Source organism: Balaenoptera physalus (assembly GCF_965194825.1).
Source record: "Balaenoptera physalus genome assembly, contig: HAP1_SCAFFOLD_869, whole genome shotgun sequence".
NCBI lineage: Eukaryota > Metazoa > Chordata > Mammalia > Artiodactyla > Balaenopteridae > Balaenoptera > Balaenoptera physalus.
In genome coordinates this window covers 60,344-201,622 of record NW_028125914.1, presented here as the reverse complement: position 1 = coordinate 201,622, position 141,279 = coordinate 60,344, and the positions used below count along the sequence as shown (strand labels likewise).

The window sequence follows — 141,279 nt, the reverse complement described above, 5'->3', positions numbered from 1 at the left end:
TTGCCACATTTTCTCAGCTGGCTCTAAAGGAGGGCACTCTGATGGCAGACTTACTTGAGGCCCTGCTTCCCAGGCTGAAAACTCTGCTTTCTTTCCTTAGGTGGCACTTTGGCTCAGAACTGCCCTACCCCAAGGGTTCACGGATGTGCAGCCCGATTACTTGAGATCAGCCCTTCTGGCTCTTTTATGGAGGAACCCAACTGGGAAAAGAGCTGCTGTAAGCTGGGGACCATGCTGTCTTTCCCTAGTCTAAAGAGAAACAGGATTCTGAAGGAGAGGGGCTGCTGGCGTTTGGTAGCATAATCTCCTTTTCTAAAGTGAAACATTTCGTTGTAAGCGGGTAGATTCAGCCTTGCCAGAATTCCTCAGCTGGCTATAAAGGAGGGCACTCTGTTGGCAGACTTACTTGAGGCCCTGCTTCCCAGGCTGAAAACTCTGCTTTCTTTCCTTAGGTGGCACTTTGGCTCAGAACTGCCCTACCCTTAGGATTCAGGGATGTGCAGCCCGATTCGTTGAGATCAGCACTTCTGGCTCTTTCATGGAGGAAACCCACAGTGAAAAGAGCCGTTCTAAGCTGGGAACCATGGTGTGTTTCCCTAGTCTACAGAGAAACAGCACTTTGAGGGAAAGGGGCTCCTGGCGTTTGGTAGCAAAATCTCCTATTCGGAAGTGAAACATTTCGTTGTAAGCGGGTAGATTCAGCCTGGCCACATTTTCTCAGCTGGCTCTAAAGGAGGGCACTCTGTTGGCTGACTTACTTGAGGCCCTGCTTCCCAGGCTGAAAATTTTGCTTTCATTCCTTAGGTGGCACTTTGGCTCAGAACTATCCTACCCCAGGGATTCAGGGATGTGCAGGCCAATTAGTTGAGATCAGCCTTTCTGGCTCTTTCATGGAGGAAACCAACAGGGATAAGACCCGTTCTAAGCTGTGGACCATAGTGTCTTTTCCTAGTGTACACAGAAACAGCACTCTGAGGGAGAGTAGCTGCTGGCGTCTGGTAGCAACATCTGCTATTCTGAAGAGAAACATTTCGTTGTAAGCGGGTAGATTCAGCCTTGCCAGAATTTCTCAGCTGGCTCTAAAGGAGGGCACTCTGTTGGCAGACTTCCTTGAGGCCCTGCTTCCCAGGCTGAAAACTCTGCTTTCTTTCCTTAGGTGGCACATTGGCTCAGAACTGCCCTACCCCTACGATTCAGGGATGTGCAGCCCGATTAGTTGAGATCAGCCCTTCTGGCTCTTTCTTGGATAAAACCAACTGGTAAAAGGGCCGTTCTAGCTGGGAACCATGGTGTCTTTCCCTAGTCTACACAGAAACAGGACTCTGAGGGAGAGGGGCTGCTGTTTTCGTTGTAAACGGGTAGATCAGCCTGGCCACATTTTCTCAGCTGGCTCTAAAGGAGGGCACTCTGTTGGCAGACTTACCTGAGGCCCTGCTTCCCAGGCTGAAAATTTTGCTTTCATTCCTTAGGTGGCACTTTGGCTCAGAACTACCCTACCCCAGGGATTCAGGGATGTGCAGGCCGATTAGTTGAGATCAGCCTTTCTGGCTCTTTCATGGAGGAAACCAACTGGGAAAAGACACGTTCTAAGCTGTGCACCATAGTGTCTTTCCCTAGTCTACACAGAAACAGCACTCTGAGGGAGAGGAGCTGCTGGCGTTTGGTAGCAACATCTGCTATTCTGAACAGAAACATTTCGTTGTAAGTGGGTAGATTCAGCCTTGCCTCATTTTCTCAGCTGGCTATAAAGGAGGGCACTCTGTTGGCTGACTTACTTGAGGCCCTGCTTCCCAGGCTGAAAACTCTGCTTTCTTTCCTTAGGTGGCACATTGGCTCAGAACTGCCCTACCCCAAGGGTTCACGGATATGCAGCACGATTACTTGAGATCAGCCATTCTGGCTCTTTCATGGATAAAACCAACTGTTAAAAGAGCCGTTGTAAGCTGGGGACCATGCTGTCTTTCCCTAGTCTACACAGAAACAGGACTCTGAGGGAGAGGGGCTGCTGGCGTTTGGTAGCAAATTCTCCTATTCTGAAGTGAAACATTTCGTTGTAAGTGGGTAGATTCAGCCTGGCCACATTTTCTCAGCTGGCTCTTAAAGAGGGCACTCTCTTGGCGGACTTACTTGAGGCCCTGCTTCCCAGGCTGAAAATTTTGCTCTCATTCCTTAGGTGGCACATTGGCTCAGAACTTCCCTACCCCAAGGATTCAGGGTTGTGCAGGCCGATTTTTTGAGATCAGTCTTTCTGACTCTTTCATGGAGGAAACCAACTGGGAAAAGACCCGTTCTAAGCTGCGGACCATAGTGTCTTTCCCTAGTGTACACAGAAACAGCACTCTGAGGGAGAGGAGCTGCTGGCATTTGGTAGAAAAATCTGCTATTCGGAAGAGAAACATTTCGTTGTAAGCGGGTAGATTCAGCCTTGCCTCATTTTCTCAGCTAGCTATAAAGGAGGGCACTCTGTTGGCTGACTTACTTTAGGCCCTGCTTCCCAGGCTGAAAACTCTGCTTCCTTTCCTTAGGTGGCACATTGGCTAAGAACTGCCCTACCCCAAGAGTTCACGGATGTGCAGCGCGATTACTAGAGATCAGCCCTTCTGGCTCTTTAATGGATAAAACCAACTGGGAAAAGAGCCGTTGTAAGCTGGGGACCATGCTGTCTTTCCCTAGTCTACACAGAAACAGGACTGTGAGGGAGAGGGGCTGCTGGCGTTTGGTAGCATAATCTCCTTATCTGAAGTGAAACATTTCGTTGTAAGCGGGTATATTCAGCCTTGCCACATTTTCTCAGCTGGCTCTAAAGGAGGGCACTCTGATGGCAGACTTACTTGAGGCCCTGCTTCCCAGGCTGAAAACTCTGCTTTCTTTCCTTAGGTGGCACTTTGGCTCAGAACTGCCCTACCCCAAGGGTTCACGGATGTGCAGCCCGATTACTGGCTCTTTTATGGAGGAAACCAACTGGGAAAAGAGCCGTTGTAAGCTGGGGACCATGCTGTCTTTCCCTAGTCTAAAGAGAAACAGGATTCTGAAGGAGAGGGGCTGCTGGCGTTTGGTAGCATAATCTCCTTTTCTAAAGTGAAACATTTCGTTGTAAGCGGGTAGATTCAGCCTTGCCAGAATTCCTCAGCTGGCTATAAAGGAGGGCACTCTGTTGGCAGACTTACTTGAGGCCCTGCTTCCCAGGCTGAAAACTCTGCTTTCTTTCCTTAGGTGGCACTTTGGCTCAGAACTGCCCTACCCCTAGGATTCAGGGATGTGCAGCCCGATTCGTTGAGATCAGCACTTCTGGCTCTTTCATGGAGGAAACCCACAGTGAAAGAGCCGTTCTAAGCTGGGAACCATGGTGTGTTTCCCTAGTCTACAGAGAAACAGCACTTTGAGGGAAAGGGGCTCCTGGCGTTTGGTAGCAAAATCTCCTATTCGGAAGTGAAACATTTCGTTGTAAGCGGGTAGATTCAACCTGGCCACATTTTCTCAGCTGGCTCTAAAGGAGGGCACTCTGTTGGCTGACTTACTTGAGGCCCTGCTTCCCAGGCTGAAAATTTTGCTTTCATTCCTTAGGTGGCACTTTGGCTCAGAACTATCCTACCCCAGGGATTCAGGGATGTGCAGGCCAATTAGTTGAGATCAGCCTTTCTGGCTCTTTCATGGAGGAAACCAACAGGGATAAGACCCGTTCTAAGCTGTGGACCATAGTGTCTTTCCCTAGTCTACACAGAAACAGCACTCTGAGGGAGAGGAGCTGCTGGCGTCTGGTAGCAACATCTGCTATTCTGAAGAGAAACATTTCGTTGTAAGCGGGTAGATTCAGCCTTGCCAGAATTTCTCAGCTGGCTCTAAAGGAGGGCACTCTGTTGGCAGACTTCCTTGAGGCCCTGCTTCCCAGGCTGAAAACTCTGCTTTCTTTCCTTAGGTGGCACATTGGCTCAGAACTGCCCTACCCCTACGATTCAGGGATGTGCAGCCCGATTAGTTGAGATCAGCCCTTCTGGCTCTTTCTTGGATAAAACCAACTGGTAAAAGGGCCGTTCTAGCTGGGAACCATGGTGTCTTTCCCTAGTCTACACAGAAACAGGACTCTGAGGGAGAGGGGCTGCTGTTTTCGTTGTAAACGGGTAGATCAGCCTGGCCACATTTTCTCAGCTGGCTCTAAAGGAGGGCACTCTGTTGGCAGACTTACCTGAGGCCCTGCTTCCCAGGCTGAAAATTTTGCTTTCATTCCTTAGGTGGCACATTGGCTCAGAACTTCCCTACCCCAAGGATTCAGGGTTGTGCAGGCGGATTTTTTGAGATCAGTCTTTCTGACTCTTTCATGGAGGAAACCAACTGGGAAAAGACCCGTTCTAAGCTGCGGACCATAGTGTCTTTCCCTAGTGTACACAGAAACAGCACTCTGAGGGAGAGGAGCTGCTGGCATTTGGTAGAAAAATCTGCTATTCGGAAGAGAAACATTTCGTTGTAAGCGGGTAGATTCAGCCTTGCCTCATTTTCTCAGCTAGCTATAAAGGAGGGCACTCTGTTGGCTGACTTACTTTAGGCCCTGCTTCCCAGGCTGAAAACTCTGCTTTCTTTCCTTAGGTGGCACATTGGCTCAGAACTGCCCTACCCCTACGATTCAGGGATGTGCAGCCCGATTAGTTGAGATCAGCCCTTCTGGCTCTTTCTTGGATAAAACCAACTGGTAAAAGAGCCGTTCTAGCTGGGAACCATGGTGTCTTTCCCTAGTCTACACAGAAACAGGACTCTGAGTGAGAGGGGCTGCTGTTTTCATTGTAAACGGGTAGATCAGCCTGGCCACATTTTCTCAGCTGGCTCTAAAGGAGGGCACTGTGTTGGCAGACTTACTTGAGGCCCTGCTTCCCAGGCTGAAAACTCTGCTTTCTTTCCTTAGGTGGCACATTGGCTCAGAACTGCCCTACCCCAAGGGTTCACGGATATGCAGCACGATTACTTGAGATCAGCCATTCTGGCTCTTTCATGGATAAAACCAACTGTTAAAAGAGCCGTTGTAAGCTGGGGACCATGCTGTCTTTCCCTAGTCTACACAGAAACAGGACTCTGAGGGAGAGGGGCTGCTGGCGTTTGGTAGCAAAATCTCCTATTCTGAAGTGAAACATTTCGTTGTAAGTGGGTAGATTCACCCTGGCCACATTTTCTCAGCTGGCTCTTAAAGAGGGCACTCTCTTGGCGGACTTACTTGAGGCCCTGCTTCCCAGGCTGAAAATTTTGCTCTCATTCCTTAGGTGGCACATTGGCTCAGAACTTCCCTACCCCAAGGATTCAGGGTTGTGCAGGCCGATTTTTTGAGATCAGTCTTTCTGACTCTTTCATGGAGGAAACCAACTGGGAAAAGACCCGTTCTAAGCTGCGGACCATAGTGTCTTTCCCTAGTGTACACAGAAACAGCACTCTGAGGGAGAGTAGCTGCTGGCATTTGGTAGAAAAATCTGCTATTCGGAAGAGAAACATTTCGTTGTAAGCGGGTAGATTCAGCCTTGCCTCATTTTCTCAGCTAGCTATAAAGGAGGGCACTCTGTTGGCTGACTTACTTTAGGCCCTGCTTCCCAGGCTGAAAACTCTGCTTCCTTTCCTTAGGTGGCACATTGGCTAAGAACTGCCCTACACCAAGAGTTCACGGATGTGCAGCGCGATTACTAGAGATCAGCCCTTCTGGCTCTTTAATGGATAAAACCAACTGGGAAAAGAGCCGTTGTAAGCTGGGGACCATGCTGTCTTTCCCTAGTCTACACAGAAACAGGACTGTGAGGGAGAGGGGCTGCTGGCGTTTGGTAGCATAATCTCCTTATCTGAAGTGAAACATTTCGTTGTAAGCGGGTATATTCAGCCTTGACACATTTTCTCAGCTGGCTCTAAAGGAGGGCACTCTGATGGCAGACTTACTTGAGGCCCTGCTTCCCAGGCTGAAAACTCTGCTTTCTTTCCTTAGGTGGCACTTTGGCTCAGAACTGCCCTACCCCAAGGGTTCACGGATGTGCAGCCCGATTACTTGAGATCAGCCCTTCTGGCTCTTTTATGGAGGAACCCAACTGGGAAAAGAGCCGTTGTAAGCTGGGGACCATGCTGTCTTTCCCTAGTCTAAAGAGAAACAGGATTCTGAAGGAGAGGGGCTGCTGGCGTTTGGTAGCATAATCTCCTTTTCTAAAGTGAAACATTTCGTTGTAAGCGGGTAGATTCAGCCTTGCCAGAATTCCTCAGCTGGCTATAAAGGAGGGCACTCTGTTGGCAGACTTACTTGAGGCCCTGCTTCCCAGGCTGAAAATTTTGCTTTCATTCCTTAGGTGGCACTTTGGCTCAGAACTATCCTACCCCAGGGATTCAGGGATGTGCAGGCCAATTAGTTGAGATCAGCCTTTCTGGCTCTTTCATGGAGGAAACCAACAGGGATAAGACCCGTTCTAAGCTGTGGACCATAGTGTCTTTCCCTAGTCTACACAGAAACAGCACTCTGAGGGAGAGGAGCTGCTGGCGTCTGGTAGCAACATCTGCTATTCTGAAGAGAAACATTTCGTTGTAAGTGGGTAGATTCAGCCTTGCCAGAATTTCTCAGCTGGCTATAAAGGAGGGCATTCTGTTGGCAGAGTTACCTAAGGCCCTGCTTCCCAGGCTGAAAACTCTGCTTTCTTTCTTTAGGTGGCACGTTGGCTCAGAACTGCCCTACCCCTAGGATATAGGGATGTGCAGCCCGATTAGTTGAGATCAGCACTTCTGGCTCTTTCATGGAGGAAACCAACAGTCAAAACAGCCGTGCTAGCTGGGAACCATGGTGTCTTTCCCTAGTCTACACAAAAACAGCACTTTGAGGGAAAGGGGCTGCTGGCGTTTGGTAGCAAAATCTCCTATTCTGAAGTGAAATATTTCGTTGTAAGCGGGTAGATCAGCCTGGCCACATTTTCTCAGCTGGATCTAAAGGAGGGCACTCTGTTGGCAGACTTACTTGAGGCCCTGCTTCCCAGGCTGAAAACTCGGCTGTCATTCCTTAGGTGGCACTTTGGCTCAGAACTACCCTACCCCTAGGATTCAGGGATGTGCAGCCCCATTAGTTGAGATCAGCAACTCTGGGTCTTTCATGGAGGAAACAAACAGTGAAAAGAGCCGTTCTAAGCTGGAAACCATGGTGTCCTTCCCTAGTCTACCCAGAAACAGCCCTTTGAGGGAAAGGGGCTGCTTGCGTTTGGTAGCAAAATCTCCTATTCTGAAGTGAAACATTTCGTTGTAAGCGGGTAGATCAGCCTGGCCACATTGTCTCAGCTGGCTCTTAAAGAGGGCACTCTGTTGGCAGACTTACTTGAGGCCCTGCTTCCCAGGCTGAAAATTTTGCTTTTATTCCTTAGGTGGCACATTGGCTCAGAACTACCCTACCCCAAGGATTCAGGGATGTGCATGCCAATTTTTTCAGATCAGACTTTCTGACTCTTTCATGGAGGAAAGCAACTGGGAAAAGACCCGTTCTAAGCTGGGGACCATAGTGTGTTTCCGTAGTGTACACAGAAACAGCACTCTGAGGGAGAGGAGCTGCTGGCCTTTGGTAGAAACATCTGCTATTCTGAAGAGAAATATTTCGCTGTAAGCGGGTAGATTTAGCCTTTCCTCATTTTCTCAGCTGGCTCTAAAGGAGGGCACTCTGTTGGCAGACTTACTTGAGGCCCTGCTTCCCAGGCTGAAAACTCTGCTTTCTTTCCTTAGGTGGCACTTTGGCTCAGAACTGCCCTACCCCAAGGGTTCACGGATGTGCAGCCCGATTACTTGAGATCAGCCCTTCTGGCTCTTTTATGGAGGAACCCAACTGGGAAAAGAGCCGTTGTAAGCTGGGGACCATGCTGTCTTTCCCTAGTCTAAAGAGAAACAGGATTCTGAAGGAGAGGGGCTGCTGGCGTTTGGTAGCATAATCTCCTTTTCTAAAGTGAAACATTTCGTTGTAAGCGGGTAGATTCAGCCTTGCCAGAATTTCTCAGCTGGCTATAAAGGAGGGCACTCTGTTGGCAGACTTACCTGAGGCCCTGCTTCCCAGGGTGAAAACTCTGATTTCTTTCCTTAGGTGGCACATTGGCTCAGAACTGCCCTACCCCTAGGATTCAGGGATGTGCAGCCCGATTCGTTGAGATCAGCACGTCTGACTCTTTCATGGGGGAAACCAACAGTGAAAAGAGCCGTTCTAAGCTGGGAACCATGGTGTCTTTCCCTAGTCTACACAGTAACAGCATTTTGAGGGAAAGGGGCTCCTGGTGTTTGGTAGCAAAATCTCCTACTCTGAAGTGAAACATTTCGTTGTAAGCGGGTAGATTCAGCCTGGCCATATTTTCTCAGCTGGCTCTAAAAGACGGCACTCTTTTGGCAGACTTACTTGAGGCCCTGGTTCCCAGGCTGAAAATTTTGCTTTCATTCCTTAGGTGGCACATTGGTTCAGAACTCCCCTACCCCAAGGATTCAGGGATGTGCAGGCCGATTTTTTGAGATCAGCCTTTCTGACTCTTTCATGGAGGAAACCAACTGGGAAAAGACCCGTTCTACGCTGGGGACCATAGTGTGTTTCCGTAGTGTACACAGAAACAGCACTCTGAGGGAGAGGAGCTGCTCGCATTTGGTAGAAACATCTGCTATTCGGAAGAGAAACATTTCGTTGTAAGCGGGTAGATTCAGCCTTGCCTCATTTTCTCAACTGGCTATAAAGGAGGGCACTCTGTTGGCTGACTTACTTGAGGCCCTGCTTCCCAGGCTGAAAACTCTGCTTTCTTTCCTTACGTGGCACATTTTCTCAGAACTGCCCTACCCCAAGAGATCACGAATGTGCAGCCCGCTTACTAGAGATCAGCCCTTCTGGCTCTTTCATGGATAAAACCAACTGGTAAAAGAGCCGTTCTAGCTGGGAACCATGCTGTCTTTCCCTAGTCTACACAGAAACAGCACTCTGAGGGAGTGGCTCTGCTGGCGTTTGGTAGCAAAATATCCTTATCTGAAGAGAAACATTTCGTTGTAAGCGGGTAGATTCAGCCTTGCCACATTTTCTCAGCTGGCTCTAAAGGAGGGCACTCTCTTGGCAGACTTACTTGAGGCCCTGCTTCCCAGGCAGAAAACTCTGCTTTCATTCCTTAGGTGGCACTTTGGCTCAGAACTACCCTACCCCTAGGAATCAGGGATGTGCATCCCCATTAGTTCAGATCAGCACCTCTGGCTCTGTCATGGAGGAAACCAGCTGTGAAAAGAGCCGTTCTAAGCTGGAGACCATGGTGTCTTTCCCTAGTCTACACAGAAACAGCCCTTTGAGGGAAAGGGGGTGCTTGCATTTGGTAGCAAAATCTCCAATTCTGAAGTGAAACATTTCGTTGTAAGCAGGTAGATCAGCCTGGCCACATTGTCTCAGCTGGCTCTTAAAGAGGGCACTCTGTTGGCAGACTTACTTGAGGCCCTGCTTCCCAGGCTGAAAATTTTGCTTTCATTCCTTAGGTGGCACATTGGCTCAGAACTCCCCTACCCCAAGGATTCAGGGATGTGCAGGCCGATTTTTTGAGATCAGCCTTTCTGACTCTTTCATGGAGGAAAGCAACTGGGAAGAGACCCGTTCTAAGCTGGGGACCATAGTGTCTTTCCCTAGTCTACACAGAAACAGCATTCTGAGGGAGAGGACCTCCTGGCGTTTGGTAGAAACATCTGCTATTATGAAGAGAATCATTTCTTTGTAAGCGGGTAGATTCAGCCTTGCCTCATTTTCTCAGCTGGCTATAAAGGAGCGCACTCTGTTGGCTGACTTACTTGAGGCCCTGCTTCCCAGGCTGAAAACTCTGTTTTCTTTCCTTAGGTGGCACATTGGCTCAGAACTACCCTACCCCAATTGTTCACAAAAGTGCAGCCCGATTACTTGAGATCAGCCCTTCTGGCTCTTTCATGGATAAAACCAACTGGGAAAAGAGCCGTTTTAAGCTGGGGACCATGCTGTCTTTCCCTTGTCTACACAGAAACAGGACTCTGAGGGAGAGGGGCTGCTGGTGTTTGGTAGCATAATCTCCTTTTCTGTAGTGAAACATTTCGTTGTAAGCGGGTAGATTCAGCCTTGCCACATTATCTCTGCTGGCTCTAAAGGAGGGCACTCTGTTGGCAGACTTAATGAGGCCCTGCTTCCCAGACTGAAAACTTTGCTTTCATTCCTTAGGTGGCATTTTGGCTCAGAACTACCCTACCCCTAGGATTCAGGGATGGGCAGCCCGATTCATTGAGATCAGCACTTCTGGTTCTTTCATGGAGGAAACCAACAGTGAAAAGATCCATTCTAAGCTGGGAACCATGGTGTGTTTCCCTAGTCTACAGAGAAACAGCACTTTGAGGGAAAGGGGCTCCTGGTGTTTGGTAGCAAAATCTCCTATTCTGAAGTGAAACATTTCATTGTAAGTGGGTAGATTCAGCTTGGCCGCATTTTCTCAGCTGTCTCTACAAGAGGGCACTCTGTTGGCTGACTTACTTGAGGCCCTGCTTCCCAGTCTGAAAATTTTGCTTTCATTCCTTAGGTGGCACATTGGTTCAGAACTCCCCTACCCCAAGTATTCAGGGATGTGCAGGACGATTTTTTGAGATCAGCCATTCTGACTCTTTCATGGAGGAAACCAACTGGGAAAAGACCCGTTCTAAGCTGTGGACCATAGTGTCTTTTCCTAGTGTACACAGAAACAGCACTCTGAGGGAGAGTAGCTGCTGGCGTTTGGTAGCAACATTTGCTATTCTGAAGAGAAACATTTCGTTGTAAGCGGGTAGATTCAGCCTTGCCAGAATTTCTCAGCTGGCTCTAAAGGAGGGCACTCTGTTGGCAGACTTACTTGAGGCCCTGCTTCCCAGGCTGAAAACTCTGCTTTCTTTCCTTAGGTGGCACATTGGCTCAGAACTGCCCTACCCCTACGATTCAGGGATGTGCAGCCCGATTAGTTGAGATCAGCCCTTCTGGCTCTTTCTTGGATAAAACCAACTGGTAAAAGAGCCGTTCTAGCTGGGAACCATGGTGTCTTTCCCTAGTCTACACAGAAACAGGACTCTGAGTGAGAGGGGCTGCTGTTTTCATTGTAAACGGGTAGATCAGCCTGGCCACATTTTCTCAGCTGGCTCTAAAGGAGGGCACTGTGTTGGCAGACTTACTTGAGGCCCTGCTTCCCAGGCTGAAAACTCTGCTTTCTTTCCTTAGGTGGCACATTGGCTCAGAACTGCCCTACCCCAAGGGTTCACGGATATGCAGCACGATTACTTGAGATCAGCCATTCTGGCTCTTTCATGGATAAAACCAACTGTTAAAAGAGCCGTTGTAAGCTGGGGACCATGCTGTCTTTCCCTAGTCTACACAGAAACAGGACTCTGAGGGAGAGGGGCTGCTGGCGTTTGGTAGCAAAATCTCCTATTCTGAAGTGAAACATTTCGTTGTAAGTGGGTAGATTCAGCCTGGCCACATTTTCTCAGCTGGCTCTTAAAGAGGGCACTCTCTTGGCGGACTTACTTGAGGCCCTGCTTCCCAGGCTGAAAATTTTGCTCTCATTCCTTAGGTGGCACATTGGCTCAGAACTTCCCTACCCCAAGGATTCAGGGTTGTGCAGGCCGATTTTTTGAGATCAGTCTTTCTGACTCTTTCATGGAGGAAACCAACTAGGAAAAGACCCGTTCTAAGCTGCGGACCATAGTGTCTTTCCCTAGTGTACACAGAAACAGCACTCTGAGGGAGAGGAGCTGCTGGCATTTGGTAGAAAAATCTGCTATTCGGAAGAGAAACATTTCTTTGTAAGCGGGTAGATTCAGCCTTGCCTCATTTTCTCAGCTAGCTATAAAGGAGGGCACTCTGTTGGCTGACTTACTTTAGGCCCTGCTTCCCAGGCTGAAAACTCTGCTTCCTTTCCTTAGGTGGCACATTGGCTAAGAAATGCCCTACACCAAGAGTTCACGGATGTGCAGCGCGATTACTAGAGATCAGCCCTTCTGGCTCTTTAATGGATAAAACCAACTGGGAAAAGAGCCGTTGTAAGCTGGGGACCATGCTGTCTTTCCCTAGTCTACACAGAAACAGGACTGTGAGGGAGAGGGGCTGCTGGCGTTTGGTAGCATAATCTCCTTATCTGAAGTGAAACATTTCGTTGTAAGCGGGTATATTCAGCCTTGCCACATTTTCTCAGCTGGCTCTAAAGGAGGGCCCTCTGATGGCAGACTTACTTGAGGCCCTGCTTCCCAGGCTGAAAACTCTGCTTTCTTTCCTTAGGTGGCACTTTGGCTCAGAACTGCCCTACCCCAAGGGTTCACGGATGTGCAGCCCGATTACTTGAGATCAGCCCTTCTGGCTCTTTTATGGAGGAACCCAACTGGGAAAAGAGCCGTTGTAAGCTGGGGACCATGCTGTCTTTCCCTAGTCTAAAGAGAAACAGGATTCTGAAGGAGAGGGGCTGCTGGCGTTTGGTAGCATAATCTCCTTTTCTAAAGTGAAACATTTCGTTGTAAGTGGGTAGATTCAGCCTTGCCAGAATTCCTCAGCTGGCTATAAAGGAGGGCACTCTGTTGGCAGACTTACTTGAGGCCCTGCTTCCCAGGCTGAAAATTTTGCTTTCATTCCTTAGGTGGCACTTTGGCTCAGAACTATCCTACCCCAGGGATTCAGGGATGTGCAGGCCAATTAGTTGAGATCAGCCTTTCTGGCTCTTTCATGGAGGAAACCAACAGGGATAAGACCCGTTCTAAGCTGTGGACCATAGTGTCTTTCCCTAGTCTACACAGAAACAGCACTCTGAGGGAGAGGAGCTGCTGGCGTCTGGTAGCAACATCTGCTATTCTGAAGAGAAACATTTCGTTGTAAGTGGGTAGATTCAGCCTTGCCAGAATTTCTCAGCTGGCTATAAAGGAGGGCATTCTGTTGGCAGAGTTACCTAAGGCCCTGCTTCCCAGGCTGAAAACTCTGCTTTCTTTCTTTAGGTGGCACGTTGGCTCAGAACTGCCCTACCCCTAGGATATAGGGATGTGCAGCCCGATTAGTTGAGATCAGCACTTCTGGCTCTTTCATGGAGGAAACCAACAGTCAAAACAGCCGTGCTAGCTGGGAACCATGGTGTCTTTCCCTAGTCTACACAAAAACAGCACTTTGAGGGAAAGGGGCTGCTGGCGTTTGGTAGCAAAATCTCCTATTCTGAAGTGAAATATTTCGTTGTAAGCGGGTAGATCAGCCTGGCCACATTTTCTCAGCTGGATCTAAAGGAGGGCACTCTGTTGGCAGACTTACTTGAGGCCCTGCTTCCCAGGCTGAAAACTCGGCTGTCATTCCTTAGGTGGCACTTTGGCTCAGAACTACCCTACCCCTAGGATTCAGGGATGTGCAGCCCCATTAGTTGAGATCAGCAACTCTGGGTCTTTCATGGAGGAAACAAACAGTGAAAAGAGCCGTTCTAAGCTGGAAACCATGGTGTCCTTCCCTAGTCTACCCAGAAACAGCCCTTTGAGGGAAAGGGGCTGCTTGCGTTTGGTAGCAAAATCTCCTATTCTGAAGTGAAACATTTCGTTGTAAGCGGGTAGATCAGCCTGGCCACATTGTCTCAGCTGGCTCTTAAAGAGGGCACTCTGTTGGCAGACTTACTTGAGGCCCTGCTTCCCAGGCTGAAAATTTTGCTTTTATTCCTTAGGTGGCACATTGGCTCAGAACTACCCTACCCCAAGGATTCAGGGATGTGCATGCCAATTTTTTCAGATCAGACTTTCTGACTCTTTCATGGAGGAAAGCAACTGGGAAAAGACCCGTTCTAAGCTGGGGACCATAGTGTGTTTCCGTAGTGTACACAGAAACAGCACTCTGAGGGAGAGGAGCTGCTGGCCTTTGGTAGAAACATCTGCTATTCTGAAGAGAAATATTTCGCTGTAAGCGGGTAGATTTAGCCTTTCCTCATTTTCTCAGCTGGCTCTAAAGGAGGGCACTCTGTTGGCAGACTTACTTGAGGCCCTGCTTCCCAGGCTGAAAACTCTGCTTTCTTTCCTTAGGTGGCACTTTGGCTCAGAACTGCCCTACCCCAAGGGTTCACGGATGTGCAGCCCGATTACTTGAGATCAGCCCTTCTGGCTCTTTTATGGAGGAACCCAACTGGGAAAAGAGCCGTTGTAAGCTGGGGACCATGCTGTCTTTCCCTAGTCTAAAGAGAAACAGGATTCTGAAGGAGAGGGGCTGCTGGCGTTTGGTAGCATAATCTCCTTTTCTAAAGTGAAACATTTCGTTGTAAGCGGGTAGATTCAGCCTTGCCAGAATTTCTCAGCTGGCTATAAAGGAGGGCACTCTGTTGGCAGACTTACCTGAGGCCCTGCTTCCCAGGGTGAAAACTCTGATTTCTTTCCTTAGGTGGCACATTGGCTCAGAACTGCCCTACCCCTAGGATTCAGGGATGTGCAGCCCGATTCGTTGAGATCAGCACGTCTGACTCTTTCATGGGGGAAACCAACAGTGAAAAGAGCCGTTCTAAGCTGGGAACCATGGTGTCTTTCCCTAGTCTACACAGTAACAGCATTTTGAGGGAAAGGGGCTCCTGGTGTTTGGTAGCAAAATCTCCTACTCTGAAGTGAAACATTTCGTTGTAAGCGGGTAGATTCAGCCTGGCCATATTTTCTCAGCTGGCTCTAAAAGACGGCACTCTTTTGGCAGACTTACTTGAGGCCCTGGTTCCCAGGCTGAAAATTTTGCTTTCATTCCTTAGGTGGCACATTGGTTCAGAACTCCCCTACCCCAAGGATTCAGGGATGTGCAGGCCGATTTTTTGAGATCAGCCTTTCTGACTCTTTCATGGAGGAAACCAACTGGGAAAAGACCCGTTCTACGCTGGGGACCATAGTGTGTTTCCGTAGTGTACACAGAAACAGCACTCTGAGGGAGAGGAGCTGCTCGCATTTGGTAGAAACATCTGCTATTCGGAAGAGAAACATTTCGTTGTAAGCGGGTAGATTCAGCCTTGCCTCATTTTCTCAACTGGCTATAAAGGAGGGCACTCTGTTGGCTGACTTACTTGAGGCCCTGCTTCCCAGGCTGAAAACTCTGCTTTCTTTCCTTACGTGGCACATTTTCTCAGAACTGCCCTACCCCAAGAGATCACGAATGTGCAGCCCGCTTACTAGAGATCAGCCCTTCTGGCTCTTTCATGGATAAAACCAACTGGTAAAAGAGCCGTTCTAGCTGGGAACCATGCTGTCTTTCCCTAGTCTACACAGAAACAGCACCCTGAGGGAGTGGCTCTGCTGGCGTTTGGTAGCAAAATATCCTTATCTGAAGAGAAACATTTCGTTGTAAGCGGGTAGATTCAGCCTTGCCACATTTTCTCAGCTGGCTCTAAAGGAGGGCACTCTCTTGGCAGACTTACTTGAGGCCCTGCTTCCCAGGCAGAAAACTCTGCTTTCATTCCTTAGGTGGCACTTTGGCTCAGAACTACCCTACCCCTAGGATTCAGGGATGTGCATCCCCATTAGTTCAGATCAGCACCTCTGGCTCTGTCATGGAGGAAACCAGCTGTGAAAAGAGCCGTTCTAAGCTGGAGACCATGGTGTCTTTCCCTAGTCTACACAGAAACAGCCCTTTGAGGGAAAGGGGGTGCTTGCATTTGGTAGCAAAATCTCCAATTCTGAAGTGAAACATTTCGTTGTAAGCGGGTAGATCAGCCTGGCCACATTGTCTCAGCTGGCTCTTAAAGAGGGCACTCTGTTGGCAGACTTACTTGAGGCCCTGCTTCCCAGGCTGAAAATTTTGCTTTCATTCCTTAGGTGGCACATTGGCTCAGAACTCCCCTACCCCAAGGATTCAGGGATGTGCAGGCCGATTTTTTGAGATCAGCCTTTCTGACTCTTTCATGGAGGAAAGCAACTGGGAAGAGACCCGTTCTAAGCTGGGGACCATAGTGTCTTTCCCTAGTCTACACAGAAACAGCATTCTGAGGGAGAGGACCTCCTGGCGTTTGGTAGAAACATCTGCTATTATGAAGAGAATCATTTCTTTGTAAGCGGGTAGATTCAGCCTTGCCTCATTTTCTCAGCTGGCTATAAAGGAGCGCACTCTGTTGGCTGACTTACTTGAGGCCCTGCTTCCCAGGCTGAAAACTCTGTTTTCTTTCCTTAGGTGGCAGATTGGCTCAGAACTACCCTACCCCAATTGTTCACAAAAGTGCAGCCCGATTACTTGAGATCAGCCCTTCTGGCTCTTTCATGGATAAAACCAACTGGGAAAAGAGCCGTTTTAAGCTGGGGACCATGCTGTCTTTCCCTTGTCTACACAGAAACAGGACTCTGAGGGAGAGGGGCTGCTGGTGTTTGGTAGCATAATCTCCTTTTCTGTAGTGAAACATTTCGTTGTAAGCGGGTAGATTCAGCCTTGCCACATTATCTCTGCTGGCTCTAAAGGAGGGCACTCTGTTGGCAGACTTAATGAGGCCCTGCTTCCCAGACTGAAAACTTTGCTTTCATTCCTTAGGTGGGATTTTGGCTCAGAACAACCCTACCCCTAGGATTCAGGGATGGGCAGCCCGATTCATTGAGATCAGCACTTCTGGTTCTTTCATGGAGGAAACCAACAGTGAAAAGATCCATTCTAAGCTGGGAACCATGGTGTGTTTCCCTAGTCTACAGAGAAACAGCACTTTGAGGGAAAGGGGCTCCTGGTGTTTGGTAGCAAAATCTCCTATTCTGAAGTGAAACATTTCGTTGTAAGTGGGTAGATTCAGCCTGGCCGCATTTTCTCAGCTGTCTCTACAAGAGGGCACTCTGTTGGCTGACTTACTTGAGGCCCTGCTTCCCAGTCTGAAAATTTTGCTTTCATTCCTTAGGTGGCACATTGGTTCAGAACTCCCCTACCCCAAGTATTCAGGGATGTGCAGGACGATTTTTTGAGATCAGCCATTCTGACTCTTTCATGGAGGAAACCAACTGGGAAAAGACCCGTTCTAAGCTGTGGACCATAGTGTCTTTTCCTAGGGTACACAGAAACAGCACTCTGAGGGAGAGTAGCTGCTGGCGTTTGGTAGCAACATTTGCTATTCTGAAGAGAAACATTTCGTTGTAAGCGGGTAGATTCAGCCTTGCCAGAATTTCTCAGCTGGCTCTAAAGGAGGGCACTCTGTTGGCAGACTTACTTGAGGCCCTGCTTCCCAGGCTGAAAACTCTGCTTTCTTTCCTTAGGTGGCACATTGGCTCAGAACTGCCCTACCCCTACGATTCAGGGTTGTGCAGCCCGATTAGTTGAGATCAGCCCTTCTGGCTCTTTCTTGGATAAAACCAACTGGTAAAAGAGCCGTTCTAGCTGGGAACCATGGTGTCTTTCCCTAGTCTACACAGAAACAGGACTCTGAGGGAGAGGGGCTGCTGGCGTTTGGTAGCATAATCTCCTTATCTGAAGTGAAACATTTCGTTGTAAGCGGGTATATTCAGCCTTGCCACATTTTCTCAGCTGGCTCTAAAGGAGGGCACTCTGATGGCAGACTTACTTGAGGCCCTGCTTCCCGGGCTGAAAACTCTGCTTTCTTTCCTTAGGTGGCACTTTGGCTCAGAACTGCCCTACCCCAAGGGTTCACGGATGTGCAGCTCGATTACTTGAGATCAGCCCTTCTGGCTCTTTTATAGAGGAACCCAACTTGGAAAAGAGCCGTTGTAAGCTGGGGACCATGCTGTCTTTCCCTAGTCTAAAGAGAAACAGGATTCTGAAGGAGAGGGGCTGCTGGCGTTTGGTAGCATAATCTCCTTTTCTAAAGTGAAACATTTCGTTGTAAGCGGGTAGATTCAGCCTTGCCAGAATTCCTCAGCTGGCTATAAAGGAGGGCACTCTGTTGGCAGACTTACTTGAGGCCCTGCTTCCCAGGCTGAAAACTCTGCTTTCTTTCCTTAGGTGGCACTTTGGCTCAGAACTGCCCTACCCCTAGGATTCAGGGATGTGCAGCCCGATTCGTTGAGATCAGCACTTCTGGCTCTTTCATGGAGGAAACCCACAGTGAAAAGAGCCGTTCTAAGCTGGGAACCATGGTGTGTTTCCCTAGTCTACAGAGAAACAGCACTTTGAGGGAAAGGGGCTCCTGGCGTTTGGTAGCAAAATCTCCTATTCGGAAGTGAAACATTTCGTTGTAAGCGGGTAGATTCAGCCTGGCCACATTTTCTCAGCTGGCTCTAAAGGAGGGCACTCTGTTGGCTGACTTACTTGAGGCCCTGCTTCCCAGGCTGAAAATTTTGCTTTCATTCCTTAGGTGGCACTTTGGCTCAGAACTATCCTACCCCAGGGATTCAGGGATGTGCAGGCCAATTAGTTGAGATCAGCCTTTCTGGCTCTTTCATGGAGGAAACCAACAGGGATAAGACCCGTTCTAAGCTGTGGACCATAGTGTCTTTTCCTAGTGTACACAGAAACAGCACTCTGAGGGAGAGTAGCTGCTGGCGTCTGGTAGCAACATCTGCTATTCTGAAGAGAAACATTTCGTTGTAAGCGGGTAGATTCAGCCTTGCCAGAATTTCTCAGCTGGCTCTAAAGGAGGGCACTCTGTTGGCAGACTTCCTTGAGGCCCTGCTTCCCAGGCTGAAAACTCTGCTTTCTTTCCTTAGGTGGCACATTGGCTCAGAACTGCCCTACCCCTACGATTCAGGGATGTGCAGCCCGATTAGTTGAGATCAGCCCTTCTGGCTCTTTCTTGGATAAAACCAACTGGTAAAAGGGCCGTTCTAGCTGGGAACCATGGTGTCTTTCCCTAGTCTACACAGAAACAGGACTCTGAGGGAGAGGGGCTGCTGTTTTCGTTGTAAACGGGTAGATCAGCCTGGCCACATTTTCTCAGCTGGCTCTAAAGGAGGGCACTCTGTTGGCAGACTTACCTGAGGCCCTGCTTCCCAGGCTGAAAATTTTGCTTTCATTCCTTAGGTGGCACTTTGGCTCAGAACTACCCTACCCCAGGGATTCAGGGATGTGCAGGCCGATTAGTTGAGATCAGCCTTTCTGGCTCTTTCATGGAGGAAACCAACTGGGAAAAGACACGTTCTAAGCTGTGCACCATAGTGTCTTTCCCTAGTCTACACAGAAACAGCACTCTGAGGGAGAGGAGCTGCTGGCGTTTGGTAGCAACATCTGCTATTCTGAACAGAAACATTTCGTTGTAAGTGGGTAGATTCAGCCTTGCCTCATTTTCTCAGCTGGCTATAAAGGAGGGCACTCTGTTGGCTGACTTACTTGAGGCCCTGCTTCCCAGGCTGAAAACTCTGCTTTCTTTCCTTAGGTGGCACATTGGCTCAGAACTGCCCTACCCCAAGGGTTCACGGATATGCAGCACGATTACTTGAGATCAGCCATTCTGGCTCTTTCATGGATAAAACCAACTGTTAAAAGAGCCGTTGTAAGCTGGGGACCATGCTGTCTTTCCCTAGTCTACACAGAAACAGGACTCTGAGGGAGAGGGGCTGCTGGCGTTTGGTAGCAAAATCTCCTATTCTGAAGTGAAACATTTCGTTGTAAGTGGGTAGATTCAGCCTGGCCACATTTTCTCAGCTGGCTCTTAAAGAGGGCACTCTCTTGGCGGACTTACTTGAGGCCCTGCTTCCCAGGCTGAAAATTTTGCTCTCATTCCTTAGGTGGCACATTGGCTCAGAACTTCCCTACCCCAAGGATTCAGGGTTGTGCAGGCCGATTTTTTGAGATCAGTCTTTCTGACTCTTTCATGGAGGAAACCAACTGGGAAAAGACCCGTTCTAAGCTGCGGACCATAGTGTCTTTCCCTAGTGTACACAGAAACAGCACTCTGAGGGAGAGGAGCTGCTGGCATTTGGTAGAAAAATCTGCTATTCGGAAGAGAAACATTTCGTTGTAAGCGGGTAGATTCAGCCTTGCCTCATTTTCTCAGCTAGCTATAAAGGAGGGCACTCTGTTGGCTGACTTACTTTAGGCCCTGCTTCCCAGGCTGAAAACTCTGCTTCCTTTCCTTAGGTGGCACATTGGCTAAGAACTGCCCTACCCCAAGAGTTCACGGATGTGCAGCGCGATTACTAGAGATCAGCCCTTCTGGCTCTTTAATGGATAAAACCAACTGGGAAAAGAGCCGTTGTAAGCTGGGGACCATGCTGTCTTTCCCTAGTCTACACAGAAACAGGACTGTGAGGGAGAGGGGCTGCTGGCGTTTGGTAGCATAATCTCCTTATCTGAAGTGAAACATTTCGTTGTAAGCGGGTATATTCAGCCTTGCCACATTTTCTCAGCTGGCTCTAAAGGAGGGCACTCTGATGGCAGACTTACTTGAGGCCCTGCTTCCCAGGCTGAAAACTCTGCTTTCTTTCCTTAGGTGGCACTTTGGCTCAGAACTGCCCTACCCCAAGGGTTCACGGATGTGCAGCCCGATTACTTGAGATCAGCCCTTCTGGCTCTTTTATGGAGGAACCCAACTGGGAAAAGAGCCGTTGTAAGCTGGGGACCATGCTGTCTTTCCCTAGTCTAAAGAGAAACAGGATTCTGAAGGAGAGGGGCTGCTGGCGTTTGGTAGCATAATCTCCTTTTCTAAAGTGAAACATTTCGTTGTAAGCGGGTAGATTCAGCCTTGCCAGAATTCCTCAGCTGGCTATAAAGGAGGGCACTCTGTTGGCAGACTTACTTGAGGCCCTGCTTCCCAGGCTGAAAACTCTGCTTTCTTTCCTTAGGTGGCACTTTGGCTCAGAACTGCCCTACCCCTAGGATTCAGGGATGTGCAGCCCGATTCGTTGAGATCAGCACTTCTGGCTCTTTCATGGAGGAAACCCACAGTGAAAGAGCCGTTCTAAGCTGGGAACCATGGTGTGTTTCCCTAGTCTACAGAGAAACAGCACTTTGAGGGAAAGGGGCTCCTGGCGTTTGGTAGCAAAATCTCCTATTCGGAAGTGAAACATTTCGTTGTAAGCGGGTAGATTCAGCCTGGCCACATTTTCTCAGCTGGCTCTAAAGGAGGGCACTCTGTTGGCTGACTTACTTGAGGCCCTGCTTCCCAGGCTGAAAATTTTGCTTTCATTCCTTAGGTGGCACTTTGGCTCAGAACTATCCTACCCCAGGGATTCAGGGATGTGCAGGCCAATTAGTTGAGATCAGCCTTTCTGGCTCTTTCATGGAGGAAACCAACAGGGATAAGACCCGTTCTAAGCTGTGGACCATAGTGTCTTTTCCTAGTGTACACAGAAACAGCACTCTGAGGGAGAGTAGCTGCTGGCGTCTGGTAGCAACATCTGCTAATCTGAAGAGAAACATTTCGTTGTAAGCGGGTAGATTCAGCCTTGCCAGAATTTCTCAGCTGGCTCTAAAGGAGGGCACTCTGTTGGCAGACTTCCTTGAGGCCCTGCTTCCCAGGCTGAAAACTCTGCTTTCTTTCCTTAGGTGGCACATTGGCTCAGAACTGCCCTACCCCTACGATTCAGGGATGTGCAGCCCGATTAGTTGAGATCAGCCCTTCTGGCTCTTTCTTGGATAAAACCAACTGGTAAAAGGGCCGTTCTAGCTGGGAACCATGGTGTCTTTCCCTAGTCTACACAGAAACAGGACTCTGAGGGAGAGGGGCTGCTGTTTTCGTTGTAAACGGGTAGATCAGCCTGGCCACATTTTCTCAGCTGGCTCTAAAGGAGGGCACTCTGTTGGCAGACTTACCTGAGGCCCTGCTTCCCAGGCTGAAAATTTTGCTTTCATTCCTTAGGTGGCACATTGGCTCAGAACTTCCCTACCCCAAGGATTCAGGGTTGTGCAGGCCGATTTTTTGAGATCAGTCTTTCTGACTCTTTCATGGAGGAAACCAACTGGGAAAAGACCCGTTCTAAGCTGCGGACCATAGTGTCTTTCCCTAGTGTACACAGAAACAGCACTCTGAGGGAGAGGAGCTGCTGGCATTTGGTAGAAAAATCTGCTATTCGGAAGAGAAACATTTCGTTGTAAGCGGGTAGATTCAGCCTTGCCTCATTTTCTCAGCTAGCTATAAAGGAGGGCACTCTGTTGGCTGACTTACTTTAGGCCCTGCTTCCCAGGCTGAAAACTCTGCTTTCTTTCCTTAGGTGGCACATTGGCTCAGAACTGCCCTACCCCTACGATTCAGGGATGTGCAGCCCGATTAGTTGAGATCAGCCCTTCTGGCTCTTTCTTGGATAAAACCAACTGGTAAAAGAGCCGTTCTAGCTGGGAACCATGGTGTCTTTCCCTAGTCTACACAGAAACAGGACTCTGAGTGAGAGGGGCTGCTGTTTTCATTGTAAACGGGTAGATCAGCCTGGCCACATTTTCTCAGCTGGCTCTAAAGGAGGGCACTGTGTTGGCAGACTTACTTGAGGCCCTGCTTCCCAGGCTGAAAACTCTGCTTTCTTTCCTTAGGTGGCACATTGGCTCAGAACTGCCCTACCCCAAGGGTTCACGGATATGCAGCACGATTACTTGAGATCAGCCATTCTGGCTCTTTCATGGATAAAACCAACTGTTAAAAGAGCCGTTGTAAGCTGGGGACCATGCTGTCTTTCCCTAGTCTACACAGAAACAGGACTCTGAGGGAGAGGGGCTGCTGGCGTTTGGTAGCAAAATCTCCTATTCTGAAGTGAAACATTTCGTTGTAAGTGGGTAGATTCAGCCTGGCCACATTTTCTCAGCTGGCTCTTAAAGAGGGCACTCTCTTGGCGGACTTACTTGAGGCCCTGCTTCCCAGGCTGAAAATTTTGCTCTCATTCCTTAGGTGGCACATTGGCTCAGAACTTCCCTACCCCAAGGATTCAGGGTTGTGCAGGCCGATTTTTTGAGATCAGTCTTTCTGACTCTTTCATGGAGGAAACCAACTGGGAAAAGACCCGTTCTAAGCTGCGGACCATAGTGTCTTTCCCTAGTGTACACAGAAACAGCACTCTGAGGGAGAGGAGCTGCTGGCATTTGGTAGAAAAATCTGCTATTCGGAAGAGAAACATTTCGTTGTAAGCGGGTAGATTCAGCCTTGCCTCATTTTCTCAGCTAGCTATAAAGGAGGGCACTCTGTTGGCTGACTTACTTTAGGCCCTGCTTCCCAGGCTGAAAACTCTGCTTCCTTTCCTTAGGTGGCACATTGGCTAAGAACTGCCCTACACCAAGAGTTCACGGATGTGCAGCGCGATTACTAGAGATCAGCCCTTCTGGCTCTTTAATGGATAAAACCAACTGGGAAAAGAGCCGTTGTAAGCTGGGGACCATGCTGTCTTTCCCTAGTCTACACAGAAACAGGACTGTGAGGGAGAGGGGCTGCTGGCGTTTGGTAGCATAATCTCCTTATCTGAAGTGAAACATTTCGTTGTAAGCGGGTATATTCAGCCTTGACACATTTTCTCAGCTGGCTCTAAAGGAGGGCACTCTGATGGCAGACTTACTTGAGGCCCTGCTTCCCAGGCTGAAAACTCTGCTTTCTTTCCTTAGGTGGCACTTTGGCTCAGAACTGCCCTACCCCAAGGGTTCACGGATGTGCAGCCCGATTACTTGAGATCAGCCCTTCTGGCTCTTTTATGGAGGAACCCAACTGGGAAAAGAGCCGTTGTAAGCTGGGGACCATGCTGTCTTTCCCTAGTCTAAAGAGAAACAGGATTCTGAAGGAGAGGGGCTGCTGGCGTTTGGTAGCATAATCTCCTTTTCTAAAGTGAAACATTTCGTTGTAAGCGGGTAGATTCAGCCTTGCCAGAATTCCTCAGCTGGCTATAAAGGAGGGCACTCTGTTGGCAGACTTACTTGAGGCCCTGCTTCCCAGGCTGAAAATTTTGCTTTCATTCCTTAGGTGGCACTTTGGCTCAGAACTATCCTACCCCAGGGATTCAGGGATGTGCAGGCCAATTAGTTGAGATCAGCCTTTCTGGCTCTTTCATGGAGGAAACCAACAGGGATAAGACCCGTTCTAAGCTGTGGACCATAGTGTCTTTCCCTAGTCTACACAGAAACAGCACTCTGAGGGAGAGGAGCTGCTGGCGTCTGGTAGCAACATCTGCTATTCTGAAGAGAAACATTTCGTTGTAAGTGGGTAGATTCAGCCTTGCCAGAATTTCTCAGCTGGCTATAAAGGAGGGCATTCTGTTGGCAGAGTTACCTAAGGCCCTGCTTCCCAGGCTGAAAACTCTGCTTTCTTTCTTTAGGTGGCACGTTGGCTCAGAACTGCCCTACCCCTAGGATATAGGGATGTGCAGCCCGATTAGTTGAGATCAGCACTTCTGGCTCTTTCATGGAGGAAACCAACAGTCAAAACAGCCGTGCTAGCTGGGAACCATGGTGTCTTTCCCTAGTCTACACAAAAACAGCACTTTGAGGGAAAGGGGCTGCTGGCGTTTGGTAGCAAAATCTCCTATTCTGAAGTGAAATATTTCGTTGTAAGCGGGTAGATCAGCCTGGCCACATTTTCTCAGCTGGATCTAAAGGAGGGCACTCTGTTGGCAGACTTACTTGAGGCCCTGCTTCCCAGGCTGAAAACTCGGCTGTCATTCCTTAGGTGGCACTTTGGCTCAGAACTACCCTACCCCTAGGATTCAGGGATGTGCAGCCCCATTAGTTGAGATCAGCAACTCTGGGTCTTTCATGGAGGAAACAAACAGTGAAAAGAGCCGTTCTAAGCTGGAAACCATGGTGTCCTTCCCTAGTCTACCCAGAAACAGCCCTTTGAGGGAAAGGGGCTGCTTGCGTTTGGTAGCAAAATCTCCTATTCTGAAGTGAAACATTTCGTTGTAAGCGGGTAGATCAGCCTGGCCACATTGTCTCAGCTGGCTCTTAAAGAGGGCACTCTGTTGGCAGACTTACTTGAGGCCCTGCTTCCCAGGCTGAAAATTTTGCTTTTATTCCTTAGGTGGCACATTGGCTCAGAACTACCCTACCCCAAGGATTCAGGGATGTGCATGCCAATTTTTTCAGATCAGACTTTCTGACTCTTTCATGGAGGAAAGCAACTGGGAAAAGACCCGTTCTAAGCTGGGGACCATAGTGTGTTTCCGTAGTGTACACAGAAACAGCACTCTGAGGGAGAGGAGCTGCTGGCCTTTGGTAGAAACATCTGCTATTCTGAAGAGAAATATTTCGCTGTAAGCGGGTAGATTTAGCCTTTCCTCATTTTCTCAGCTGGCTATAAAGGAGGGCACTCTGTTGGCAGACTTACTTGAGGCCCTGCTTCCCAGGCTGAAAACTCTGCTTTCTTTCCTTAGGTGGCACTTTGGCTCAGAACTGCCCTACCCCAAGGGTTCACGGATGTGCAGCCCGATTACTTGAGATCAGCCCTTCTGGCTCTTTTATGGAGGAACCCAACTGGGAAAAGAGCCGTTGTAAGCTGGGGACCATGCTGTCTTTCCCTAGTCTAAAGAGAAACAGGATTCTGAAGGAGAGGGGCTGCTGGCGTTTGGTAGCATAATCTCCTTTTCTAAAGTGAAACATTTCGTTGTAAGCGGGTAGATTCAGCCTTGCCAGAATTTCTCAGCTGGCTATAAAGGAGGGCACTCTGTTGGCAGACTTACCTGAGGCCCTGCTTCCCAGGGTGAAAACTCTGATTTCTTTCCTTAGGTGGCACATTGGCTCAGAACTGCCCTACCCCTAGGATTCAGGGATGTGCAGCCCGATTCGTTGAGATCAGCACGTCTGACTCTTTCATGGGGGAAACCAACAGTGAAAAGAGCCGTTCTAAGCTGGGAACCATGGTGTCTTTCCCTAGTCTACACAGTAACAGCATTTTGAGGGAAAGGGGCTCCTGGTGTTTGGTAGCAAAATCTCCTACTCTGAAGTGAAACATTTCGTTGTAAGCGGGTAGATTCAGCCTGGCCATATTTTCTCAGCTGGCTCTAAAAGACGGCACTCTTTTGGCAGACTTACTTGAGGCCCTGGTTCCCAGGCTGAAAATTTTGCTTTCATTCCTTAGGTGGCACATTGGTTCAGAACTCCCCTACCCCAAGGATTCAGGGATGTGCAGGCCGATTTTTTGAGATCAGCCTTTCTGACTCTTTCATGGAGGAAACCAACTGGGAAAAGACCCGTTCTACGCTGGGGACCATAGTGTGTTTCCGTAGTGTACACAGAAACAGCACTCTGAGGGAGAGGAGCTGCTCGCATTTGGTAGAAACATCTGCTATTCGGAAGAGAAACATTTCGTTGTAAGCGGGTAGATTCAGCCTTGCCTCATTTTCTCAACTGGCTATAAAGGAGGGCACTCTGTTGGCTGACTTACTTGAGGCCCTGCTTCCCAGGCTGAAAACTCTGCTTTCTTTCCTTACGTGGCACATTTTCTCAGAACTGCCCTACCCCAAGAGATCACGAATGTGCAGCCCGCTTACTAGAGATCAGCCCTTCTGGCTCTTTCATGGATAAAACCAACTGGTAAAAGAGCCGTTCTAGCTGGGAACCATGCTGTCTTTCCCTAGTCTACACAGAAACAGCACCCTGAGGGAGTGGCTCTGCTGGCGTTTGGTAGCAAAATATCCTTATCTGAAGAGAAACATTTCGTTGTAAGCGGGTAGATTCAGCCTTGCCACATTTTCTCAGCTGGCTCTAAAGGAGGGCACTCTCTTGGCAGACTTACTTGAGGCCCTGCTTCCCAGGCAGAAAACTCTGCTTTCATTCCTTAGGTGGCACTTTGGCTCAGAACTACCCTACCCCTAGGATTCAGGGATGTGCATCCCCATTAGTTCAGATCAGCACCTCTGGCTCTGTCATGGAGGAAACCAGCTGTGAAAAGAGCCGTTCTAAGCTGGAGACCATGGTGTCTTTCCCTAGTCTACACAGAAACAGCCCTTTGAGGGAAAGGGGGTGCTTGCATTTGGTAGCAAAATCTCCAATTCTGAAGTGAAACATTTCGTTGTAAGCGGGTAGATCAGCCTGGCCACATTGTCTCAGCTGGCTCTTAAAGAGGGCACTCTGTTGGCAGACTTACTTGAGGCCCTGCTTCCCAGGCTGAAAATTTTGCTTTCATTCCTTAGGTGGCACATTGGCTCAGAACTCCCCTACCCCAAGGATTCAGGGATGTGCAGGCCGATTTTTTGAGATCAGCCTTTCTGACTCTTTCATGGAGGAAAGCAACTGGGAAGAGACCCGTTCTAAGCTGGGGACCATAGTGTCTTTCCCTAGTCTACACAGAAACAGCATTCTGAGGGAGAGGACCTCCTGGCGTTTGGTAGAAACATCTGCTATTATGAAGAGAATCATTTCTTTGTAAGCGGGTAGATTCAGCCTTGCCTCATTTTCTCAGCTGGCTATAAAGGAGCGCACTCTGTTGGCTGACTTACTTGAGGCCCTGCTTCCCAGGCTGAAAACTCTGTTTTCTTTCCTTAGGTGGCACATTGGCTCAGAACTACCCTACCCCAATTGTTCACAAAAGTGCAGCCCGATTACTTGAGATCAGCCCTTCTGGCTCTTTCATGGATAAAACCAACTGGGAAAAGAGCCGTTTTAAGCTGGGGACCATGCTGTCTTTCCCTTGTCTACACAGAAACAGGACTCTGAGGGAGAGGGGCTGCTGGTGTTTGGTAGCATAATCTCCTTTTCTGTAGTGAAACATTTCGTTGTAAGCGGGTAGATTCAGCCTTGCCACATTATCTCTGCTGGCTCTAAAGGAGGGCACTCTGTTGGCAGACTTAATGAGGCCCTGCTTCCCAGACTGAAAACTTTGCTTTCATTCCTTAGGTGGGATTTTGGCTCAGAACAACCCTACCCCTAGGATTCAGGGATGGGCAGCCCGATTCATTGAGATCAGCACTTCTGGTTCTTTCATGGAGGAAACCAACAGTGAAAAGATCCATTCTAAGCTGGGAACCATGGTGTGTTTCCCTAGTCTACAGAGAAACAGCACTTTGAGGGAAAGGGGCTCCTGGTGTTTGGTAGCAAAATCTCCTATTCTGAAGTGAAACATTTCGTTGTAAGTGGGTAGATTCAGCCTGGCCGCATTTTCTCAGCTGTCTCTACAAGAGGGCACTCTGTTGGCTGACTTACTTGAGGCCCTGCTTCCCAGTCTGAAAATTTTGCTTTCATTCCTTAGGTGGCACATTGGTTCAGAACTCCCCTACCCCAAGTATTCAGGGATGTGCAGGACGATTTTTTGAGATCAGCCATTCTGACTCTTTCATGGAGGAAACCAACTGGGAAAAGACCCGTTCTAAGCTGTGGACCATAGTGTCTTTTCCTAGTGTACACAGAAACAGCACTCTGAGGGAGAGTAGCTGCTGGCGTTTGGTAGCAACATTTGCTATTCTGAAGAGAAACATTTCGTTGTAAGCGGGTAGATTCAGCCTTGCCAGAATTTCTCAGCTGGCTCTAAAGGAGGGCACTCTGTTGGCAGACTTACTTGAGGCCCTGCTTCCCAGGCTGAAAACTCTGCTTTCTTTCCTTAGGTGGCACATTGGCTCAGAACTGCCCTACCCCTACGATTCAGGGATGTGCAGCCCGATTAGTTGAGATCAGCCCTTCTGGCTCTTTCTTGGATAAAACCAACTGGTAAAAGAGCCGTTCTAGCTGGGAACCATGGTATCTTTCCCTAGTCTACACAGAAACAGGACTCTGAGGGAGAGGGGCTGCTGGCGTTTGGTAGCATAATCTCCTTATCTGAAGTGAAACATTTCGTTGTAAGCGGGTATATTCAGCCTTGACACATTTTCTCAGCTGGCTCTAAAGGAGGGCACTCTGATGGCACACTTACTTGAGGCCCTGCTTCCCAGGCTGAAAACTCTGCTTTCTTTCCTTAGGTGGCACTTTGGCTCAGAACTGCCCTACCCCAAGGGTTCACGGATGTGCAGCTCGATTACTTGAGATCAGCCCTTCTGGCTCTTTTATAGAGGAACCCAACTTGGAAAAGAGCCGTTTTAAGCTGGGGACCATGCTGTCTTTCCCTAGTCTAAAGAGAAACAGGATTCTGAAGGAGAGGGGCTGCTGGCGTTTGGTAGCATAATCTCCTTTTCTAAAGTGAAACATTTCGTTGTAAGCGGGTAGATTCAGCCTTGCCAGAATTCCTCAGCTGGCTATAAAGGAGGGCACTCTGTTGGCAGACTTACTTGAGGCCCTGCTTCCCAGGCTGAAAATTTTGCTTTCATTCCTTAGGTGGCACTTTGGCTCAGAACTATCCTACCCCAGGGATTCAGGGATGTGCAGGCCAATTAGTTGAGATCAGCCTTTCTGGCTCTTTCATGGAGGAAACCAACAGGGATAAGACCCGTTCTAAGCTGTGGACCATAGTGTCTTTCCCTAGTCTACACAGAAACAGCACTCTGAGGGAGAGGAGCTGCTGGCGTCTGGTAGCAACATCTGCTATTCTGAAGAGAAACATTTCGTTGTAAGTGGGTAGATTCAGCCTTGCCAGAATTTCTCAGCTGGCTATAAAGGAGGGCATTCTGTTGGCAGAGTTACCTAAGGCCCTGCTTCCCAGGCTGAAAACTCTGCTTTCTTTCTTTAGGTGGCACGTTGGCTCAGAACTGCCCTACCCCTAGGATATAGGGATGTGCAGCCCGATTAGTTGAGATCAGCACTTCTGGCTCTTTCATGGAGGAAACCAACAGTCAAAACAGCCGTGCTAGCTGGGAACCATGGTGTCTTTCCCTAGTCTACACAAAAACAGCACTTTGAGGGAAAGGGGCTGCTGGCGTTTGGTAGCAAAATCTCCTATTCTGAAGTGAAATATTTCGTTGTAAGCGGGTAGATCAGCCTGGCCACATTTTCTCAGCTGGATCTAAAGGAGGGCACTCTGTTGGCAGACTTACTTGAGGCCCTGCTTCCCAGGCTGAAAACTCGGCTGTCATTCCTTAGGTGGCACTTTGGCTCAGAACTACCCTACCCCTAGGATTCAGGGATGTGCAGCCCCATTAGTTGAGATCAGCAACTCTGGGTCTTTCATGGAGGAAACAAACAGTGAAAAGAGCCGTTCTAAGCTGGAAACCATGGTGTCCTTCCCTAGTCTACCCAGAAACAGCCCTTTGAGGGAAAGGGGCTGCTTGCGTTTGGTAGCAAAATCTCCTATTCTGAAGTGAAACATTTCGTTGTAAGCGGGTAGATCAGCCTGGCCACATTGTCTCAGCTGGCTCTTAAAGAGGGCACTCTGTTGGCAGACTTACTTGAGGCCCTGCTTCCCAGGCTGAAAATTTTGCTTTTATTCCTTAGGTGGCACATTGGCTCAGAACTACCCTACCCCAAGGATTCAGGGATGTGCATGCCAATTTTTTCAGATCAGACTTTCTGACTCTTTCATGGAGGAAAGCAACTGGGAAAAGACCCGTTCTAAGCTGGGGACCATAGTGTGTTTCCGTAGTGTACACAGAAACAGCACTCTGAGGGAGAGGAGCTGCTGGCCTTTGGTAGAAACATCTGCTATTCTGAAGAGAAATATTTCGCTGTAAGCGGGTAGATTTAGCCTTTCCTCATTTTCTCAGCTGGCTATAAAGGAGGGCACTCTGTTGGCAGACTTACTTGAGGCCCTGCTTCCCAGGCTGAAAACTCTGCTTTCTTTCCTTAGGTGGCACTTTGGCTCAGAACTGCCCTACCCCAAGGGTTCACGGATGTGCAGCCCGATTACTTGAGATCAGCCCTTCTGGCTCTTTTATGGAGGAACCCAACTGGGAAAAGAGCCGTTGTAAGCTGGGGACCATGCTGTCTTTCCCTAGTCTAAAGAGAAACAGGATTCTGAAGGAGAGGGGCTGCTGGCGTTTGGTAGCATAATCTCCTTTTCTAAAGTGAAACATTTCGTTGTAAGCGGGTAGATTCAGCCTTGCCAGAATTTCTCAGCTGGCTATAAAGGAGGGCACTCTGTTGGCAGACTTACCTGAGGCCCTGCTTCCCAGGGTGAAAACTCTGATTTCTTTCCTTAGGTGGCACATTGGCTCAGAACTGCCCTACCCCTAGGATTCAGGGATGTGCAGCCCGATTCGTTGAGATCAGCACGTCTGACTCTTTCATGGGGGAAACCAACAGTGAAAAGAGCCGTTCTAAGCTGGGAACCATGGTGTCTTTCCCTAGTCTACACAGTAACAGCATTTTGAGGGAAAGGGGCTCCTGGTGTTTGGTAGCAAAATCTCCTACTCTGAAGTGAAACATTTCGTTGTAAGCGGGTAGATTCAGCCTGGCCATATTTTCTCAGCTGGCTCTAAAAGACGGCACTCTTTTGGCAGACTTACTTGAGGCCCTGGTTCCCAGGCTGAAAATTTTGCTTTCATTCCTTAGGTGGCACATTGGTTCAGAACTCCCCTACCCCAAGGATTCAGGGATGTGCAGGCCGATTTTTTGAGATCAGCCTTTCTGACTCTTTCATGGAGGAAACCAACTGGGAAAAGACCCGTTCTACGCTGGGGACCATAGTGTGTTTCCGTAGTGTACACAGAAACAGCACTCTGAGGGAGAGGAGCTGCTCGCATTTGGTAGAAACATCTGCTATTCGGAAGAGAAACATTTCGTTGTAAGCGGGTAGATTCAGCCTTGCCTCATTTTCTCAACTGGCTATAAAGGAGGGCACTCTGTTGGCTGACTTACTTGAGGCCCTGCTTCCCAGGCTGAAAACTCTGCTTTCTTTCCTTACGTGGCACATTTTCTCAGAACTGCCCTACCCCAAGAGATCACGAATGTGCAGCCCGCTTACTAGAGATCAGCCCTTCTGGCTCTTTCATGGATAAAACCAACTGGTAAAAGAGCCGTTCTAGCTGGGAACCATGCTGTCTTTCCCTAGTCTACACAGAAACAGCACCCTGAGGGAGTGGCTCTGCTGGCGTTTGGTAGCAAAATATCCTTATCTGAAGAGAAACATTTCGTTGTAAGCGGGTAGATTCAGCCTTGCCACATTTTCTCAGCTGGCTCTAAAGGAGGGCACTCTCTTGGCAGACTTACTTGAGGCCCTGCTTCCCAGGCAGAAAACTCTGCTTTCATTCCTTAGGTGGCACTTTGGCTCAGAACTACCCTACCCCTAGGATTCAGGGATGTGCATCCCCATTAGTTCAGATCAGCACCTCTGGCTCTGTCATGGAGGAAACCAGCTGTGAAAAGAGCCGTTCTAAGCTGGAGACCATGGTGTCTTTCCCTAGTCTACACAGAAACAGCCCTTTGAGGGAAAGGGGGTGCTTGCATTTGGTAGCAAAATCTCCAATTCTGAAGTGAAACATTTCGTTGTAAGCGGGTAGATCAGCCTGGCCACATTGTCTCAGCTGGCTCTTAAAGAGGGCACTCTGTTGGCAGACTTACTTGAGGCCCTGCTTCCCAGGCTGAAAATTTTGCTTTCATTCCTTAGGTGGCACATTGGCTCAGAACTCCCCTACCCCAAGGATTCAGGGATGTGCAGGCCGATTTTTTGAGATCAGCCTTTCTGACTCTTTCATGGAGGAAAGCAACTGGGAAGAGACCCGTTCTAAGCTGGGGACCATAGTGTCTTTCCCTAGTCTACACAGAAACAGCATTCTGAGGGAGAGGACCTCCTGGCGTTTGGTAGAAACATCTGCTATTATGAAGAGAATCATTTCTTTGTAAGCGGGTAGATTCAGCCTTGCCTCATTTTCTCAGCTGGCTATAAAGGAGCGCACTCTGTTGGCTGACTTACTTGAGGCCCTGCTTCCCAGGCTGAAAACTCTGTTTTCTTTCCTTAGGTGGCACATTGGCTCAGAACTACCCTACCCCAATTGTTCACAAAAGTGCAGCCCGATTACTTGAGATCAGCCCTTCTGGCTCTTTCATGGATAAAACCAACTGGGAAAAGAGCCGTTTTAAGCTGGGGACCATGCTGTCTTTCCCTTGTCTACACAGAAACAGGACTCTGAGGGAGAGGGGCTGCTGGTGTTTGGTAGCATAATCTCCTTTTCTGTAGTGAAACATTTCGTTGTAAGCGGGTAGATTCAGCCTTGCCACATTATCTCTGCTGGCTCTAAAGGAGGGCACTCTGTTGGCAGACTTAATGAGGCCCTGCTTCCCAGACTGAAAACTTTGCTTTCATTCCTTAGGTGGGATTTTGGCTCAGAACAACCCTACCCCTAGGATTCAGGGATGGGCAGCCCGATTCATTGAGATCAGCACTTCTGGTTCTTTCATGGAGGAAACCAACAGTGAAAAGATCCATTCTAAGCTGGGAACCATGGTGTGTTTCCCTAGTCTACAGAGAAACAGCACTTTGAGGGAAAGGGGCTCCTGGTGTTTGGTAGCAAAATCTCCTATTCTGAAGTGAAACATTTCGTTGTAAGTGGGTAGATTCAGCCTGGCCGCATTTTCTCAGCTGTCTCTACAAGAGGGCACTCTGTTGGCTGACTTACTTGAGGCCCTGCTTCCCAGTCTGAAAATTTTGCTTTCATTCCTTAGGTGGCACATTGGTTCAGAACTCCCCTACCCCAAGTATTCAGGGATGTGCAGGACGATTTTTTGAGATCAGCCATTCTGACTCTTTCATGGAGGAAACCAACTGGGAAAAGACCCGTTCTAAGCTGTGGACCATAGTGTCTTTTCCTAGTGTACACAGAAACAGCACTCTGAGGGAGAGTAGCTGCTGGCGTTTGGTAGCAACATTTGCTATTCTGAAGAGAAACATTTCGTTGTAAGCGGGTAGATTCAGCCTTGCCAGAATTTCTCAGCTGGCTCTAAAGGAGGGCACTCTGTTGGCAGACTTACTTGAGGCCCTGCTTCCCAGGCTGAAAACTCTGCTTTCTTTCCTTAGGTGGCACATTGGCTCAGAACTGCCCTACCCCTACGATTCAGGGATGTGCAGCCCGATTAGTTGAGATCAGCCCTTCTGGCTCTTTCTTGGATAAAACCAACTGGTAAAAGAGCCGTTCTAGCTGGGAACCATGGTATCTTTCCCTAGTCTACACAGAAACAGGACTCTGAGGGAGAGGGGCTGCTGGCGTTTGGTAGCATAATCTCCTTATCTGAAGTGAAACATTTCGTTGTAAGCGGGTATATTCAGCCTTGACACATTTTCTCAGCTGGCTCTAAAGGAGGGCACTCTGATGGCACACTTACTTGAGGCCCTGCTTCCCAGGCTGAAAACTCTGCTTTCTTTCCTTAGGTGGCACTTTGGCTCAGAACTGCCCTACCCCAAGGGTTCACGGATGTGCAGCTCGATTACTTGAGATCAGCCCTTCTGGCTCTTTTATAGAGGAACCCAACTTGGAAAAGAGCCGTTTTAAGCTGGGGACCATGCTGTCTTTCCCTAGTCTAAAGAGAAACAGGATTCTGAAGGAGAGGGGCTGCTGGCGTTTGGTAGCATAATCTCCTTTTCTAAAGTGAAACATTTCGTTGTAAGCGGGTAGATTCAGCCTTGCCAGAATTCCTCAGCTGGCTATAAAGGAGGGCACTCTGTTGGCAGACTTACTTGAGGCCCTGCTTCCCAGGCTGAAAACTCTGCTTTCTTTCCTTAGGTGGCACTTTGGCTCAGAACTGCCCTACCCCTAGGATTCAGGGATGTGCAGCCCGATTCGTTGAGATCAGCACTTCTGGCTCTTTCATGGAGGAAACCCACAGTGAAAAGAGCCGTTCTAAGCTGGGAACCATGGTGTGTTTCCCTAGTCTACAGAGAAACAGCACTTTGAGGGAAAGGGGCTCCTGGCGTTTGGTAGCAAAATCTCTTATTCGGAAGTGAAACATTTCGTTGTAAGCGGGTAGATTCAGCCTGGCCACATTTTCTCAGCTGGCTCTAAAGGAGGGCACTCTGTTGGCTGACTTACTTGAGGCCCTGCTTCCCAGGCTGAAAATTTTGCTTTCATTCCTTAGGTGGCACTTTGGCTCAGAACTATCCTACCCCAGGGATTCAGGGATGTGCAGGCCAATTAGTTGAGATCAGCCTTTCTGGCTCTTTCATGGAGGAAACCAACAGGGATAAGACCCGTTCTAAGCTGTGGACCATAGTGTCTTTTCCTAGTGTACACAGAAACAGCACTCTGAGGGAGAGTAGCTGCTGGCGTCTGGTAGCAACATCTGCTATTCTGAAGAGAAACATTTCGTTGTAAGCGGGTAGATTCAGCCTTGCCAGAATTTCTCAGCTGGCTCTAAAGGAGGGCACTCTGTTGGCAGACTTCCTTGAGGCCCTGTTTCCCAGGCTGAAAACTCTGCTTTCTTTCCTTAGGTGGCACATTGGCTCAGAACTGCCCTACCCCTACGATTCAGGGATGTGCAGCCCGATTAGTTGAGATCAGCCCTTCTGGCTCTTTCTTGGATAAAACCAACTGGTAAAAGGGCCGTTCTAGCTGGTAACCATGGTGTCTTTCCGTAGTCTACACAGAAACAGGACTCTGAGGGAGAGGGGCTGCTGTTTTCGTTGTAAACGGGTAGATCAGCCTGGCCACATTTTCTCAGCTGGCTCTAAAGGAGGGCACTCTGTTGGCAGACTTACCTGAGGCCCTGCTTCCCAGGCTGAAAATTTTGCTTTCATTCCTTAGGTGGCACTTTGGCTCAGAACTACCCTACCCCAGGGATTCAGGGATGTGCAGGCCGATTAGTTGAGATCAGCCTTTCTGGCTCTTTCATGGAGGAAACCAACTGGGAAAAGACACGTTCTAAGCTGCGGACCATAGTGTCTTTCCGTAGTGTACACAGAAACAGCACTCTGAGGGAGAGGAGCTGCTGGCCTTTGGTAGAAACATCTGCTATTCTGAAGAGAAATATTTCGCTGTAAGCGGGTAGATTTAGCCTTTCCTCATTTTCTCAGCTGGCTATAAAGGAGGGCACTCTGTTGGCAGACTTACTTGAGGCCCTGCTTCCCAGGCTGAAAACTCTGCTTTCTTTCCTTAGGTGGCACTTTGGCTCAGAACTGCCCTACCCCAAGGGTTCACGGATGTGCAGCCCGATTACTTGAGATCAGCCCTTCTGGCTCTTTTATGGAGGAACCCAACTGGGAAAAGAGCCGTTGTAAGCTGGGGACCATGCTGTCTTTCCCTAGTCTAAAGAGAAACAGGATTCTGAAGGAGAGGGGCTGCTGGCGTTTGGTAGCATAATCTCCTTTTCTAAAGTGAAACATTTCGTTGTAAGCGGGTAGATTCAGCCTTGCCAGAATTTCTCAGCTGGCTATAAAGGAGGGCACTCTGTTGGCAGACTTACCTGAGGCCCTGCTTCCCAGGGTGAAAACTCTGATTTCTTTCCTTAGGTGGCACATTGGCTCAGAACTGCCCTACCCCTAGGATTCAGGGATGTGCAGCCCGATTCGTTGAGATCAGCACGTCTGACTCTTTCATGGGGGAAACCAACAGTGAAAAGAGCCGTTCTAAGCTGGGAACCATGGTGTCTTTCCCTAGTCTACACAGTAACAGCATTTTGAGGGAAAGGGGCTCCTGGTGTTTGGTAGCAAAATCTCCTACTCTGAAGTGAAACATTTCGTTGTAAGCGGGTAGATTCAGCCTGGCCATATTTTCTCAGCTGGCTCTAAAAGACGGCACTCTTTTGGCAGACTTACTTGAGGCCCTGGTTCCCAGGCTGAAAATTTTGCTTTCATTCCTTAGGTGGCACATTGGTTCAGAACTCCCCTACCCCAAGGATTCAGGGATGTGCAGGCCGATTTTTTGAGATCAGCCTTTCTGACTCTTTCATGGAGGAAACCAACTGGGAAAAGACCCGTTCTACGCTGGGGACCATAGTGTGTTTCCGTAGTGTACACAGAAACAGCACTCTGAGGGAGAGGAGCTGCTCGCATTTGGTAGAAACATCTGCTATTCGGAAGAGAAACATTTCGTTGTAAGCGGGTAGATTCAGCCTTGCCTCATTTTCTCAACTGGCTATAAAGGAGGGCACTCTGTTGGCTGACTTACTTGAGGCCCTGCTTCCCAGGCTGAAAACTCTGCTTTCTTTCCTTACGTGGCACATTTTCTCAGAACTGCCCTACCCCAAGAGATCACGAATGTGCAGCCCGCTTACTAGAGATCAGCCCTTCTGGCTCTTTCATGGATAAAACCAACTGGTAAAAGAGCCGTTCTAGCTGGGAACCATGCTGTCTTTCCCTAGTCTACACAGAAACAGCACCCTGAGGGAGTGGCTCTGCTGGCGTTTGGTAGCAAAATATCCTTATCTGAAGAGAAACATTTCGTTGTAAGCGGGTAGATTCAGCCTTGCCACATTTTCTCAGCTGGCTCTAAAGGAGGGCACTCTCTTGGCAGACTTACTTGAGGCCCTGCTTCCCAGGCAGAAAACTCTGCTTTCATTCCTTAGGTGGCACTTTGGCTCAGAACTACCCTACCCCTAGGATTCAGGGATGTGCATCCCCATTAGTTCAGATCAGCACCTCTGGCTCTGTCATGGAGGAAACCAGCTGTGAAAAGAGCCGTTCTAAGCTGGAGACCATGGTGTCTTTCCCTAGTCTACACAGAAACAGCCCTTTGAGGGAAAGGGGGTGCTTGCATTTGGTAGCAAAATCTCCAATTCTGAAGTGAAACATTTCGTTGTAAGCGGGTAGATCAGCCTGGCCACATTGTCTCAGCTGGCTCTTAAAGAGGGCACTCTGTTGGCAGACTTACTTGAGGCCCTGCTTCCCAGGCTGAAAATTTTGCTTTCATTCCTTAGGTGGCACATTGGCTCAGAACTCCCCTACCCCAAGGATTCAGGGATGTGCAGGCCGATTTTTTGAGATCAGCCTTTCTGACTCTTTCATGGAGGAAAGCAACTGGGAAGAGACCCGTTCTAAGCTGGGGACCATAGTGTCTTTCCCTAGTCTACACAGAAACAGCATTCTGAGGGAGAGGACCTCCTGGCGTTTGGTAGAAACATCTGCTATTATGAAGAGAATCATTTCTTTGTAAGCGGGTAGATTCAGCCTTGCCTCATTTTCTCAGCTGGCTATAAAGGAGCGCACTCTGTTGGCTGACTTACTTGAGGCCCTGCTTCCCAGGCTGAAAACTCTGTTTTCTTTCCTTAGGTGGCACATTGGCTCAGAACTACCCTACCCCAATTGTTCACAAAAGTGCAGCCCGATTACTTGAGATCAGCCCTTCTGGCTCTTTCATGGATAAAACCAACTGGGAAAAGAGCCGTTTTAAGCTGGGGACCATGCTGTCTTTCCCTTGTCTACACAGAAACAGGACTCTGAGGGAGAGGGGCTGCTGGTGTTTGGTAGCATAATCTCCTTTTCTGTAGTGAAACATTTCGTTGTAAGCGGGTAGATTCAGCCTTGCCACATTATCTCTGCTGGCTCTAAAGGAGGGCACTCTGTTGGCAGACTTAATGAGGCCCTGCTTCCCAGACTGAAAACTTTGCTTTCATTCCTTAGGTGGCATTTTGGCTCAGAACAACCCTACCCCTAGGATTCAGGGATGGGCAGCCCGATTCATTGAGATCAGCACTTCTGGTTCTTTCATGGAGGAAACCAACAGTGAAAAGATCCATTCTAAGCTGGGAACCATGGTGTGTTTCCCTAGTCTACAGAGAAACAGCACTTTGAGGGAAAGGGGCTCCTGGTGTTTGGTAGCAAAATCTCCTATTCTGAAGTGAAACATTTCGTTGTAAGTGGGTAGATTCAGCCTGGCCGCATTTTCTCAGCTGTCTCTACAAGAGGGCACTCTGTTGGCTGACTTACTTGAGGCCCTGCTTCCCAGTCTGAAAATTTTGCTTTCATTCCTTAGGTGGCACATTGGTTCAGAACTCCCCTACCCCAAGTATTCAGGGATGTGCAGGACGATTTTTTGAGATCAGCCATTCTGACTCTTTCATGGAGGAAACCAACTGGGAAAAGACCCGTTCTAAGCTGTGGACCATAGTGTCTTTTCCTAGTGTACACAGAAACAGCACTCTGAGGGAGAGTAGCTGCTGGCGTTTGGTAGCAACATTTGCTATTCTGAAGAGAAACATTTCGTTGTAAGCGGGTAGATTCAGCCTTGCCAGAATTTCTCAGCTGGCTCTAAAGGAGGGCACTCTGTTGGCAGACTTACTTGAGGCCCTGCTTCCCAGGCTGAAAACTCTGCTTTCTTTCCTTAGGTGGCACATTGGCTCAGAACTGCCCTACCCCTACGATTCAGGGATGTGCAGCCCGATTAGTTGAGATCAGCCCTTCTGGCTCTTTCTTGGATAAAACCAACTGGTAAAAGAGCCGTTCTAGCTGGGAACCATGGTATCTTTCCCTAGTCTACACAGAAACAGGACTCTGAGGGAGAGGGGCTGCTGGCGTTTGGTAGCATAATCTCCTTATCTGAAGTGAAACATTTCGTTGTAAGCGGGTATATTCAGCCTTGACACATTTTCTCAGCTGGCTCTAAAGGAGGGCACTCTGATGGCACACTTACTTGAGGCCCTGCTTCCCAGGCTGAAAACTCTGCTTTCTTTCCTTAGGTGGCACTTTGGCTCAGAACTGCCCTACCCCAAGGGTTCATGGATGTGCAGCTCGATTACTTGAGATCAGCCCTTCTGGCTCTTTTATAGAGGAACCCAACTTGGAAAAGAGCCGTTTTAAGCTGGGGACCATGCTGTCTTTCCCTAGTCTAAAGAGAAACAGGATTCTGAAGGAGAGGGGCTGCTGGCGTTTGGTAGCATAATCTCCTTTTCTAAAGTGAAACATTTCGTTGTAAGCGGGTAGATTCAGCCTTGCCAGAATTCCTCAGCTGGCTATAAAGGAGGGCACTCTGTTGGCAGACTTACTTGAGGCCCTGCTTCCCAGGCTGAAAACTCTGCTTTCTTTCCTTAGGTGGCACTTTGGCTCAGAACTGCCCTACCCCTAGGATTCAGGGATGTGCAGCCCGATTCGTTGAGATCAGCACTTCTGGCTCTTTCATGGAGGAAACCCACAGTGAAAAGAGCCGTTCTAAGCTGGGAACCATGGTGTGTTTCCCTAGTCTACAGAGAAACAGCACTTTGAGGGAAAGGGGCTCCTGGCGTTTGGTAGCAAAATCTCTTATTCGGAAGTGAAACATTTCGTTGTAAGCGGGTAGATTCAGCCTGGCCACATTTTCTCAGCTGGCTCTAAAGGAGGGCACTCTGTTGGCTGACTTACTTGAGGCCCTGCTTCCCAGGCTGAAAATTTTGCTTTCATTCCTTAGGTGGCACTTTGGCTCAGAACTATCCTACCCCAGGGATTCAGGGATGTGCAGGCCAATTAGTTGAGATCAGCCTTTCTGGCTCTTTCATGGAGGAAACCAACAGGGATAAGACCCGTTCTAAGCTGTGGACCATAGTGTCTTTTCCTAGTGTACACAGAAACAGCACTCTGAGGGAGAGTAGCTGCTGGCGTCTGGTAGCAACATCTGCTATTCTGAAGAGAAACATTTCGTTGTAAGCGGGTAGATTCAGCCTTGCCAGAATTTCTCAGCTGGCTCTAAAGGAGGGCACTCTGTTGGCAGACTTCCTTGAGGCCCTGTTTCCCAGGCTGAAAACTCTGCTTTCTTTCCTTAGGTGGCACATTGGCTCAGAACTGCCCTACCCCTACGATTCAGGGATGTGCAGCCCGATTAGTTGAGATCAGCCCTTCTGGCTCTTTCTTGGATAAAACCAACTGGTAAAAGGGCCGTTCTAGCTGGTAACCATGGTGTCTTTCCGTAGTCTACACAGAAACAGGACTCTGAGGGAGAGGGGCTGCTGTTTTCGTTGTAAACGGGTAGATCAGCCTGGCCACATTTTCTCAGCTGGCTCTAAAGGAGGGCACTCTGTTGGCAGACTTACCTGAGGCCCTGCTTCCCAGGCTGAAAATTTTGCTTTCATTCCTTAGGTGGCACTTTGGCTCAGAACTACCCTACCCCAGGGATTCAGGGATGTGCAGGCCGATTAGTTGAGATCAGCCTTTCTGGCTCTTTCATGGAGGAAACCAACTGGGAAAAGACACGTTCTAAGCTGCGGACCATAGTGTCTTTCCCTAGTGTACACAGAAACAGCACTCTGAGGGAGAGGAGCTGCTGGCATTTGGTAGAAAAATCTGCTATTCGGAAGAGAAACATTTCGTTGTAAGCGGGTAGATTCAGCCTTGCCTCATTTTCTCAGCTAGCTATAAAGGAGGGCACTCTGTTGGCTGACTTACTTTAGGCCCTGCTTCCCAGGCTGAAAACTCTGCTTCCTTTCCTTAGGTGGCACATTGGCTAAGAACTGCCCTACCCCAAGAGTTCACGGATGTGCAGCGCGATTACTAGAGATCAGCCCTTCTGGCTCTTTAATGGATAAAACCAACTGGGAAAAGAGCCGTTGTAAGCTGGGGACCATGCTGTCTTTCCCTAGTCTACACAGAAACAGGACTGTGAGGGAGTGGGGCTGCTGGCGTTTGGTAGCATAATCTCCTTATCTGAAGTGAAACATTTCGTTGTAAGCGGGTAGATTCAGCCTGGCCACATTTTCTCAGCTGGCTCTAAAGGAGGGCACTCTGTTGGCTGACTTACTTGAGGCCCTGCTTCCCAGGCTGAAAATTTTGCTTTCATTCCTTAGGTGGCACTTTGGCTCAGAACTATCCTACCCCAGGGATTCAGGGATGTGCAGGCCAATTAGTTGAGATCAGCCTTTCTGGCTCTTTCATGGAGGAAACCAACAGGGATAAGACCCGTTCTAAGCTGTGGACCATAGTGTCTTTTCCTAGTGTACACAGAAACAGCACTCTGAGGGAGAGTAGCTGCTGGCGTCTGGTAGCAACATCTGCTATTCTGAAGAGAAACATTTCGTTGTAAGCGGGTAGATTCAGCCTTGCCAGAATTTCTCAGCTGGCTCTAAAGGAGGGCACTCTGTTGGCAGACTTCCTTGAGGCCCTGCTTCCCAGGCTGAAAACTCTGCTTTCTTTCCTTAGGTGGCACATTGGCTCAGAACTGCCCTACCCCTACGATTCAGGGATGTGCAGCCCGATTAGTTGAGATCAGCCCTTCTGGCTCTTTCTTGGATAAAACCAACTGGTAAAAGGGCCGTTCTAGCTGGGAACCATGGTGTCTTTCCCTAGTCTACACAGAAACAGGACTCTGAGGGAGAGGGGCTGCTGTTTTCGTTGTAAACGGGTAGATCAGCCTGGCCACATTTTCTCAGCTGGCTCTAAAGGAGGGCACTCTGTTGGCAGACTTACCTGAGGCCCTGCTTCCCAGGCTGAAAATTTTGCTTTCATTCCTTAGGTGGCACTTTGGCTCAGAACTACCCTACCCCAGGGATTCAGGGATGTGCAGGCCGATTAGTTGAGATCAGCCTTTCTGGCTCTTTCATGGAGGAAACCAACTGGGAAAAGACACGTTCTAAGCTGTGCACCATAGTGTCTTTCCCTAGTCTACACAGAAACAGCACTCTGAGGGAGAGGAGCTGCTGGCGTTTGGTAGCAACATCTGCTATTCTGAACAGAAACATTTCGTTGTAAGTGGGTAGATTCAGCCTTGCCTCATTTTCTCAGCTGGCTATAAAGGAGGGCACTCTGTTGGCTGACTTACTTGAGGCCCTGCTTCCCAGGCTGAAAACTCTGCTTTCTTTCCTTAGGTGGCACATTGGCTCAGAACTGCCCTACCCCAAGGGTTCACGGATATGCAGCACGATTACTTGAGATCAGCCATTCTGGCTCTTTCATGGATAAAACCAACTGTTAAAAGAGCCGTTGTAAGCTGGGGACCATGCTGTCTTTCCCTAGTCTACACAGAAACAGGACTCTGAGGGAGAGGGGCTGCTGGCGTTTGGTAGCAAAATCTCCTATTCTGAAGTGAAACATTTCGTTGTAAGTGGGTAGATTCAGCCTGGCCACATTTTCTCAGCTGGCTCTTAAAGAGGGCACTCTCTTGGCGGACTTACTTGAGGCCCTGCTTCCCAGGCTGAAAATTTTGCTCTCATTCCTTAGGTGGCACATTGGCTCAGAACTTCCCTACCCCAAGGATTCAGGGTTGTGCAGGCCGATTTTTTGAGATCAGTCTTTCTGACTCTTTCATGGAGGAAACCAACTGGGAAAAGACCCGTTCTAAGCTGCGGACCATAGTGTCTTTCCCTAGTGTACACAGAAACAGCACTCTGAGGGAGAGGAGCTGCTGGCATTTGGTAGAAAAATCTGCTATTCGGAAGAGAAACATTTCGTTGTAAGCGGGTAGATTCAGCCTTGCCTCATTTTCTCAGCTAGCTATAAAGGAGGGCACTCTGTTGGCTGACTTACTTTAGGCCCTGCTTCCCAGGCTGAAAACTCTGCTTCCTTTCCTTAGGTGGCACATTGGCTAAGAACTGCCCTACCCCAAGAGTTCACGGATGTGCAGCGCGATTACTAGAGATCAGCCCTTCTGGCTCTTTAATGGATAAAACCAACTGGGAAAAGAGCCGTTGTAAGCTGGGGACCATGCTGTCTTTCCCTAGTCTACACAGAAACAGGACTGTGAGGGAGAGGGGCTGCTGGCGTTTGGTAGCATAATCTCCTTATCTGAAGTGAAACATTTCGTTGTAAGCGGGTATATTCAGCCTTGCCACATTTTCTCAGCTGGCTCTAAAGGAGGGCACTCTGATGGCAGACTTACTTGAGGCCCTGCTTCCCAGGCTGAAAACTCTGCTTTCTTTCCTTAGGTGGCACTTTGGCTCAGAACTGCCCTCCCCCAAGGGTTCACGGATGTGCAGCCCGATTACTTGAGATCAGCCCTTCTGGCTCTTTTATGGAGGAACCCAACTGGGAAAAGAGCTGTTGTAAGCTGGGGACCATGCTGTCTTTCCCTAGTCTAAAGAGAAACAGGATTCTGAAGGAGAGGGGCTGCTGGCGTTTGGTAGCATAATCTCCTTTTCTAAAGTGAAACATTTCGTTGTAAGCGGGTAGATTCAGCCTTGCCAGAATTCCTCAGCTGGCTATAAAGGAGGGCACTCTGTTGGCAGACTTACTTGAGGCCCTGCTTCCCAGGCTGAAAACTCTGCTTTCTTTCCTTAGGTGGCACTTTGGCTCAGAACTGCCCTACCCTTAGGATTCAGGGATGTGCAGCCCGATTCGTTGAGATCAGCACTTCTGGCTCTTTCATGGAGGAAACCCACAGTGAAAAGAGCCGTTCTAAGCTGGGAACCATGGTGTGTTTCCCTAGTCTACAGAGAAACAGCACTTTGAGGGAAAGGGGCTCCTGGCGTTTGGTAGCAAAATCTCCTATTCGGAAGTGAAACATTTCGTTGTAAGCGGGTAGATTCAGCCTGGCCACATTTTCTCAGCTGGCTCTAAAGGAGGGCACTCTGTTGGCTGACTTACTTGAGGCCCTGCTTCCCAGGCTGAAAATTTTGCTTTCATTCCTTAGGTGGCACTTTGGCTCAGAACTATCCTACCCCAGGGATTCAGGGATGTGCAGGCCAATTAGTTGAGATCAGCCTTTCTGGCTCTTTCATGGAGGAAACCAACAGGGATAAGACCCGTTCTAAGCTGTGGACCATAGTGTCTTTTCCTAGTGTACACAGAAACAGCACTCTGAGGGAGAGTAGCTGCTGGCGTCTGGTAGCAACATCTGCTATTCTGAAGAGAAACATTTCGTTGTAAGCGGGTAGATTCAGCCTTGCCAGAATTTCTCAGCTGGCTCTAAAGGAGGGCACTCTGTTGGCAGACTTCCTTGAGGCCCTGCTTCCCAGGCTGAAAACTCTGCTTTCTTTCCTTAGGTGGCACATTGGCTCAGAACTGCCCTACCCCTACGATTCAGGGATGTGCAGCCCGATTAGTTGAGATCAGCCCTTCTGGCTCTTTCTTGGATAAAACCAACTGGTAAAAGGGCCGTTCTAGCTGGGAACCATGGTGTCTTTCCCTAGTCTACACAGAAACAGGACTCTGAGGGAGAGGGGCTGCTGTTTTCGTTGTAAACGGGTAGATCAGCCTGGCCACATTTTCTCAGCTGGCTCTAAAGGAGGGCACTCTGTTGGCAGACTTACCTGAGGCCCTGCTTTCCAGGCTGAAAATTTTGCTTTCATTCCTTAGGTGGCACTTTGGCTCAGAACTACCCTACCCCAGGGATTCAGGGATGTGCAGGCCGATTAGTTGAGATCAGCCTTTCTGGCTCTTTCATGGAGGAAACCAACTGGGAAAAGACACGTTCTAAGCTGTGCACCATAGTGTCTTTCCCTAGTCTACACAGAAACAGCACTCTGAGGGAGAGGAGCTGCTGGCGTTTGGTAGCAACATCTGCTATTCTGAACAGAAACATTTCGTTGTAAGTGGGTAGATTCAGCCTTGCCTCATTTTCTCAGCTGGCTATAAAGGAGGGCACTCTGTTGGCTGACTTACTTGAGGCCCTGCTTCCCAGGCTGAAAACTCTGCTTTCTTTCCTTAGGTGGCACATTGGCTCAGAACTGCCCTACCCCAAGGGTTCACGGATATGCAGCACGATTACTTGAGATCAGCCATTCTGGCTCTTTCATGGATAAAACCAACTGTTAAAAGAGCCGTTGTAAGCTGGGGACCATGCTGTCTTTCCCTAGTCTACACAGAAACAGGACTCTGAGGGAGAGGGGCTGCTGGCGTTTGGTAGCAAATTCTCCTATTCTGAAGTGAAACATTTCGTTGTAAGTGGGTAGATTCAGCCTGGCCACATTTTCTCAGCTGGCTCTTAAAGAGGGCACTCTCTTGGCGGACTTACTTGAGGCCCTGCTTCCCAGGCTGAAAATTTTGCTCTCATTCCTTAGGTGGCACATTGGCTCAGAACTGCCCTACCCCAAGGATTCAGGGTTGTGCAGGCCGATTTTTTGAGATCAGTCTTTCTGACTCTTTCATGGAGGAAACCAACTGGGAAAAGACCCGTTCTAAGCTGCGGACCATAGTGTCTTTCCCTAGTGTACACAGAAACAGCACTCTGAGGGAGAGGAGCTGCTGGCATTTGGTAGAAAAATCTGCTATTCGGAAGAGAAACATTTCGTTGTAAGCGGGTAGATTCAGCCTTGCCTCATTTTCTCAGCTAGCTATAAAGGAGGGCACTCTGTTGGCTGACTTACTTTAGGCCCTGCTTCCCAGGCTGAAAACTCTGCTTCCTTTCCTTAGGTGGCACATTGGCTAAGAACTGCCCTACCCCAAGAGTTCACGGATGTGCAGCGCGATTACTAGAGATCAGCCCTTCTGGCTCTTTAATGGATAAAACCAACTGGGAAAAGAGCCGTTGTAAGCTGGGGACCATGCTGTCTTTCCCTAGTCTACACAGAAACAGGACTGTGAGGGAGAGGGGCTGCTGGCGTTTGGTAGCATAATCTCCTTATCTGAAGTGAAACATTTCGTTGTAAGCGGGTATATTCAGCCTTGCCACATTTTCTCAGCTGGCTCTAAAGGAGGGCACTCTGATGGCAGACTTACTTGAGGCCCTGCTTCCCAGGCTGAAAACTCTGCTTTCTTTCCTTAGGTGGCACTTTGGCTCAGAACTGCCCTACCCCAAGGGTTCACGGATGTGCAGCCCGATTACTGGCTCTTTTATGGAGGAACCCAACTGGGAAAAGAGCCGTTGTAAGCTGGGGACCATGCTGTCTTTCCCTAGTCTAAAGAGAAACAGGATTCTGAAGGAGAGGGGCTGCTGGCGTTTGGTAGCATAATCTCCTTTTCTAAAGTGAAACATTTCGTTGTAAGCGGGTAGATTCAGCCTTGCCAGAATTCCTCAGCTGGCTATAAAGGAGGGCACTCTGTTGGCAGACTTACTTGAGGCCCTGCTTCCCAGGCTGAAAACTCTGCTTTCTTTCCTTAGGTGGCACTTTGGCTCAGAACTGCCCTACCCCTAGGATTCAGGGATGTGCAGCCCGATTCGTTGAGATCAGCACTTCTGGCTCTTTCATGGAGGAAACCCACAGTGAAAGAGCCGTTCTAAGCTGGGAACCATGGTGTGTTTCCCTAGTCTACAGAGAAACAGCACTTTGAGGGAAAGGGGCTCCTGGCGTTTGGTAGCAAAATCTCCTATTCGGAAGTGAAACATTTCGTTGTAAGCGGGTAGATTCAACCTGGCCACATTTTCTCAGCTGGCTCTAAAGGAGGGCACTCTGTTGGCTGACTTACTTGAGGCCCTGCTTCCCAGGCTGAAAATTTTGCTTTCATTCCTTAGGTGGCACTTTGGCTCAGAACTATCCTACCCCAGGGATTCAGGGATGTGCAGGCCAATTAGTTGAGATCAGCCTTTCTGGCTCTTTCATGGAGGAAACCAACAGGGATAAGACCCGTTCTAAGCTGTGGACCATAGTGTCTTTCCCTAGTCTACACAGAAACAGCACTCTGAGGGAGAGGAGCTGCTGGCGTCTGGTAGCAACATCTGCTATTCTGAAGAGAAACATTTCGTTGTAAGCGGGTAGATTCAGCCTTGCCAGAATTTCTCAGCTGGCTCTAAAGGAGGGCACTCTGTTGGCAGACTTCCTTGAGGCCCTGCTTCCCAGGCTGAAAACTCTGCTTTCTTTCCTTAGGTGGCACATTGGCTCAGAACTGCCCTACCCCTACGATTCAGGGATGTGCAGCCCGATTAGTTGAGATCAGCCCTTCTGGCTCTTTCTTGGATAAAACCAACTGGTAAAAGGGCCGTTCTAGCTGGGAACCATGGTGTCTTTCCCTAGTCTACACAGAAACAGGACTCTGAGGGAGAGGGGCTGCTGTTTTCGTTGTAAACGGGTAGATCAGCCTGGCCACATTTTCTCAGCTGGCTCTAAAGGAGGGCACTCTGTTGGCAGACTTACCTGAGGCCCTGCTTCCCAGGCTGAAAATTTTGCTTTCATTCCTTAGGTGGCACATTGGCTCAGAACTTCCCTACCCCAAGGATTCAGGGTTGTGCAGGCGGATTTTTTGAGATCAGTCTTTCTGACTCTTTCATGGAGGAAACCAACTGGGAAAAGACCCGTTCTAAGCTGCGGACCATAGTGTCTTTCCCTAGTGTACACAGAAACAGCACTCTGAGGGAGAGGAGCTGCTGGCATTTGGTAGAAAAATCTGCTATTCGGAAGAGAAACATTTCGTTGTAAGCGGGTAGATTCAGCCTTGCCTCATTTTCTCAGCTAGCTATAAAGGAGGGCACTCTGTTGGCTGACTTACTTTAGGCCCTGCTTCCCAGGCTGAAAACTCTGCTTTCTTTCCTTAGGTGGCACATTGGCTCAGAACTGCCCTACCCCTACGATTCAGGGATGTGCAGCCCGATTAGTTGAGATCAGCCCTTCTGGCTCTTTCTTGGATAAAACCAACTGGTAAAAGAGCCGTTCTAGCTGGGAACCATGGTGTCTTTCCCTAGTCTACACAGAAACAGGACTCTGAGTGAGAGGGGCTGCTGTTTTCATTGTAAACGGGTAGATCAGCCTGGCCACATTTTCTCAGCTGGCTCTAAAGGAGGGCACTGTGTTGGCAGACTTACTTGAGGCCCTGCTTCCCAGGCTGAAAACTCTGCTTTCTTTCCTTAGGTGGCACATTGGCTCAGAACTGCCCTACCCCAAGGGTTCACGGATATGCAGCACGATTACTTGAGATCAGCCATTCTGGCTCTTTCATGGATAAAACCAACTGTTAAAAGAGCCGTTGTAAGCTGGGGACCATGCTGTCTTTCCCTAGTCTACACAGAAACAGGACTCTGAGGGAGAGGGGCTGCTGGCGTTTGGTAGCAAAATCTCCTATTCTGAAGTGAAACATTTCGTTGTAAGTGGGTAGATTCACCCTGGCCACATTTTCTCAGCTGGCTCTTAAAGAGGGCACTCTCTTGGCGGACTTACTTGAGGCCCTGCTTCCCAGGCTGAAAATTTTGCTCTCATTCTTTAGGTGGCACATTGGCTCAGAACTTCCCTACCCCAAGGATTCAGGGTTGTGCAGGCCGATTTTTTGAGATCAGTCTTTCTGACTCTTTCATGGAGGAAACCAACTGGGAAAAGACCCGTTCTAAGCTGCGGACCATAGTGTCTTTCCCTAGTGTACACAGAAACAGCACTCTGAGGGAGAGTAGCTGCTGGCATTTGGTAGAAAAATCTGCTATTCGGAAGAGAAACATTTCGTTGTAAGCGGGTAGATTCAGCCTTGCCTCATTTTCTCAGCTAGCTATAAAGGAGGGCACTCTGTTGGCTGACTTACTTTAGGCCCTGCTTCCCAGGCTGAAAACTCTGCTTCCTTTCCTTAGGTGGCACATTGGCTAAGAACTGCCCTACACCAAGAGTTCACGGATGTGCAGCGCGATTACTAGAGATCAGCCCTTCTGGCTCTTTAATGGATAAAACCAACTGGGAAAAGAGCCGTTGTAAGCTGGGGACCATGCTGTCTTTCCCTAGTCTACACAGAAACAGGACTGTGAGGGAGAGGGGCTGCTGGCGTTTGGTAGCATAATCTCCTTATCTGAAGTGAAACATTTCGTTGTAAGCGGGTATATTCAGCCTTGACACATTTTCTCAGCTGGCTCTAAAGGAGGGCACTCTGATGGCAGACTTACTTGAGGCCCTGCTTCCCAGGCTGAAAACTCTGCTTTCTTTCCTTAGGTGGCACTTTGGCTCAGAACTGCCCTACCCCAAGGGTTCACGGATGTGCAGCCCGATTACTTGAGATCAGCCCTTCTGGCTCTTTTATGGAGGAACCCAACTGGGAAAAGAGCCGTTGTAAGCTGGGGACCATGCTGTCTTTCCCTAGTCTAAAGAGAAACAGGATTCTGAAGGAGAGGGGCTGCTGGCGTTTGGTAGCATAATCTCCTTTTCTAAAGTGAAACATTTCGTTGTAAGTGGGTAGATTCAGCCTTGCCAGAATTCCTCAGCTGGCTATAAAGGAGGGCACTCTGTTGGCAGACTTACTTGAGGCCCTGCTTCCCAGGCTGAAAATTTTGCTTTCATTCCGTAGGTGGCACTTTGGCTCAGAACTATTCTACCCCAGGGATTCAGGGATGTGCAGGCCAATTAGTTGAGATCAGCCTTTCTGGCTCTTTCATGGAGGAAACCAACAGGGATAAGACCCGTTCTAAGCTGTGGACCATAGTGTCTTTCCCTAGTCTACACAGAAACAGCACTCTGAGGGAGAGGAGCTGCTGGCGTCTGGTAGCAACATCTGCTATTCTGAAGAGAAACATTTCGTTGTAAGTGGGTAGATTCAGCCTTGCCAGAATTTCTCAGCTGGCTATAAAGGAGGGCATTCTGTTGGCAGAGTTACCTAAGGCCCTGCTTCCCAGGCTGAAAACTCTGCTTTCTTTCTTTAGGTGGCACGTTGGCTCAGAACTGCCCTACCCCTAGGATATAGGGATGTGCAGCCCGATTAGTTGAGATCAGCACTTCTGGCTCTTTCATGGAGGAAACCAACAGTCAAAACAGCCGTGCTAGCTGGGAACCATGGTGTCTTTCCCTAGTCTACACAAAAACAGCACTTTGAGGGAAAGGGGCTGCTGGCGTTTGGTAGCAAAATCTCCTATTCTGAAGTGAAATATTTCGTTGTAAGCGGGTAGATCAGCCTGGCCACATTTTCTCAGCTGGATCTAAAGGAGGGCACTCTGTTGGCAGACTTACTTGAGGCCCTGCTTCCCAGGCTGAAAACTCGGCTGTCATTCCTTAGGTGGCACTTTGGCTCAGAACTAACCTACCCCTAGGATTCAGGGATGTGCAGCCCCATTAGTTGAGATCAGCAACTCTGGGTCTTTCATGGAGGAAACAAACAGTGAAAAGAGCCGTTCTAAGCTGGAAACCATGGTGTCCTTCCCTAGTCTACCCAGAAACAGCCCTTTGAGGGAAAGGGGCTGCTTGCGTTTGGTAGCAAAATCTCCTATTCTGAAGTGAAACATTTCGTTGTAAGCGGGTAGATCAGCCTGGCCACATTGTCTCAGCTGGCTCTTAAAGAGGGCACTCTGTTGGCAGACTTACTTGAGGCCCTGCTTCCCAGGCTGAAAATTTTGCTTTTATTCCTTAGGTGGCACATTGGCTCAGAACTACCCTACCCCAAGGATTCAGGGATGTGCATGCCAATTTTTTCAGATCAGACTTTCTGACTCTTTCATGGAGGAAAGCAACTGGGAAAAGACCCGTTCTAAGCTGGGGACCATAGTGTGTTTCCGTAGTGTACACAGAAACAGCACTCTGAGGGAGAGGAGCTGCTGGCCTTTGGTAGAAACATCTGCTATTCTGAAGAGAAATATTTCGCTGTAAGCGGGTAGATTTAGCCTTTCCTCATTTTCTCAGCTGGCTCTAAAGGAGGGCACTCTGTTGGCAGACTTACTTGAGGCCCTGCTTCCCAGGCTGAAAACTCTGCTTTCTTTCCTTAGGTGGCACTTTGGCTCAGAACTGCCCTACCCCAAGGGTTCACGGATGTGCAGCCCGATTACTTGAGATCAGCCCTTCTGGCTCTTTTATGGAGGAACCCAACTGGGAAAAGAGCCGTTGTAAGCTGGGGACCATGCTGTCTTTCCCTAGTCTAAAGAGAAACAGGATTCTGAAGGAGAGGGGCTGCTGGCGTTTGGTAGCATAATCTCCTTTTCTAAAGTGAAACATTTCGTTGTAAGCGGGTATATTCAGCCTTGCCAGAATTTCTCAGCTGGCTATAAAGGAGGGCACTCTGTTGGCAGACTTACCTGAGGCCCTGCTTCCCAGGGTGAAAACTCTGATTTCTTTCCTTAGGTGGCACATTGGCTCAGAACTGCCCTACCCCTAGGATTCAGGGATGTGCAGCCCGATTCGTTGAGATCAGCACGTCTGACTCTTTCATGGGGGAAACCAACAGTGAAAAGAGCCGTTCTAAGCTGGGAACCATGGTGTCTTTCCCTAGTCTACACAGTAACAGCATTTTGAGGGAAAGGGGCTCCTGGTGTTTGGTAGCAAAATCTCCTACTCTGAAGTGAAACATTTCGTTGTAAGCGGGTAGATTCAGCCTGGCCATATTTTCTCAGCTGGCTCTAAAAGACGGCACTCTTTTGGCAGACTTACTTGAGGCCCTGGTTCCCAGGCTGAAAATTTTGCTTTCATTCCTTAGGTGGCACATTGGTTCAGAACTCCCCTACCCCAAGGATTCAGGGATGTGCAGGCCGATTTTTTGAGATCAGCCTTTCTGACTCTTTCATGGAGGAAACCAACTGGGAAAAGACCCGTTCTACGCTGGGGACCATAGTGTGTTTCCGTAGTGTACACAGAAACAGCACTCTGAGGGAGAGGAGCTGCTCGCATTTGGTAGAAACATCTGCTATTCGGAAGAGAAACATTTCGTTGTAAGCGGGTAGATTCAGCCTTGCCTCATTTTCTCAACTGGCTATAAAGGAGGGCACTCTGTTGGCTGACTTACTTGAGGCCCTGCTTCCCAGGCTGAAAACTCTGCTTTCTTTCCTTACGTGGCACATTTTCTCAGAACTGCCCTACCCCAAGAGATCACGAATGTGCAGCCCGCTTACTAGAGATCAGCCCTTCTGGCTCTTTCATGGATAAAACCAACTGGTAAAAGAGCCGTTCTAGCTGGGAACCATGCTGTCTTTCCCTAGTCTACACAGAAACAGCACTCTGAGGGAGTGGCTCTGCTGGCGTTTGGTAGCAAAATATCCTTATCTGAAGAGAAACATTTCGTTGTAAGCGGGTAGATTCAGCCTTGCCACATTTTCTCAGCTGGCTCTAAAGGAGGGCACTCTCTTGGCAGACTTACTTGAGGCCCTGCTTCCCAGGCAGAAAACTCTGCTTTCATTCCTTAGGTGGCACTTTGGCTCAGAACTACCCTACCCCTAGGAATCAGGGATGTGCATCCCCATTAGTTCAGATCAGCACCTCTGGCTCTGTCATGGAGGAAACCAGCTGTGAAAAGAGCCGTTCTAAGCTGGAGACCATGGTGTCTTTCCCTAGTCTACACAGAAACAGCCCTTTGAGGGAAAGGGGGTGCTTGCATTTGGTAGCAAAATCTCCAATTCTGAAGTGAAACATTTCGTTGTAAGCAGGTAGATCAGCCTGGCCACATTGTCTCAGCTGGCTCTTAAAGAGGGCACTCTGTTGGCAGACTTACTTGAGGCCCTGCTTCCCAGGCTGAAAATTTTGCTTTCATTCCTTAGGTGGCACATTGGCTCAGAACTCCCCTACCCCAAGGATTCAGGGATGTGCAGGCCGATTTTTTGAGATCAGCCTTTCTGACTCTTTCATGGAGGAAAGCAACTGGGAAGAGACCCGTTCTAAGCTGGGGACCATAGTGTCTTTCCCTAGTCTACACAGAAACAGCATTCTGAGGGAGAGGACCTCCTGGCGTTTGGTAGAAACATCTGCTATTATGAAGAGAATCATTTCTTTGTAAGCGGGTAGATTCAGCCTTGCCTCATTTTCTCAGCTGGCTATAAAGGAGCGCACTCTGTTGGCTGACTTACTTGAGGCCCTGCTTCCCAGGCTGAAAACTCTGTTTTCTTTCCTTAGGTGGCACATTGGCTCAGAACTACCCTACCCCAATTGTTCACAAAAGTGCAGCCCGATTACTTGAGATCAGCCCTTCTGGCTCTTTCATGGATAAAACCAACTGGGAAAAGAGCCGTTTTAAGCTGGGGACCATGCTGTCTTTCCCTTGTCTACACAGAAACAGGACTCTGAGGGAGAGGGGCTGCTGGTGTTTGGTAGCATAATCTCCTTTTCTGTAGTGAAACATTTCGTTGTAAGCGGGTAGATTCAGCCTTGCCACATTATCTCTGCTGGCTCTAAAGGAGGGCACTCTGTTGGCAGACTTAATGAGGCCCTGCTTCCCAGACTGAAAACTTTGCTTTCATTCCTTAGGTGGCATTTTGGCTCAGAACTACCCTACCCCTAGGATTCAGGGATGGGCAGCCCGATTCATTGAGATCAGCACTTCTGGTTCTTTCATGGAGGAAACCAACAGTGAAAAGATCCATTCTAAGCTGGGAACCATGGTGTGTTTCCCTAGTCTACAGAGAAACAGCACTTTGAGGGAAAGGGGCTCCTGGTGTTTGGTAGCAAAATCTCCTATTCTGAAGTGAAACATTTCATTGTAAGTGGGTAGATTCAGCTTGGCCGCATTTTCTCAGCTGTCTCTACAAGAGGGCACTCTGTTGGCTGACTTACTTGAGGCCCTGCTTCCCAGTCTGAAAATTTTGCTTTCATTCCTTAGGTGGCACATTGGTTCAGAACTCCCCTACCCCAAGTATTCAGGGATGTGCAGGACGATTTTTTGAGATCAGCCATTCTGACTCTTTCATGGAGGAAACCAACTGGGAAAAGACCCGTTCTAAGCTGTGGACCATAGTGTCTTTTCCTAGTGTACACAGAAACAGCACTCTGAGGGAGAGTAGCTGCTGGCGTTTGGTAGCAACATTTGCTATTCTGAAGAGAAACATTTCGTTGTAAGCGGGTAGATTCAGCCTTGCCAGAATTTCTCAGCTGGCTCTAAAGGAGGGCACTCTGTTGGCAGACTTACTTGAGGCCCTGCTTCCCAGGCTGAAAACTCTGCTTTCTTTCCTTAGGTGGCACATTGGCTCAGAACTGCCCTACCCCTACGATTCAGGGATGTGCAGCCCGATTAGTTGAGATCAGCCCTTCTGGCTCTTTCTTGGATAAAACCAACTGGTAAAAGAGCCGTTCTAGCTGGGAACCATGGTGTCTTTCCCTAGTCTACACAGAAACAGGACTCTGAGTGAGAGGGGCTGCTGTTTTCATTGTAAACGGGTAGATCAGCCTGGCCACATTTTCTCAGCTGGCTCTAAAGGAGGGCACTGTGTTGGCAGACTTACTTGAGGCCCTGCTTCCCAGGCTGAAAACTCTGCTTTCTTTCCTTAGGTGGCACATTGGCTCAGAACTGCCCTACCCCAAGGGTTCACGGATATGCAGCACGATTACTTGAGATCAGCCATTCTGGCTCTTTCATGGATAAAACCAACTGTTAAAAGAGCCGTTGTAAGCTGGGGACCATGCTGTCTTTCCCTAGTCTACACAGAAACAGGACTCTGAGGGAGAGGGGCTGCTGGCGTTTGGTAGCAAAATCTCCTATTCTGAAGTGAAACATTTCGTTGTAAGTGGGTAGATTCAGCCTGGCCACATTTTCTCAGCTGGCTCTTAAAGAGGGCACTCTCTTGGCGGACTTACTTGAGGCCCTGCTTCCCAGGCTGAAAATTTTGCTCTCATTCCTTAGGTGGCACATTGGCTCAGAACTTCCCTACCCCAAGGATTCAGGGTTGTGCAGGCCGATTTTTTGAGATCAGTCTTTCTGACTCTTTCATGGAGGAAACCAACTAGGAAAAGACCCGTTCTAAGCTGCGGACCATAGTGTCTTTCCCTAGTGTACACAGAAACAGCACTCTGAGGGAGAGGAGCTGCTGGCATTTGGTAGAAAAATCTGCTATTCGGAAGAGAAACATTTCTTTGTAAGCGGGTAGATTCAGCCTTGCCTCATTTTCTCAGCTAGCTATAAAGGAGGGCACTCTGTTGGCTGACTTACTTTAGGCCCTGCTTCCCAGGCTGAAAACTCTGCTTCCTTTCCTTAGGTGGCACATTGGCTAAGAAATGCCCTACACCAAGAGTTCACGGATGTGCAGCGCGATTACTAGAGATCAGCCCTTCTGGCTCTTTAATGGATAAAACCAACTGGGAAAAGAGCCGTTGTAAGCTGGGGACCATGCTGTCTTTCCCTAGTCTACACAGAAACAGGACTGTGAGGGAGAGGGGCTGCTGGCGTTTGGTAGCATAATCTCCTTATCTGAAGTGAAACATTTCGTTGTAAGCGGGTATATTCAGCCTTGCCACATTTTCTCAGCTGGCTCTAAAGGAGGGCCCTCTGATGGCAGACTTACTTGAGGCCCTGCTTCCCAGGCTGAAAACTCTGCTTTCTTTCCTTAGGTGGCACTTTGGCTCAGAACTGCCCTACCCCAAGGGTTCACGGATGTGCAGCCCGATTACTTGAGATCAGCCCTTCTGGCTCTTTTATGGAGGAACCCAACTGGGAAAAGAGCCGTTGTAAGCTGGGGACCATGCTGTCTTTCCCTAGTCTAAAGAGAAACAGGATTCTGAAGGAGAGGGGCTGCTGGCGTTTGGTAGCATAATCTCCTTTTCTAAAGTGAAACATTTCGTTGTAAGTGGGTAGATTCAGCCTTGCCAGAATTCCTCAGCTGGCTATAAAGGAGGGCACTCTGTTGGCAGACTTACTTGAGGCCCTGCTTCCCAGGCTGAAAATTTTGCTTTCATTCCTTAGGTGGCACTTTGGCTCAGAACTATCCTACCCCAGGGATTCAGGGATGTGCAGGCCAATTAGTTGAGATCAGCCTTTCTGGCTCTTTCATGGAGGAAACCAACAGGGATAAGACCCGTTCTAAGCTGTGGACCATAGTGTCTTTCCCTAGTCTACACAGAAACAGCACTCTGAGGGAGAGGAGCTGCTGGCGTCTGGTAGCAACATCTGCTATTCTGAAGAGAAACATTTCGTTGTAAGTGGGTAGATTCAGCCTTGCCAGAATTTCTCAGCTGGCTATAAAGGAGGGCATTCTGTTGGCAGAGTTACCTAAGGCCCTGCTTCCCAGGCTGAAAACTCTGCTTTCTTTCTTTAGGTGGCACGTTGGCTCAGAACTGCCCTACCCCTAGGATATAGGGATGTGCAGCCCGATTAGTTGAGATCAGCACTTCTGGCTCTTTCATGGAGGAAACCAACAGTCAAAACAGCCGTGCTAGCTGGGAACCATGGTGTCTTTCCCTAGTCTACACAAAAACAGCACTTTGAGGGAAAGGGGCTGCTGGCGTTTGGTAGCAAAATCTCCTATTCTGAAGTGAAATATTTCGTTGTAAGCGGGTAGATCAGCCTGGCCACATTTTCTCAGCTGGATCTAAAGGAGGGCACTCTGTTGGCAGACTTACTTGAGGCCCTGCTTCCCAGGCTGAAAACTCGGCTGTCATTCCTTAGGTGGCACTTTGGCTCAGAACTACCCTACCCCTAGGATTCAGCGATGTGCAGCCCCATTAGTTGAGATCAGCAACTCTGGGTCTTTCATGGAGGAAACAAACAGTGAAAAGAGCCGTTCTAAGCTGGAAACCATGGTGTCCTTCCCTAGTCTACCCAGAAACAGCCCTTTGAGGGAAAGGGGCTGCTTGCGTTTGGTAGCAAAATCTCCTATTCTGAAGTGAAACATTTCGTTGTAAGCGGGTAGATCAGCCTGGCCACATTGTCTCAGCTGGCTCTTAAAGAGGGCACTCTGTTGGCAGACTTACTTGAGGCCCTGCTTCCCAGGCTGAAAATTTTGCTTTTATTCCTTAGGTGGCACATTGGCTCAGAACTACCCTACCCCAAGGATTCAGGGATGTGCATGCCAATTTTTTCAGATCAGACTTTCTGACTCTTTCATGGAGGAAAGCAACTGGGAAAAGACCCGTTCTAAGCTGGGGACCATAGTGTGTTTCCGTAGTGTACACAGAAACAGCACTCTGAGGGAGAGGAGCTGCTGGCCTTTGGTAGAAACATCTGCTATTCTGAAGAGAAATATTTCGCTGTAAGCGGGTAGATTTAGCCTTTCCTCATTTTCTCAGCTGGCTATAAAGGAGGGCACTCTGTTGGCAGACTTACTTGAGGCCCTGCTTCCCAGGCTGAAAACTCTGCTTTCTTTCCTTAGGTGGCACTTTGGCTCAGAACTGCCCTACCCCAAGGGTTCACGGATGTGCAGCCCGATTACTTGAGATCAGCCCTTCTGGCTCTTTTATGGAGGAACCCAACTGGGAAAAGAGCCGTTGTAAGCTGGGGACCATGCTGTCTTTCCCTAGTCTAAAGAGAAACAGGATTCTGAAGGAGAGGGGCTGCTGGCGTTTGGTAGCATAATCTCCTTTTCTAAAGTGAAACATTTCGTTGTAAGCGGGTAGATTCAGCCTTGCCAGAATTTCTCAGCTGGCTATAAAGGAGGGCACTCTGTTGGCAGACTTACCTGAGGCCCTGCTTCCCAGGGTGAAAACTCTGATTTCTTTCCTTAGGTGGCACATTGGCTCAGAACTGCCCTACCCCTAGGATTCAGGGATGTGCAGCCCGATTCGTTGAGATCAGCACGTCTGACTCTTTCATGGGGGAAACCAACAGTGAAAAGAGCCGTTCTAAGCTGGGAACCATGGTGTCTTTCCCTAGTCTACACAGTAACAGCATTTTGAGGGAAAGGGGCTCCTGGTGTTTGGTAGCAAAATCTCCTACTCTGAAGTGAAACATTTCGTTGTAAGCGGGTAGATTCAGCCTGGCCATATTTTCTCAGCTGGCTCTAAAAGACGGCACTCTTTTGGCAGACTTACTTGAGGCCCTGGTTCCCAGGCTGAAAATTTTGCTTTCATTCCTTAGGTGGCACATTGGTTCAGAACTCCCCTACCCCAAGGATTCAGGGATGTGCAGGCCGATTTTTTGAGATCAGCCTTTCTGACTCTTTCATGGAGGAAACCAACTGGGAAAAGACCCGTTCTACGCTGGGGACCATAGTGTGTTTCCGTAGTGTACACAGAAACAGCACTCTGAGGGAGAGGAGCTGCTCGCATTTGGTAGAAACATCTGCTATTCGGAAGAGAAACATTTCGTTGTAAGCGGGTAGATTCAGCCTTGCCTCATTTTCTCAACTGGCTATAAAGGAGGGCACTCTGTTGGCTGACTTACTTGAGGCCCTGCTTCCCAGGCTGAAAACTCTGCTTTCTTTCCTTACGTGGCACATTTTCTCAGAACTGCCCTACCCCAAGAGATCACGAATGTGCAGCCCGCTTACTAGAGATCAGCCCTTCTGGCTCTTTCATGGATAAAACCAACTGGTAAAAGAGCCGTTCTAGCTGGGAACCATGCTGTCTTTCCCTAGTCTACACAGAAACAGCACCCTGAGGGAGTGGCTCTGCTGGCGTTTGGTAGCAAAATATCCTTATCTGAAGAGAAACATTTCGTTGTAAGCGGGTAGATTCAGCCTTGCCACATTTTCTCAGCTGGCTCTAAAGGAGGGCACTCTCTTGGCAGACTTACTTGAGGCCCTGCTTCCCAGGCAGAAAACTCTGCTTTCATTCCTTAGGTGGCACTTTGGCTCAGAACTACCCTACCCCTAGGATTCAGGGATGTGCATCCCCATTAGTTCAGATCAGCACCTCTGGCTCTGTCATGGAGGAAACCAGCTGTGAAAAGAGCCGTTCTAAGCTGGAGACCATGGTGTCTTTCCCTAGTCTACACAGAAACAGCCCTTTGAGGGAAAGGGGGTGCTTGCATTTGGTAGCAAAATCTCCAATTCTGAAGTGAAACATTTCGTTGTAAGCGGGTAGATCAGCCTGGCCACATTGTCTCAGCTGGCTCTTAAAGAGGGCACTCTGTTGGCAGACTTACTTGAGGCCCTGCTTCCCAGGCTGAAAATTTTGCTTTCATTCCTTAGGTGGCACATTGGCTCAGAACTCCCCTACCCCAAGGATTCAGGGATGTGCAGGCCGATTTTTTGAGATCAGCCTTTCTGACTCTTTCATGGAGGAAAGCAACTGGGAAGAGACCCGTTCTAAGCTGGGGACCATAGTGTCTTTCCCTAGTCTACACAGAAACAGCATTCTGAGGGAGAGGACCTCCTGGCGTTTGGTAGAAACATCTGCTATTATGAAGAGAATCATTTCTTTGTAAGCGGGTAGATTCAGCCTTGCCTCATTTTCTCAGCTGGCTATAAAGGAGCGCACTCTGTTGGCTGACTTACTTGAGGCCCTGCTTCCCAGGCTGAAAACTCTGTTTTCTTTCCTTAGGTGGCAGATTGGCTCAGAACTACCCTACCCCAATTGTTCACAAAAGTGCAGCCCGATTACTTGAGATCAGCCCTTCTGGCTCTTTCATGGATAAAACCAACTGGGAAAAGAGCCGTTTTAAGCTGGGGACCATGCTGTCTTTCCCTTGTCTACACAGAAACAGGACTCTGAGGGAGAGGGGCTGCTGGTGTTTGGTAGCATAATCTCCTTTTCTGTAGTGAAACATTTCGTTGTAAGCGGGTAGATTCAGCCTTGCCACATTATCTCTGCTGGCTCTAAAGGAGGGCACTCTGTTGGCAGACTTAATGAGGCCCTGCTTCCCAGACTGAAAACTTTGCTTTCATTCCTTAGGTGGGATTTTGGCTCAGAACAACCCTACCCCTAGGATTCAGGGATGGGCAGCCCGATTCATTGAGATCAGCACTTCTGGTTCTTTCATGGAGGAAACCAACAGTGAAAAGATCCATTCTAAGCTGGGAACCATGGTGTGTTTCCCTAGTCTACAGAGAAACAGCACTTTGAGGGAAAGGGGCTCCTGGTGTTTGGTAGCAAAATCTCCTATTCTGAAGTGAAACATTTCGTTGTAAGTGGGTAGATTCAGCCTGGCCGCATTTTCTCAGCTGTCTCTACAAGAGGGCACTCTGTTGGCTGACTTACTTGAGGCCCTGCTTCCCAGTCTGAAAATTTTGCTTTCATTCCTTAGGTGGCACATTGGTTCAGAACTCCCCTACCCCAAGTATTCAGGGATGTGCAGGACGATTTTTTGAGATCAGCCATTCTGACTCTTTCATGGAGGAAACCAACTGGGAAAAGACCCGTTCTAAGCTGTGGACCATAGTGTCTTTTCCTAGGGTACACAGAAACAGCACTCTGAGGGAGAGTAGCTGCTGGCGTTTGGTAGCAACATTTGCTATTCTGAAGAGAAACATTTCGTTGTAAGCGGGTAGATTCAGCCTTGCCAGAATTTCTCAGCTGGCTCTAAAGGAGGGCACTCTGTTGGCAGACTTACTTGAGGCCCTGCTTCCCAGGCTGAAAACTCTGCTTTCTTTCCTTAGGTGGCACATTGGCTCAGAACTGCCCTACCCCTACGATTCAGGGTTGTGCAGCCCGATTAGTTGAGATCAGCCCTTCTGGCTCTTTCTTGGATAAAACCAACTGGTAAAAGAGCCGTTCTAGCTGGGAACCATGGTGTCTTTCCCTAGTCTACACAGAAACAGGACTCTGAGGGAGAGGGGCTGCTGGCGTTTGGTAGCATAATCTCCTTATCTGAAGTGAAACATTTCGTTGTAAGCGGGTATATTCAGCCTTGCCACATTTTCTCAGCTGGCTCTAAAGGAGGGCACTCTGATGGCAGACTTACTTGAGGCCCTGCTTCCCAGGCTGAAAACTCTGCTTTCTTTCCTTAGGTGGCACTTTGGCTCAGAACTGCCCTACCCCAAGGGTTCACGGATGTGCAGCTCGATTACTTGAGATCAGCCCTTCTGGCTCTTTTATAGAGGAACCCAACTTGGAAAAGAGCCGTTGTAAGCTGGGGACCATGCTGTCTTTCCCTAGTCTAAAGAGAAACAGGATTCTGAAGGAGAGGGGCTGCTGGCGTTTGGTAGCATAATCTCCTTTTCTAAAGTGAAACATTTCGTTGTAAGCGGGTAGATTCAGCCTTGCCAGAATTCCTCAGCTGGCTATAAAGGAGGGCACTCTGTTGGCAGACTTACTTGAGGCCCTGCTTCCCAGGCTGAAAACTCTGCTTTCTTTCCTTAGGTGGCACTTTGGCTCAGAACTGCCCTACCCCTAGGATTCAGGGATGTGCAGCCCGATTCGTTGAGATCAGCACTTCTGGCTCTTTCATGGAGGAAACCCACAGTGAAAAGAGCCGTTCTAAGCTGGGAACCATGGTGTGTTTCCCTAGTCTACAGAGAAACAGCACTTTGAGGGAAAGGGGCTCCTGGCGTTTGGTAGCAAAATCTCCTATTCGGAAGTGAAACATTTCGTTGTAAGCGGGTAGATTCAGCCTGGCCACATTTTCTCAGCTGGCTCTAAAGGAGGGCACTCTGTTGGCTGACTTACTTGAGGCCCTGCTTCCCAGGCTGAAAATTTTGCTTTCATTCCTTAGGTGGCACTTTGGCTCAGAACTATCCTACCCCAGGGATTCAGGGATGTGCAGGCCAATTAGTTGAGATCAGCCTTTCTGGCTCTTTCATGGAGGAAACCAACAGGGATAAGACCCGTTCTAAGCTGTGGACCATAGTGTCTTTTCCTAGTGTACACAGAAACAGCACTCTGAGGGAGAGTAGCTGCTGGCGTCTGGTAGCAACATCTGCTATTCTGAAGAGAAACATTTCGTTGTAAGCGGGTAGATTCAGCCTTGCCAGAATTTCTCAGCTGGCTCTAAAGGAGGGCACTCTGTTGGCAGACTTCCTTGAGGCCCTGTTTCCCAGGCTGAAAACTCTGCTTTCTTTCCTTAGGTGGCACATTGGCTCAGAACTGCCCTACCCCTACGATTCAGGGATGTGCAGCCCGATTAGTTGAGATCAGCCCTTCTGGCTCTTTCTTGGATAAAACCAACTGGTAAAAGGGCCGCTCTAGCTGGGAACCATGGTGTCTTTCCGTAGTCTACACAGAAACAGGACTCTGAGGGAGAGGGGCTGCTGTTTTCGTTGTAAACGGGTAGATCAGCCTGGCCACATTTTCTCAGCTGGCTCTAAAGGAGGGCACTCTGTTGGCAGACTTACCTGAGGCCCTGCTTCCCAGGCTGAAAATTTTGCTTTCATTCCTTAGGTGGCACTTTGGCTCAGAACTACCCTACCCCAGGGATTCAGGGATGTGCAGGCCGATTAGTTGAGATCAGCCTTTCTGGCTCTTTCATGGAGGAAACCAACTGGGAAAAGACACGTTCTAAGCTGCGGACCATAGTGTCTTTCCCTAGTGTACACAGAAACAGCACTCTGAGGGAGAGGAGCTGCTGGCATTTGGTAGAAAAATCTGCTATTCGGAAGAGAAACTTTTCGTTGTAAGCGGGTAGATTCAGCCTTGCCTCATTTTCTCAGCTAGCTATAAAGGAGGGCACTCTGTTGGCTGACTTACTTTAGGCCCTGCTTCCCAGGCTGAAAACTCTGCTTCCTTTCCTTAGGTGGCACATTGGCTAAGAACTGCCCTACCCCAAGAGTTCACGGATGTGCAGCGCGATTACTAGAGATCAGCCCTTCTGGCTCTTTAATGGATAAAACCAACTGGGAAAAGAGCCGTTGTAAGCTGGGGACCATGCTGTCTTTCCCTAGTCTACACAGAAACAGGACTGTGAGGGAGTGGGGCTGCTGGCGTTTGGTAGCATAATCTCCTTATCTGAAGTGAAACATTTCGTTGTAAGCGGGTATATTCAGCCTTGCCACATTTTCTCAGCTGGCTCTAAAGGAGGGCACTCTGATGGCAGACTTACTTGAGGCCCTGCTTCCCAGGCTGAAAACTCTGCTTTCTTTCCTTAGGTGGCACTTTGGCTCAGAACTGCCCTACCTCAAGGGTTCACGGATGTGCAGCCCGATTACTTGAGATCAGCCCTTCTGGCTCTTTTATGGAGGAACCCAACTGGGAAAAGAGCCGTTGTAAGCTGGGGACCATGCTGTCTTTCCCTAGTCTAAAGAGAAACAGGATTCTGAAGGAGAGGGGCTGCTGGCGTTTGGTAGCATAATCTCCTTTTCTAAAGTGAAACATTTCGTTGTAAGCGGGTAGATTCAGCCTTGCCAGAATTCCTCAGCTGGCTATAAAGGAGGGCACTCTTTTGGCAGACTTACTTGAGGCCCTGCTTCCCAGGCTGAAAACTCTGCTTTCTTTCCTTAGGTGGCACTTTGGCTCAGAACTGCCCTACCCTTAGGATTCAGGGATGTGCAGCCAGATTCGTTGAGATCAGCACTTCTGGCTCTTTCATGGAGGAAACCCACAGTGAAAAGAGCCGTTCTAAGCTGGGAACCATGGTGTGTTTCCCTAGTCTACAGAGAAACAGCACTTTGAGGGAAAGGGGCTCCTGGCGTTTGGTAGCAAAATCTCCTATTCGGAAGTGAAACATTTCGTTGTAAGCGGGTAGATTCAGCCTGGCCACATTTTCTCAGCTGGCTCTAAAGGAGGGCACTCTGTTGGCTGACTTACTTGAGGCCCTGCTTCCCAGGCTGAAAATTTTGCTTTCATTCCTTAGGTGGCACTTTGGCTCAGAACTATCCTACCCCAGGGATTCAGGGATGTGCAGGCCAATTAGTTGAGATCAGCCTTTCTGGCTCTTTCATGGAGGAAACCAACAGGGATAAGACCCGTTCTAAGCTGTGGACCATAGTGTCTTTTCCTAGTGTACACAGAAACAGCACTCTGAGGGAGAGTAGCTGCTGGCGTCTGGTAGCAACATCTGCTATTCTGAAGAGAAACATTTCGTTGTAAGCGGGTAGATTCAGCCTTGCCAGAATTTCTCAGCTGGCTCTAAAGGAGGGCACTCTGTTGGCAGACTTCCTTGAGGCCCTGCTTCCCAGGCTGAAAACTCTGCTTTCTTTCCTTAGGTGGCACATTGGCTCAGAAGTGCCCTACCCCTACGATTCAGGGATGTGCAGCCCGATTAGTTGAGATCAGCCCTTCTGGCTCTTTCTTGGATAAAACCAACTGGTAAAAGGGCCGTTCTAGCTGGGAACCATGGTGTCTTTCCCTAGTCTACACAGAAACAGGACTCTGAGGGAGAGGGGCTGCTGTTTTCGTTGTAAACGGGTAGATCAGCCTGGCCACATTTTCTCAGCTGGCTCTAAAGGAGGGCACTCTGTTGGCAGACTTACCTGAGGCCCTGCTTCCCAGGCTGAAAATTTTGCTTTCATTCCTTAGGTGGCACTTTGGCTCAGAACTACCCTACCCCAGGGATTCAGGGATGTGCAGGCCGATTAGTTGAGATCAGCCTTTCTGGCTCTTTCATGGAGGAAACCAACTGGGAAAAGACACGTTCTAAGCTGCGGACCATAGTGTCTTTCCCTAGTGTACACAGAAACAGCACTCTGAGGGAGAGGAGCTGCTGGCATTTGGTAGAAAAATCTGCTATTCGGAAGAGAAACTTTTCGTTGTAAGCGGGTAGATTCAGCCTTGCCTCATTTTCTCAGCTAGCTATAAAGGAGGGCACTCTGTTGGCTGACTTACTTTAGGCCCTGCTTCCCAGGCTGAAAACTCTGCTTCCTTTCCTTAGGTGGCACATTGGCTAAGAACTGCCCTACCCCAAGAGTTCACGGATGTGCAGCGCGATTACTAGAGATCAGCCCTTCTGGCTCTTTAATGGATAAAACCAACTGGGAAAAGAGCCGTTGTAAGCTGGGGACCATGCTGTCTTTCCCTAGTCTACACAGAAACAGGACTGTGAGGGAGTGGGGCTGCTGGCGTTTGGTAGCATAATCTCCTTATCTGAAGTGAAACATTTCGTTGTAAGCGGGTATATTCAGCCTTGCCACATTTTCTCAGCTGGCTCTAAAGGAGGGCACTCTGATGGCAGACTTACTTGAGGCCCTGCTTCCCAGGCTGAAAACTCTGCTTTCTTTCCTTAGGTGGCACTTTGGCTCAGAACTGCCCTACCTCAAGGGTTCACGGATGTGCAGCCCGATTACTTGAGATCAGCCCTTCTGGCTCTTTTATGGAGGAACCCAACTGGGAAAAGAGCCGTTGTAAGCTGGGGACCATGCTGTCTTTCCCTAGTCTAAAGAGAAACAGGATTCTGAAGGAGAGGGGCTGCTGGCGTTTGGTAGCATAATCTCCTTTTCTAAAGTGAAACATTTCGTTGTAAGCGGGTAGATTCAGCCTTGCCAGAATTCCTCAGCTGGCTATAAAGGAGGGCACTCTTTTGGCAGACTTACTTGAGGCCCTGCTTCCCAGGCTGAAAACTCTGCTTTCTTTCCTTACGTGGCACATTTTCTCAGAACTGCCCTACCCCAAGAGATCACGAATGTGCAGCCCGCTTACTAGAGATCAGCCCTTCTGGCTCTTTCATGGATAAAACCAACTGGTAAAAGAGCCGTTCTAGCTGGGAACCATGCTGTCTTTCCCTAGTCTACACAGAAACAGCACCCTGAGGGAGTGGCTCTGCTGGCGTTTGGTAGCAAAATATCCTTATCTGAAGAGAAACATTTCGTTGTAAGCGGGTAGATTCAGCCTTGCCACATTTTCTCAGCTGGCTCTAAAGGAGGGCACTCTCTTGGCAGACTTACTTGAGGCCCTGCTTCCCAGGCAGAAAACTCTGCTTTCATTCCTTAGGTGGCACTTTGGCTCAGAACTACCCTACCCCTAGGATTCAGGGATGTGCATCCCCATTAGTTCAGATCAGCACCTCTGGCTCTGTCATGGAGGAAACCAGCTGTGAAAAGAGCCGTTCTAAGCTGGAGACCATGGTGTCTTTCCCTAGTCTACACAGAAACAGCCCTTTGAGGGAAAGGGGGTGCTTGCATTTGGTAGCAAAATCTCCAATTCTGAAGTGAAACATTTCGTTGTAAGCGGGTAGATCAGCCTGGCCACATTGTCTCAGCTGGCTCTTAAAGAGGGCACTCTGTTGGCAGACTTACTTGAGGCCCTGCTTCCCAGGCTGAAAATTTTGCTTTCATTCCTTAGGTGGCACATTGGCTCAGAACTCCCCTACCCCAAGGATTCAGGGATGTGCAGGCCGATTTTTTGAGATCAGCCTTTCTGACTCTTTCATGGAGGAAAGCAACTGGGAAGAGACCCGTTCTAAGCTGGGGACCATAGTGTCTTTCCCTAGTCTACACAGAAACAGCATTCTGAGGGAGAGGACCTCCTGGCGTTTGGTAGAAACATCTGCTATTATGAAGAGAATCATTTCTTTGTAAGCGGGTAGATTCAGCCTTGCCTCATTTTCTCAGCTGGCTATAAAGGAGCGCACTCTGTTGGCTGACTTACTTGAGGCCCTGCTTCCCAGGCTGAAAACTCTGTTTTCTTTCCTTAGGTGGCAGATTGGCTCAGAACTACCCTACCCCAATTGTTCACAAAAGTGCAGCCCGATTACTTGAGATCAGCCCTTCTGGCTCTTTCATGGATAAAACCAACTGGGAAAAGAGCCGTTTTAAGCTGGGGACCATGCTGTCTTTCCCTTGTCTACACAGAAACAGGACTCTGAGGGAGAGGGGCTGCTGGTGTTTGGTAGCATAATCTCCTTTTCTGTAGTGAAACATTTCGTTGTAAGCGGGTAGATTCAGCCTTGCCACATTATCTCTGCTGGCTCTAAAGGAGGGCACTCTGTTGGCAGACTTAATGAGGCCCTGCTTCCCAGACTGAAAACTTTGCTTTCATTCCTTAGGTGGGATTTTGGCTCAGAACAACCCTACCCCTAGGATTCAGGGATGGGCAGCCCGATTCATTGAGATCAGCACTTCTGGTTCTTTCATGGAGGAAACCAACAGTGAAAAGATCCATTCTAAGCTGGGAACCATGGTGTGTTTCCCTAGTCTACAGAGAAACAGCACTTTGAGGGAAAGGGGCTCCTGGTGTTTGGTAGCAAAATCTCCTATTCTGAAGTGAAACATTTCGTTGTAAGTGGGTAGATTCAGCCTGGCCGCATTTTCTCAGCTGTCTCTACAAGAGGGCACTCTGTTGGCTGACTTACTTGAGGCCCTGCTTCCCAGTCTGAAAATTTTGCTTTCATTCCTTAGGTGGCACATTGGTTCAGAACTCCCCTACCCCAAGTATTCAGGGATGTGCAGGACGATTTTTTGAGATCAGCCATTCTGACTCTTTCATGGAGGAAACCAACTGGGAAAAGACCCGTTCTAAGCTGTGGACCATAGTGTCTTTTCCTAGGGTACACAGAAACAGCACTCTGAGGGAGAGTAGCTGCTGGCGTTTGGTAGCAACATTTGCTATTCTGAAGAGAAACATTTCGTTGTAAGCGGGTAGATTCAGCCTTGCCAGAATTTCTCAGCTGGCTCTAAAGGAGGGCACTCTGTTGGCAGACTTACTTGAGGCCCTGCTTCCCAGGCTGAAAACTCTGCTTTCTTTCCTTAGGTGGCACATTGGCTCAGAACTGCCCTACCCCTACGATTCAGGGTTGTGCAGCCCGATTAGTTGAGATCAGCCCTTCTGGCTCTTTCTTGGATAAAACCAACTGGTAAAAGAGCCGTTCTAGCTGGGAACCATGGTGTCTTTCCCTAGTCTACACAGAAACAGGACTCTGAGGGAGAGGGGCTGCTGGCGTTTGGTAGCATAATCTCCTTATCTGAAGTGAAACATTTCGTTGTAAGCGGGTATATTCAGCCTTGCCACATTTTCTCAGCTGGCTCTAAAGGAGGGCACTCTGATGGCAGACTTACTTGAGGCCCTGCTTCCCAGGCTGAAAACTCTGCTTTCTTTCCTTAGGTGGCACTTTGGCTCAGAACTGCCCTACCCCAAGGGTTCACGGATGTGCAGCTCGATTACTTGAGATCAGCCCTTCTGGCTCTTTTATAGAGGAACCCAACTTGGAAAAGAGCCGTTGTAAGCTGGGGACCATGCTGTCTTTCCCTAGTCTAAAGAGAAACAGGATTCTGAAGGAGAGGGGCTGCTGGCGTTTGGTAGCATAATCTCCTTTTCTAAAGTGAAACATTTCGTTGTAAGCGGGTAGATTCAGCCTTGCCAGAATTCCTCAGCTGGCTATAAAGGAGGGCACTCTGTTGGCAGACTTACTTGAGGCCCTGCTTCCCAGGCTGAAAACTCTGCTTTCTTTCCTTAGGTGGCACTTTGGCTCAGAACTGCCCTACCCCTAGGATTCAGGGATGTGCAGCCCGATTCGTTGAGATCAGCACTTCTGGCTCTTTCATGGAGGAAACCCACAGTGAAAAGAGCCGTTCTAAGCTGGGAACCATGGTGTGTTTCCCTAGTCTACAGAGAAACAGCACTTTGAGGGAAAGGGGCTCCTGGCGTTTGGTAGCAAAATCTCCTATTCGGAAGTGAAACATTTCGTTGTAAGCGGGTAGATTCAGCCTGGCCACATTTTCTCAGCTGGCTCTAAAGGAGGGCACTCTGTTGGCTGACTTACTTGAGGCCCTGCTTCCCAGGCTGAAAATTTTGCTTTCATTCCTTAGGTGGCACTTTGGCTCAGAACTATCCTACCCCAGGGATTCAGGGATGTGCAGGCCAATTAGTTGAGATCAGCCTTTCTGGCTCTTTCATGGAGGAAACCAACAGGGATAAGACCCGTTCTAAGCTGTGGACCATAGTGTCTTTTCCTAGTGTACACAGAAACAGCACTCTGAGGGAGAGTAGCTGCTGGCGTCTGGTAGCAACATCTGCTATTCTGAAGAGAAACATTTCGTTGTAAGCGGGTAGATTCAGCCTTGCCAGAATTTCTCAGCTGGCTCTAAAGGAGGGCACTCTGTTGGCAGACTTCCTTGAGGCCCTGTTTCCCAGGCTGAAAACTCTGCTTTCTTTCCTTAGGTGGCACATTGGCTCAGAACTGCCCTACCCCTACGATTCAGGGATGTGCAGCCCGATTAGTTGAGATCAGCCCTTCTGGCTCTTTCTTGGATAAAACCAACTGGTAAAAGGGCCGCTCTAGCTGGGAACCATGGTGTCTTTCCGTAGTCTACACAGAAACAGGACTCTGAGGGAGAGGGGCTGCTGTTTTCGTTGTAAACGGGTAGATCAGCCTGGCCACATTTTCTCAGCTGGCTCTAAAGGAGGGCACTCTGTTGGCAGACTTACCTGAGGCCCTGCTTCCCAGGCTGAAAATTTTGCTTTCATTCCTTAGGTGGCACTTTGGCTCAGAACTACCCTACCCCAGGGATTCAGGGATGTGCAGGCCGATTAGTTGAGATCAGCCTTTCTGGCTCTTTCATGGAGGAAACCAACTGGGAAAAGACACGTTCTAAGCTGCGGACCATAGTGTCTTTCCCTAGTGTACACAGAAACAGCACTCTGAGGGAGAGGAGCTGCTGGCATTTGGTAGAAAAATCTGCTATTCGGAAGAGAAACTTTTCGTTGTAAGCGGGTAGATTCAGCCTTGCCTCATTTTCTCAGCTAGCTATAAAGGAGGGCACTCTGTTGGCTGACTTACTTTAGGCCCTGCTTCCCAGGCTGAAAACTCTGCTTCCTTTCCTTAGGTGGCACATTGGCTAAGAACTGCCCTACCCCAAGAGTTCACGGATGTGCAGCGCGATTACTAGAGATCAGCCCTTCTGGCTCTTTAATGGATAAAACCAACTGGGAAAAGAGCCGTTGTAAGCTGGGGACCATGCTGTCTTTCCCTAGTCTACACAGAAACAGGACTGTGAGGGAGTGGGGCTGCTGGCGTTTGGTAGCATAATCTCCTTATCTGAAGTGAAACATTTCGTTGTAAGCGGGTATATTCAGCCTTGCCACATTTTCTCAGCTGGCTCTAAAGGAGGGCACTCTGATGGCAGACTTACTTGAGGCCCTGCTTCCCAGGCTGAAAACTCTGCTTTCTTTCCTTAGGTGGCACTTTGGCTCAGAACTGCCCTACCTCAAGGGTTCACGGATGTGCAGCCCGATTACTTGAGATCAGCCCTTCTGGCTCTTTTATGGAGGAACCCAACTGGGAAAAGAGCCGTTGTAAGCTGGGGACCATGCTGTCTTTCCCTAGTCTAAAGAGAAACAGGATTCTGAAGGAGAGGGGCTGCTGGCGTTTGGTAGCATAATCTCCTTTTCTAAAGTGAAACATTTCGTTGTAAGCGGGTAGATTCAGCCTTGCCAGAATTCCTCAGCTGGCTATAAAGGAGGGCACTCTTTTGGCAGACTTACTTGAGGCCCTGCTTCCCAGGCTGAAAACTCTGCTTTCTTTCCTTAGGTGGCACTTTGGCTCAGAACTGCCCTACCCTTAGGATTCAGGGATGTGCAGCCAGATTCGTTGAGATCAGCACTTCTGGCTCTTTCATGGAGGAAACCCACAGTGAAAAGAGCCGTTCTAAGCTGGGAACCATGGTGTGTTTCCCTAGTCTACAGAGAAACAGCACTTTGAGGGAAAGGGGCTCCTGGCGTTTGGTAGCAAAATCTCCTATTCGGAAGTGAAACATTTCGTTGTAAGCGGGTAGATTCAGCCTGGCCACATTTTCTCAGCTGGCTCTAAAGGAGGGCACTCTGTTGGCTGACTTACTTGAGGCCCTGCTTCCCAGGCTGAAAATTTTGCTTTCATTCCTTAGGTGGCACTTTGGCTCAGAACTATCCTACCCCAGGGATTCAGGGATGTGCAGGCCAATTAGTTGAGATCAGCCTTTCTGGCTCTTTCATGGAGGAAACCAACAGGGATAAGACCCGTTCTAAGCTGTGGACCATAGTGTCTTTTCCTAGTGTACACAGAAACAGCACTCTGAGGGAGAGTAGCTGCTGGCGTCTGGTAGCAACATCTGCTATTCTGAAGAGAAACATTTCGTTGTAAGCGGGTAGATTCAGCCTTGCCAGAATTTCTCAGCTGGCTCTAAAGGAGGGCACTCTGTTGGCAGACTTCCTTGAGGCCCTGCTTCCCAGGCTGAAAACTCTGCTTTCTTTCCTTAGGTGGCACATTGGCTCAGAAGTGCCCTACCCCTACGATTCAGGGATGTGCAGCCCGATTAGTTGAGATCAGCCCTTCTGGCTCTTTCTTGGATAAAACCAACTGGTAAAAGGGCCGTTCTAGCTGGGAACCATGGTGTCTTTCCCTAGTCTACACAGAAACAGGACTCTGAGGGAGAGGGGCTGCTGTTTTCGTTGTAAACGGGTAGATCAGCCTGGCCACATTTTCTCAGCTGGCTCTAAAGGAGGGCACTCTGTTGGCAGACTTACCTGAGGCCCTGCTTCCCAGGCTGAAAATTTTGCTTTCATTCCTTAGGTGGCACTTTGGCTCAGAACTACCCTACCCCAGGGATTCAGGGATGTGCAGGCCGATTAGTTGAGATCAGCCTTTCTGGCTCTTTCATGGAGGAAACCAACTGGGAAAAGACACGTTCTAAGCTGTGCACCATAGTGTCTTTCCCTAGTCTACACAGAAACAGCACTCTGAGGGAGAGGAGCTGCTGGCGTTTGGTAGCAACATCTGCTATTCTGAACAGAAACATTTCGTTGTAAGTGGGTAGATTCAGCCTTGCCTCATTTTCTCAGCTGGCTATAAAGGAGGGCACTCTGTTGGCTGACTTACTTGAGGCCCTGCTTCCCAGGCTGAAAACTCTGCTTTCTTTCCTTAGGTGGCACATTGGCTCAGAACTGCCCTACCCCAAGGGTTCACGGATATGCAGCACGATTACTTGAGATCAGCCATTCTGGCTCTTTCATGGATAAAACCAACTGTTAAAAGAGCCGTTGTAAGCTGGGGACCATGCTGTCTTTCCCTAGTCTACACAGAAACAGGACTCTGAGGGAGAGGGGATGCTGGCGTTTGGTAGCAAATTCTCCTATTCTGAAGTGAAACATTTCGTTGTAAGTGGGTAGATTCAGCCTGGCCACATTTTCTCAGCTGGCTCTTAAAGAGGGCACTCTCTTGGCGGACTTACTTGAGGCCCTGCTTCCCAGGCTGAAAATTTTGCTCTCATTCCTTAGGTGGCACATTGGCTCAGAACTTCCCTACCCCAAGGATTCAGGGTTGTGCAGGCCGATTTTTTGAGATCAGTCTTTCTGACTCTTTCATGGAGGAAACCAACTGGGAAAAGACCCGTTCTAAGCTGCGGACCATAGTGTCTTTCCCTAGTGTACACAGAAACAGCACTCTGAGGGAGAGGAGCTGCTGGCATTTGGTAGAAAAATCTGCTATTCGGAAGAGAAACATTTCGTTGTAAGCGGGTAGATTCAGCCTTGCCTCATTTTCTCAGCTAGCTATAAAGGAGGGCACTCTGTTGGCTGACTTACTTTAGGCCCTGCTTCCCAGGCTGAAAACTCTGCTTCCTTTCCTTAGGTGGCACATTGGCTAAGAACTGCCCTACACCAAGAGTTCACGGATGTGCAGCGCGATTACTAGAGATCAGCCCTTCTGGCTCTTTAATGGATAAAACCAACTGGGAAAAGAGCCGTTGTAAGCTGGGGACCATGCTGTCTTTCCCTAGTCTACACAGAAACAGGACTGTGAGGGAGAGGGGCTGCTGGCGTTTGGTAGCATAATCTCCTTATCTGAAGTGAAACATTTCGTTGTAAGCGGGTATATTCAGCCTTGCCACATTTTCTCAGCTGGCTCTAAAGGAGGGCACTCTGATGGCAGACTTACTTGAGGCCCTGCTTCCCAGGCTGAAAACTCTGCTTTCTTTCCTTAGGTGGCACTTTGGCTCAGAACTGCCCTACCCCAAGGGTTCACGGATGTGCAGCCCGATTACTTGAGATCAGCCCTTCTGGCTCTTTTATGGAGGAACCCAACTGGGAAAAGAGCCGTTGTAAGCTGGGGACCATGCTGTCTTTCCCTAGTCTAAAGAGAAACAGGATTCTGAAGGAGAGGGGCTGCTGGCGTTTGGTAGCATAATCTCCTTTTCTAAAGTGAAACATTTCGTTGTAAGCGGGTAGATTCAGCCTTGCCAGAATTCCTCAGCTGGCTATAAAGGAGGGCACTCTGTTGGCAGACTTACTTGAGGCCCTGCTTCCCAGGCTGAAAACTCTGCTTTCTTTCCTTAGGTGGCACTTTGGCTCAGAACTGCCCTACCCCTAGGATTCAGGGATGTGCAGCCCGATTCGTTGAGATCAGCACTTCTGGCTCTTTCATGGAGGAAACCCACAGTGAAAGAGCCGTTCTAAGCTGGGAACCATGGTGTGTTTCCCTAGTCTACAGAGAAACAGCACTTTGAGGGAAAGGGGCTCCTGGCGTTTGGTAGCAAAATCTCCTATTCGGAAGTGAAACATTTCGTTGTAAGCGGGTAGATTCAGCCTGGCCACATTTTCTCAGCTGGCTCTAAAGGAGGGCACTCTGTTGGCTGACTTACTTGAGGCCCTGCTTCCCAGGCTGAAAATTTTGCTTTCATTCCTTAGGTGGCACTTTGGCTCAGAACTATCCTACCCCAGGGATTCAGGGATGTGCAGGCCAATTAGTTGAGATCAGCCTTTCTGGCTCTTTCATGGAGGAAACCAACAGGGATAAGACCCGTTCTAAGCTGTGGACCATAGTGTCTTTTCCTAGTGTACACAGAAACAGCACTCTGAGGGAGAGTAGCTGCTGGCGTCTGGTAGCAACATCTGCTAATCTGAAGAGAAACATTTCGTTGTAAGCGGGTAGATTCAGCCTTGCCAGAATTTCTCAGCTGGCTCTAAAGGAGGGCACTCTGTTGGCAGACTTCCTTGAGGCCCTGCTTCCCAGGCTGAAAACTCTGCTTTCTTTCCTTAGGTGGCACATTGGCTCAGAACTGCCCTACCCCTACGATTCAGGGATGTGCAGCCCGATTAGTTGAGATCAGCCCTTCTGGCTCTTTCTTGGATAAAACCAACTGGTAAAAGGGCCGTTCTAGCTGGGAACCATGGTGTCTTTCCCTAGTCTACACAGAAACAGGACTCTGAGGGAGAGGGGCTGCTGTTTTCGTTGTAAACGGGTAGATCAGCCTGGCCACATTTTCTCAGCTGGCTCTCAAGGAGGGCACTCTGTTGGCAGACTTACCTGAGGCCCTGCTTCCCAGGCTGAAAATTTTGCTTTCATTCCTTAGGTGGCACATTGGCTCAGAACTTCCCTACCCCAAGGATTCAGGGTTGTGCAGGCCGATTTTTTGAGATCAGTCTTTCTGACTCTTTCATGGAGGAAACCAACTGGGAAAAGACCCGTTCTAAGCTGCGGACCATAGTGTCTTTCCCTAGTGTACACAGAAACAGCACTCTGAGGGAGAGGAGCTGCTGGCATTTGGTAGAAAAATCTGCTATTCGGAAGAGAAACATTTCGTTGTAAGCGGGTAGATTCAGCCTTGCCTCATTTTCTCAGCTAGCTATAAAGGAGGGCACTCTGTTGGCTGACTTACTTTAGTCCCTGCTTCCCAGGCTGAAAACTCTGCTTTCTTTCCTTAGGTGGCACATTGGCTCAGAACTGCCCTACCCCTACGATTCAGGGATGTGCAGCCCGATTAGTTGAGATCAGCCCTTCTGGCTCTTTCTTGGATAAAACCAACTGGTAAAAGAGCCGTTCTAGCTGGGAACCATGGTGTCTTTCCCTAGTCTACACAGAAACAGGACTCTGAGTGAGAGGGGCTGCTGTTTTCATTGTAAACGGGTAGATCAGCCTGGCCACATTTTCTCAGCTGGCTCTAAAGGAGGGCACTGTGTTGGCAGACTTACTTGAGGCCCTGCTTCCCAGGCTGAAAACTCTGCTTTCTTTCCTTAGGTGGCACATTGGCTCAGAACTGCCCTACCCCAAGGGTTCACGGATATGCAGCACGATTACTTGAGATCAGCCATTCTGGCTCTTTCATGGATAAAACCAACTGTTAAAAGAGCCGTTGTAAGCTGGGGACCATGCTGTCTTTCCCTAGTCTACACAGAAACAGGACTCTGAGGGAGAGGGGCTGCTGGCGTTTGGTAGCAAAATCTCCTATTCTGAAGTGAAACATTTCGTTGTAAGTGGGTAGATTCAGCCTGGCCACATTTTCTCAGCTGGCTCTTAAAGAGGGCACTCTCTTGGCGGACTTACTTGAGGCCCTGCTTCCCAGGCTGAAAATTTTGCTCTCATTCCTTAGGTGGCACATTGGCTCAGAACTTCCCTACCCCAAGGATTCAGGGTTGTGCAGGCCGATTTTTTGAGATCAGTCTTTCTGACTCTTTCATGGAGGAAACCAACTGGGAAAAGACCCGTTCTAAGCTGCGGACCATAGTGTCTTTCCCTAGTGTACACAGAAACAGCACTCTGAGGGAGAGGAGCTGCTGGCATTTGGTAGAAAAATCTGCTATTCGGAAGAGAAACATTTCGTTGTAAGCGGGTAGATTCAGCCTTGCCTCATTTTCTCAGCTAGCTATAAAGGAGGGCACTCTGTTGGCTGACTTACTTTAGGCCCTGCTTCCCAGGCTGAAAACTCTGCTTCCTTTCCTTAGGTGGCACATTGGCTAAGAACTGCCCTACACCAAGAGTTCACGGATGTGCAGCGCGATTACTAGAGATCAGCCCTTCTGGCTCTTTAATGGATAAAACCAACTGGGAAAAGAGCCGTTGTAAGCTGGGGACCATGCTGTCTTTCCCTAGTCTACACAGAAACAGGACTGTGAGGGAGAGGGGCTGCTGGCGTTTGGTAGCATAATCTCCTTATCTGAAGTGAAACATTTCGTTGTAAGCGGGTATATTCAGCCTTGCCACATTTTCTCAGCTGGCTCTAAAGGAGGGCCCTCTGATGGCAGACTTACTTGAGGCCCTGCTTCCCAGGCTGAAAACTCTGCTTTCTTTCCTTAGGTGGCACTTTGGCTCAGAACTGCCCTACCCCAAGGGTTCACGGATGTGCAGCCCGATTACTTGAGATCAGCCCTTCTGGCTCTTTTATGGAGGAACCCAACTGGGAAAAGAGCCGTTGTAAGCTGGGGACCATGCTGTCTTTCCCTAGTCTAAAGAGAAACAGGATTCTGAAGGAGAGGGGCTGCTGGCGTTTGGTAGCATAATCTCCTTTTCTAAAGTGAAACATTTCGTTGTAAGTGGGTAGATTCAGCCTTGCCAGAATTCCTCAGCTGGCTATAAAGGAGGGCACTCTGTTGGCAGACTTACTTGAGGCCCTGCTTCCCAGGCTGAAAATTTTGCTTTCATTCCTTAGGTGGCACTTTGGCTCAGAACTATCCTACCCCAGGGATTCAGGGATGTGCAGGCCAATTAGTTGAGATCAGCCTTTCTGGCTCTTTCATGGAGGAAACCAACAGGGATAAGACCCGTTCTAAGCTGTGGACCATAGTGTCTTTCCCTAGTCTACACAGAAACAGCACTCTGAGGGAGAGGAGCTGCTGGCGTCTGGTAGCAACATCTGCTATTCTGAAGAGAAACATTTCGTTGTAAGTGGGTAGATTCAGCCTTGCCAGAATTTCTCAGCTGGCTATAAAGGAGGGCATTCTGTTGGCAGAGTTACCTAAGGCCCTGCTTCCCAGGCTGAAAACTCTGCTTTCTTTCTTTAGGTGGCACGTTGGCTCAGAACTGCCCTACCCCTAGGATATAGGGATGTGCAGCCCGATTAGTTGAGATCAGCACTTCTGGCTCTTTCATGGAGGAAACCAACAGTCAAAACAGCCGTGCTAGCTGGGAACCATGGTGTCTTTCCCTAGTCTACACAAAAACAGCACTTTGAGGGAAAGGGGCTGCTGGCGTTTGGTAGCAAAATCTCCTATTCTGAAGTGAAATATTTCGTTGTAAGCGGGTAGATCAGCCTGGCCACATTTTCTCAGCTGGATCTAAAGGAGGGCACTCTGTTGGCAGACTTACTTGAGGCCCTGCTTCCCAGGCTGAAAACTCGGCTGTCATTCCTTAGGTGGCACTTTGGCTCAGAACTACCCTACCCCTAGGATTCAGGGATGTGCAGCCCCATTAGTTGAGATCAGCAACTCTGGGTCTTTCATGGAGGAAACAAACAGTGAAAAGAGCCGTTCTAAGCTGGAAACCATGGTGTCCTTCCCTAGTCTACCCAGAAACAGCCCTTTGAGGGAAAGGGGCTGCTTGCGTTTGGTAGCAAAATCTCCTATTCTGAAGTGAAACATTTCGTTGTAAGCGGGTAGATCAGCCTGGCCACATTGTCTCAGCTGGCTCTTAAAGAGGGCACTCTGTTGGCAGACTTACTTGAGGCCCTGCTTCCCAGGCTGAAAATTTTGCTTTTATTCCTTAGGTGGCACATTGGCTCAGAACTACCCTACCCCAAGGATTCAGGGATGTGCATGCCAATTTTTTCAGATCAGACTTTCTGACTCTTTCATGGAGGAAAGCAACTGGGAAAAGACCCGTTCTAAGCTGGGGACCATAGTGTGTTTCCGTAGTGTACACAGAAACAGCACTCTGAGGGAGAGGAGCTGCTGGCCTTTGGTAGAAACATCTGCTATTCTGAAGAGAAATATTTCGCTGTAAGCGGGTAGATTTAGCCTTTCCTCATTTTCTCAGCTGGCTATAAAGGAGGGCACTCTGTTGGCAGACTTACTTGAGGCCCTGCTTCCCAGGCTGAAAACTCTGCTTTCTTTCCTTAGGTGGCACTTTGGCTCAGAACTGCCCTACCCCAAGGGTTCACGGATGTGCAGCCCGATTACTTGAGATCAGCCCTTCTGGCTCTTTTATGGAGGAACCCAACTGGGAAAAGAGCCGTTGTAAGCTGGGGACCATGCTGTCTTTCCCTAGTCTAAAGAGAAACAGGATTCTGAAGGAGAGGGGCTGCTGGCGTTTGGTAGCATAACCTCCTTTTCTAAAGTGAAACATTTCGTTGTAAGCGGGTAGATTCAGCCTTGCCAGAATTTCTCAGCTGGCTATAAAGGAGGGCACTCTGTTGGCAGACTTACCTGAGGCCCTGCTTCCCAGGGTGAAAACTCTGATTTCTTTCCTTAGGTGGCACATTGGCTCAGAACTGCCCTACCCCTAGGATTCAGGGATGTGCAGCCCGATTCGTTGAGATCAGCACGTCTGACTCTTTCATGGGGGAAACCAACAGTGAAAAGAGCCGTTCTAAGCTGGGAACCATGGTGTCTTTCCCTAGTCTACACAGTAACAGCATTTTGAGGGAAAGGGGCTCCTGGTGTTTGGTAGCAAAATCTCCTACTCTGAAGTGAAACATTTCGTTGTAAGCGGGTAGATTCAGCCTGGCCATATTTTCTCAGCTGGCTCTAAAAGACGGCACTCTTTTGGCAGACTTACTTGAGGCCCTGGTTCCCAGGCTGAAAATTTTGCTTTCATTCCTTAGGTGGCACATTGGTTCAGAACTCCCCTACCCCAAGGATTCAGGGATGTGCAGGCCGATTTTTTGAGATCAGCCTTTCTGACTCTTTCATGGAGGAAACCAACTGGGAAAAGACCCGTTCTACGCTGGGGACCATAGTGTGTTTCCGTAGTGTACACAGAAACAGCACTCTGAGGGAGAGGAGCTGCTCGCATTTGGTAGAAACATCTGCTATTCGGAAGAGAAACATTTCGTTGTAAGCGGGTAGATTCAGCCTTGCCTCATTTTCTCAACTGGCTATAAAGGAGGGCACTCTGTTGGCTGACTTATTTGAGGCCCTGCTTCCCAGGCTGAAAACTCTGCTTTCTTTCCTTACGTGGCACATTTTCTCAGAACTGCCCTACCCCAAGAGATCACGAATGTGCAGCCCGCTTACTAGAGATCAGCCCTTCTGGCTCTTTCATGGATAAAACCAACTGGTAAAAGAGCCGTTCTAGCTGGGAACCATGCTGTCTTTCCCTAGTCTACACAGAAACAGCACCCTGAGGGAGTGGCTCTGCTGGCGTTTGGTAGCAAAATATCCTTATCTGAAGAGAAACATTTCGTTGTAAGCGGGTAGATTCAGCCTTGCCACATTTTCTCAGCTGGCTCTAAAGGAGGGCACTCTCTTGGCAGACTTACTTGAGGCCCTGCTTCCCAGGCAGAAAACTCTGCTTTCATTCCTTAGGTGGCACTTTGGCTCAGAACTACCCTACCCCTAGGATTCAGGGATGTGCATCCCCATTAGTTCAGATCAGCACCTCTGGCTCTGTCATGGAGGAAACCAGCTGTGAAAAGAGCCGTTCTAAGCTGGAGACCATGGTGTCTTTCCCTAGTCTACACAGAAACAGCCCTTTGAGGGAAAGGGGGTGCTTGCATTTGGTAGCAAAATCTCCAATTCTGAAGTGAAACATTTCGTTGTAAGCGGGTAGATCAGCCTGGCCACATTGTCTCAGCTGGCTCTTAAAGAGGGCACTCTGTTGGCAGACTTACTTGAGGCCCTGCTTCCCAGGCTGAAAATTTTGCTTTCATTCCTTAGGTGGCACATTGGCTCAGAACTCCCCTACCCCAAGGATTCAGGGATGTGCAGGCCGATTTTTTGAGATCAGCCTTTCTGACTCTTTCATGGAGGAAAGCAACTGGGAAGAGACCCGTTCTAAGCTGGGGACCATAGTGTCTTTCCCTAGTCTACACAGAAACAGCATTCTGAGGGAGAGGACCTCCTGGCGTTTGGTAGAAACATCTGCTATTATGAAGAGAATCATTTCTTTGTAAGCGGGTAGATTCAGCCTTGCCTCATTTTCTCAGCTGGCTATAAAGGAGCGCACTCTGTTGGCTGACTTACTTGAGGCCCTGCTTCCCAGGCTGAAAACTCTGTTTTCTTTCCTTAGGTGGCACATTGGCTCAGAACTACCCTACCCCAATTGTTCACAAAAGTGCAGCCCGATTACTTGAGATCAGCCCTTCTGGCTCTTTCATGGATAAAACCAACTGGGAAAAGAGCCGTTTTAAGCTGGGGACCATGCTGTCTTTCCCTTGTCTACACAGAAACAGGACTCTGAGGGAGAGGGGCTGCTGGTGTTTGGTAGCATAATCTCCTTTTCTGTAGTGAAACATTTCGTTGTAAGCGGGTAGATTCAGCCTTGCCACATTATCTCTGCTGGCTCTAAAGGAGGGCACTCTGTTGGCAGACTTAATGAGGCCCTGCTTCCCAGACTGAAAACTTTGCTTTCATTCCTTAGGTGGCATTTTGGCTCAGAACAACCCTACCCCTAGGATTCAGGGATGGGCAGCCCGATTCATTGAGATCAGCACTTCTGGTTCTTTCATGGAGGAAACCAACAGTGAAAAGATCCATTCTAAGCTGGGAACCATGGTGTGTTTCCCTAGTCTACAGAGAAACAGCACTTTGAGGGAAAGGGGCTCCTGGTGTTTGGTAGCAAAATCTCCTATTCTGAAGTGAAACATTTCGTTGTAAGTGGGTAGATTCAGCCTGGCCGCATTTTCTCAGCTGTCTCTACAAGAGGGCACTCTGTTGGCTGACTTACTTGAGGCCCTGCTTCCCAGTCTGAAAATTTTGCTTTCATTCCTTAGGTGGCACATTGGTTCAGAACTCCCCTACCCCAAGTATTCAGGGATGTGCAGGACGATTTTTTGAGATCAGCCATTCTGACTCTTTCATGGAGGAAACCAACTGGGAAAAGACCCGTTCTAAGCTGTGGACCATAGTGTCTTTTCCTAGTGTACACAGAAACAGCACTCTGAGGGAGAGTAGCTGCTGGCGTTTGGTAGCAACATTTGCTATTCTGAAGAGAAACATTTCGTTGTAAGCGGGTAGATTCAGCCTTGCCAGAATTTCTCAGCTGGCTCTAAAGGAGGGCACTCTGTTGGCAGACTTACTTGAGGCCCTGCTTCCCAGGCTGAAAACTCTGCTTTCTTTCCTTAGGTGGCACATTGGCTCAGAACTGCCCTACCACTACGATTCAGGGATGTGCAGCCCGATTAGTTGAGATCAGCCCTTCTGGCTCTTTCTTGGATAAAACCAACTGGTAAAAGAGCCGTTCTAGCTGGGAACCATGGTATCTTTCCCTAGTCTACACAGAAACAGGACTCTGAGGGAGAGGGGCTGCTGGCGTTTGGTAGCATAATCTCCTTATCTGAAGTGAAACATTTCGTTGTAAGCGGGTATATTCAGCCTTGCCACATTTTCTCAGCTGGCTCTAAAGGAGGGCACTCTGATGGCAGACTTACTTGAGGCCCTGCTTCCCAGGCTGAAAACTCTGCTTTCTTTCCTTAGGTGGCACTTTGGCTCAGAACTGCCCTACCCCAAGGGTTCACGGATGTGCAGCTCGATTACTTGAGATCAGCCCTTCTGGCTCTTTTATAGAGGAACCCAACTTGGAAAAGAGCCGTTGTAAGCTGGGGACCATGCTGTCTTTCCCTAGTCTAAAGAGAAACAGGATTCTGAAGGAGAGGGGCTGCTGGCGTTTGGTAGCATAATCTCCTTTTCTAAAGTGAAACATTTCGTTGTAAGCGGGTAGATTCAGCCTTGCCAGAATTCCTCAGCTGGCTATAAAGGAGGGCACTCTGTTGGCAGACTTACTTGAGGCCCTGCTTCCCAGGCTGAAAACTCTGCTTTCTTTCCTTAGGTGGCACTTTGGCTCAGAACTGCCCTACCCCTAGGATTCAGGGATGTGCAGCCCGATTCGTTGAGATCAGCACTTCTGGCTCTTTCATGGAGGAAACCCACAGTGAAAAGAGCCGTTCTAAGCTGGGAACCATGCTGTGTTTCCCTAGTCTACAGAGAAACAGCACTTTGAGGGAAAGGGGCTCCTGGCGTTTGGTAGCAAAATCTCCTATTCGGAAGTGAAACATTTCGTTGTAAGCGGGTAGATTCAGCCTGGCCACATTTTCTCAGCTGGCTCTAAAGGAGGGCACTCTGTTGGCTGACTTACTTGAGGCCCTGCTTCCCAGGCTGAAAATTTTGCTTTCATTCCTTAGGTGGCACTTTGGCTCAGAACTATCCTACCCCAGGGATTCAGGGATGTGCAGGCCAATTAGTTGAGATCAGCCTTTCTGGCTCTTTCATGGAGGAAACCAACAGGGATAAGACCCGTTCTAAGCTGTGGACCATAGTGTCTTTTCCTAGTGTACACAGAAACAGCACTCTGAGGGAGAGTAGCTGCTGGCGTCTGGTAGCAACATCTGCTATTCTGAAGAGAAACATTTCGTTGTAAGCGGGTAGATTCAGCCTTGCCAGAATTTCTCAGCTGGCTCTAAAGGAGGGCACTCTGTTGGCAGACTTCCTTGAGGCCCTGTTTCCCAGGCTGAAAACTCTGCTTTCTTTCCTTAGGTGGCACATTGGCTCAGAACTGCCCTACCCCTACGATTCAGGGATGTGCAGCCCGATTAGTTGAGATCAGCCCTTCTGGCTCTTTCTTGGATAAAACCAACTGGTAAAAGGGCCGTTCTAGCTGGGAACCATGGTGTCTTTCCGTAGTCTACACAGAAACAGGACTCTGAGGGAGAGGGGCTGCTGTTTTCGTTGTAAACGGGTAGATCAGCCTGGCCACATTTTCTCAGCTGGCTCTAAAGGAGGGCACTCTGTTGGCAGACTTACCTGAGGCCCTGCTTCCCAGGCTGAAAATTTTGCTTTCATTCCTTAGGTGGCACTTTGGCTCAGAACTACCCTACCCCAGGGATTCAGGGATGTGCAGGCCGATTAGTTGAGATCAGCCTTTCTGGCTCTTTCATGGAGGAAACCAACTGGGAAAAGACACGTTCTAAGCTGCGGACCATAGTGTCTTTCCCTAGTGTACACAGAAACAGCACTCTGAGGGAGAGGAGCTGCTGGCATTTGGTAGAAAAATCTGCTATTCGGAAGAGAAACATTTCGTTGTAAGCGGGTAGATTCAGCCTTGCCTCATTTTCTCAGCTAGCTATAAAGGAGGGCACTCTGTTGGCTGACTTACTTTAGGCCCTGCTTCCCAGGCTGAAAACTCTGCTTCCTTTCCTTAGGTGGCACATTGGCTAAGAACTGCCCTACCCCAAGAGTTCACGGATGTGCAGCGCGATTACTAGAGATCAGCCCTTCTGGCTCTTTAATGGATAAAACCAACTGGGAAAAGAGCCGTTGTAAGCTGGGGACCATGCTGTCTTTCCCTAGTCTACACAGAAACAGGACTGTGAGGGAGTGGGGCTGCTGGCGTTTGGTAGCATAATCTCCTTATCTGAAGTGAAACATTTCGTTGTAAGCGGGTATATTCAGCCTTGCCACATTTTCTCAGCTGGCTCTAAAGGAGGGCACTCTGATGGCAGACTTACTTGAGGCCCTGCTTCCCAGGCTGAAAACTCTGCTTTCTTTCCTTAGGTGGCACTTTGGCTCAGAACTGCCCTACCCCAAGGGTTCACGGATGTGCAGCCCGATTACTTGAGATCAGCCCTTCTGGCTCTTTTATGGAGGAACCCAACTGGGAAAAGAGCCGTTGTAAGCTGGGGACCATGCTGTCTTTCCCTAGTCTAAAGAGAAACAGGATTCTGAAGGAGAGGGGCTGCTGGCGTTTGGTAGCATAATCTCCTTTTCTAAAGTGAAACATTTCGTTGTAAGCGGGTAGATTCAGCCTTGCCAGAATTCCTCAGCTGGCTATAAAGGAGGGCACTCTGTTGGCAGACTTACTTGAGGCCCTGCTTCCCAGGCTGAAAACTCTGCTTTCTTTCCTTAGGTGGCACTTTGGCTCAGAACTGCCCTACCCTTAGGATTCAGGGATGTGCAGCCCGATTCGTTGAGATCAGCACTTCTGGCTCTTTCATGGAGGAAACCCACAGTGAAAAGAGCCGTTCTAAGCTGGGAACCATGGTGTGTTTCCCTAGTCTACAGAGAAACAGCACTTTGAGGGAAAGGGGCTCCTGGCGTTTGGTAGCAAAATCTCCTATTCGGAAGTGAAACATTTCGTTGTAAGCGGGTAGATTCAGCCTGGCCACATTTTCTCAGCTGGCTCTAAAGGAGGGCACTCTGTTGGCTGACTTACTTGAGGCCCTGCTTCCCAGGCTGAAAATTTTGCTTTCATTCCTTAGGTGGCACTTTGGCTCAGAACTATCCTACCCCAGGGATTCAGGGATGTGCAGGCCAATTAGTTGAGATCAGCCTTTCTGGCTCTTTCATGGAGGAAACCAACAGGGATAAGACCCGTTCTAAGCTGTGGACCATAGTGTCTTTTCCTAGTGTACACAGAAACAGCACTCTGAGGGAGAGTAGCTGCTGGCGTCTGGTAGCAACATCTGCTATTCTGAAGAGAAACATTTCGTTGTAAGCGGGTAGATTCAGCCTTGCCAGAATTTCTCAGCTGGCTCTAAAGGAGGGCACTCTGTTGGCAGACTTCCTTGAGGCCCTGCTTCCCAGGCTGAAAACTCTGCTTTCTTTCCTTAGGTGGCACATTGGCTCAGAACTGCCCTACCCCTACGATTCAGGGATGTGCAGCCCGATTAGTTGAGATCAGCCCTTCTGGCTCTTTCTTGGATAAAACCAACTGGTAAAAGGGCCGTTCTAGCTGGGAACCATGGTGTCTTTCCCTAGTCTACACAGAAACAGGACTCTGAGGGAGAGGGGCTGCTGTTTTCGTTGTAAACGGGTAGATCAGCCTGGCCACATTTTCTCAGCTGGCTCTAAAGGAGGGCACTCTGTTGGCAGACTTACCTGAGGCCCTGCTTCCCAGGCTGAAAATTTTGCTTTCATTCCTTAGGTGGCACTTTGGCTCAGAACTACCCTACCCCAGGGATTCAGGGATGTGCAGGCCGATTAGTTGAGATCAGCCTTTCTGGCTCTTTCATGGAGGAAACCAACTGGGAAAAGACACGTTCTAAGCTGTGCACCATAGTGTCTTTCCCTAGTCTACACAGAAACAGCACTCTGAGGGAGAGGAGCTGCTGGGGTTTGGTAGCAACATCTGCTATTCTGAACAGAAACATTTCGTTGTAAGTGGGTAGATTCAGCCTTGCCTCATTTTCTCAGCTGGCTATAAAGGAGGGCACTCTGTTGGCTGACTTACTTGAGGCCCTGCTTCCCAGGCTGAAAACTCTGCTTTCTTTCCTTAGGTGGCACATTGGCTCAGAACTGCCCTACCCCAAGGGTTCACGGATATGCAGCACGATTACTTGAGATCAGCCATTCTGGCTCTTTCATGGATAAAACCAACTGTTAAAAGAGCCGTTGTAAGCTGGGGACCATGCTGTCTTTCCCTAGTCTACACAGAAACAGGACTCTGAGGGAGAGGGGCTGCTGGCGTTTGGTAGCAAAATCTCCTATTCTGAAGTGAAACATTTCGTTGTAAGTGGGTAGATTCAGCCTGGCCACATTTTCTCAGCTGGCTCTTAAAGAGGGCACTCTCTTGGCGGACTTACTTGAGGCCCTGCTTCCCAGGCTGAAAATTTTGCTCTCATTCCTTAGGTGGCACATTGGCTCAGAACTTCCCTACCCCAAGGATTCAGGGTTGTGCAGGCCGATTTTTTGAGATCAGTCTTTCTGACTCTTTCATGGAGGAAACCAACTGGGAAAAGACCCGTTCTAAGCTGCGGACCATAGTGTCTTTCTCTAGTGTACACAGAAACAGCACTCTGAGGGAGAGGAGCTGCTGGCATTTGGTAGAAAAATCTGCTATTCGGAAGAGAAACATTTCGTTGTAAGCGGGTAGATTCAGCCTTGCCTCATTTTCTCAGCTAGCTATAAAGGAGGGCACTCTGTTGGCTGACTTACTTTAGGCCCTGCTTCCCAGGCTGAAAACTCTGCTTCCTTTCCTTAGGTGGCACATTGGCTAAGAACTGCCCTACCCCAAGAGTTCACGGATGTGCAGCGCGATTACTAGAGATCAGCCCTTCTGGCTCTTTAATGGATAAAACCAACTGGGAAAAGAGCCGTTGTAAGCTGGGGACCATGCTGTCTTTCCCTAGTCTACACAGAAACAGGACTGTGAGGGAGAGGGGCTGCTGGCGTTTGGTAGCATAATCTCCTTATCTGAAGTGAAACATTTCGTTGTAAGCGGGTATATTCAGCCTTGCCACATTTTCTCAGCTGGCTCTAAAGGAGGGCACTCTGATGGCAGACTTACTTGAGGCCCTGCTTCCCAGGCTGAAAACTCTGCTTTCTTTCCTTAGGTGGCACTTTGGCTCAGAACTGCCCTACCCCAAGGGTTCACGGATGTGCAGCCCGATTCGTTGAGATCAGCCCTTCTGGCTCTTTTATGGAGGAACCCAACTGGGAAAAGAGCCGTTGTAAGCTGGGGACCATGCTGTCTTTCCCTAGTCTAAAGAGAAACAGGATTCTGAAGGAGAGGGGCTGCTGGCGTTTGGTAGCATAATCTCCTTTTCTAAAGTGAAACATTTCGTTGTAAGCGGGTAGATTCAGCCTTGCAAGAATTCCTCAGCTGGCTATAAAGGAGGGCACTCTGTTGGCAGACTTACTTGAGGCCCTGCTTCCCAGGCTGAAAACTCTGCTTTCTTTCCTTAGGTGGCACTTTGGCTCAGAACTGCCCTACCCCTAGGATTCAGGGATGTGCAGCCCGATTCGTTGAGATCAGCACTTCTGGCTCTTTCATGGAGGAAACCCACAGTGAAAAGAGCCGTTCTAAGCTGGGAACCATGGTGTGTTTCCCTAGTCTACAGAGAAACAGCACTTTGAGGGAAAGGGGCTCCTGGCGTTTGGTAGCAAAATCTCCTATTCGGAAGTGAAACATTTCGTTGTAAGCGGGTAGATTCAGCCTTGCCACATTTTCTCAGCTGGCTCTAAAGGAGGGCACTCTGTTGGCTGACTTACTTGAGGCCCTGCTTCCCAGGCTGAAAATTTTGCTTTCATTCCTTAGGTGGCACTTTGGCTCAGAACTATCCTACCCCAGGGATTCAGGGATGTGCAGGCCAATTAGTTGAGATCAGCCTTTCTGGCTCTTTCATGGAGGAAACCAACAGGGATAAGACCCGTTCTAAGCTGTGGACCATAGTGTCTTTCCCTAGTCTACACAGAAACAGCACTCTGAGGGAGAGGAGCTGCTGGCGTCTGGTAGCAACATCTGCTATTCTGAAGAGAAACATTTCGTTGTAAGTGGGTAGATTCAGCCTTGCCAGAATTTCTCAGCTGGCTATAAAGGAGGGCATTCTGTTGGCAGAGTTACCTAAGGCCCTGCTTCCCAGGCTGAAAACTCTGCTTTCTTTCTTTAGGTGGCACGTTGGCTCAGAACTGCCCTACCCCTAGGATATAGGGATGTGCAGCCCGATTAGTTGAGATCAGCACTTCTGGCTCTTTCATGGAGGAAACCAACAGTCAAAACAGCCGTGCTAGCTGGGAACCATGGTGTCTTTCCCTAGTCTACACAGAAACAGCACTTTGAGGGAAAGGGGCTGCTGGCGTTTGGTAGCAAAATCTCCTATTCTGAAGTGAAATATTTCGTTGTAAGCGGGTAGATCAGCCTGGCCACATTTTCTCAGCTGGATCTAAAGGAGGGCACTCTGTTGGCAGACTTACTTGAGGCCCTGGTTCCCAGGCTGAAAATTTTGCTTTCATTCCTTAGGTGGCACATTGGCTCAGAACTCCCCTACCCCAAGGATTCAGGGATGTGCATGCTAATTTTTTGAGATCAGACTTTCTGACTCTTTCATGGAGGAAAGCAACTGGGAAAAGACCCGTTCTAAGCTGGGGACCATAGTGTGTTTCCGTAGTGTACACAGAAACAGCACTCTGAGGGAGAGGAGCTGCTGGCCTTTGGTAGAAACATCTGCTATTCTGAAGAGAAATATTTCGCTGTAAGCGGGTAGATTTAGCCTTTCCTCATTTTCTCAGCTGGCTATAAAGGAGGGCACTCTGTTGGCAGACTTACTTGAGGCCCTGCTTCCCAGGCTGAAAACTCTGCTTTCTTTCCTTAGGTGGCACTTTGGCTCAGAACTGCCCTACCACAAGGGTTCACGGATGTGCAGCCCGAATACTTGAGATCAGCCCTTCTGGCTCTTTTATGGAGGAACCCAACTGGGAAAAGAGCCGTTGTAAGCTGGGGACCATGCTGTCTTTCCCTAATCTAAAGAGAAACAGGATTCTGAAGGAGAGGGGCTGCTGGCCTTTGGTAGCATAATCTCCTTTTCTAAAGTGAAACATTTCGTTGTAAGCGGGTAGATTCAGCCTTGCCAGAATTTCTCAGCTGGCTATAAAGGAGGGCACTCTGTTGGCAGACTTACCTGAGGCCCTGCTTCCCAGGGTGAAAACTCTGATTTCTTTCCTTAGGTGGCACATTGGCTCAGAACTGCCCTACCCCTAGGATTCAGGGATGTGCAGCCCGATTCGTTGAGATCAGCACGTCTGACTCTTTCATGGGGGAAACCAACAGTGAAAAGAGCCGTTCTAAGCTGGGAACCATGGTGTCTTTCCCTAGTCTACACAGTAACAGCATTTTGAGGGAAAGGGGCTCCTGGTGTTTGGTAGCAAAATCTCCTACTCTGAAGTGAAACATTTCGTTGTAAGCGGGTAGATTCAGCCTGGCCATATTTTCTCAGCTGGCTCTAAAAGACGGCACTCTTTTGGCAGACTTACTTGAGGCCCTGGTTCCCAGGCTGAAAATTTTGCTTTCATTCCTTAGGTGGCACATTGGTTCAGAACTCCCCTACCCCAAGGATTCAGGGATGTGCAGGCCGATTTTTTGAGATCAGCCTTTCTGACTCTTTCATGGAGGAAACCAACTGGGAAAAGACCCGTTCTACGCTGGGGACCATAGTGTGTTTCCGTAGTGTACACAGAAACAGCACTCTGAGGGAGAGGAGCTGCTCGCATTTGGTAGAAACATCTGCTATTCGGAAGAGAAACATTTCGTTGTAAGCGGGTAGATTCAGCCTTGCCTCATTTTCTCAACTGGCTATAGAGGAGGGCACTCTGTTGGCTGACTTACTTGAGGCCCTGCTTCCCAGGCTGAAAACTCTGCTTTCTTTCCTTACGTGGCACATTTTCTCAGAACTGCCCTACCCCAAGAGATCACGAATGTGCAGCCCGCTTACTAGAGATCAGCCCTTCTGGCTCTTTCATGGATAAAACCAACTGGTAAAAGAGCCGTTCTAGCTGGGAACCATGCTGTCTTTCCCTAGTCTACACAGAAACAGCACTCTGAGGGAGTGGCTCTGCTGGCGTTTGGTAGCAAAATATCCTTATCTGAAGAGAAACATTTCGTTGTAAGCGGGTAGATTCAGCCTTGCCACATTTTCTCAGCTGGCTCTAAAGGAGGGCACTCTCTTGGCAGACTTACTTGAGGCCCTGCTTCCCAGGCAGAAAACTCTGCTTTCATTCCTTAGGTGGCACTTTGGCTCAGAACTACCCTACCCCTAGGATTCAGGGATGTGCATCCCCATTAGTTCAGATCAGCACCTCTGGCTCTGTCATGGAGGAAACCAGCTGTGAAAAGAGCCGTTCTAAGCTGGAGACCATGGTGTCTTTCCCTAGTCTACACAGAAACAGCCCTTTGAGGGAAAGGGGGTGCTTGCATTTGGTAGCAAAATCTCCAATTCTGAAGTGAAACATTTCGTTGTAAGCGGGTAGATCAGCCTGGCCACATTGTCTCAGCTGGCTCTTAAAGAGGGAACTCTGTTGGCAGACTTACTTGAGGCCCTGCTTCCCAGGCTGAAAATTTTGCTTTCATTCCTTAGGTGGCACATTGGCTCAGAACTCCCCTACCCCAAGGATTCAGGGATGTGCAGGCCGATTTTTTGAGATCAGCCTTTCTGACTCTGTCATGGAGGAAAGCAACTGGGAAGAGACCCGTTCTAAGCTGGGGACCATAGTGTCTTTCCCTAGTCTACACAGAAACAGCATTCTGAGGGAGAGGACCTCCTGGCGTTTGGTAGAAACATCTGCTATTATGAAGAGAATCATTTCTTTGTAAGCGGGTAGATTCAGCCTTGCCTCATTTTCTCAGCTGGCTATAAAGGAGCGCACTCTGTTGGCTGACTTACTTGAGGCCCTGCTTCCCAGGCTGAAAACTCTGTTTTCTTTCCTTAGGTGGCACATTGGCTCAGAACTACCCTACCCCAATTGTTCACAAAAGTGCAGCCCGATTACTTGAGATCAGCCCTTCTGGCTCTTTCATGGATAAAACCAACTGGGAAAAGAGCCGTTTTAAGCTGGGGACCATGCTGTCTTTCCCTTGTCTACACAGAAACAGGACTCTGAGGGAGAGGGGCTGCTGGTGTTTGGTAGCATAATCTCCTTTTCTGTAGTGAAACATTTCGTTGTAAGCGGGTAGATTCAGCCTTGCCACATTATCTCTGCTGGCTCTAAAGGAGGGCACTCTGTTGGCAGACTTAATGAGGCCCTGCTTCCCAGACTGAAAACTTTGCTTTCATTCCTTAGGTGGCATTTTGGCTCAGAACTACCCTACCCCTAGGATTCAGGGATGTGCAGCCCGATTCATTGAGATCAGCACTTCTGGTTCTTTCATGGAGGAAACCAACAGTGAAAAGATCCATTCTAAGCTGGGAACCATGGTGTGTTTCCCTAGTCTACAGAGAAACAGCACTTTGAGGGAAAGGGGCTCCTGGTGTTTGGTAGCAAAATCTCCTATTCTGAAGTGAAACATTTCGTTGTAAGTGGGTAGATTCAGCCTGGCCGCATTTTCTCAGCTGTCTCTACAAGAGGGCACTCTGTTGGCTGACTTACTTGAGGCCCTGCTTCCCAGTCTGAAAATTTTGCTTTCATTCCTTAGGTGGCACATTGGTTCAGAACTCCCCTACCCCAAGTATTCAGGGATGTGCAGGACGATTTTATGAGATCAGCCATTCTGACTCTTTCATGGAGGAAACCAACTGGGAAAAGAGCCGTTCTAAGCTGTGGACCATAGTGTCTTTTCCTAGTGTACACAGAAACAGCACTCTGAGGGAGAGTAGCTGCTGGCGTTTGGTAGCAACATTTGCTATTCTGAAGAGAAACATTTCGTTGTAAGCGGGTAGATTCAGCCTTGCCAGAATTTCTCAGCTGGCTCTAAAGGAGGGCACTCTGTTGGCAGACTTACTTGAGGCCCTGCTTCCCAGGCTGAAAACTCTGCTTTCTTTCCTTAGGTGGCACATTGGCTCAGAACTGCCCTACCCCTACGATTCAGGGATGTGCAGCCCGATTAGTTGAGATCAGCCCTTCTGGCTCTTTCTTGGATAAAACCAACTGGTAAAAGAGCCGTTCTAGCTGGGAAACATGGTGTCTTTCCCTAGTCTACACAGAAACAGGACTCTGAGTGAGAGGGGCTGCTGTTTTCATTGTAAACGGGTAGATCAGCCTGGCCACATTTTCTCAGCTGGCTCTAAAGGAGGGCACTCTGTTGGCAGACTTACTTGAGGCCCTGCTTCCCAGGCTGAAAACTCTGCTTTCTTTCCTTAGGTTGCACATTGGCTCAGAACTGCCCTACCCCTACGATTCAGGGATGTGCAGCCCGATGAGTTGAGATCAGCCCTTCTGGCTCTTTTTTGGATAAAACCAACTGGTAAAAGAGCCGTTCTAGCTGGGAACCATGGTGTCTTTCCCTAGTCTACACAGAAACAGGACTCTGAGGGAGAGGGGCTGCTGGCGTTTGGTAGCATAATCTCCTTATCTGAAGTGAAACATTTCGTTGTAAGCGGGTATATTCAGCCTTGCCACATTTTCTCAGCTGGCTCTAAAGGAGGGCACTCTGATGGCAGACTTACTTGAGGCCCTGCTTCCCAGGCTGAAAACTCTGCTTTCTTTCCGTAGGTGGCACTTTGGCTCAGAACTGCCCTACCCCAAGGGTTCACGGATGTGCAGCTCGATTACTTGAGATGAGCCCTTCTGGCTCTTTTATAGAGGAACCCAACTTGGAAAAGAGCCGTTGTAAGCTGGGGACCATGCTGTCTTTCCCTATTCTAAAGAGAAACAGGATTCTGAAGGAGAGGGGCTGCTGGCGTTTGGTAGCATAATCTCCTTTTCTAAAGTGAAACATTTCGTTGTAAGCGGGTAGATTCAGCCTTGCCAGAATTCCTCAGCTGGCTATAAAGGAGGGCACTCTGTTGGCAGACTTACTTGAGGCCCTGCTTCCCAGGCTGAAAACTCTGCTTTCTTTCCTTAGGTGGCACTTTGGCTCAGAACTGCCCTACCCCTAAGATTCAGGGATGTGCAGCCTGATTCGTTGAGATCAGCACTTCTGGCTCTTTCATGGAGGAAACCCACAGTGAAAAGAGCCGTTCTAAGCTGGGAACCATGGTGTGTTTCCCTAGTCTACAGAGAAACAGCACTTTGAGGGAAAGGGGCTCCTGGCGTTTGGTAGCAAAATCTCCTATTCGGAAGTGAAACATTTCGTTGTAATCGGGTAGATTCAGCCTGGCCACATTTTCTCAGCTGGCTCTAAAGGAGGGCACTCTGTTGGCTGACTTACTTGAGGCCCTGCTTCCCAGGCTGAAAATTTTGCTTTCATTCCTTAGGTGGCACTTTGGCTCAGAACTATCCTACCCCAGGGATTCAGGGATGTGCAGGCCAATTAGTTGAGATCAGCCTTTCTGGCTCTTTCATGGAGGAAACCAACAGGGATAAGACCCGTTCTAAGCTGTGGACCATAGTGTCTTTTCCTAGTGTACACAGAAACAGCACTCTGAGGGAGAGTAGCTGCTGGCGTCTGGTAGCAACATCTGCTATTCTGAAGAGAAACATTTCGTTGTAAGCGGGTAGATTCAGCCTTGCCAGAATTTCTCAGCTGGCTCTAAAGGAGGGCACTCTGTTGGCAGACTTCCTTGAGGCCCTGCTTCCCAGGCTGAAAACTCTGCTTTCTTTCCTTAGGTGGCACATTGGCTCAGAACTGCCCTACCCCTACGATTCAGGGATGTGCAGCCCGATTAGTTGAGATCAGCCCTTCTGGCTCTTTCTTGGATAAAACCAACTGGTAAAAGGGCCGTTCTAGCTGGGAACCATGGTGTCTTTCCCTAGTCTACACAGAAACAGGACTCTGAGGGAGAGGGGCTGCTGTTTTCGTTGTAAACGGGTAGATCAGCCTGGCCACATTTTCTCAGCTGGCTCTAAAGGAGGGCACTCTGTTGGCAGACTTACCTGAGGCCCTGCTTCCCAGGCTGAAAATTTTGCTTTCATTCCTTAGGTGGCACTTTGGCTCAGAACTACCCTACCCCAGGGATTCAGGGATGTGCAGGCCGATTAGTTGAGATCAGCCTTTCTGGCTCTTTCATGGAGGAAACCAACTGGGAAAAGACACGTTCTAAGCTGTGCACCATAGTGTCTTTCCCTAGTCTACACAGAAACAGCACTCTGAGGGAGAGGAGCTGCTGGCGTTTGGTAGCAACATCTGCTATTCTGAACAGAAACATTTCGTTGTAAGTGGGTAGATTCAGCCTTGCCTCATTTTCTCAGCTGGCTATAAAGGAGGGCACTCAGTTGGCTGACTTACTTGAGGCCCTGCTTCCCAGGCTGAAAACTCTGCTTTCTTTCCTTAGGTGGCACATTGGCTCAGAACTGCCCTACCCCAAGGGTTCACGGATATGCAGCACGATTACTTGAGATCAGCCATTCTGGCTCTTTCATGGATAAAACCAACTGTTAAAAGAGCCGTTGTAAGCTGGGGACCATGCTGTCTTTCCCTAGTCTACACAGAAACAGGACTCTGAGGGAGAGGGGCTGCTGGCGTTTGGTAGCAAAATCTCCTATTCTGAAGTGAAACATTTCGTTGTAAGTGGGTAGATTCAGCCTGGCCACATTTTCTCAGCTGGCTCTTAAAGAGGGCACTCTCTTGGCGGACTTACTTGAGGCCCTGCTTCCCAGGCTGAAAATTTTGCTCTCATTCCTTAGGTGGCACATTGGCTCAGAACTGCCCTACCCCAAGGATTCAGGGTTGTGCAGGCCGATTTTTTGAGATCAGTCTTTCTGACTCTTTCATGGAGGAAACCAACTGGGAAAAGACCCGTTCTAAGCTGCGGACCATAGTGTCTTTCCCTAGTGTACACAGAAACAGCACTCTGAGGGAGAGGAGCTGCTGGCATTTGGTAGAAAAATCTGCTATTCGGAAGAGAAACATTTCGTTGTAAGCGGGTAGATTCAGCCTTGCCTCATTTTCTCAGCTAGCTATAAAGGAGGGCACTCTGTTGGCTGACTTACTTTAGGCCCTGCTTCCCAGGCTGAAAACTCTGCTTCCTTTCCTTAGGTGGCACATTGGCTAAGAACTGCCCTACCCCAAGAGTTCACGGATGTGCAGCGCGATTACTAGAGATCAGCCCTTCTGGCTCTTTCATGGATAAAACCAACTGGTAAAAGAGCCGTTCTAGCTGGGAACCATGCTGTCTTTCCCTAGTCTACACAGAAACAGCACTCTGAGGGAGTGGCTCTGCTGGCGTTTGGTAGCAAAATATCCTTATCTGAAGAGAAACATTTCGTTGTAAGCGGGTAGATTCAGCCTTGCCACATTTTCTCAGCTGGCTCTAAAGGAGGGCACTCTCTTGGCAGACTTACTTGAGGCCCTGCTTCCCAGGCAGAAAACTCTGCTTTCATTCCTTAGGTGGCACTTTGGCTCAGAACTACCCTACCCCTAGGATTCAGGGATGTGCATCCCCATTAGTTCAGATCAGCACCTCTGGCTCTGTCATGGAGGAAACCAGCTGTGAAAAGAGCCGTTCTAAGCTGGAGACCATGGTGTCTTTCCCTAGTCTACACAGAAACAGCCCTTTGAGGGAAAGGGGGTGCTTGCATTTGGTAGCAAAATCTCCAATTCTGAAGTGAAACATTTCGTTGTAAGCGGGTAGATCAGCCTGGCCACATTGTCTCAGCTGGCTCTTAAAGAGGGAACTCTGTTGGCAGACTTACTTGAGGCCCTGCTTCCCAGGCTGAAAATTTTGCTTTCATTCCTTAGGTGGCACATTGGCTCAGAACTCCCCTACCCCAAGGATTCAGGGATGTGCAGGCCGATTTTTTGAGATCAGCCTTTCTGACTCTGTCATGGAGGAAAGCAACTGGGAAGAGACCCGTTCTAAGCTGGGGACCATAGTGTCTTTCCCTAGTCTACACAGAAACAGCATTCTGAGGGAGAGGACCTCCTGGCGTTTGGTAGAAACATCTGCTATTATGAAGAGAATCATTTCTTTGTAAGCGGGTAGATTCAGCCTTGCCTCATTTTCTCAGCTGGCTATAAAGGAGCGCACTCTGTTGGCTGACTTACTTGAGGCCCTGCTTCCCAGGCTGAAAACTCTGTTTTCTTTCCTTAGGTGGCACATTGGCTCAGAACTACCCTACCCCAATTGTTCACAAAAGTGCAGCCCGATTACTTGAGATCAGCCCTTCTGGCTCTTTCATGGATAAAACCAACTGGGAAAAGAGCCGTTTTAAGCTGGGGACCATGCTGTCTTTCCCTTGTCTACACAGAAACAGGACTCTGAGGGAGAGGGGCTGCTGGTGTTTGGTAGCATAATCTCCTTTTCTGTAGTGAAACATTTCGTTGTAAGCGGGTAGATTCAGCCTTGCCACATTATCTCTGCTGGCTCTAAAGGAGGGCACTCTGTTGGCAGACTTAATGAGGCCCTGCTTCCCAGACTGAAAACTTTGCTTTCATTCCTTAGGTGGCATTTTGGCTCAGAACTACCCTACCCCTAGGATTCAGGGATGTGCAGCCCGATTCATTGAGATCAGCACTTCTGGTTCTTTCATGGAGGAAACCAACAGTGAAAAGATCCATTCTAAGCTGGGAACCATGGTGTGTTTCCCTAGTCTACAGAGAAACAGCACTTTGAGGGAAAGGGGCTCCTGGTGTTTGGTAGCAAAATCTCCTATTCTGAAGTGAAACATTTCGTTGTAAGTGGGTAGATTCAGCCTGGCCGCATTTTCTCAGCTGTCTCTACAAGAGGGCACTCTGTTGGCTGACTTACTTGAGGCCCTGCTTCCCAGTCTGAAAATTTTGCTTTCATTCCTTAGGTGGCACATTGGTTCAGAACTCCCCTACCCCAAGTATTCAGGGATGTGCAGGACGATTTTTTGAGATCAGCCATTCTGACTCTTTCATGGAGGAAACCAACTGGGAAAAGACCCGTTCTAAGCTGTGGACCATAGTGTCTTTTCCTAGTGTACACAGAAACAGCACTCTGAGGGAGAGTAGCTGCTTGCGTTTGGTAGCAACATTTGCTATTCTGAAGAGAAACATTTCGTTGTAAGCGGGTAGATTCAGCCTTGCCAGAATTTCTCAGCTGGCTCTAAAGGAGGGCACTCTGTTGGCAGACTTACTTGAGGCCCTGCTTCCCAGGCTGAAAACTCTGCTTTCTTTCCTTAGGTGGCACATTGGCTCAGAACTGCCCTACCCCTACGATTCAGGGATGTGCAGCCCGATTAGTTGAGATCAGCCCTTCTGGCTCTTTCTTGGATAAAACCAACTGGTAAAAGAGCCGTTCTAGCTGGGAAACATGGTGTCTTTCCCTAGTCTACACAGAAACAGGACTCTGAGTGAGAGGGGCTGCTGTTTTCATTGTAAACGGGTAGATCAGCCTGGCCACATTTTCTCAGCTGGCTCTAAAGGAGGGCACTCTGTTGGCAGACTTACTTGAGGCCCTGCTTCCCAGGCTGAAAACTCTGCTTTCTTTCCTTAGGTTGCACATTGGCTCAGAACTGCCCTACCCCTACGATTCAGGGATGTGCAGCCCGATGAGTTGAGATCAGCCCTTCTGGCTCTTTTTTGGATAAAACCAACTGGTAAAAGAGCCGTTCTAGCTGGGAACCATGGTGTCTTTCCCTAGTCTACACAGAAACAGGACTCTGAGGGAGAGGGGCTGCTGGCGTTTGGTAGCATAATCTCCTTATCTGAAGTGAAACATTTCGTTGTAAGCGGGTATATTCAGCCTTGCCACATTTTCTCAGCTGGCTCTAAAGGAGGGCACTCTGATGGCAGACTTACTTGAGGCCCTGCTTCCCAGGCTGAAAACTCTGCTTTCTTTCCGTAGGTGGCACTTTGGCTCAGAACTGCCCTACCCCAAGGGTTCACGGATGTGCAGCTCGATTACTTGAGATGAGCCCTTCTGGCTCTTTTATAGAGGAACCCAACTTGGAAAAGAGCCGTTGTAAGCTGGGGACCATGCTGTCTTTCCCTATTCTAAAGAGAAACAGGATTCTGAAGGAGAGGGGCTGCTGGCGTTTGGTAGCATAATCTCCTTTTCTAAAGTGAAACATTTCGTTGTAAGCGGGTAGATTCAGCCTTGCCAGAATTCCTCAGCTGGCTATAAAGGAGGGCACTCTGTTGGCAGACTTACTTGAGGCCCTGCTTCCCAGGCTGAAAACTCTGCTTTCTTTCCTTAGGTGGCACTTTGGCTCAGAACTGCCCTACCCCTAAGATTCAGGGATGTGCAGCCTGATTCGTTGAGATCAGCACTTCTGGCTCTTTCATGGAGGAAACCCACAGTGAAAAGAGCCGTTCTAAGCTGGGAACCATGGTGTGTTTCCCTAGTCTACAGAGAAACAGCACTTTGAGGGAAAGGGGCTCCTGGCGTTTGGTAGCAAAATCTCCTATTCGGAAGTGAAACATTTCGTTGTAAGCGGGTAGATTCAGCCTGGCCACATTTTCTCAGCTGGCTCTAAAGGAGGGCACTCTGTTGGCTGACTTACTTGAGGCCCTGCTTCCCAGGCTGAAAATTTTGCTTTCATTCCTTAGGTGGCACTTTGGCTCAGAACTATCCTACCCCAGGGATTCAGGGATGTGCAGGCCAATTAGTTGAGATCAGCCTTTCTGGCTCTTTCATGGAGGAAACCAACAGGGATAAGACCCGTTCTAAGCTGTGGACCATAGTGTCTTTTCCTAGTGTACACAGAAACAGCACTCTGAGGGAGAGTAGCTGCTGGCGTCTGGTAGCAACATCTGCTATTCTGAAGAGAAACATTTCGTTGTAAGCGGGTAGATTCAGCCTTGCCAGAATTTCTCAGCTGGCTCTAAAGGAGGGCACTCTGTTGGCAGACTTCCTTGAGGCCCTGCTTCCCAGGCTGAAAACTCTGCTTTCTTTCCTTAGGTGGCACATTGGCTCAGAACTGCCCTACCCCTACGATTCAGGGATGTGCAGCCCGATTAGTTGAGATCAGCCCTTCTGGCTCTTTCTTGGATAAAACCAACTGGTAAAAGGGCCGTTCTAGCTGGGAACCATGGTGTCTTTCCCTAGTCTACACAGAAACAGGACTCTGAGGGAGAGGGGCTGCTGTTTTCGTTGTAAACGGGTAGATCAGCCTGGCCACATTTTCTCAGCTGGCTCTAAAGGAGGGCACTCTGTTGGCAGACTTACCTGAGGCCCTGCTTCCCAGGCTGAAAATTTTGCTTTCATTCCTTAGGTGGCACTTTGGCTCAGAACTACCCTACCCCAGGGATTCAGGGATGTGCAGGCCGATTAGTTGAGATCAGCCTTTCTGGCTCTTTCATGGAGGAAACCAACTGGGAAAAGACACGTTCTAAGCTGTGCACCATAGTGTCTTTCCCTAGTCTACACAGAAACAGCACTCTGAGGGAGAGGAGCTGCTGGCGTTTGGTAGCAACATCTGCTATTCTGAACAGAAACATTTCGTTGTAAGTGGGTAGATTCAGCCTTGCCTCATTTTCTCAGCTGGCTATAAAGGAGGGCACTCTGTTGGCTGACTTACTTGAGGCCCTGCTTCCCAGGCTGAAAACTCTGCTTTCTTTCCTTAGGTGGCACATTGGCTCAGAACTGCCCTACCCCAAGGGTTCACGGATATGCAGCACGATTACTTGAGATCAGCCATTCTGGCTCTTTCATGGATAAAACCAACTGTTAAAAGAGCCGTTGTAAGCTGGGGACCATGCTGTCTTTCCCTAGTCTACACAGAAACAGGACTCTGAGGGAGAGGGGCTGCTGGCGTTTGGTAGCAAAATCTCCTATTCTGAAGTGAAACATTTCGTTGTAAGTGGGTAGATTCAGCCTGGCCACATTTTCTCAGCTGGCTCTTAAAGAGGGCACTCTCTTGGCGGACTTACTTGAGGCCCTGCTTCCCAGGCTGAAAATTTTGCTCTCATTCCTTAGGTGGCACATTGGCTCAGAACTGCCCTACCCCAAGGATTCAGGGTTGTGCAGGCCGATTTTTTGAGATCAGTCTTTCTGACTCTTTCATGGAGGAAACCAACTGGGAAAAGACCCGTTCTAAGCTGCGGACCATAGTGTCTTTCCCTAGTGTACACAGAAACAGCACTCTGAGGGAGAGGAGCTGCTGGCATTTGGTAGAAAAATCTGCTATTCGGAAGAGAAACATTTCGTTGTAAGCGGGTAGATTCAGCCTTGCCTCATTTTCTCACCTAGCTATAAAGGAGGGCACTCTGTTGGCTGACTTACTTTAGGCCCTGCTTCCCAGGCTGAAAACTCTGCTTCCTTTCCTTAGGTGGCACATTGGCTAAGAACTGCCCTACCCCAAGAGTTCACGGATGTGCAGCGCGATTACTAGAGATCAGCCCTTCTGGCTCTTTAATGGATAAAACCAACTGGGAAAAGAGCCGTTGTAAGCTGGGGACCATGCTGTCTTTCCCTAGTCTACACAGAAACAGGACTGTGAGGGAGAGGGGCTGCTGGCGTTTGGTAGCATAATCTCCTTATCTGAAGTGAAACATTTCGTTGTAAGCGGGTATATTCAGCCTTGCCACATTTTCTCAGCTGGCTCTAAAGGAGGGCACTCTGATGGCAGACTTACTTGAGGCCCTGCTTCCCAGGCTGAAAACTCTGCTTTCTTTCCTTAGGTGGCACTTTGGCTCAGAACTGCCCTACCCCAAGGGTTCACGGATGTGCAGCCCGATTACTTGAGATCAGCCCTTCTGGCTCTTTTATGGAGGAACCCAACTGGGAAAAGAGCCGTTGTAAGCTGGGGACCATGCTGTCTTTCCCTAGTCTAAAGAGAAACAGGATTCTGAAGGAGAGGGGCTGCTGGCGTTTGGTAGCATAATCTCCTTTTCTAAAGTGAAACATTTCGTTGTAAGCGGGTAGATTCAGCCTTGCCAGAATTCCTCAGCTGGCTATAAAGGAGGGCACTCTGTTGGCAGACTTACTTGAGGCCCTGCTTCCCAGGCTGCAAACTCTGCTTTCTTTCCTTAGGTGGCACTTTGGCTCAGAACTGCCCTACCCCTAGGATTCAGGGATGTGCAGCCCGATTCGTTGAGATCAGCACTTCTGGCTCTTTCATGGAGGAAACCCACAGTGAAAAGAGCCGTTCTAAGCTGGGAACCATGGTGTGTTTCCCTAGTCTACAGAGAAACAGCACTTTGAGGGAAAGGGGCTCCTGGTGTTTGGTAGCAAAATCTCCTATTCGGAAGTGAAACATTTCGTTGTAAGCGGGTAGATTCAGCCTGGCCACATTTTCTCAGCTGGCTCTAAAGGAGGGCACTCTGTTGGCTGACTTACTTGAGGCCCTGCTTCCCAGGCTGAAAATTTTGCTTTCATTCCTTAGGTGGCACTTTGGCTCAGAACTATCCTACCCCAGGGATTCAGGGATGTGCAGGCCAATTAGTTGAGATCAGCCTTTCTGGCTCTTTCATGGAGGAAACCAACAGGGATAAGACCCGTTCTAAGCTGTGGACCATAGTGTCTTTTCCTAGTGTACACAGAAACAGCACTCTGAGGGAGAGTAGCTGCTGGCGTCTGGTAGCAACATCTGCTATTCTGAAGAGAAACATTTCGTTGTAAGCGGGTAGATTCAGCCTTGCCAGAATTTCTCAGCTGGCTCTAAAGGAGGGCACTCTGTTGGCAGACTTCCTTGAGGCCCTGCTTCCCAGGCTGAAAACTCTGCTTTCTTTCCTTAGGTGGCACATTGGCTCAGAACTGCCCTACCCCTACGATTCAGGGATGTGCAGCCCGATTAGTTGAGATCAGCCCTTCTGGCTCTTTCTTGGATAAAACCAACTGGTAAAAGGGCCGTTCTAGCTGGGAACCATGGTGTCTTTCCCTAGTCTACACAGAAACAGGACTCTGAGGGAGAGGGGCTGCTGTTTTCGTTGTAAACGGGTAGATCAGCCTGGCCACATTTTCTCAGCTGGCTCTAAAGGAGGGCACTCTGTTGGCAGACTTACCTGAGGCCCTGCTTCCCAGGCTGAAAATTTTGCTTTCATTCCTTAGGTGGCACTTTGGCTCAGAACTACCCTACCCCAGGGATTCAGGGATGTGCAGGCCGATTAGTTGAGATCAGCCTTTCTGGCTCTTTCATGGAGGAAACCAACTGGGAAAAGACACGTTCTAAGCTGTGCACCATAGTGTCTTTCCCTAGTCTACACAGAAACAGCACTCTGAGGGAGAGGAGCTGCTGGCGTTTGGTAGCAACATCTGCTATTCTGAACAGAAACATTTCGTTGTAAGTGGGTAGATTCAGCCTTGCCTCATTTTCTCAGCTGGCTATAAAGGAGGGCACTCTGTTGGCTGACTTACTTGAGGCCCTGCTTCCCAGGCTGAAAACTCTGCTTTCTTTCCTTAGGTGGCACATTGGCTCAGAACTGCCCTACCCCAAGGGTTCACGGATATGCAGCACGATTACTTGAGATCAGCCATTCTGGCTCTTTCATGGATAAAACCAACTGTTAAAAGAGCCGTTGTAAGCTGGGGACCATGCTGTCTTTCCCTAATCTACACAGAAACAGGACTCTGAGGGAGAGGGGCTGCTGGCGTTTGGTAGCAAAATCTCCTATTCTGAAGTGAAACATTTCGTTGTAAGTGGGTAGATTCAGCCTGGCCACATTTTCTCAGCTGGCTCTTAAAGAGGGCACTCTCTTGGCGGACTTACTTGAGGCCCTGCTTCCCAGGCTGAAAATTTTGCTCTCATTCCTTAGGTGGCACATTGGCTCAGAACTTCCCTACCCCAAGGATTCAGGGTTGTGCAGGCCGATTTTTTGAGATCAGTCTTTCTGACTCTTTCATGGAGGAAACCAACTGGGAAAAGACCCGTTCTAAGCTGCGGACCATAGTGTCTTTCCCTAGTGTACACAGAAACAGCACTCTGAGGGAGAGGAGCTGCTGGCATTTGGTAGAAAAATCTGCTATTCGGAAGAGAAACATTTCGTTGTAAGCGGGTAGATTCAGCCTTGCCTCATTTTCTCAGCTAGCTATAAAGGAGGGCACTCTGTTGGCTGACTTACTTTAGGCCCTGCTTCCCAGGCTGAAAACTCTGCTTCCTTTCCTTAGGTGGCACATTGGCTAAGAACTGCCCTACCCCAAGAGTTCACGGATGTGCAGCGCGATTACTAGAGATCAGCCCTTCTGGCTCTTTAATGGATAAAACCAACTGGGAAAAGAGCCGTTGTAAGCTGGGGACCATGCTGTCTTTCCCTAGTCTACACAGAAACAGGACTGTGAGGGAGAGGGGCTGCTGGCGTTTGGTAGCATAATCTCCTTATCTGAAGTGAAACATTTCGTTGTAAGCGGGTATATTCAGCCTTGCCACATTTTCTCAGCTGGCTCTAAAGGAGGGCACTCTGATGGCAGACTTACTTGAGGCCCTGCTTCCCAGGCTGAAAACTCTGCTTTCTTTCCTTAGGTGGCACTTTGGCTCAGAACTGCCCTACCCCAAGGGTTCACGGATGTGCAGCCCGATTACTTGAGATCAGCCCTTCTGGCTCTTTTATGGAGGAACCCAACTGGGAAAAGAGCCGTTGTAAGCTGGGGACCATGCTGTCTTTCCCTAGTCTAAAGAGAAACAGGATTCTGAAGGAGAGGGGCTGCTGGCGTTTGGTAGCATAATCTCCTTTTCTAAAGTGAAACATTTCGTTGTAAGCGGGTAGATTCAGCCTTGCCAGAATTCCTCAGCTGGCTATAAAGGAGGGCACTCTGTTGGCAGACTTACTTGAGGCCCTGCTTCCCAGGCTGAAAACTCTGCTTTCTTTCCTTAGGTGGCACTTTGGCTCAGAACTGCCCTACCCCTAGGATTCAGGGATGTGCAGCCCGATTCGTTGAGATCAGCACTTCTGGCTCTTTCATGGAGGAAACCCACAGTGAAAAGAGCCGTTCTAAGCTGGGAACCATGGTGTGTTTCCCTAGTCTACAGAGAAACAGCACTTTGAGGGAAAGGGGCTCCTGGCGTTTGGTAGCAAAATCTCCTATTCTGAAGTGAAACATTTCGTTGTAAGCGGGTAGATTCAGCCTTGCCACATTTTCTCAGCTGGCTCTAAAGGAGGGCACTCTGTTGGCTGACTTACTTGAGGCCCTGCTTCCCAGGCTGAAAATTTTGCTTTCATTCCTTAGGTGGCACTTTGGCTCAGAACTATCCTACCCCAGGGATTCAGGGATGTGCAGGCCAATTAGTTGAGATCAGCCTTTCTGGCTCTTTCATGGAGGAAACCAACAGGGATAAGACCCGTTCTAAGCTGTGGACCATAGTGTCTTTCCCTAGTCTACACAGAAACAGCACTCTGAGGGAGAGGAGCTGCTGGCGTCTGGTAGCAACATCTGCTATTCTGAAGAGAAACATTTCGTTGTAAGTGGGTAGATTCAGCCTTGCCAGAATTTCTCAGCTGGCTATAAAGGAGGGCATTCTGTTGGCAGAGTTACCTAAGGCCCTGCTTCCCAGGCTGAAAACTCTGCTTTCTTTCTTTAGGTGGCACGTTGGCTCAGAACTGCCCTACCCCTAGGATATAGGGATGTGCAGCCCAATTAGTTGACATCAGCACTTCTGGCTCTTTCATGGAGGAAACCAACAGTCAAAACAGCCGTGCTAGCTGGGAACCATGGTGTCTTTCCCTAGTCTACACAGAAACAGCACTTTGAGGGAAAGGGGCTGCTGGCGTTTGGTAGCAAAATCTCCTATTCTGAAGTGAAATATTTCGTTGTAAGCGGGTAGATCAGCCTGGCCACATTTTCTCAGCTGGATCTAAAGGAGGGCACTCTGTTGGCAGACTTACTTGAGGCCCTGGTTCCCAGGCTGAAAATTTTGCTTTCATTCCTTACGTGGCACATTGGCTCAGAACTCCCCTACCCCAAGGATTCAGGGATGTGCATGCCAATTTTTTGAGATCAGACTTTCTGACTCTTTCATGGAGGAAAGCAACTGGGAAAAGACCCGTTCTAAGCTGGTGACCATAGTGTGTTTCCGTAGTGTACACAGAAACAGCACTCTGAGGGAGAGGAGCTGCTGGCCTTTGGTAGAAACATCTGCTATTCTGAAGAGAAATATTTCGCTGTAAGCGGGTAGATTCAGCCTTTCCTCATTTTCTCAGCTGGCTATAAAGGAGGGCACTCTGTTGGCAGACTTACTTGAGGCCCTGCTTCCCAGGCTGAAAACTCTGCTTTCTTTCCTTAGGTGGCACTTTGGCTCAGAACTGCCCTACCCCAAGGGTACACGGATGTGCAGCCCGATTACTTGAGATCAGCCCTTCTGGCTCTTTTATGGAGGAACCCAACTGGGAAAAGAGCCGTTGTAAGCTGGGGACCATGCTGTCTTTCCCTAGTCTAAAGAGAAACAGGATTCTGAAGGAGAGGGGCTGCTGGACTTTGGTAGCATAATCTCCTTTTCTAAAGTGAAACATTTCGTTGTAAGCGGGTAGATTCAGCCTTGCCAGAATTTCTCAGCTGGCTATAAAGGAGGGCACTCTGTTGGCAGACTTCCTTGAGGCCCTGCTTCCCAGGCTGAAAACTCTGCTTTCTTTCCTTAGGTGGCACATTGGCTCAGAACTGACCTACCCCTACGATTCAGGGATGTGCAGCCCGATTAGTTGAGATCAGCCCTTCTGGCTCTTTCTTGGATAAAACCAACTGGTAAAAGGGCCGTTCTAGCTGGGAACCATGGTGTCTTTCCCTAGTCTACACAGAAACAGGACTCTGAGGGAGAGGGGCTGCTGTTTTCGTTGTAAACGGGTAGATCAGCATGGCCACATTTTCTCAGCTGGCTCTAAAGGAGGGCACTCTGTTGGCAGACTTACCTGAGGCCCTGCTTCCCAGGCTGAAAATTTTGCTTTCATTCCTTAGGTGGCACATTGGCTCAGAACTTCCCTACCCCAAGGATTCAGGGTTGTGCAGGCCGATTTTTTGAGATCAGTCTTTCTGACTCTTTCATGGAGGAAACCAACTGGGAAAAGACCCGTTCTAAGCTGCGGACCATAGTGTCTTTCCCTAGTGTACACAGAAACAGCACTCTGAGGGAGAGGAGCTGCTGGCATTTGGTAGAAAAATCTGCTATTCGGAAGAGAAACATTTCGTTGTAAGCGGGTAGATTCAGCCTTGCCTCATTTTCTCAGCTAGCTATAAAGGAGGGCACTCTGTTGGCTGACTTACTTTAGGCCCTGCTTCCCAGGCTGAAAACTCTGCTTCCTTTCCTTAGGTGGCACATTGGCTAAGAACTGCCCTACCCCAAGAGTTCACGGATGTGCAGCGCGATTACTAGAGATCAGCCCTTCTGGCTCTTTAATGGATAAAAACAACTGGGAAAAGAGCCGTTGTAAGCTGGGGACCATGCTGTCTTTCCCTAGTCTACACAGAAACAGGACTGTGAGGGAGAGGGGCTGCTGGCGTTTGGTAGCATAATCTCCTTATCTGAAGTGAAACATTTCGTTGTAAGCGGGTATATTCAGCCTTGCCACATTTTCTCAGCTGGCTCTAAAGGAGGGCACTCTGATGGCAGACTTACTTGAGGCCCTGCTTCCCAGGCTGAAAACTCTGCTTTCTTTCCTTAGGTGGCACTTTGGCTCAGAACTGCCCTACCCCAAGGGTTCACGGATGTGCAGCCCGATTACTTGAGATCAGCCCTTCTGGCTCTTTTATGGAGGAACCCAACTGGGAAAAGAGCCATTGTAAGCTGGGGACCATGCTGTCTTTCCCTAGTCTAAAGAGAAACAGGATTCTGAAGGAGAGGGGCTGCTGGCGTTTGGTAGCATAATCTCCTTTTCTAAAGTGAAACATTTCGTTGTAAGCGGGTAGATTCAGCCTTGCCAGAATTCCTCAGCTGGCTATAAAGGAGGGCACTCTGTTGGCAGACTTACTTGAGGCCCTGCTTCCCAGGCTGAAAACTCTGCTTTCTTTCCTTAGGTGGCACTTTGGCTCAGAACTGCCCTACCCCTAGGATTCAGGGATGTGCAGCCCGATTCGTTGAGATCAGCACTTCTGGCTCTTTCATGGAGGAAACCCACAGTGAAAAGAGCCGTTCTAAGCTGGGAACCATGGTGTGTTTCCCTAGTCTACAGAGAAACAGCACTTTGAGGGAAAGGGGCTCCTGGCGTTTGGTAGCAAAATCTCCTATTCGGAAGTGAAACATTTCGTTGTAAGCGGGTAGATTCAGCCTTGCCACATTTTCTCAGCTGGCTCTAAAGGAGGGCACTCTGTTGGCTGACTTACTTGAGGCCCTGCTTCCCAGGCTGAAAATTTTGCTTTCATTCCTTAGGTGGCACTTTGGCTCAGAACTATCCTACCCCAGGGATTCAGGGATGTGCAGGCCAATTAGTTGAGATCAGCCTTTCTGGCTCTTTCATGGAGGAAACCAACAGGGATAAGACCCGTTCTAAGCTGTGGACCATAGTGTCTTTCCCTAGTCTACACAGAAACAGCACTCTGAGGGAGAGGAGCTGCTGGCGTCTGGTAGCAACATCTGCTATTCTGAAGAGAAACATTTCGTTGTAAGTGGGTAGATTCAGCCTTGCCAGAATTTCTCAGCTGGCTATAAAGGAGGGCATTCTGTTGGCAGAGTTACCTAAGGCCCTGCTTCCCAGGCTGAAAACTCTGCTTTCTTTCTTTAGGTGGCACGTTGGCTCAGAACTGCCCTACCCCTAGGATATAGGGATGTGCAGCCCGATTAGTTGAGATCAGCACTTCTGGCTCTTTTATGGAGGAAACCAACAGTCAAAACAGCCGTGCTAGCTGGGAACCATGGTGTCTTTCCCTAGTCTACACAGAAACAGCACTTTGAGGGAAAGGGGCTGCTGGCGTTTGGTAGCAAAATCTCCTATTCTGAAGTGAAATATTTCGTTGTAAGCGGGTAGATCAGCCTGGCCACATTTTCTCAGCTGGATCTAAAGGAGGGCACTGTGTTGGCAGACTTACTTGAGGCCCTGGTTCCCAGGCTGAAAATTTTGCTTTCATTCCTTAGGTGGCACATTGGCTCAGAATTCCCCTACCCCAAGGATTCACGGATGTGCATGCCAATTTTTTGAGATCAGACTTTCTGACTCTTTCATGGAGGAAAGCAACTGGGAAAAGACCCGTTCTAAGCTGGGGACCATAGTGTGTTTCCGTAGTGTACACAGAAACAGCACTCTGAGGGAGAGGAGCTGCTGGCCTTTGGTAGAAACATCTGCTATTCTGAAGAGAAATATTTCGCTGTAAGCGGGTAGATTTAGCCTTTCCTCATTTTCTCAGCTGGCTATAAAGGAGGGCACTCTGTTGGCAGACTTACTTGAGGCCCTGCTTCCCAGGCTGAAAACTCTGCTTTCTTTCCTTAGGTGGCACTTTGGCTCAGAACTGCCCTACCCCAAGGGTTCACGGATGTGCAGCCCGATTACTTGAGATCAGCCCTTCTGGCTCTTTTATGGAGGAACCCAACTGCGAAAAGAGCCGTTGTAAGCTGGGGACCATGCTGTCTTTCCCTAGTCTAAAGAGAAACAGGATTCTGAAGGAGAGGGGCTGCTGGCCTTTGGTAGCATAATCTCCTTTTCTAAAGTGAAACATTTCATTGTAAGCGGGTAGATTCAGCCTTGCCAGAATTTCTCAGCTGGCTATAAAGGAGGGCACTCTGTTGGCAGACTTACCTGAGGCCCTGCTTCCCAGGGTGAAAACTCTGATTTCTTTCCTTAGGTGGCACATTGGCTCAGAACTGCCCTACCCCTAGGATTCAGGGATGTGCAGCCCGATTCGTTGAGATCAGCACGTCTGACTCTTTCATGGGGGAAACCAACAGTGAAAAGAGCCGTTCTAAGCTGGGAACCATGGTGTCTTTCCCTAGTCTACACAGTAACAGTATTTTGAGGGAAAGGGGCTCCTGGTGTTTGGTAGCAAAATCTCCTACTCTGAAGTGAAACATTTCGTTGTAAGCGGGTAGATTCAGCCTGGCCATATTTTCTCAGCTGGCTCTAAAAGACGGCACTCTTTTGGCAGACTTACTTGAGGCCCTGGTTCCCAGGCTGAAAATTTTGCTTTCATTCCTTAGGTGGCACATTGGTTCAGAACTCCCCTACCCCAAGGATTCAGGGATGTGCAGGCCGATTTTTTGAGATCAGCCTTTCTGACTCTTTCATGGAGGAAACCAACTGGGAAAAGACCCGTTCTACGCTGGGGACCATAGTGTGTTTCCGTAGTGTACACAGAAACAGCACTCTGAGGGAGAGGAGCTGCTCGCATTTGGTAGAAACATCTGCTATTCGGAAGAGAAACATTTCGTTGTAAGCGGGTAGATTCAGCCTTGCCTCATTTTCTCAACTGGCTATAGAGGAGGGCACTCTGTTGGCTGACTTACTTGAGGCCCTGCTTCCCAGGCTGAAAACTCTGCTTTCTTTCCTTACGTGGCACATTTTCTCAGAACTGCCCTACCCCAAGAGATCACGAATGTGCAGCCCGCTTACTAGAGATCAGCCCTTCTGGCTCTTTCATGGATAAAACCAACTGGTAAAAGAGCCGTTCTAGCTGGGAACCATGCTGTCTTTCCCTAGTCTACACAGAAACAGCACTCTGAGGGAGTGGCTCTGCTGGCGTTTGGTAGCAAAATATCCTTATCTGAAGAGAAACATTTCGTTGTAAGCGGGTAGATTCAGCCTTGCCACATTTTCTCAGCTGGCTCTAAAGGAGGGCACTCTCTTGGCAGACTTACTTGAGGCCCTGCTTCCCAGGCAGAAAACTCTGCTTTCATTCCTTAGGTGGCACTTTGGCTCAGAACTACCCTACCCCTAGGATTCAGGTATGTGCATCCCCATTAGTTCAGATCAGCACCTCTGGCTCTGTCATGGAGGAAACCAGCTGTGAAAAGAGCCGTTCTAAGCTGGAGACCATGGTGTCTTTCCCTAGTCTACACAGAAACAGCCCTTTGAGGGAAAGGGGGTGCTTGCATTTGGTAGCAAAATCTCCAATTCTGAAGTGAAACATTTCGTTGTAAGCGGGTAGATCAGCCTGGCCACATTGTCTCAGCTGGCTCTTAAAGAGGGCACTCTGTTGGCAGACTTACTTGAGGCCCTGCTTCCCAGGCTGAAAATTTTGCTTTCATTCCTTAGGTGGCACATTGGCTCAGAACTCCCCTACCCCAAGGATTCAGGGATGTGCAGGCCGATTTTTTGAGATCAGCCTTTCTGACTCTTTCATGGAGGAAAGCAACTGGGAAGAGACCCGTTCTAAGCTGGGGACCATAGTGTCTTTCCCTAGTCTACACAGAAACAGCATTCTGAGGGAGAGGACCTCCTGGCGTTTGGTAGAAACATCTGCTATTATGAAGAGAATCATTTCTTTTTAAGCGGGTAGATTCAGCCTTGCCTCATTTTCTCAGCTGGCTATAAAGGAGCGCACTCTGTTGGCTGACTTACTTGAGGCCCTGCTTCCCAGGCTGAAAACTCTGTTTTCTTTCCTTAGGTGGCACATTGGCTCAGAACTACCCTACCCCAATTGTTCACAAAAGTGCAGCCCGATTACTTGAGATCAGCCCTTCTGGCTCTTTCATGGATAAAACCAACTGGGAAAAGAGCCGTTTTAAGCTGGGGACCATGCTGTCTTTCCCTTGTCTACACAGAAACAGGACTCTGAGGGAGAGGGGCTGCTGGTGTTTGGTAGCATAATCTCCTTTTCTGTAGTGAAACATTTCGTTGTAAGCGGGTAGATTCAGCCTTGCCACATTATCTCTGCTGGCTCTAAAGGAGGGCACTCTGTTGGCAGACTTAATGAGGCCCTGCTTCCCAGACTGAAAACTTTGCTTTCATTCCTTAGGTGGCATTTTGGCTCAGAACTACCCTACCCCTAGGATTCAGGGATGTGCAGCCCGATTCATTGAGATCAGCACTTCTGGTTCTTTCATGGAGGAAACCAACAGTGAAAAGATCCATTCTAAGCTGGGAACCATGGTGTGTTTCCCTAGTCTACAGAGAAACAGCACTTTGAGGGAAAGGGGCTCCTGGTGTTTGGTAGCAAAATCTCCTATTCTGAAGTGAAACATTTCGTTGTAAGTGGGTAGATTCAGCCTGGCCGCATTTTCTCAGCTGTCTCTACAAGAGGGCACTCTGTTGGCTGACTTACTTGAGGCCCTGCTTCCCAGTCTGAAAATTTTGCTTTCATTCCTTAGGTGGCACATTGGTTCAGAACTCCCCTACCCCAAGTATTCAGGGATGTGCACGACGATTTTTTGAGATCAGCCATTCTGACTCTTTCATGGAGGAAACCAACTGGGAAAAGACCCGTTCTAAGCTGTGGACCATAGTGTCTTTTCCTAGTGTACACAGAAACAGCACTCTGAGGGAGAGTAGCTGCTGGCGTTTGGTAGCAACATTTGCTATTCTGAAGAGAAACATTTCGTTGTAAGCGGGTAGATTCAGCCTTGCCAGAATTTCTCAGCTGGCTCTAAAGGAGGGCACTCTGTTGGCAGACTTACTTGAGGCCCTGCTTCCCAGGCTGAAAACTCTGCTTTCTTTCCTTAGGTGGCACATTGGCTCAGAACTGCCCTACCCCTACGATTCAGGGATGTGCAGCCCGATTAGTTGAGATCAGCCCTTCTGGCTCTTTCTTGGATAAAACCAACTGGTAAAAGAGCCGTTCTAGCTGGGAACCATGGTGTCTTTCCCTAGTCTACACAGAAACAGGACTCTGAGTGAGAGGGGCTGCTGTTTTCATTGTAAACGGGTAGATCAGCCTGGCCACATTTTCTCAGCTGGCTCTAAAGGAGGGCACTCTGTTGGCAGACTTACTTGAGGCCCTGCTTCCCAGGCTGAAAACTCTGCTTTCTTTCCTTAGGTGGCACTTTGGCTCAGAACTGCCCTACCCCTAAGATTCAGGGATGTGCAGCCTGATTCGTTGAGATCAGCACTTCTGGCTCTTTCATGGAGGAAACCCACAGTGAAAAGAGCCGTTCTAAGCTGGGAACCATGGTGTGTTTCCCTAGTCTACAGAGAAACAGCACTTTGAGGGAAAAGGGCTCCTGGCGTTTGGTAGCAAAATCTCCTATTCGGAAGTGAAACATTTCGTTGTAATCGGGTAGATTCAGCCTGGCCACATTTTCTCAGCTGGCTCTAAAGGAGGGCACTCTGTTGGCTGACTTACTTGAGGCCCTGCTTCCCAGGCTGAAAATTTTGCTTTCATTCCTTAGGTGGCACTTTGGCTCAGAACTATCCTACCCCAGGGATTCAGGGATGTGCAGGCCAATTAGTTGAGATCAGCCTTTCTGGCTCTTTCATGGAGGAAACCAACAGGGATAAGACCCGTTCTAAGCTGTGGACCATAGTGTCTTTTCCTAGTGTACACAGAAACAGCACTCTGAGGGAGAGTAGCTGCTGGCGTCTGGTAGCAACATCTGCTATTCTGAAGAGAAACATTTCGTTGTAAGCGGGTAGATTCAGCCTTGCCAGAATTTCTCAGCTGGCTCTAAAGGAGGGCACTCTGTTGGCAGACTTCCTTGAGGCCCTGCTTCCCAGGCTGAAAACTCTGCTTTCTTTCCTTAGGTGGCACATTGGCTCAGAACTGCCCTACCCCTACGATTCAGGGATGTGCAGCCCGATTAGTTGAGATCAGCCCTTCTGGCTCTTTCTTGGATAAAACCAACTGGTAAAAGGGCCGTTCTAGCTGGGAACCATGGTGTCTTTCCCTAGTCTACACAGAAACAGGACTCTGAGGGAGAGGGGCTGCTGTTTTCGTTGTAAACGGGTAGATCAGCCTGGCCACATTTTCTCAGCTGGCTCTAAAGGAGGGCACTCTGTTGGCAGACTTACCTGAGGCCCTGCTTCCCAGGCTGAAAATTTTGCTTTCATTCCTTAGGTGGCACTTTGGCTCAGAACTACCCTACCCCAGGGATTCAGGGATGTGCAGGCCGATTAGTTGAGATCAGCCTTTCTGGCTCTTTCATGGAGGAAACCAACTGGGAAAAGACACGTTCTAAGCTGTGCACCATAGTGTCTTTCCCTAGTCTACACAGAAACAGCACTCTGAGGGAGAGGAGCTGCTGGCGTTTGGTAGCAACATCTGCTATTCTGAACAGAAACATTTCGTTGTAAGTGGGTAGATTCAGCCTTGCCTCATTTTCTCAGCTGGCTATAAAGGAGGGCACTCAGTTGGCTGACTTACTTGAGGCCCTGCTTCCCAGGCTGAAAACTCTGCTTTCTTTCCTTAGGTGGCACATTGGCTCAGAACTGCCCTACCCCAAGGGTTCACGGATATGCAGCACGATTACTTGAGATCAGCCATTCTGGCTCTTTCATGGATAAAACCAACTGTTAAAAGAGCCGTTGTAAGCTGGGGACCATGCTGTCTTTCCCTAGTCTACACAGAAACAGGACTCTGAGGGAGAGGGGCTGCTGGCGTTTGGTAGCAAAATCTCCTATTCTGAAGTGAAACATTTCGTTGTAAGTGGGTAGATTCAGCCTGGCCACATTTTCTCAGCTGGCTCTTAAAGAGGGCACTCTCTTGGCGGACTTACTTGAGGCCCTGCTTCCCAGGCTGAAAATTTTGCTCTCATTCCTTAGGTGGCACATTGGCTCAGAACTGCCCTACCCCAAGGATTCAGGGTTGTGCAGGCCGATTTTTTGAGATCAGTCTTTCTGACTCTTTCATGGAGGAAACCAACTGGGAAAAGACCCGTTCTAAGCTGCGGACCATAGTGTCTTTCCCTAGTGTACACAGAAACAGCACTCTGAGGGAGAGGAGCTGCTGGCATTTGGTAGAAAAATCTGCTATTCGGAAGAGAAACATTTCGTTGTAAGCGGGTAGATTCAGCCTTGCCTCATTTTCTCAGCTAGCTATAAAGGAGGGCACTCTGTTGGCTGACTTACTTTAGGCCCTGCTTCCCAGGCTGAAAACTCTGCTTCCTTTCCTTAGGTGGCACATTGGCTAAGAACTGCCCTACCCCAAGAGTTCACGGATGTGCAGCGCGATTACTAGAGATCAGCCCTTCTGGCTCTTTAATGGATAAAACCAACTGGGAAAAGAGCCGTTGTAAGCTGGGGACCATGCTGTCTTTCCCTAGTCTACACAGAAACAGGACTGTGAGGGAGAGGGGCTGCTGGCGTTTGGTAGCATAATCTCCTTATCTGAAGTGAAACATTTCGTTGTAAGCGGGTATATTCAGCCTTGCCACATTTTCTCAGCTGGCTCTAAAGGAGGGCACTCTGATGGCAGACTTACTTGAGGCCCTGCTTCCCAGGCTGAAAACTCTGCTTTCTTTCCTTAGGTGGCACTTTGGCTCAGAACTGCCCTACCCCAAGGGTTCACGGATGTGCAGCCCGATTACTTGAGATCAGCCCTTCTGGCTCTTTTATGGAGGAACCCAACTGGGAAAAGAGCCGTTGTAAGCTGGGGACCATGCTGTCTTTCCCTAGTCTAAAGAGAAACAGGATTCTGAAGGAGAGGGGCTGCTGGCGTTTGGTAGCATAATCTCCTTTTCTAAAGTGAAACATTTCGTTGTAAGCGGGTAGATTCAGCCTTGCCAGAATTCCTCAGCTGGCTATAAAGGAGGGCACTCTGTTGGCAGACTTACTTGAGGCCCTGCTTCCCAGGCTGCAAACTCTGCTTTCTTTCCTTAGGTGGCACTTTGGCTCAGAACTGCCCTACCCCTAGGATTCAGGGATGTGCAGCCCGATTCGTTGAGATCAGCACTTCTGGCTCTTTCATGGAGGAAACCCACAGTGAAAAGAGCCGTTCTAAGCTGGGAACCATGGTGTGTTTCCCTAGTCTACAGAGAAACAGCACTTTGAGGGAAAGGGGCTCCTGGCGTTTGGTAGCAAAATCTCCTATTCGGAAGTGAAACATTTCGTTGTAAGCGGGTAGATTCAGCCTTGCCACATTTTCTCAGCTGGCTCTAAAGGAGGGCACTCTGTTGGCTGACTTACTTGAGGCCCTGCTTCCCAGGCTGAAAATTTTGCTTTCATTCCTTAGGTGGCACTTTGGCTCAGAACTATCCTACCCCAGGGATTCAGGGATGTGCAGGCCAATTAGTTGAGATCAGCCTTTCTGGCTCTTTCATGGAGGAAACCAACAGGGATAAGACCCGTTCTAAGCTGTGGACCATAGTGTCTTTTCCTAGTGTACACAGAAACAGCACTCTGAGGGAGAGTAGCTGCTGGCGTCTGGTAGCAACATCTGCTATTCTGAAGAGAAACATTTCGTTGTAAGCGGGTAGATTCAGCCTTGCCAGAATTTCTCAGCTGGCTCTAAAGGAGGGCACTCTGTTGGCAGACTTCCTTGAGGCCCTGCTTCCCAGGCTGAAAACTCTGCTTTCTTTCCTTAGGTGGCACATTGGCTCAGAACTGCCCTACCCCTACGATTCAGGGATGTGCAGCCCGATTAGTTGAGATCAGCCCTTCTGGCTCTTTCTTGGATAAAACCAACTGGTAAAAGGGCCGTTCTAGCTGGGAACCATGGTGTCTTTCCCTAGTCTACACAGAAACAGGACTCTGAGGGAGAGGGGCTGCTGTTTTCGTTGTAAACGGGTAGATCAGCCTGGCCACATTTTCTCAGCTGGCTCTAAAGGAGGGCACTCTGTTGGCAGACTTACCTGAGGCCCTGCTTCCCAGGCTGAAAATTTTGCTTTCATTCCTTAGGTGGCACTTTGGCTCAGAACTACCCTACCCCAGGGATTCAGGGATGTGCAGGCCGATTAGTTGAGATCAGCCTTTCTGGCTCTTTCATGGAGGAAACCAACTGGGAAAAGACACGTTCTAAGCTGTGCACCATAGTGTCTTTCCCTAGTCTACACAGAAACAGCACTCTGAGGGAGAGGAGCTGCTGGCGTTTGGTAGCAACATCTGCTATTCTGAACAGAAACATTTCGTTGTAAGTGGGTAGATTCAGCCTTGCCTCATTTTCTCAGCTGGCTATAAAGGAGGGCACTCTGTTGGCTGACTTACTTGAGGCCCTGCTTCCCAGGCTGAAAACTCTGCTTTCTTTCCTTAGGTGGCACATTGGCTCAGAACTGCCCTACCCCAAGGGTTCACGGATATGCAGCACGATTACTTGAGATCAGCCATTCTGGCTCTTTCATGGATAAAACCAACTGTTAAAAGAGCCGTTGTAAGCTGGGGACCATGCTGTCTTTCCCTAGTCTACACAGAAACAGGACTCTGAGGGAGAGGGGCTGCTGGCGTTTGGTAGCAAAATCTCCTATTCTGAAGTGAAACATTTCGTTGTAAGTGGGTAGATTCAGCCTGGCCACATTTTCTCAGCTGGCTCTTAAAGAGGGCACTCTCTTGGCGGACTTACTTGAGGCCCTGCTTCCCAGGCTGAAAATTTTGCTCTCATTCCTTAGGTGGCACATTGGCTCAGAACTGCCCTACCCCAAGGATTCAGGGTTGTGCAGGCCGATTTTTTGAGATCAGTCTTTCTGACTCTTTCATGGAGGAAACCAACTGGGAAAAGACCCGTTCTAAGCTGCGGACCATAGTGTCTTTCCCTAGTGTACACAGAAACAGCACTCTGAGGGAGAGGAGCTGCTGGCATTTGGTAGAAAAATCTGCTATTCGGAAGAGAAACATTTCGTTGTAAGCGGGTAGATTCAGCCTTGCCTCATTTTCTCAGCTAGCTATAAAGGAGGGCACTCTGTTGGCTGACTTACTTTAGGCCCTGCTTCCCAGGCTGAAAACTCTGCTTCCTTTCCTTAGGTGGCACATTGGCTAAGAACTGCCCTACCCCAAGAGTTCACGGATGTGCAGCGCGATTACTAGAGATCAGCCCTTCTGGCTCTTTAATGGATAAAACCAACTGGGAAAAGAGCCGTTGTAAGCTGGGGACCATGCTGTCTTTCCCTAGTCTACACAGAAACAGGACTGTGAGGGAGAGGGGCTGCTGGCGTTTGGTAGCATAATCTCCTTATCTGAAGTGAAACATTTCGTTGTAAGCGGGTATATTCAGCCTTGCCACATTTTCTCAGCTGGCTCTAAAGGAGGGCACTCTGATGGCAGACTTACTTGAGGCCCTGCTTCCCAGGCTGAAAACTCTGCTTTATTTCCTTAGGTGGCACTTTGGCTCAGAACTGCCCTACCCCAAGGGTTCACGGATGTGCAGCCCGATTACTTGAGATCAGCCCTTCTGGCTCTTTTATGGAGGAACCCAACTGGGAAAAGAGCCGTTGTAAGCTGGGGACCATGCTGTCTTTCCCTAGTCTAAAGAGAAACAGGATTCTGAAGGAGAGGGGCTGCTGGCGTTTGGTAGCATAATCTCCTTTTCTAAAGTGAAACATTTCGTTGTAAGCGGGTAGATTCAGCCTTGCCAGAATTCCTCAGCTGGCTATAAAGGAGGGCACTCTGTTGGCAGACTTACTTGAGGCCCTGCTTCCCAGGGTGAAAACTCTGATTTCTTTCCTTTGGTGGCACATTGGCTCAGAACTGCCCTACCCCTAGGATTCAGGGATGTGCAGCCCGATTCGTTGAGATCAGCACTTCTGGCTCTTTCATGGAGGAAACCCACAGTGAAAAGAGCCGTTCTAAGCTGGGAACCATGGTGTGTTTCCCTAGTCTACAGAGAAACAGCACTTTGAGGGAAAGGGGCTCCTGGCGTTTGGTAGCAAAATCTCCTATTCTGAAGTGAAACATTTCGTTGTAAGCGGGTAGATTCAGCCTTGCCACATTTTCTCAGCTGGCTCTAAAGGAGGGCACTCTGTTGGCTGACTTACTTGAGGCCCTGCTTCCCAGGCTGAAAATTTTGCTTTCATTCCTTAGGTGGCACTTTGGCTCAGAACTATCCTACCCCAGGGATTCAGGGATGTGCAGGCCAATTAGTTGAGATCAGCCTTTCTGGCTCTTTCATGGAGGAAACCAACAGGGATAAGACCCGTTCTAAGCTGTGGACCATAGTGTCTTTTCCTAGTGTACACAGAAACAGCACTCTGAGGGAGAGTAGCTGCTGGCGTCTGGTAGCAACATCTGCTATTCTGAAGAGAAACATTTCGTTGTAAGCGGGTAGATTCAGCCTTGCCAGAATTTCTCAGCTGGCTCTAAAGGAGGGCACTCTGTTGGCAGACTTCCTTGAGGCCCTGCTTCCCAGGCTGAAAACTCTGCTTTCTTTCCTTAGGTGGCACATTGGCTCAGAACTGCCCTACCCCTACGATTCAGGGATGTGCAGCCCGATTAGTTGAGATCAGCCCTTCTGGCTCTTTCTTGGATAAAACCAACTGGTAAAAGGGCCGTTCTAGCTGGGAACCATGGTGTCTTTCCCTAGTCTACACAGAAACAGGACTCTGAGGGAGAGGGGCTGCTGTTTTCGTTGTAAACGGGTAGATCAGCCTGGCCACATTTTCTCAGCTGGCTCTAAAGGAGGGCACTCTGTTGGCAGACTTACCTGAGGCCCTGCTTCCCAGGCTGAAAATTTTGCTTTCATTCCTTAGGTGGCACTTTGGCTCAGAACTACCCTACCCCAGGGATTCAGGGATGTGCAGGCCGATTAGTTGAGATCAGCCTTTCTGGCTCTTTCATGGAGGAAACCAACTGGGAAAAGACACGTTCTAAGCTGTGCACCATAGTGTCTTTCCCTAGTCTACACAGAAACAGCACTCTGAGGGAGAGGAGCTGCTGGCGTTTGGTAGCAACATCTGCTATTCTGAACAGAAACATTTCGTTGTAAGTGGGTAGATTCAGCCTTGCCTCATTTTCTCAGCTGGCTATAAAGGAGGGCACTCTGTTGGCTGACTTACTTGAGGCCCTGCTTCCCAGGCTGAAAACTCTGCTTTCTTTCCTTAGGTGGCACATTGGCTCAGAACTGCCCTACCCCAAGGGTTCACGGATATGCAGCACGATTACTTGAGATCAGCCATTCTGGCTCTTTCATGGATAAAACCAACTGTTAAAAGAGCCGTTGTAAGCTGGGGACCATGCTGTCTTTCCCTAGTCTACACAGAAACAGGACTCTGAGGGAGAGGGGCTGCTGGCGTTTGGTAGCAAAATCTCCTATTCTGAAGTGAAACATTTCGTTGTAAGTGGGTAGATTCAGCCTGGCCACATTTTCTCAGCTGGCTCTTAAAGAGGGCACTCTCTTGGCGGACTTACTTGAGGCCCTGCTTCCCAGGCTGAAAATTTTGCTCTCATTCCTTAGGTGGCACATTGGCTCAGAACTGCCCTACCCCAAGGATTCAGGGTTGTGCAGGCCGATTTTTTGAGATCAGTCTTTCTGACTCTTTCATGGAGGAAACCAACTGGGAAAAGACCCGTTCTAAGCTGCGGACCATAGTGTCTTTCCCTAGTGTACACAGAAACAGCACTCTGAGGGAGAGGAGCTGCTGGCATTTGGTAGAAAAATCTGCTATTCGGAAGAGAAACATTTCGTTGTAAGCGGGTAGATTCAGCCTTGCCTCATTTTCTCAGCTAGCTATAAAGGAGGGCACTCTGTTGGCTGACTTACTTTAGGCCCTGCTTCCCAGGCTGAAAACTCTGCTTCCTTTCCTTAGGTGGCACATTGGCTAAGAACTGCCCTACCCCAAGAGTTCACGGATGTGCAGCGCGATTACTAGAGATCAGCCCTTCTGGCTCTTTAATGGATAAAACCAACTGGGAAAAGAGCCGTTGTAAGCTGGGGACCATGCTGTCTTTCCCTAGTCTACACAGAAACAGGACTGTGAGGGAGAGGGGCTGATGGCGTTTGGTAGCATAATCTCCTTATCTGAAGTGAAACATTTCGTTGTAAGCGGGTATATTCAGCCTTGCCACATTTTCTCAGCTGGCTCTAAAGGAGGGCACTCTGATGGCAGACTTACTTGAGGCCCTGCTTCCCAGGCTGAAAACTCTGCTTTCTTTCCTTAGGTGGCACTTTGGCTCAGAACTGCCCTACCCCAAGGGTTCACGGATGTGCAGCCCGATTACTTGAGATCAGCCCTTCTGGCTCTTTTATGGAGGAACCCAACTGGGAAAAGAGCCGTTGTAAGCTGGGGACCATGCTGTCTTTCCCTAGTCTAAAGAGAAACAGGATTCTGAAGGAGAGGGGCTGCTGGCGTTTGGTAGCATAATCTCCTTTTCTAAAGTGAAACATTTCGTTGTAAGCGGGTAGATTCAGCCTTGCCAGAATTCCTCAGCTGGCTATAAAGGAGGGCACTCTGTTGGCAGACTTACTTGAGGCCCTGCTTCCCAGGGTGAAAACTCTGATTTCTTTCCTTAGGTGGCACATTGGCTCAGAACTGCCCTACCCCTAGGATTCAGGGATGTGCAGCCCGATTCGTTGAGATCAGCACTTCTGGCTCTTTCATGGAGGAAACCCACAGTGAAAAGAGCCGTTCTAAGCTGGGAACCATGGTGTGTTTCCCTAGTCTACAGAGAAACAGCACTTTGAGGGAAAGGGGCTCCTGGCGTTTGGTAGCAAAATCTCCTATTCTGAAGTGAAACATTTCGTTGTAAGCGGGTAGATTCAGCCTTGCCACATTTTCTCAGCTGGCTCTAAAGGAGGGCACTCTGTTGGCTGACTTACTTGAGGCCCTGCTTCCCAGGCTGAAAATTTTGCTTTCATTCCTTAGGTGGCACTTTGGCTCAGAACTATCCTACCCCAGGGATTCAGGGATGTGCAGGCCAATTAGTTGAGATCAGCCTTTCTGGCTCTTTCATGGAGGAAACCAACAGGGATAAGACCCGTTCTAAGCTGTGGACCATAGTGTCTTTCCCTAGTCTACACAGAAACAGCACTCTGAGGGAGAGGAGCTGCTGGCGTCTGGTAGCAACATCTGCTATTCTGAAGAGAAACATTTCGTTGTAAGTGGGTAGATTCAGCCTTGCCAGAATTTCTCAGCTGGCTATAAAGGAGGGCATTCTGTTGGCAGAGTTACCTAAGGCCCTGCTTCCCAGGCTGAAAACTCTGCTTTCTTTCTTTAGGTGGCACGTTGGCTCAGAACTGCCCTACCCCTAGGATATAGGGATGTGCAGCCCGATTAGTTGACATCAGCACTTCTGGCTCTTTCATGGAGGAAACCAACAGTCAAAACAGCCGTGCTAGCTGGGAACCATGGTGTCTTTCCCTAGTCTACACAGAAACAGCACTTTGAGGGAAAGGGGCTGCTGGCGTTTGGTAGCAAAATCTCCTATTCTGAAGTGAAATATTTCGTTGTAAGCGGGTAGATCAGCCTGGCCACATTTTCTCAGCTGGATCTAAAGGAGGGCACTCTGTTGGCAGACTTACTTGAGGCCCTGGTTCCCAGGCTGAAAATTTTGCTTTCATTCCTTAGGTGGCACATTGGCTCAGAACTCCCCTACCCCAAGGATTCAGGGATGTGCATGCCAATTTTTTGAGATCAGACTTTCTGACTCTTTCATGGAGGAAAGCAACTGGGAAAAGACCCGTTCTAAGCTGGTGACCATAGTGTGTTTCCGTAGTGTACACAGAAACAGCACTCTGAGGGAGAGGAGCTGCTGGCCTTTGGTAGAAACATCTGCTATTCTGAAGAGAAATATTTCGCTGTAAGCGGGTAGATTCAGCCTTTCCTCATTTTCTCAGCTGGCTATAAAGGAGGGCACTCTGTTGGCAGACTTACTTGAGGCCCTGCTTCCCAGGCTGAAAACTCTGCTTTCTTTCCTTAGGTGGCACTTTGGCTCAGAACTGCCCTACCCCAAGGGTACACGGATGTGCAGCCCGATTACTTGAGATCAGCCCTTCTGGCTCTTTTATGGAGGAACCCAACTGGGAAAAGAGCCGTTGTAAGCTGGGGACCATGCTGTCTTTCCCTAGTCTAAAGAGAAACAGGATTCTGAAGGAGAGGGGCTGCTGGACTTTGGTAGCATAATCTCCTTTTCTAAAGTGAAACATTTCGTTGTAAGCGGGTAGATTCAGCCTTGCCAGAATTTCTCAGCTGGCTATAAAGGAGGGCACTCTGTTGGCAGACTTCCTTGAGGCCCTGCTTCCCAGGCTGAAAACTCTGCTTTCTTTCCTTAGGTGGCACATTGGCTCAGAACTGACCTACCCCTACGATTCAGGGATGTGCAGCCCGATTAGTTGAGATCAGCCCTTCTGGCTCTTTCTTGGATAAAACCAACTGGTAAAAGGGCCGTTCTAGCTGGGAACCATGGTGTCTTTCCCTAGTCTACACAGAAACAGGACTCTGAGGGAGAGGGGCTGCTGTTTTCGTTGTAAACGGGTAGATCAGCCTGGCCACATTTTCTCAGCTGGCTCTAAAGGAGGGCACTCTGTTGGCAGACTTACCTGAGGCCCTGCTTCCCAGGCTGAAAATTTTGCTCTCATTCCTTAGGTGGCACATTGGCTCAGAACTGCCCTACCCCAAGGATTCAGGGTTGTGCAGGCCGATTTTTTGAGATCAGTCTTTCTGACTCTTTCATGGAGGAAACCAACTGGGAAAAGACCCGTTCTAAGCTGCGGACCATAGTGTCTTTCCCTAGTGTACACAGAAACAGCACTCTGAGGGAGAGGAGCTGCTGGCATTTGGTAGAAAAATCTGCTATTCGGAAGAGAAACATTTCGTTGTAAGCGGGTAGATTCAGCCTTGCCTCATTTTCTCAGCTAGCTATAAAGGAGGGCACTCTGTTGGCTGACTTACTTTAGGCCCTGCTTCCCAGGCTGAAAACTCTGCTTCCTTTCCTTAGGTGGCACATTGGCTAAGAACTGCCCTACCCCAAGAGTTCACGGATGTGCAGCGCGATTACTAGAGATCAGCCCTTCTGGCTCTTTAATGGATAAAACCAACTGGGAAAAGAGCCGTTGTAAGCTGGGGACCATGCTGTCTTTCCCTAGTCTACACAGAAACAGGACTGTGAGGGAGAGGGGCTGCTGGCGTTTGGTAGCATAATCTCCTTATCTGAAGTGAAACATTTCGTTGTAAGCGGGTATATTCAGCCTTGCCACATTTTCTCAGCTGGCTCTAAAGGAGGGCACTCTGATGGCAGACTTACTTGAGGCCCTGCTTCCCAGGCTGAAAACTCTGCTTTCTTTCCTTAGGTGGCACTTTGGCTCAGAACTGCCCTACCCCAAGGGTTCACGGATGTGCAGCCCGATTACTTGAGATCAGCCCTTCTGGCTCTTTTATGGAGGAACCCAACTGGGAAAAGAGCCATTGTAAGCTGGGGACCATGCTGTCTTTCCCTAGTCTAAAGAGAAACAGGATTCTGAAGGAGAGGGGCTGCTGGCGTTTGGTAGCATAATCTCCTTTTCTAAAGTGAAACATTTCGTTGTAAGCGGGTAGATTCAGCCTTGCAAGAATTCCTCAGCTGGCTATAAAGGAGGGCACTCTGTTGGCAGACTTACTTGAGGCCCTGCTTCCCAGGCTGAAAACTCTGCTTTCTTTCCTTAGGTGGCACTTTGGCTCAGAACTGCCCTACCCCTAGGATTCAGGGATGTGCAGCCCGATTTGTTGAGATCAGCACTTCTGGCTCTTTCATGGAGGAAACCCACAGTGAAAAGAGCCGTTCTAAGCTGGGAACCATGGTCTGTTTCCCTAGTCTACAGAGAAACAGCACTTTGAGGGAAAGGGGCTCCTGGCGTTTGGTAGCAAAATCTCCTATTCGGAAGTGAAACATTTCGTTGTAAGCGGGTAGATTCAGCCTTGCCACATTTTCTCAGCTGGCTCTAAAGGAGGGCACTCTGTTGGCTGACTTACTTGAGGCCCTGCTTCCCAGGCTGAAAATTTTGCTTTCATTCCTTAGGTGGCACTTTGGCTCAGAACTATCCTACCCCAGGGATTCAGGGATGTGCAGGCCAATTAGTTGAGATCAGCCTTTCTGGCTCTTTCATGGAGGAAACCAACAGGGATAAGACCCGTTCTAAGCTGTGGACCATAGTGTCTTTCCCTAGTCTACACAGAAACAGCACTCTGAGGGAGAGGAGCTGCTGGCGTCTGGTAGCAACATCTGCTATTCTGAAGAGAAACATTTCGTTGTAAGTGGGTAGATTCAGCCTTGCCAGAATTTCTCAGCTGGCTATAAAGGAGGGCATTCTGTTGGCAGAGTTACCTAAGGCCCTGCTTCCCAGGCTGAAAACTCTGCTTTCTTTCTTTAGGTGGCACGTTGGCTCAGAACTGCCCTACCCCTAGGATATAGGGATGTGCAGCCCGATTAGTTGAGATCAGCACTTCTGGCTCTTTCATGGAGGAAACCAACAGTCAAAACAGCCGTGCTAGCTGGGAACCATGGTGTCTTTCCCTAGTCTACACAGAAACAGCACTTTGAGGGAAAGGGGCTGCTGGCGTTTGGTAGCAAAATCTCCTATTCTGAAGTGAAATATTTCGTTGTAAGCGGGTAGATCAGCCTGGCCACATTTTCTCAGCTGGATCTAAAGGAGGGCACTGTGTTGGCAGACTTACTTGAGGCCCTGGTTCCCAGGCTGAAAATTTGGTTTTCATTCCTTAGGTGGCACATTGGCTCAGAACTCCCCTACCCCAAGGATTCAGGGATGTGCATGCCAATTTTTTGAGATCAGACTTTCTGACTCTTTCATGGAGGAAAGCAACTGGGAAAAGACCCGTTCTAAGCTGGGGACCATAGTGTGTTTCCGTAGTGTACACAGAAACAGCACTCTGAGGGAGAGGAGCTGCTGGCCTTTGGTAGAAACATCTGCTATTCTGAAGAGAAATATTTCGCTGTAAGCGGGTAGATTTAGCCTTTCCTCATTTTCTCAGCTGGCTATAAAGGAGGGCACTCTGTTGGCAGACTTACTTGAGGCCCTGCTTCCCAGGCTGAAAACTCTGCTTTCTTTCCTTAGGTGGCACTTTGGCTCAGAACTGCCCTACCCCAAGGGTTCACGGATGTGCAGCCCGATTACTTGAGATCAGCCCTTCTGGCTCTTTTATGGAGGAACCCAACTGGGAAAAGAGCCGTTGTAAGCTGGGGACCATGCTGTCTTTCCCTAGTCTAAAGAGAAACAGGATTCTGAAGGAGAGGGGCTGCTGGCCTTTGGTAGCATAATCTCCTTTTCTAAAGTGAAACATTTCATTGTAAGCGGGTAGATTCAGCCTTGCCAGAATTTCTCAGCTGGCTATAAAGGAGGGCACTCTGTTGGCAGACTTACCTGAGGCCCTGCTTCCCAGGGTGAAAACTCTGATTTCTTTCCTTAGGTGGCACATTGGCTCAGAACTGCCCTACCCCTAGGATTCAGGGATGTGCAGCCCGATTCGTTGAGATCAGCACGTCTGACTCTTTCATGGGGGAAACCAACAGTGAAAAGAGCCGTTCTAAGCTGGGAACCATGGTGTCTTTCCCTAGTCTACACAGTAACAGTATTTTGAGGGAAAGGGGCTCCTGGTGTTTGGTAGCAAAATCTCCTACTCTGAAGTGAAACATTTCGTTGTAAGCGGGTAGATTCAGCCTGGCCATATTTTCTCAGCTGGCTCTAAAAGACGGCACTCTTTTGGCAGACTTACTTGAGGCCCTGGTTCCCAGGCTGAAAATTTTGCTTTCATTCCTTAGGTGGCACATTGGTTCAGAACTCCCCTACCCCAAGGATTCAGGGATGTGCAGGCCGATTTTTTGAGATCAGCCTTTCTGACTCTTTCATGGAGGAAACCAACTGGGAAAAGACCCGTTCTACGCTGGGGACCATAGTGTGTTTCCGTAGTGTACACAGAAACAGCACTCTGAGGGAGAGGAGCTGCTCGCATTTGGTAGAAACATCTGCTATTCGGAAGAGAAACATTTCGTTGTAAGCGGGTAGATTCAGCCTTGCCTCATTTTCTCAACTGGCTATAGAGGAGGGCACTCTGTTGGCTGACTTACTTTAGGCCCTGCTTCCCAGGCTGAAAACTCTGCTTCCTTTCCTTAGGTGGCACATTGGCTAAGAACTGCCCTACCCCAAGAGTTCACGGATGTGCAGCGCGATTACTAGAGATCAGCCCTTCTGGCTCTTTCATGGATAAAACCAACTGGTAAAAGAGCCGTTCTAGCTGGGAACCATGCTGTCTTTCCCTAGTCTACACAGAAACAGCACTCTGAGGGAGTGGCTCTGCTGGCGTTTGGTAGCAAAATATCCTTATCTGAAGAGAAACATTTCGTTGTAAGCGGGTAGATTCAGCCTTGCCACATTTTCTCAGCTGGCTCTAAAGGAGGGCACTCTCTTGGCAGACTTACTTGAGGCCCTGCTTCCCAGGCAGAAAACTCTGCTTTCATTCCTTAGGTGGCACTTTGGCTCAGAACTACCCTACCCCTAGGATTCAGGGATGTGCATCCCCATTAGTTCAGATCAGCACCTCTGGCTCTGTCATGGAGGAAACCAGCTGTGAAAAGAGCCGTTCTAAGCTGGAGACCATGGTGTCTTTCCCTAGTCTACACAGAAACAGCCCTTTGAGGGAAAGGGGGTGCTTGCATTTGGTAGCAAAATCTCCAATTCTGAAGTGAAACATTTCGTTGTAAGCGGGTAGATCAGCCTGGCCACATTGTCTCAGCTGGCTCTTAAAGAGGGAACTCTGTTGGCAGACTTACTTGAGGCCCTGCTTCCCAGGCTGAAAATTTTGCTTTCATTCCTTAGGTGGCACATTGGCTCAGAACTCCCCTACCCCAAGGATTCAGGGATGTGCAGGCCGATTTTTTGAGATCAGCCTTTCTGACTCTGTCATGGAGGAAAGCAACTGGGAAGAGACCCGTTCTAAGCTGGGGACCATAGTGTCTTTCCCTAGTCTACACAGAAACAGCATTCTGAGGGAGAGGACCTCCTGGCGTTTGGTAGAAACATCTGCTATTATGAAGAGAATCATTTCTTTGTAAGCGGGTAGATTCAGCCTTGCCTCATTTTCTCAGCTGGCTATAAAGGAGCGCACTCTGTTGGCTGACTTACTTGAGGCCCTGCTTCCCAGGCTGAAAACTCTGTTTTCTTTCCTTAGGTGGCACATTGGCTCAGAACTACCCTACCCCAATTGTTCACAAAAGTGCAGCCCGATTACTTGAGATCAGCCCTTCTGGCTCTTTCATGGATAAAACCAACTGGGAAAAGAGCCGTTTTAAGCTGGGGACCATGCTGTCTTTCCCTTGTCTACACAGAAACAGGACTCTGAGGGAGAGGGGCTGCTGGTGTTTGGTAGCATAATCTCCTTTTCTGTAGTGAAACATTTCGTTGTAAGCGGGTAGATTCAGCCTTGCCACATTATCTCTGCTGGCTCTAAAGGAGGGCACTCTGTTGGCAGACTTAATGAGGCCCTGCTTCCCAGACTGAAAACTTTGCTTTCATTCCTTAGGTGGCATTTTGGCTCAGAACTACCCTACCCCTAGGATTCAGGGATGTGCAGCCCGATTCATTGAGATCAGCACTTCTGGTTCTTTCATGGAGGAAACCAACAGTGAAAAGATCCATTCTAAGCTGGGAACCATGGTGTGTTTCCCTAGTCTACAGAGAAACAGCACTTTGAGGGAAAGGGGCTCCTGGTGTTTGGTAGCAAAATCTCCTATTCTGAAGTGAAACATTTCGTTGTAAGTGGGTAGATTCAGCCTGGCCGCATTTTCTCAGCTGTCTCTACAAGAGGGCACTCTGTTGGCTGACTTACTTGAGGCCCTGCTTCCCAGTCTGAAAATTTTGCTTTCATTCCTTAGGTGGCACATTGGTTCAGAACTCCCCTACCCCAAGTATTCAGGGATGTGCAGGACGATTTTTTGAGATCAGCCATTCTGACTCTTTCATGGAGGAAACCAACTGGGAAAAGACCCGTTCTAAGCTGTGGACCATAGTGTCTTTTCCTAGTGTACACAGAAACAGCACTCTGAGGGAGAGTAGCTGCTGGCGTTTGGTAGCAACATTTGCTATTCTGAAGAGAAACATTTCGTTGTAAGCGGGTAGATTCAGCCTTGCCAGAATTTCTCAGCTGGCTCTAAAGGAGGGCACTCTGTTGGCAGACTTACTTGAGGCCCTGCTTCCCAGGCTGAAAACTCTGCTTTCTTTCCTTAGGTGGCACATTGGCTCAGAACTGCCCTACCCCTACGATTCAGGGATGTGCAGCCCGATTAGTTGAGATCAGCCCTTCTGGCTCTTTCTTGGATAAAACCAACTGGTAAAAGAGCCGTTCTAGCTGGGAACCATGGTGTCTTTCCCTAGTCTACACAGAAACAGGACTCTGAGTGAGAGGGGCTGCTGTTTTCATTGTAAACGGGTAGATCAGCCTGGCCACATTTTCTCAGCTGGCTCTAAAGGAGGGCACTCTGTTGGCAGACTTACTTGAGGCCCTGCTTCCCAGGCTGAAAACTCTGCTTTCTTTCCTTAGGTTGCACATTGGCTCAGAACTGCCCTACCCCTACGATTCAGGGATGTGCAGCCCGATGAGTTGAGATCAGCCCTTCTGGCTCTTTTTTGGATAAAACCACCTGGTAAAAGAGCCGTTCTAGCTGGGAACCATGGTGTCTTTCCCTAGTCTACACAGAAACAGGACTCTGAGGGAGAGGGGCTGCTGGCGTTTGGTAGCATAATCTCCTTATCTGAAGTGAAACATTTCGTTGTAAGCGGGTATATTCAGCCTTGCCACATTTTCTCAGCTGGCTCTAAAGGAGGGCACTCTGATGGCAGACTTACTTGAGGCCCTGCTTCCCAGGCTGAAAACTCTGCTTTCTTTCCGTAGGTGGCACTTTGGCTCAGAACTGCCCTACCCCAAGGGTTCACGGATGTGCAGCTCGATTACTTGAGATGAGCCCTTCTGGCTCTTTTATAGAGGAACCCAACTTGGAAAAGAGCCGTTGTAAGCTGGGGACCATGCTGTCTTTCCCTATTCTAAAGAGAAACAGGATTCTGAAGGAGAGGGGCTGCTGGCGTTTGGTAGCATAATCTCCTTTTCTAAAGTGAAACATTTCGTTGTAAGCGGGTAGATTCAGCCTTGCCAGAATTCCTCAGCTGGCTATAAAGGAGGGCACTCTTTTGGCAGACTTACTTGAGGCCCTGCTTCCCAGGCTGAAAACTCTGCTTTCTTTCCTTAGGTGGCACTTTGGCTCAGAACTGCCCTACCCCTAAGATTCAGGGATGTGCAGCCTGATTCGTTGAGATCAGCACTTCTGGCTCTTTCATGGAGGAAACCCACAGTGAAAAGAGCCGTTCTAAGCTGAGAACCATGGTGTGTTTCCCTAGTCTACAGAGAAACAGCACTTTGAGGGAAAGGGGCTCCTGGCGTTTGGTAGCAAAATCTCCTATTCGGAAGTGAAACATTTCGTTGTAAGCGGGTAGATTCAGCCTGGCCACATTTTCTCAGCTGGCTCTAAAGGAGGGCACTCTGTTGGCTGACTTACTTGAGGCCCTGCTTCCCAGGCTGAAAATTTTGCTTTCATTCCTTAGGTGGCACTTTGGCTCAGAACTATCCTACCCCAGGGATTCAGGGATGTGCAGGCCAATTAGTTGAGATCAGCCTTTCTGGCTCTTTCATGGAGGAAACCAACAGGGATAAGACCCGTTCTAAGCTGTGGACCATAGTGTCTTTTCCTAGTGTACACAGAAACAGCACTCTGAGGGAGAGTAGCTGCTGGCGTCTGGTAGCAACATCTGCTATTCTGAAGAGAAACATTTCGTTGTAAGCGGGTAGATTCAGCCTTGCCAGAATTTCTCAGCTGGCTCTAAAGGAGGGCACTCTGTTGGCAGACTTCCTTGAGGCCCTGCTTCCCAGGCTGAAAACTCTGCTTTCTTTCCTTAGGTGGCACATTGGCTCAGAACTGCCCTACCCCTACGATTCAGGGATGTGCAGCCCGATTAGTTGAGATCAGCCCTTCTGGCTCTTTCTTGGATAAAACCAACTGGTAAAAGGGCCGTTCTAGCTGGGAACCATGGTGTCTTTCCCTAGTCTACACAGAAACAGGACTCTGAGGGAGAGGGGCTGCTGTTTTCGTTGTAAACGGGTAGATCAGCCTGGCCACATTTTCTCAGCTGGCTCTAAAGGAGGGCACTCTGTTGGCAGACTTACCTGAGGCCCTGCTTCCCAGGCTGAAAATTTTGCTTTCATTCCTTAGGTGGCACTTTGGCTCAGAACTACCCTACCCCAGGGATTCAGGGATGTGCAGGCCGATTAGTTGAGATCAGCCTTTCTGGCTCTTTCATGGAGGAAACCAACTGGGAAAAGACACGTTCTAAGCTGTGCACCATAGTGTCTTTCCCTAGTCTACACAGAAACAGCACTCTGAGGGAGAGGAGCTGCTGGCGTTTGGTAGCAACATCTGCTATTCTGAACAGAAACATTTCGTTGTAAGTGGGTAGATTCAGCCTTGCCTCATTTTCTCAGCTGGCTCTAAAGGAGGGCACTCTGTTGGCTGACTTACTTGAGGCCCTGCTTCCCAGGCTGAAAACTCTGCTTTCTTTCCTTAGGTGGCACATTGGCTCAGAACTGCCCTACCCCAAGGGTTCACGGATATGCAGCACGATTACTTGAGATCAGCCATTCTGGCTCTTTCATGGATAAAACCAACTGTTAAAAGAGCCGTTGTAAGCTGGGGACCATGCTGTCTTTCCCTAGTCTACACAGAAACAGGACTCTGAGGGAGAGGGGCTGCTGGCGTTTGGTAGCAAAATCTCCTATTCTGAAGTGAAACATTTCGTTGTAAGTGGGTAGATTCAGCCTGGCCACATTTTCTCAGCTGGCTCTTAAAGAGGGCACTCTCTTGGCGGACTTACTTGAGGCCCTGCTTCCCAGGCTGAAAATTTTGCTCTCATTCCTTAGGTGGCACATTGGCTCAGAACTGCCCTACCCCAAGGATTCAGGGTTGTGCAGGCCGATTTTTTGAGATCAGTCTTTCTGACTCTTTCATGGAGGAAACCAACTGGGAAAAGACCCGTTCTAAGCTGCGGACCATAGTGTCTTTCCCTAGTGTACACAGAAACAGCACTCTGAGGGAGAGGAGCTGCTGGCATTTGGTAGAAAAATCTGCTATTCGGAAGAGAAACATTTCGTTGTAAGCGGGTAGATTCAGCCTTGCCTCATTTTCTCAGCTAGCTATAAAGGAGGGCACTCTGTTGGCTGACTTACTTTAGGCCCTGCTTCCCAGGCTGAAAACTCTGCTTCCTTTCCTTAGGTGGCACATTGGCTAAGAACTGCCCTACCCCAAGAGTTCACGGATGTGCAGCGCGATTACTAGAGATCAGCCCTTCTGGCTCTTTAATGGATAAAACCAACTGGGAAAAGAGCCGTTGTAAGCTGGGGACCATGCTGTCTTTCCCTAGTCTACACAGAAACAGGACTGTGAGGGAGAGGGGCTGCTGGCGTTTGGTAGCATAATCTCCTTATCTGAAGTGAAACATTTCGTTGTAAGCGGGTATATTCAGCCTGGCCACATTTTCTCAGCTGGCTCTAAAGGAGGGCACTCTGTTGGCTGACTTACTTGAGGCCCTGCTTCCCAGGCTGAAAATTTTGCTTTCATTCCTTAGGTGGCACTTTGGCTCAGAACTATCCTACCCCAGGGATTCAGGGATGTGCAGGCCAATTAGTTGAGATCAGCCTTTCTGGCTCTTTCATGGAGGAAACCAACAGGGATAAGACCCGTTCTAAGCTGTGGACCATAGTGTCTTTTCCTAGTGTACACAGAAACAGCACTCTGAGGGAGAGTAGCTGCTGGCGTCTGGTAGCAACATCTGCTATTCTGAAGAGAAACATTTCGTTGTAAGCGGGTAGATTCAGCCTTGCCAGAATTTCTCAGCTGGCTCTAAAGGAGGGCACTCTGTTGGCAGACTTCCTTGAGGCCCTGCTTCCCAGGCTGAAAACTCTGCTTTCTTTCCTTAGGTGGCACATTGGCTCAGAACTGCCCTACCCCTACGATTCAGGGATGTGCAGCCCGATTAGTTGAGATCAGCCCTTCTGGCTCTTTCTTGGATAAAACCAACTGGTAAAAGGGCCGTTCTAGCTGGGAACCATGGTGTCTTTCCCTAGTCTACACAGAAACAGGACTCTGAGGGAGAGGGGCTGCTGTTTTCGTTGTAAACGGGTAGATCAGCCTGGCCACATTTTCTCAGCTGGCTCTAAAGGAGGGCACTCTGTTGGCAGATTTACCTGAGGCCCTGCTTCCCAGGCTGAAAATTTTGCTTTCATTCCTTAGGTGGCACTTTGGCTCAGAACTACCCTACCCCAGGGATTCAGGGATGTGCAGGCCGATTAGTTGAGATCAGCCTTTCTGGCTCTTTCATGGAGGAAACCAACTGGGAAAAGACACGTTCTAAGCTGTGCACCATAGTGTCTTTCCCTAGTCTACACAGAAACAGCACTCTGAGGGAGAGGAGCTGCTGGCGTTTGGTAGCAACATCTGCTATTCTGAACAGAAACATTTCGTTGTAAGTGGGTAGATTCAGCCTTGCCTCATTTTCTCAGCTGGCTATAAAGGAGGGCACTCTGTTGGCTGACTTACTTGAGGCCCTGCTTCCCAGGCTGAAAACTCTGCTTTCTTTCCTTAGGTGGCACATTGGCTCAGAACTGCCCTACCCCAAGGGTTCACGGATATGCAGCACGATTACTTGAGATCAGCCATTCTGGCTCTTTCATGGATAAAACCAACTGTTAAAAGAGCCGTTGTAAGCTGGGGACCATGCTGTCTTTCCCTAGTCTACACAGAAACAGGACTCTGAGGGAGAGGGGCTGCTGGCGTTTGGTAGCAAAATCTCCTATTCTGAAGTGAAACATTTCGTTGTAAGTGGGTAGATTCAGCCTGGCCACATTTTCTCAGCTGGCTCTTAAAGAGGGCACTCTCTTGGCGGACTTACTTGAGGCCCTGCTTCCCAGGCTGAAAATTTTGCTCTCATTCCTTAGGTGGCACATTGGCTCAGAACTGCCCTACCCCAAGGATTCAGGGTTGTGCAGGCCGATTTTTTGAGATCAGTCTTTCTGACTCTTTCATGGAGGAAACCAACTGGGAAAAGACCCGTTCTAAGCTGCGGACCATAGTGTCTTTCCCTAGTGTACACAGAAACAGCACTCTGAGGGAGAGGAGCTGCTGGCATTTGGTAGAAAAATCTGCTATTCGGAAGAGAAACATTTCGTTGTAAGCGGGTAGATTCAGCCTTGCCTCATTTTCTCAGCTAGCTATAAAGGAGGGCACTCTGTTGGCTGACTTACTTTAGGCCCTGCTTCCCAGGCTGAAAACTCTGCTTCCTTTCCTTAGGTGGCACATTGGCTAAGAACTGCCCTACCCCAAGAGTTCACGGATGTGCAGCGCGATTACTAGAGATCAGCCCTTCTGGCTCTTTAATGGATAAAACCAACTGGGAAAAGAGCCGTTGTAAGCTGGGGACCATGCTGTCTTTCCCTAGTCTACACAGAAACAGGACTGTGAGGGAGAGGGGCTGCTGGCGTTTGGTAGCATAATCTCCTTATCTGAAGTGAAACATTTCGTTGTAAGCGGGTATATTCAGCCTTGCCACATTTTCTCAGCTGGCTCTAAAGGAGGGCACTCTGATGGCAGACTTACTTGAGGCCCTGCTTCCCAGGCTGAAAACTCTGCTTTCTTTCCTTAGGTGGCACTTTGGCTCAGAACTGCCCTACCCCAAGGGTTCACGGATGTGCAGCCCGATTACTTGAGATCAGCCCTTCTGGCTCTTTTATGGAGGAACCCAACTGGGAAAAGAGCCGTTGTAAGCTGGGGACCATGCTGTCTTTCCCTAGTCTAAAGAGAAACAGGATTCTGAAGGAGAGGGGCTGCTGGCGTTTGGTAGCATAATCTCCTTTTCTAAAGTGAAACATTTCGTTGTAAGCGGGTAGATTCAGCCTTGCCAGAATTCCTCAGCTGGCTATAAAGGAGGGCACTCTGTTGGCAGACTTACTTGAGGCCCTGCTTCCCAGGGTGAAAACTCTGATTTCTTTCCTTTGGTGGCACATTGGCTCAGAACTGCCCTACCCCTAGGATTCAGGGATGTGCAGCCCGATTCGTTGAGATCAGCACTTCTGGCTCTTTCATGGAGGAAACCCACAGTGAAAAGAGCCGTTCTAAGCTGGGAACCATGGTGTGTTTCCCTAGTCTACAGAGAAACAGCACTTTGAGGGAAAGGGGCTCCTGGCGTTTGGTAGCAAAATCTCCTATTCTGAAGTGAAACATTTCGTTGTAAGCGGGTAGATTCAGCCTTGCCACATTTTCTCAGCTGGCTCTAAAGGAGGGCACTCTGTTGGCTGACTTACTTGAGGCCCTGCTTCCCAGGCTGAAAATTTTGCTTTCATTCCTTAGGTGGCACTTTGGCTCAGAACTATCCTACCCCAGGGATTCAGGGATGTGCAGGCCAATTAGTTGAGATCAGCCTTTCTGGCTCTTTCATGGAGGAAACCAACAGGGATAAGACCCGTTCTAAGCTGTGGACCATAGTGTCTTTTCCTAGTGTACACAGAAACAGCACTCTGAGGGAGAGTAGCTGCTGGCGTCTGGTAGCAACATCTGCTATTCTGAAGAGAAACATTTCGTTGTAAGCGGGTAGATTCAGCCTTGCCAGAATTTCTCAGCTGGCTCTAAAGGAGGGCACTCTGTTGGCAGACTTCCTTGAGGCCCTGCTTCCCAGGCTGAAAACTCTGCTTTCTTTCCTTAGGTGGCACATTGGCTCAGAACTGCCCTACCCCTACGATTCAGGGATGTGCAGCCCGATTAGTTGAGATCAGCCCTTCTGGCTCTTTCTTGGATAAAACCAACTGGTAAAAGGGCCGTTCTAGCTGGGAACCATGGTGTCTTTCCCTAGTCTACACAGAAACAGGACTCTGAGGGAGAGGGGCTGCTGTTTTCGTTGTAAACAGGTAGATCAGCCTGGCCACATTTTCTCAGCTGGCTCTAAAGGAGGGCACTCTGTTGGCAGACTTACCTGAGGCCCTGCTTCCCAGGCTGAAAATTTTGCTTTCATTCCTTAGGTGGCACTTTGGCTCAGAACTACCCTACCCCAGGGATTCAGGGATGTGCAGGCCGATTAGTTGAGATCAGCCTTTCTGGCTCTTTCATGGAGGAAACCAACTGGGAAAAGACACGTTCTAAGCTGTGCACCATAGTGTCTTTCCCTAGTCTACACAGAAACAGCACTCTGAGGGAGAGGAGCTGCTGGCGTTTGGTAGCAACATCTGCTATTCTGAACAGAAACATTTCGTTGTAAGTGGGTAGATTCAGCCTTGCCTCATTTTCTCAGCTGGCTATAAAGGAGGGCACTCTGTTGGCTGACTTACTTGAGGCCCTGCTTCCCAGGCTGAAAACTCTGCTTTCTTTCCTTAGGTGGCACATTGGCTCAGAACTGCCCTACCCCAAGGGTTCACGGATATGCAGCACGATTACTTGAGATCAGCCATTCTGGCTCTTTCATGGATAAAACCAACTGTTAAAAGAGCCGTTGTAAGCTGGGGACCATGCTGTCTTTCCCTAGTCTACACAGAAACAGGACTCTGAGGGAGAGGGGCTGCTGGCGTTTGGTAGCAAAATCTCCTATTCTGAAGTGAAACATTTCGTTGTAAGTGGGTAGATTCAGCCTGGCCACATTTTCTCAGCTGGCTCTTAAAGAGGGCACTCTCTTGGCGGACTTACTTGAGGCCCTGCTTCCCAGGCTGAAAATTTTGCTCTCATTCCTTAGGTGGCACATTGGCTCAGAACTGCCCTACCCCAAGGATTCAGGGTTGTGCAGGCCGATTTTTTGAGATCAGTCTTTCTGACTCTTTCATGGAGGAAACCAACTGGGAAAAGACCCGTTCTAAGCTGCGGACCATAGTGTCTTTCCCTAGTGTACATAGAAACAGCACTCTGAGGGAGAGGAGCTGCTGGCATTTGGTAGAAAAATCTGCTATTCGGAAGAGAAACATTTCGTTGTAAGCGGGTAGATTCAGCCTTGCCTCATTTTCTCAGCTAGCTATAAAGGAGGGCACTCTGTTGGCTGACTTACTTTAGGCCCTGCTTCCCAGGCTGAAAACTCTGCTTCCTTTCCTTAGGTGGCACATTGGCTAAGAACTGCCCTACCCCAAGAGTTCACGGATGTGCAGCGCGATTACTAGAGATCAGCCCTTCTGGCTCTTTAATGGATAAAACCAACTGGGAAAAGAGCCGTTGTAAGCTGGGGACCATGCTGTCTTTCCCTAGTCTACACAGAAACAGGACTGTGAGGGAGAGGGGCTGCTGGCGTTTGGTAGCATAATCTCCTTATCTGAAGTGAAACATTTCGTTGTAAGCGGGTATATTCAGCCTTGCCACATTTTCTCAGCTGGCTCTAAAGGAGGGCACTCTGATGGCAGACTTACTTGAGGCCCTGCTTCCCAGGCTGAAAACTCTGCTTTCTTTCCTTAGGTGGCACTTTGGCTCAGAACTGCCCTACCCCAAGGGTTCACGGATGTGCAGCCCGATTACTTGAGATCAGCCCTTCTGGCTCTTTTATGGAGGAACCCAACTGGGAAAAGAGCCGTTGTAAGCTGGGGACCATGCTGTCTTTCCCTAGTCTAAAGAGAAACAGGATTCTGAAGGAGAGGGGCTGCTGGCGTTTGGTAGCATAATCTCCGTTTCTAAAGTGAAACATTTCTTTGTAAGCGGGTAGATTCAGCCTTGCCACATTTTCTCAGCTGGCTCTAAAGGAGGGCACTCTGTTGGCTGACTTACTTGAGGCCCTGCTTCCCAGGCTGAAAATTTTGCTTTCATTCCTTAGGTGGCACTTTGGCTCAGAACTATCCTACCCCAGGGATTCAGGGATGTGCAGGCCAATTAGTTGAGATCAGCCTTTCTGGCTCTTTCATGGAGGAAACCAACAGGGATAAGACCCGTTCTAAGCTGTGGACCATAGTGTCTTTCCCTAGTCTACACAGAAACAGCACTCTGAGGGAGAGGAGCTGCTGGCGTCTGGTAGCAACATCTGCTATTCTGAAGAGAAACATTTCGTTGTAAGTGGGTAGATTCAGCCTTGCCAGAATTTCTCAGCTGGCTATAAAGGAGGGCATTCTGTTGGCAGAGTTACCTAAGGCCCTGCTTCCCAGGCTGAAAACTCTGCTTTCTTTCTTTAGGTGGCACGTTGGCTCAGAACTGCCCTACCCCTGGGATATAGGGATGTGCAGCCCGATTAGTTGACATCAGCACTTCTGGCTCTTTCATGGAGGAAACCAACAGTCAAAACAGCCGTGCTAGCTGGGAACCATGGTGTCTTTCCCTAGTCTACACAGAAACAGCACTTTGAGGGAAAGGGGCTGCTGGCGTTTGGTAGCAAAATCTCCTATTCTGAAGTGAAATATTTCGTTGTAAGCGGGTAGATCAGCCTGGCCACATTTTCTCAGCTGGATCTAAAGGAGGGCACTCTGTTGGCAGACTTACTTGAGGCCCTGGTTCCCAGGCTGAAAATTTTGCTTTCATTCCTTAGGTGGCACATTGGCTCAGAACTCCCCTACCCCAAGGATTGAGGGATGTGCATGCCAATTTTTTGAGATCAGACTTTCTGACTCTTTCATGGAGGAAAGCAACTGGGAAAAGACCCGTTCTAAGCTGGTGACCATAGTGTGTTTCCGTAGTGTACACAGAAACAGCACTCTGAGGGAGAGGAGCTGCTGGCCTTTGGTAGAAACATCTGCTATTCTGAAGAGAAATATTTCGCTGTAAGCGGGTAGATTCAGCCTTTCCTCATTTTCTCAGCTGGCTATAAAGGAGGGCACTCTGTTGGCAGACTTACTTGAGGCCCTGCTTCCCAGGCTGAAAACTCTGCTTTCTTTCCTTAGGTGGCACTTTGGCTCAGAACTGCCCTACCCCAAGGGTACACGGATGTGCAGCCCGATTACTTGAGATCAGCCCTTCTGGCTCTTTTATGGAGGAACCCAACTGGGAAAAGAGCCGTTGTAAGCTGGGGACCATGCTGTCTTTCCCTAGTCTAAAGAGAAACAGGATTCTGAAGGAGAGGGGCTGCTGGACTTTGGTAGCATAATCTCCTTTTCTAAAGTGAAACATTTCGTTGTAAGCGGGTAGATTCAGCCTTGCCAGAATTCCTCAGCTGGCTATAAAGGAGGGCACTCTGTTGGCAGACTTACTTGAGGCCCTGCTTCCCAGGGTGAAAACTCTGATTTCTTTCCTTAGGTGGCACATTGGCTCAGAACTGCCCTACCCCTAGGATTCAGGGATGTGCAGCCCGATTCGTTGAGATCAGCACTTCTGGCTCTTTCATGGAGGAAACCCACAGTGAAAAGAGCCGTTCTAAGCTGGGAACCATGGTGTGTTTCCCTAGTCTACAGAGAAACAGCACTTTGAGGGAAAGGGGCTCCTGGCGTTTGGTAGCAAAATCTCCTATTCTGAAGTGAAACATTTCGTTGTAAGCGGGTAGATTCAGCCTTGCCACATTTTCTCAGCTGGCTCTAAAGGAGGGCACTCTGTTGGCTGACTTACTTGAGGCCCTGCTTCCCAGGCTGAAAATTTTGCTTTCATTCCTTAGGTGGCACTTTGGCTCAGAACTATCCTACCCCAGGGATTCAGGGATGTACAGGCCAATTAGTTGAGATCAGCCTTTCTGGCTCTTTAATGGAGGAAACCAACAGGGATAAGACCCGTTCTAAGCTGTGGACCATAGTGTCTTTCCCTAGTCTACACAGAAACAGCACTCTGAGGGAGAGGAGCTGCTGGCGTCTGGTAGCAACATCTGCTATTCTGAAGAGAAACATTTCGTTGTAAGTGGGTAGATTCAGCCTTGCCAGAATTTCTCAGCTGGCTATAAAGGAGGGCATTCTGTTGGCAGAGTTACCTAAGGCCCTGCTTCCCAGGCTGAAAACTCTGCTTTCTTTCTTTAGGTGGCACGTTGGCTCAGAACTGCCCTACCCCTAGGATATAGGGATGTGCAGCCCGATTAGTTGACATCAGCACTTCTGGCTCTTTCATGGAGGAAACCAACAGTCAAAACAGCCGTGCTAGCTGGGAACCATGGTGTCTTTCCCTAGTCTACACAGAAACAGCACTTTGAGGGAAAGGGGCTGCTGGCGTTTGGTAGCAAAATCTCCTATTCTGAAGTGAAATATTTCGTTGTAAGCGGGTAGATCAGCCTGGCCACATTTTCTCAGCTGGATCTAAAGGAGGGCACTCTGTTGGCAGACTTACTTGAGGCCCTGGTTCCCAGGCTGAAAATTTTGCTTTCATTCCTTAGGTGGGACATTGGCTCAGAACTCCCCTACCCCAAGGATTGAGGGATGTGCATGCCAATTTTTTGAGATCAGACTTTCTGACTCTTTCATGGAGGAAAGCAACTGGGAAAAGACCCGTTCTAAGCTGGTGACCATAGTGTGTTTCCGTAGTGTACACAGAAACAGCACTCTGAGGGAGAGGAGCTGCTGGCCTTTGGTAGAAACATCTGCTATTCTGAAGAGAAATATTTCGCTGTAAGCGGGTAGATTCAGCCTTTCCTCATTTTCTCAGCTGGCTATAAAGGAGGGCACTCTGTTGGCAGACTTACTTGAGGCCCTGCTTCCCAGGCTGAAAACTCTGCTTTCTTTCCTTAGGTGGCACTTTGGCTCAGAACTGCCCTACCCCAAGGGTACACGGATGTGCAGCCCGATTACTTGAGATCAGCCCTTCTGGCTCTTTTATGGAGGAACCCAACTGGGAAAAGAGCCGTTGTAAGCTGGGGACCATGCTGTCTTTCCCTAGTCTAAAGAGAAACAGGATTCTGAAGGAGAGGGGCTGCTGGACTTTGGTAGCATAATCTCCTTTTCTAAAGTGAAACATTTCGTTGTAAGCGGGTAGATTCAGCCTTGCCAGAATTTCTCAGCTGGCTATAAAGGAGGGCACTCTGTTGGCAGACTTCCTTGAGGCCCTGCTTCCCAGGCTGAAAACTCTGCTTTCTTTCCTTAGGTGGCACATTGGCTCAGAACTGACCTACCCCTACGATTCAGGGATGTGCAGCCCGATTAGTTGAGATCAGCCCTTCTGGCTCTTTCTTGGATAAAACCAACTGGTAAAAGGGCCGTTCTAGCTGGGAACCATGGTGTCTTTCCCTAGTCTACACAGAAACAGGACTCTGAGGGAGAGGGGCTGCTGTTTTCGTTGTAAACGGGTAGATCAGCCTGGCCACATTTTCTCAGCTGGCTCTAAAGGAGGGCACTCTGTTGGCAGACTTACTTGAGGCCCTGCTTCCCAGGCTGAAAATTTTGCTTTCATTCCTTAGGTGGCACATTGGCTCAGAACTTCCCTACCCCAAGGATTCAGGGTTGTGCAGGCCGATTTTTTGAGATCAGTCTTTCTGACTCTTTCATGGAGGAAACCAACTGGGAAAAGACCCGTTCTAAGCTGCGGACCATAGTGTCTTTCCCTAGTGTACACAGAAACAGCACTCTGAGGGAGAGGAGCTGCTGGCATTTGGTAGAAAAATCTGCTATTCGGAAGAGAAACATTTCGTTGTAAGCGGGTAGATTCAGCCTTGCCTCATTTTCTCAGCTAGCTATAAAGGAGGGCACTCTGTTGGCTGACTTACTTTAGGCCCTGCTTCCCAGGCTGAAAACTCTGCTTCCTTTCCTTAGGTGGCACATTGGCTAAGAACTGCCCTACCCCAAGAGTTCACGGATGTGCAGCGCGATTACTAGAGATCAGCCCTTCTGGCTCTTTAATGGATAAAACCAACTGGGAAAAGAGCCGTTGTAAGCTGGGGACCATGCTGTCTTTCCCTAGTCTACACAGAAACAGGACTGTGAGGGAGAGGGGCTGCTGGCGTTTGGTAGCATAATCTCCTTATCTGAAGTGAAACATTTCGTTGTAAGCGGGTATATTCAGCCTTGCCACATTTTCTCAGCTGGCTCTAAAGGAGGGCACTCTGATGGCAGACTTACTTGAGGCCCTGCTTCCCAGGCTGAAAACTCTGCTTTCTTTCCTTAGGTGGCACTTTGGCTCAGAACTGCCCTACCCCAAGGGTTCACGGATGTGCAGCCCGATTACTTGAGATCAGCCCTTCTGGCTCTTTTATGGAGGAACCCAACTGGGAAAAGAGCCGTTGTAAGCTGGGGACCATGCTGTCTTTCCCTAGTCTAAAGAGAAACAGGATTCTGAAGGAGAGGGGCTGCTGGCGTTTGGTAGCATAATCTCCTTTTCTAAAGTGAAACATTTCGTTGTAAGCGGGTAGATTCAGCCTTGCAAGAATTCCTCAGCTGGCTATAAAGGAGGGCACTCTGTTGGCAGACTTACTTGAGGCCCTGCTTCCCAGGCTGAAAACTCTGCTTTCTTTCCTTAGGTGGCACTTTGGCTCAGAACTGCCCTACCCCTAGGATTCAGGGATGTGCAGCCCGAATCGTTGAGATCAGCACTTCTGGCTCTTTCATGGAGGAAACCCACAGTGAAAAGAGCCGTTCTAAGCTGGGAACCATGGTGTGTTTCCCTAGTCTACAGAGAAACAGCACTTTGAGGGAAAGGGGCTCCTGGCGTTTGGTAGCAAAATCTCCTATTCGGAAGTGAAACATTTCGTTGTAAGCGGGTAGATTCAGCCTTGCCACATTTTCTCAGCTGGCTCTAAAGGAGGGCACTCTGTTGGCTGACTTACTTGAGGCCCTGCTTCCCAGGCTGAAAATTTTGCTTTCATTCCTTAGGTGGCACTTTGGCTCAGAACTATCCTACCCCAGGGATTCAGGGATGTGCAGGCCAATTAGTTGAGATCAGCCTTTCTGGCTCTTTCATGGAGGAAACCAACAGGGATAAGACCCGTTCTAAGCTGTGGACCATAGTGTCTTTTCCTAGTCTACACAGAAACAGCACTCTGAGGGAGAGGAGCTGCTGGCGTCTGGTAGCAACATCTGCTATTCTGAAGAGAAACATTTCGTTGTAAGTGGGTAGATTCAGCCTTGCCAGAATTTCTCAGCTGGCTATAAAGGAGGGCATTCTGCTGGCAGAGTTACCTAAGGCCCTGCTTCCCAGGCTGAAAACTCTGCTTTCTTTCTTTAGGTGGCACGTTGGTTCAGAACTGCCCTACCCCTAGGATATAGGGATGTGCAGCCCGATTAGTTGAGATCAGCACTTCTGGCTCTTTCATGGAGGAAACCAACAGTCAAAACAGCCGTGCTAGCTGGGAACCATGGTGTCTTTCCCTAGTCTACACAGAAACAGCACTTTGAGGGAAAGGGGCTGCTGGCGTTTGGTAGCAAAATCTCCTATTCTGAAGTGAAATATTTCGTTGTAAGCGGGTAGATCAGCCTGGCCACATTTTCTCAGCTGGATCCAAAGGAGGGCACTCTGTTGGCAGACTTACTTGAGGCCCTGGTTCCCAGGCTGAAAATTTTGCTTTCATTCCTTAGGTGGCACATTGGCTCAGAACTCCCCTACCCCAAGGATTCAGGGATGTGCATGCCAATTTTTTGAGATCAGACTTTCTGACTCTTTCATGGAGGAAAGCAACTGGGAAAAGACCCGTTCTAAGCTGGGGACCATAGTGTGTTTCCGTAGTGTACACAGAAACAGCACTCTGAGGGAGAGGAGCTGCTGGCCTTTGGTAGAAACATCTGCTATTCTGAAGAGAAATATTTTGCTGTAAGCGGGTAGATTTAGCCTTTCCTCATTTTCTCAGCTGGCTATAAAGGAGGGCACTCTGTTGGCAGACTTACTTGAGGCCCTGCTTCCCAGGCTGAAAACTCTGCTTTCTTTCCTTAGGTGGCACTTTGGCTCAGAACTGCCCTACCCCAAGGGTTCACGGATGTGCAGCCCGATTACTTGAGATCAGCCCTTCTGGCTCTTTTATGGAGGAACCCAACTGGGAAAAGAGCCGTTGTAAGCTGGGGACCATGCTGTCTTTCCCTAGTCTAAAGAGAAACAGGATTCTGAAGGAGAGGGGCTGCTGGCCTTTGGTAGCATAATCTCCTTTTCTAAAGTGAAA

The 141,279-nt window shown here is 49.0% G+C and overlaps 1 long non-coding RNA gene across 1 annotated transcript; it reads right to left on the bottom strand.

Annotated features, from left to right (window-relative positions):
- Window positions 1–43,295: 43,295 nt before the first annotated feature.
- Window positions 43,296–119,561, bottom strand: LOC309653682. The gene is made up of 2 exons (XR_014259361.1): window positions 119,501–119,561; window positions 43,296–43,328 (listed from the first exon to the last, which is right to left on the bottom strand). It is a non-coding gene; the product is annotated as an uncharacterized lncRNA (long non-coding RNA).
- Between the last annotated feature and the right edge of the window lie 21,718 nt (window positions 119,562–141,279).